Here is a 144,179-nt window from a genome sequence, read left to right as displayed (position 1 = left end):
TCTTGCCTCGGCAATCGCGCATGAACCCACACAACTGTACATTGGTCAAATGAAGAGCCCACTAGTGGGGCATAACATACTGCCAAAGGGGAGAGAGAGGGCAGTGCGTAGCGTGCAGGGCATCACTCCTGGCACCGCATTGTACATAGGAGGGAAAGCAAGCACTCCATAGCTCTTAACCTGTGACAATTTCTGCAAAACAGCCCCTCCTCTCTTCAAATTCAGCGCCAACTCTCTCTTGCATTAGAAACTGCACCAGAATGTGCCACTTGGCACATTTACAAGCATTTTCCCGTTTCGGGGTTGCCGCCTAAAAATCTCCCAACAGGTTGCCCAGTTGACTTCACGGCAGAGTAAGAAAATGTTCCCCTTGTCATTCCGGAGGTAATGACGCCAACACATTTTCAGGTCCCAAAATAGCAGTTCCCTAATTTTAGGAGATGCTGCCATTGTATCTGTCTAGGTCATCCGACCCTCTTTGTACATTGCGGCCACATCCATAACTGAAATGTAGCCTCTGTAGCAAAGGATTCCACTTTGGCTAGTCAATGACCCCACTTGGCTAACCATAGTCCTTGTCCAACCTTAGTGCTCTCTTGCCCTCAGGCGTGGACTCCCTCTGGACAGTTCCACACTAGCTATGCAATGCAGGGCAGTTAGATTTCCCGAGGGGTGTTTCCAAAAAGTGAAAGTAAATAGATAATAAGAAAGAAATCAACAAAAAGGATAGATAGTAGTCACATGTTGGTGACATTAACATGTGATCTACCCTTATGCTGTCACTTTTATTGGGCTGAGAATTCTCTTTTTGACCCAATTTTGGCAGCATAACTGTAGTAGAAACCTTCACAACCAAAAATCCACATATCCATGTGATTATCCACGCATAATAGAGCACTTTTGCAAACCTGTCCTGGAAATTCAGCACACTGAATTCTCTGTTTTTAGCTCCTAAAATGCTCCAGATCACTTGTATTATTGTCCTCTAGCTTCCCCGAAGCTCTTGGGACAAAAAGACATCAAATAGGGTGAGAACCCTACATCTGTAGAAAAATACAGCAAGCTGTAGTTTCTTCTTTCGGGCTCTGTTTTGCGTGCCAATCGCACCAATTTGTAGCCTTTGATCTTCTGCATCAGTAGGACTACTTGCCCTTTGATTTACACGAGATTTCTCGCAATAAATCTTGTTAAATCATCCTGTATCTGTTTTGAATTAGCCTTTAGCTAATTCGGTACCTGTATGAAATCATTCCAAGTGGAAGGAGTCTGTCCTTGTAACAACAGTGTATTCCACCACTGACTTGCATTTTTTTTTCCAGAAAAGTGGCAGCTTTCCTGACTTTAAATGCTCCTTCCAACAAATGCTTTGTCCTCTCATCAAAGCCATTGAATGTGTCAATGGACTAAGTGATCATCTTCTTTGTATGGCTTTAGCTCATCCATTGACTCCAAATTGTCAAAAGAGACAGTTTGCATAATGGGTACACCTGTGGGAGCCATCTGTGCTCCCTGGCCAGTAACATGTTGATGTGCAGGTGTCATATTCACTGATGGGATTGAAAAACCAGCCATACCCAAGTTGCCTTGTGACACCCCAAACTGACCTTGTGTGCCCTGAAATCTTGGGTGCAAACCAATGTTTGCATACATGGGGTTGGGCACCATTCCTTGCATACCCCTAAACACTGTTCCTAGCATGCCAAAACTGCCTTGAACTTGATGTGCTATTGATGAAGATTGTATGAACTCCATGAATCTTGGATTCTCCATCAATTGCTTGAACATGGTCACAGCAGTAACAACCTGCAAAGCTTTCTCTGCTTGGCCTGAACTCTCGTCAATTTCACGTGCAGTTGGAATAGGCTGTCTATCCTCTGAAGAGGAACCCTCTTCCTTGTTACCTTCCATCCTGTATCCAAAAAAAGACTCGTAGCCTTTCTCACCTGTATCCAAAGAAAGACTGTCGTAGCCTTTCTCACGTGTAAATCCAAAGAAAGACTCGTAGCCTTTCTCACCTGTATCCATAGAAAGACTCTCGTAGCCTTTCTCACCTGTAAATCCACTCGATCTACTTTCAAACTCTCTGTGTTTTCAAGGTCATCCCAAACTCTCTGTGTCTTTAACCCAAACTGACCAAGGCTCACTTTTTGAGGAAAAAGTGATTTAATCCCGTCGATGGAACCATGTAACCGGCCTGTTAACTTCAAAAAGGGCGGTAGACTTTACTTCAAACCTTGATTTAGCTTTCACCCATTATTAGTCGTCTATTCTACCTGTGCTATAATGACACAAGAGAGGGGAATGGGATACAGATGCTAGAATACATCTGTATGCGAGTCAGACACCAGATTGGCCCCTAAATAGGCGCCCCTTTTGGTATTTCTTTATTCTTTAACAGAGGGAATAAAACCTGTGATTTCCTACAAGCTGTCCCGCATAATTCGGGCTGAATTCCATCTGTTTTGGCCCAATTTCGGCAGCATAACTGTACTAGGACCCTTCACATTCAATATTCCCATGCATTGGATGACTTTCCCGACGCATACGGACACTTTGCAAAACCTGGTGAGAATCTGCAGCGCGCTGAATTCTCTGTTTTCTGCCCCGAAAATGCGCAAGATCACCTGTACAGCGGTCCCCTTGCGTCCCCGAACCTCCTGGGGGTATTAGGGTCCGTTTAGGGCCAAAACCCTAAACCTGCAAAAATACACAGCAGGCTGTAATTCACTGTTTCGGGCTCCGTTTCGCGTGCCGGTCGCATCCGTAGCAAGTCCTCGAGCTCCCGCACCTGTAGGGCTACTTGCCCTTTGAATCGGACGAGATTTCGCACGTGAAATCTCTCCGAATCACCTCTACCTACGGGGGATTAGCCGCTAGCTAATCCAATACCTGTGCAAGAGGCTCTTACCTCGGCAATGGCGCATGAACCCACACAACTGTACATGGTCAATCTGATGAGCCCACTAGAGAGGCATAACCATAAAGAATAGGGGAGAGAGAGAGAGCAGTGAGAGGTATGCAGGTCATGACATCCTGCACCTCACTGTACATAGAGGGTAAGCCAGCACTCCATTGAAGCTCTCCCACCTGTGACAACACTAAATAACGAGCTCATAGCTGAAAATCACGTTTTTGCCTTCTCTTTAAGTAGTAAACTGGCCTCAGAGTGCCAAGTGTCACTCGTTTGTGCATTTTCCCGCTTTAGATCCTCGGGTCTAAAAATATCTCACCTGCAGCCTCTGTTGACTTGGCCACAAAGTAACAAAATGATCCCCATGTCAAACTGCACGTAATGACGCGAAGACATTTTGCCTTCCAAAAATAGCAGTTCCTAAAATTTAGGAGTTTCTGCCATTACATTCTTCTAGGTCATCTGACCCTCTTTGTACACTGCAGCCACACCCAGAACTGAAATGTAGCCTATGTAGCAAAGGATTCCGCTTTGGTTGGCCAATGGCCCCACTTTGGCTAACCATAGTCCTTGTCCAACCTTAGTGCTCATTAGCCCTCAGGCCTGGACTCTCTCTGAACAGTTCCACACTGGCTATGTCACCAGCGTGTGACTACTATCTATCCTTTTTGTTGATTTCTTTCTTATTATCTATTTACTTTCACTTTTTGGAAACACCCCTCGGGAAATCTAACTGCCCTGCATTGCATAGCTAGTGTGGAATTGTCCAGAGGGAGTCCAGGCCTGAGGACAAGAGAGCACTAAAGTTGGACAAAGACTATGGTTAGCCAAAGTGGGGTCATTGACTAGCCAAAGTGGAATCCTTTGCTACAGAGCCTACATTTCAGTTTTGGGTGTGGCTGCAGTGTACAAAGGGGGTCAGATGACCTAGAAAGATACAATGGGAGCATCTACTAAAATTTAGGGAATTGCTATTTTGGGACCTGAAAATGTGTTTGCGTCATTACCTCCGGAATGACAAGGAGAACATTTTCTTACTCTGCCGTGAAGTCAATTGGGCAACCGGTTGGGAGATTTTTAGGCGGCAACCCCGAAACGGGAAAATGCTTGTAAATGTGCCAAGTGGCACCTTCTGGTGCACTTTCCTCATGCAACAAGAGTTGGCGCTGAATTTGAAGGGAGGAGGGGCTGTTTTGCAAAATCTGTCACAGGTTAAGAGCTATGGAGTGCTTGCTTTCCCTCTTATGTACAGTGCGGTGCCAGGAGTGATGCCCTGCACGCTACGCACTGCCCTCTCTCTCTCCTATGGCAGTATGTTATGCCCCTCTAGTGGGCTTTTCAATTGACCAATGTATAGTTGTGTGGATTCATGCGCGATTGCCAAGGCAAGAGCCTCTTGCATAGGTACTGGATTAGCTAACGGCTAATCCCCCCACAGGTACAGGTGAATTCGGAGAGGTTTCACGCTAGAAATCTCGTCCGATTCAAAGGGCAAGTAGCCCTACAGGTGCGGGAGCTCGAGGACTTGCTACGGATGCGACCGGCACGCGAAACGGAGCCCGAAACAGTAAATTACAGCCTGCTGTGTATTTTTGCAGGTTTAGGGTTTTGGCCCTAAACGGTCCCTAATACCCCCAGGAGGTTCGGGGACGCGAGGGGACCGCTGTACAGGTGATCTGGCGCATTTTCGGGGCTGAAAACAGAGAATTCAGCGTGCTGCAGATTCTCGCCAGGTTTTGCAAAGTGCCCGTATGCGTCCGGAATGTCAGTCAATGCATGGGAATACTGACTGTGAAGGGTCCTAGTACAGTTATGTTGCCAAAATCGGGCTGGAACAGTTGAAATTCAGCCGAGCTTGTGCGGGGCAGCTTGTAGGGAACCACAACGTTTATTCCCTCTTTTAAACAATAAAGAAATACCGAAAGGGGCGCCTAAGTTAGGGGATAATCTGGTGTCGGTCTACCCATACAGGTGCAATCTAGCAGCCTGTATCCCTTTCCCCCGTGTTGTGTCTTGAAAGTACAGGTAGAATAGACGACTAATAATGGGTGAAAGCGAAATCAAGGTTTGAAGTAAAGTCTACCGCCCTTTTTGGATTGAACAGGCCGGTTTCATGGTTCCATCGACGGGGATTAAATCACTTTTTCCCATAGAAGTGAGCCTTGGTCAGTTTGGGCTTGAAGACACAGGGGATCATAGACCAGACACAGGAAATTGCAATTATGGCTGACAGACCAGATGATGTGACTGAAGAGGTGTCCTCTTCACAGGGTCAACAGACACATGAAGTGGGTGAGTCCTCAAGACCACCAGAGACGGATGATGATATATTCAGGACCCAGTTGGCTACTGCTGTGGCTGTGTTCACACAAGTAATGCAAAATCCGAGGTTTTTAGCCTTTGTGCAACCTCCTGTTCCGTCTCAGCAAGTTGGGTCACTGGATCATATTCAAAAGCCTGTTAAGGCTTGAGCACAGGTGATTCATACCGCACAGTCAATGGAAACACCTGTACACTTGACGGAGAACATGCAGTCTCCACAACCTGTGCCCAAGGTGCAAGAACAGGTGGCTGAGATGCCAGTCTTTTAAGCTGTACTAGTTCAGCCAGCCACTTTTCAGCAGCCTATAGCTGGTTCTAATGGGCAGGGAAGCAACCTACAGGCTATGCAACAGGTCTTCCCACCACCTTCAGTACACCCGGGCTATTTTGGAGGTGGATCGATATTCCAGAGCATGGTTGGTCATGCACTTGGAAATCAGTTTTACACGCTAGGAACAGTGTTCGGGGGTGCTCAAACGATGATGCCTAACCCCATGTATGGTGTCACGGGCATGCTACCAGGGTTTCAAAGCACTCAGGGCCAATTTGGGATGCCACAGGCAAATTTTGGTATGGTTGGAATTACAAATCAGCAGCCAAATATGGCATTTCTAGGTCAACTTAATTGCGGTCAGGGAACACAAATGAACCCTAACAGTGTTCCCATGTTTCAGTCACTTCCATATGACAATTTAACACCGCTAGAGAGGCCAACTCCGTACAAAGAAGGTGGCAAAGGTGTGACATTAACGACCTTTACAGGGTTTGATGACAGGAAGAAGGCTCTCTCATTCCTCCAGCAGTTTGATAGGCCTATGAAGGGGGAAACTTTACAGAGGCTTCAAAGGTCCGCAAGGCGGCCACTTTCTTGACAGGGAATGCGGGACAATGGTGGACAACTTTATTGCTTCAAGGGCAAGCTCCGTCCACATGGATTTACTTCAAGCAGATTTTTGCAGCAGCATGGTTATCTGATCATTTTGAAGCAGATGTCATGACAGAATGGCACCAGCTTAATGCTGCCACTTGCAAGAATCTGGATGATTACAATCGGAAGTTTTGGAAAACTCTACTTCCAGTAACTTCCTATAGGTTTGTGCCATTGACAAAATAGATTGAAAAATAATGTTGTGGCCTACCCAAAGGATTGAGAAAGTACTGCACGAAGACCAAAGTCACTACTTTGACGCAGCTCATTGAGGTAGCAAACACTGGCAATGGTTTGCTCAAGGGAGAAGATTGTGAATTCAATACTGGCGTCAAGGAAGGATCAGTCAAGAAAAATTCAGCGAAGAAGCACGTTCCCAATGAGGTTCCAAAAGGGACTCAGGAGCCAGCCAACACAGGGAAAGGCAAAGCTTCGGCTGAATCAGAAAAGGGACCAGCGAAGAAATGGAAAAGACGTTTTCCTCGCAAGTCGGAAGAGCAAAAGAAGGTCCTGAGGTCAGACAACAAATGGTTCATCTGTGAGCAGCCTGACCACATTGCCTACAATTGTCCTACAAAGAAAAGGCCAGCTGATTCTGAAGACAAGGAAGACAAGAAAGGAAAGAAGCCCATGGCTGGTTTAGTGCCAGATATGGTGGGCGACAAGCCACATTGAGATGCAAGTGAGCTTTGCAGAGCATGAGGAAAGGTCAGGGATCAAACAGTGCTTATCTTCTTTGATCCAGGGGCCAAAGCCAACTTCATTTCCCCAGAATTGGCTTCAAAGTTGGGAATCAGACTTGAAGAGATGGGGTATACAACAGAGGCAGGTTTGGCATGTCCTGGCCATACAGAGGCTGTGACACCCATCATTGGAAAGTTGCGTCTACATATCCAGTCCTATGTAGATGCTGAAGAATTTTACATCATGCCACTGGACGGATGTGAGGTGTTGTTAGGTATTCCTTGGTTGTTTCGTGTACAGGGAATCATGGATGCCTACAACAAAAAGATCATTGTACAGAGCAGGGGAAAGATTCACATTCTGGATGTAAAGCTTAAAGGGGAGTCTATTCCCACTGTATCAGCTTCTGCTATTACTTCTGTAATGAAAAAGCATCTTTTTGCGTACTTGGTTTTTGCACGTGAAGTATCAGATTGTGATGAATCAAATTTATCTGTGCTAGATAAAGAAAGGTCAATGTTTTTACAACAGTACAGTGACTGTTTCTTCGATTCATTACCGTCTCAATTACCGCCAGAGAGACCCGAGGACCATGCGATAGATTTGGTACCAGGCAGTAGCCCACCAAATAAGCCTCCGTACAGGGTTAGTGCGGCTCAGCATGAAAGAGAGAATGAGTCAAGTACAGGAACTGTTAGAAAAGGGGTTGATTCAGCCTAGTTCATCTCCATTCTGTTCTCTAGTGTTGTTGGTGCAGAAAAAGGATGGCTCATGGCGTATGTGCATCGACTACCGTGCACTGAACAAGAATACCATCAAGAATAGGTTCCCTATACCTAGAATTGATGATTTTCTGGACAAATTAGAAGGAGCAGCTATGTTTAGCAGGATAGATCTAAAGAGTGGGTACCATCAGATCCGCATTAGATCAGAGGATGTGCACAAGACTGCTTTTAGAACAACGTTTGGCCTTTACGAATTTCTAGTGATGCCCTTTGGTCTCACAAATGCTCCTGCTACGTTCAATAGGATGATGGACATAATTTTCCGTCCACACTTGCAGTTTGTTGGTACATTCTTTGATGACATGATAGTCTACTCAAAGAATGAAGAGGAGCATAGGCATCACTTGGCCATTGTGTTCAAAGAGCTACGCAGTCATAGGTTGCTCATCAATGCAAAGAAAAGTGAATTTTTTTTGGAAGAGATCCACTTTCTAGGACACGTTGTCTCAAAGGATGGTGTCAGAATGGATCCTGCAAAAGTTGAAGCGATCAAGTCATGGCCAGATTTGAAGACGGTGCACGATGCTCGAAGTTTCTTGGGACTATGCTCCTATTACAGACGGTTTATCCGAAATTTCGCTGAGATTGCTTCACCTTTACATGCTCTTCAAAAGAAGGCAGTCACCTTTACATGGACACAGAAAGATTTTTCAGCCTTTAATCTCTTAAAGGAAACGATGACTTCAGATCCAGTCATTGTGTTGCCAGATCTTAGGAAGTCATTTGTGGTCCAGTGTGATGCCTGCGGTAGTAGCATTGGTGCAGTGCTAATGCAAGATGGCAGGGTAGTAGCCTATGAGAGCAGAATTTTGCAAGGGCCAGAGATGACCATGCAGGTCTATGAGAAAGAGTTACTGGTTGTGATTTATGCGCTCTTAAGTTGGAAACACTACCTGCTAGGAGCAGATTTCGTTGTCCAAACGGACCATCAGACCTTGCGATACTTCTTGACACAGACAAAGTTATCTGAGAAGCATATGCGATGGGCAAATATCTTGTCCATGTTCCATTTTCAGATTCTGCATATGGAAGGCAAGAAGAACGTTGTGGCTGATGCCTTGTCAAGGAAGCCACAAATTTCAGCTGTGTCGATTCCTTATCATCATGAACTTGATGATATGAGAGAACAGTATGCAAATGATGAAGATTTTGCAAGGGTCTTCGAGCAACTAATGGATGGACAACGTCATGAACACTATCTTCTTAGAGACGGGTTCATGATGATGCATGGCAGATTGTGTGTCACAAAGCCATTGCGACGCAAAGTTATGGAAGAGAGTCATGTCCCCCCGTATGCAGGGCATCGTGGTATCGATGCTACAGTTAAGGCGGTTGAGACATTCTTCTACTGGCCTACATTGAGAAGAGATGTAGATGCCTTTGTGCGAGAGTGCCTAATTTGCCAGAAGGTCAAGTTTGACAGGCAAAAGGCACCAGGGTTATTGCAACCACTACCTATTCTAGATAAACCATGGGAAGATATTGCTATGGATTTTATCTTTGATCTTCCGAGAACGCAGATAGGAAACGATGGTATTTGGACCATTATTTGTAGATTCAGCAAGCAGGCTCATTTATTCCTGTCAGGAAGAAGATAAAGCCAGATCAGATGGCACGCTTGTTTATGAGCAATATTTTCAAGTATCATGGCATGCCACAGTCGATTGTTAGCGACCGTGATCCACGTATGACAAGTTTGTTCTGGAGAGGCTTGTTTGAGAATATGGGCACCACGGAGCAATATTTGCCATTGGTGGAGTATGCATACAATAATACAGTGCATTCATCAACTGGCAAGGCACCTTTTGAAATAGTTGAAGGTGGCAAGAAAGTTCCTCCCATATTGCATACAAAGGACAAGATATTTGAAGCAGATAAGTATGTTCAGGACATGGATGAAATGTACAAAAAGGTCAAAGTGGCCTTGGAAAAGACTCAGGCAAAGCAAAAGAAAGCAGCTGATCGTCACCGTCGTGAAGTGGTATATTCACTTGGTGATTGGGTGCTTTTATGCTTTGAAAAAGCAAGGTTAAAGAAGATGAAGGGCAAGGAAAGACTGTTTCCAAAGCTCAGCATGCGTTACTATGGGCCTTTTCAAGTGTGCGACATAATACATATAGGCTGAAATTGCCTGACAGTTAGAAGATTCATAATGCGTTTCATGTGAGTCTTCTCAGACCCTATGTGGGTGATGTGCCAGAGGATATGCCAGCTGTAGATCAGCCGGAAGTCGAGGAACTTGACGAGATCTTGGTCCCGGAACAAATTTTGGCACATAAGGAAAGAAAAGTGAAAGGCAAGGTTGCTAGGCGTTACTTGGTAAAGTTCAGAAACTATCCACCAATGGATGCTAAGTGGATGGAAGAAGGTGAACTTGCTGAGTCACCAATTGTGTTATCACTTTACCTTGAAGCCTTCGATTTGCAACCTACCTTGACCCCTTGAGTTTCAAAGCTACATGGATTGTCAGTGTGACAATGGCTTCTGAAACAAATGATGTACATGGTATTTAAAGTGAGCTCAAATGAAATACCTGTTACATGAATGTTAGAGCTGTACAGATTGTCAGTTTGGCAATTGCTCTTATGGAATGTCCAAAAGTTTGGTTAGTGCTATAGAAGTGAGTATTTCTTGTCAGTTTGTCAAGGATACAGTAATTGATTCTATTAAAGAGTACATGTGTAACTGCATTCTTGAACTGTCGGTTTGGGTATGCTCGAAAGTGTTACGGGATCCAACGTGTACTATAAGACAGTGGCAAAATGTGCAGCTACCATTTTGTCATTGGAAAGTTGGTGACTCAAAGCAATGGCAGAGTGCAAAGCTACCACTATGTCATTGGGACAGGGTTGAGATGCATGCAATACATGTGTCGACGAGGTGTTGAATACACCAGGGTTGACAATGAGCATGTATGTGTTGTACATGTGTCGACAGGTGTTGAATACATCAGTGTTGACGAGGAGCATGTACGACATAGATGCAAACGAGGACGTTTGAGATTTCAAGAGGGGGGTATGTCACCAGCGTGTGACTACTATCTATCCTTTTTGTTGATTTCTTTCTTATTATCTATTTACTTTCACTTTTTGGAAACACCCCTCGGGAAATCTAACTGCCCTGCATTGCATAGCTAGTGTGGAACTGTCCAGAGGGAGTCTAGGCCTGAGGGCAAGAGAGCACTAAAGTTGCATAAAGACTATGGTTAGCCAAAGTGGGGTCATTGACTAGCCAAAGTGGAATCCTTTGCTACAGAGCCTACATTTCAGTTCTGGGTGTGGCTGCAGTGTACAAAGGGGGTCAGATGACCTAGAAAGATACAATGGGAGCATCTCCTAAAATTTAGGGAATTGCTATTTTGGGACCTGAAAATGTGTTTGCGTCATTACCTCCGGAATGACAAGGAGAACATTTTCTTACTTTGCCGTGAAGTCAACTGGGCAACTGGTTGGGAGATTTTTAGGCGGCAACCCCGAAACGGGAAAATGCTTGTAAATGTGCCAAGTGGCACCTTCTGGTGCACTTTCCTCATGCAACAAGAGTTGGCGCTGAATTTGAAGGGAGGAGGGGCTGTTTTGCAGAATCTGTCACAGGTTAAGAGCTATGGAGTGCTTGCTTTCCCTCTTATGTACAGTGCGGTGCCAGGAGTGATGCCCTACACGCTACGCACTGCCCTCTCTCTCCCCTATGGCAGTATGTTATGCCCCTCTAGTGGGCTTTTCAATTGACCAATGTACAGTTGTGTGGGTTCATGCGCGATTGCCGAGGCAAGAGCCTCTTGCACAGGTACTGGATTAGCTAACGGCTAATCCCCCCACAGGTACAGGTGAATTCGGAGAGGTTTCACGCCAGAAATCTCGTTCGATTCAAAGGGCAAGTAGCCCTACAGGTGCGGGAGCTCGAGGACTTGCTACGGATGCGACCGGCACGCGAAACGGAGCCCGAAACAGTAAATTACAGCCTGCTGTGTATTTTTGCAGGTTTAGGGTTTTGGCCCTAAACGGTCCCTAATACCCCCAAGAGGTTCGGGGACGTGAGGGGACCGCTGTACAGGTATTCTGGCGCATTTTCGGGGCTGAAAACAGAGAATTCAGCGTGCTGCAGATTCTCGCCAGGTTTTGCAAAGTGCTCGTATGCGTCGGGAAAGTCACTCAATGCGTGGGAATACTGACTGTGAAGGGTCCTAGTATAGTTATGCTGCCGAAATCGGGCTGGAACAGTTGAAATTCAGCCGAGCTTGTGCGGGGCAGCTTGTAGGGAACCACAACGTTTGTTCCCTCTTTTAAGCAATAAAGAAATACCGAAAGGGGCGCCTAAGTTAGGGGCCAATCTGGTGTCGGTCTACTCATACAGGTGCAATCTAGCAGCAGCCTGTATCCCTTTCCCCCGTGTTGTGTCTTGAAAGTACAGGTAGAATAGACGACTAATAATGGGTGAAAGCTAAATCAAGGTTTGAAGTAAAGTCTACCGCCCTTTTTGGATTGAACAGGCCGGTTTCAGGCTATGCAATGCAGGGCAGTTAGATTTTCAGAGGGGTGTTTCCAAAAGGTAAAACAAACGAAATTCCCCAAAGAAAGAGAAAATAAACAAAAATGGAATTGCCGCTGGCTGGTGACATCAGCTCTCTTATTATGCCTTTGGAATCACAAAAATTCTGAAAGGCTTTAGTGACATACTCACCACCATTGTCTGACCTCAAGCACTTTACTTTCTTGCCAGACTGATTCTCCACTAATGCCACAAACTTCTGAAATTTTGAAAGAACTTCATCCTTCTTCCTGAGAGGATATACCCACACTTTCCTTGAGAAGTCATCAATGAATGTAACAAAGTACAATGAACCTCCCATGGATACGTTAGGCATAGGTCCACAGACATCACTATGCACTAACTCTAATGGCTCACTTTTCCGAGTGCTTCCCCTTTTGTGTGGTGACTGTGTTTGTTTACCATAAAGACAATGCTCACAAACTGAAAAGTCTGAGAAATTGAAGCCAGGCACATAACCAAAACGAGATAAGATTTTCATTCCCTTTTGAGACATATGTCCTAACCGACGATGCCACAAAGAAACACTTGGCTGTTCGGTTACACAAATTACATGGTTTTTAACATTGGATACATGTAGCATGTACAAAGTCCCAGACTTCGAACCATGTGCTACTACTAAAGAACCTTTGGTGATCTTCCATGAGCTATCACCAAATGTGCAGTAATATTCTTCGTCATCCAATTGTTCTGTACTAATCAAGCTTTTGATAAGCTTCGGCACGTGGCTCACATTCTTGAGCATGAATGAAGAACCATTCTGAAATTTCAGCTGCACATCGTCGACACCAACTATGTCGCAAGCAAAATCATTGCCAAGACGAACACGACCTTTACGGGCTGCATCGTATGTACTGAACCACTCTCTGTGATGAGTCACATGAAACGATGCACCTGAGTCAATAATCCAATCCTGTAAAGCATAGTCATCAGTGGCAACCAAAAATGCTGAATCCATGGCAGATGTGAGATAATTGCTAGTACCAGGAGAAGTATCAAGATTCTTCTTGCTAACCTCTTCAGTGAGCAAACTGCCCTCAACATCAGCACATGTTAAACCATCAGGAGGTGTTGAGTTACTTATGGCTGTGCGAAAAGTATCCCAACTTTCTGGCAACGTAACTAGCAAGAACATTGCTTTGATTGAATTGTCGAAATTGACTCCCTGTGCGGAAAGCTGACTGAAAATTGTGTTGAACTCATTGAGATGGTTGCACATGGGTGTGCCCTCATCCATCTTCAAATCAACTAACTTTTTCAGCCAATAAACCTGTGATGCTGCACTTTGCTTCTCGTACAGGTCACATAACTTCTTCCACAGCTCATAACTAGTCTTTGCCATGTTCACATTGAAGTACACATTTTTTGACAAAGTCAGCATGATGGTGGACTTGGCAAGCTCATCCAACTCCTTCCAGTCATACTCATCCATATCCTCGGGCTTTATCCCCTTCATCTTTATCGGCCGGATCTGCTTCTTCTGTACTAAGACATTGTAAATTTGTTCCTTCCAAAATGGGAAGTTAGTGCCATCCAACTTCTCAATGTTGAACAAAGAGTTCTCCGATGATGAAGCCATCACTTGACAAGGAACAAAAGTGATAGATCCGCTCCACTAAAGAAGATGATAGAAAACCTGAAAAATTTCTGCAGAGTCTCCCCTGCAAACTGACTTCTGAACCCAAAACAAATGTGTACAATGACTGAAACGCTGATCAAAGTGGCTAAACCGGCAAGATAAAATCTCAAAGAACTGTCACTGTCAATGTCTCTAACTCTAGAAGAGTGTCTCTGACCAACTGAATACTGTCAAAGGCATACGCATAAAGATGACAGCAATGCCAACAATGGCGGGTTAGCAGATGCACACCAATACTGCACTAACCGCATAAACATACATCCTATGTCGATGCCGAAACTATGGGGATGTCGGGGGCTCGCTCCAAAACTTGTATCACCGAAAGGATCTCCACATTTGAGAATCTCCCAGCTCAATAAAACCTCACTACGACCCTCAACAATAGGCTTTGCATATTTCCATCACAATACATAAACCACATAAGATCTTACATCAACCACAGAAACCCTTTTCTATAACCGCTGCGGCGGTTTGTTTGATATAACAGACCCTCAAGACCTTACATCAAATATGCATGTGACAGACATTGCAGAAAGAGTTTGCAACGAAAACCTGTACGCAGAAGAACCGACGAGGGTAGACCACCCTGTTGTCTGAACTGAATATCTCTCAAACTGTGCAAAATTTGTAGAAACTTCCTTCTGCAAAGTTGTAGACCACGCGAAAACGATTGGGGATCGCGGGAATGGACTTGAAATAAGCTGTTTTTACAGATCGAAACAGATCTGTAAAAAACTGCAGCTTCTACTTCACGACCTACTGGCAGTGTGAGTGACGTATCTCAAAATTGGTGAAGATTTTGAGAAAACGTTCTTCTGCAAAGTTGAAGAGGATGAAAAATCGGTTAGGAATCGTGGGAATCGGCTTGAATAAAGACGTTTTGATAGGCCAAAACAGACCTGCAAAAACGTGCTGCAGTTTTTGCTGCTTCTCTCCCTGCTTCCCCGCTGAGCTCCAATGGTGCTCCCAATCCCTGAGCTCTGATACCAGTTGAAGAGTGCGTGTGAGAGCGCGTGTGCGTGTTCAGCAATGGAGAAGAGAGGAGACACAGGTTTGGGTGGACTTCAAACACAATAGTGTTAGGGTTATGAGTCCTTATTCTTTTGTATAGAATGAATGGTCAATGTTAGTTCTCGGTTAGTGTTCGGCCGCCCAACACTCAAGCGCGACACATTGGGCTTTACCACCCCAACAATAAGTAATGCGTCTTCTTGTAATTTTGGTTGTATCTTGATCTATTGTATAGAGCTTCTTTTCATCTTGATTTTGGTGGGGAGCTAAAAAGTCCACTTATTGTTTGGCTTAATAACACCTTATGTTGTTGTTTTGATCCCTAGCGTATTTTTACTATAGCTTGACAACTGCTAGCCTTTATCATGGTTGAGTATGCCCATCACCTCCGGAGGGTGATAGAAACTCAGCTCGTTGGTTTTATAGAGTACGTTCAAAGCATGAATGACCTCTATACAAATCTACACCTACTCTTGGGCAGTAGGGATGTCATAGCTATTGTCCAAGCATAGTAACAAGGAATGGCCGTTTTCAGGTCTCCGTTCCCCGTTCCCATTCTAAGTTCCCGTTCGGTGTTTCAAACGTGAGTACCCGTAACAGGGAATGGCATCTTGGGGGAGTTGATGTTCCGCGTTCCCCATTCCGGTTTCCCGTTCTTGGTAACTATGTGTCCAAGCTATATGCATGATAAAGATGATAATCTTATTCTTCCTGTTTGGACAAGCAACGAAGTTGAGATCACATATTGTCAAGTTTGGATCTTTGCTCTTCGTAGGTTTGTAGTAGTATTCATTTTTCGATTTCGTATTTAGCTTACCTGAGGACTTAAGAATGTGTTCTTTTAGAAGTTGTTGTGTGATGTTTGATTTCTAAGATTAAGTTTTTAAGATGTCTTATCCTTTTTTGCTTAAAGTTGAGTACTTATTTTAAGCCAAGTAAGTGGCGTCAACTTATTTTACGCATGCCTTTTCTAAAAACTTTTTTAAGTTAATAATGTTTTGTTTTATCTAGTTTTGTTTCGTAGCAAACAAAGTGATTTAGCTTGCTTCTTTGTTTGTTTTTGTTTTGTGTCCCTTGCTTTTATAGTTTTATGAGAGCTTTATTCCCTCTTATAATTCGTGAGTTTAGACTATTCTGAACTTATGAAGGTATATATATATAAGAATAAAGAAAGTACTTGCTTTGGCAACAGAGCAAGGGGGACCTTGAGGGTTGGGACTCGACATCCCGTGTCGTCTCTCTTCTCTCACTCTTGTGTCTCTCTCTTTCTTTTAGTTCAGTTCAGTCCTTTCAAGTGAAGTAAAGTGTCCCTTGTGTTTGTGCGGAGTCCTAGATCCGAGCTAAACACTTCCGCTGCACCTGACATTGCACTCACACCAAGATTGCTTTTTCCCACCTCACGTCGATTGGCTTGCCGCTATGTGCAAGGTTCGCTCTCAATGAGTGGAAAAGAGGAACGAGGGGAGGCTAGACAAGCCCTTCTTTTCTGGGTTACGTGTCACTCTTCAAAAACACAGGTTAGAGAGATTGACATTATCAAGTGTTGGGTTACGTGCAATCTTAAACAAGCAAAATTTTTTCTTTGGTTCTTTATGGCTTAATTGTCCTTAAGACATAGCGATGAAGACAAGAGCGCCCCGGATGCACGATAGAATAAGGGTGGGAGTGGTTGATAAGTCCGGCGCAAGGCCACGAAGACTCTTTGACAAAATGAATTTGAGAGAGTTTCTTTAGGTTCTTATCTTGAGTGATGATAGCTAGCACTGCCAAAGAGCTTTGATACCAATGTAATGTGTAGTGGAAGTGAATGATGGTGTATGCTCAGGATGAGTGCTGAGTGCATACTCAACGCATAGTCATAGGGGACGCCCATTTTTGGGCTTCCCGTCCCCACTTGGCGTCCCACCATCTTTTTTACACTAAAAATCCATTTGAGCCCCGTCTCTCATCCCCATTCCTTGGGACGCGTTCCTTATGACCATGACTCAAGGTTCCTTTTATTGACTGAGAGAGTTCCTTTTACTTCACGAGGTGTGCAAAGACTAGAGAGGAGAGAATTGACAGTGTGAGTGAAGGTTCTGTGAGTAATAGAGAGAAAGGGAAGACTCACACCAAGGGCCCCCCCTCTCTATCGCTAGAGAGGTATTTGCTTTAGATTGCACAAATGTTGATACAATGGTCCTAAATGCTGAGATACTTGATGGGTACTTGCGTGCTTGGTGCGGCGAGGCTAAGTCGGGATACTGAAACGCTAGGGAATTGGGGCTGAACTCTGCAATTTGCTGGCGATAAACGCTGAATTCTGCTATGGCTGGAAATGTTAGGGCTGGTTTTGATCTGCTAGGATGGTGCTGCTTAAAACATTGAAGAATGCTGGCTGGAAACGCTTGCAATGAGGGGCTGGAAATGTTGGTGATGAGGTGCTGAAAAACGCTGGTACTTCTGGCTGAAAACGCTGATACTGCAGGTCCTTGTGCTGCGAGTTCTGTAGGTACTTTTCTTCTTTCCTAGAAGTGACCCCTTGAGGGTCGCTTACAAAGGCATTCAAAAATTGGGTCGAGCAGTGCCATACTGAGCCCCACGATCCTTATAAATTGATGCTAAAATGTCACTTATTAATATGTTGGAGAACTACTAATAAGGGGTGTGTTGCATGCAGTTTTACCTAGGCTTGGTACTAATGGTTTTGTAGGGGAATACTCCCTAATGCCTACACCTAGTAGACACTGGTCGTGTTCAATTTGCAATCAGAGGGTATGCAGCTACTCTAAAGTGCTTGGACATGCACGTCCTCCGTACAGGCTCACAAGGGTGCCAGAACACTTCCCAGGCTGTCCTAAACCCTAGAATAGGAGTTACTTGTCCACATGCACATAGGGTTAGATGTGCACGTGGCAAGGGTAGCGACTGCGCTATCTACCGAAGAGTACTCCGAGTTTAGGGTTGGTGAACTAAAGGGTTGCCATGCCGTGAGATTGGATTTAGTTTCCCAGAGTTGAGAGCATCAGATTTTGAGCAAGGAAGAGAGGTTCTTGAGATTAGGGTTTTGCCCTGAGATTAGGAAGCAACGGCTTTTGAGTACCATCATTTAAAATTCAGGACGGATTATGGGAATAGTGTCCCACCTCCGGTTCATGTCGTTGTATGGGGGGGGCGAAAACTCGCCCATCTTCTCATCTAGGACAGTGTCGATCTTCTCCTTTTCTTTCTATCTCTTTATTTCAGTTTGGCTTCTATTTAAGCAATAAAGTCTATTTTATTTGAGTATAGTATTGGACTTGGAGGAGCAATCAATATTTTTGTACAGAAGTCAAGCTCTGAAGCCTTAACCGGTTCCCTAGAAAAAGGAAAAATCAAAGAAAGGAAGTAACAACAGAAAGTTTGATACCCATAGAAGAACCTTCGCCTGCATCGAAGGCACCAGCCCTTTGACCACTTATCTGCATATTCCTTTAGATCGACTTTGGAGGTGGAGACTCGAGACAGAGTGCTTATTGGTTTGATTCTTGGGAGATACTATCCATAAATTTCTCTATCGACATCGCAGGTTGGATTTTTGGAATTGGATCATTTCCATAAATGTGGATCTCTATCTCCATATCCTCTTAGAATGCTTGTATATCCATTGGTTTGGGTGTTATCTTTTAACATCCAAATAAGGGGATCAAGTACTTGTTGCCTCTTTGTGTTATCTTTTAACAACCAACAAGAGCATCAGGAAATAATAATTTTCTATAGAAACCCTAAGCTGCTTTTGAAAACCCTAATCTTTAAGTGTGTGGCCACGTGGATCACTTGAGAGAGCAAGAATTTGAATGGTCTGAGTATGCTAACAAAATAATAAAGAGACAAAAGTGGATGAAGAAGAACAAGAAGAATGTCTTTGTGATATGAAGAGCAGGATAAGCAATTTCTGCAAAGAATAATAGCATGTTGATATATCTACAATAGTAGAGGATGAAAGAAGTGAGGAAGAAGCAGGGTTGATCCCTTTCTGATAGGATTTTGATGAGCGATGACCAAGAGTTGGCCACGAGTTGACAGGCACATAAGTGCATAGAGGAGCGTATGCAGACATGGAAATCATCTACAAATTGTTTCAATGACGAAGTAAGGTCGTTTGTCCTCCAAAAAAAAGCATGAAAAGGAATCTTTTTGACGCTTTTCTCTCTTCAAATATTCTAGAATTTGAAGAGGCTAAAGAAATTAAAGTTAATCCTCTCAATGAGCTCTACACATTAACGTGAACGAATTTAAATTTTCACACGTGCTTGCATCGTTGGTATTGTTGGCGTGGATGCGCAAAGGCAGCGTGGAAAAAGCATAACACTCTACATCTTATTGGGTTCTGTTGTAACTTCAAGCTTGTGTTGTCAATGCCCATTACCTCAACCACAAGTGTTCTTGCCATCTGTTACCCTCAGGATTAAGTTGCCACCACAGATTTGCATTGCAAATAGTGTAGCCACACTGCCCCGACATCTGACCTCTCAAAACTTAAATCTAAAAGCCTCTTAAGTCAATTGATGAAAACATGAGGTAACAGGGTCGATGCAGAGCAATAAGATCTTTAATTTAATATATCCTGCGCGGTATTCCCCATTTGAACAGGTTTTTTGCATAACAAAGAACATTTGGGTATGTGGGATTGGTTGTTGCTACCTTACTAAGGACATGCAGATGTGTGGAACTATTATGTTGCTACCTCACCAAAATCAATAATTGTCAAGCATAGAATAATGATCAATGTTGGAAGTGTTCTTGTGGTGAGTACTATCAGCAACAAGCGTTTTGGAAAGCGGAGCACAAAGACAGAAAACTTGTTCGAAAATTCTGATTGTCAAATTTTTTTGCTTGTTTTTTGTGTCCTTTCCATAGAGTTTATTTAAATTAAGAAGGGTGTACTTTGATGACTATTAATACTGAAAATGCTTGTTCTTAATGTCATAAGAGTTAAAGATGATGTTTGTGAGGTTATGGCTGCTAAAGGTGCTTTATTTTTGGGGAAGTGACAGGGTTTTGGTTATTGATTTGTTTGATTATTATTTTTTATGTTGCCCTGATCATTTGAAGCAGCTAATGGGGACATGGATCTCTAAAGGTTACTTTTACACGAGTTGTCTGATTGTATTGAAAGGTTTTCGCTGGTTCAAAACCAGGCTTGTTCTTAAAGTTATAAATTAAAAAAGACACTTGTTAGGTTGTGGTTGTTAGAGTTGCTTTCTTCTGGATTGGAGTGATAAAGTTTTGGCTATTGGTTTGTCCGGTGATTGGTTTCTATGTTGCGCTGATCATCTGCAACAACTTTTGTGGACATGAGATTCTATTGACATCAGGTCTTTAAGGCATAAGTTGTGCCCGTGTATTGAAAGTTTTTCTATATGTAGAGTTTGCAAGATCATGGTACTCTTTATGCACATTGAGTGTCTTATTGCATGAAGATTTTGCATGTTGGTAAGACATACCAGAAATGGTGGTTGTTAAACAGTTTATGGTATAACTCAACTATGATTTATTGCCACACTTGTCTAAAGATACCTTCTATTGCAACCAACTCAAGGAATGGAGATCGAAGAGGACGTAGATACACATGAAATGTTTAATCCGTATCTTGTGGATCTGAAAGTGCAATATTGTCGGCATTCACACAAACTCTATATCAAGAGTTTTAGCCAACGAAGTCTGTGCATGGGCCATGATGAGTAACAAGTGAGATTTGAAATCGGGGGTATAGAAAAGTTTTCAAATTTTATAATTCGAATATGACGCATTGAGTGGATGTGTTGAAAATTGCATGGTGCGGGAATACCTCATTTCCATGTACTAGAGCAATTTTGGGAAGGATTGTGCAAACTTCAGGCGAAAAAAATTGCAGGCCTCTCTAAGATATAAAATGTCATAGAATACCCATTCCTCAATTTTCTACATATACCATATGATGCTGTCTTAAAGATAAATGTGCAAAAAACTAGTCTTATTTTCAAGAGAAACTTCAATTGAGTTACTTAGAAGTCTTGGAAAAAATGTAGGGAGTGTTGATGATATCATCAAAATCAATCCCACACCCCACGACAATTTGGATTTGAACAAAGGAAACTCATACGAGTGTGGATGATATGATCAAAATCAATCCCTCACATTGACAATAATGGCTTGAATAAAGGGTTGCCTCTAGAAGACTACATCAATGATCAGTTACTAGAGGAACGAGACGAGAAGGGCACATGAGAGGAGAAACAAACAAAAGGTGAGGGAGAGAGTGAGAACGACCAATATAGCGATAGCTTGATAGATGCTCATACAGCTAGATAACAAGAATGAGAAGCAAAGGGTCAATTATCTACTACTAAGGTGCAAAATGGGGTTGCCCTCCAAAACTAACATGGCCTAAAAGATGGCAATCTCATAAAAAAAACAATGACAAGACACAAGAAGCTAGTAAATGTGTCATCACATAAGTACATGCCAATCAACATAAAAGCTAATAAATGGACCAAAAGCACAACAAATGCATATCGAGGGTCATTTTTCATTCTCCCCATACAACCATGAGATGTAGTTTAGAATGCCACCATCTTGTGATGATATATCTCGAAATCACCTCCTCTTCGGACTGAGATAGGTGGTCAAACGTCACATCACTCACGAAGATAATTCTATCTACGTTGAGCTTAAGGCTTGGTGAGAGATTTGTGATACTATCAATGGTGGGACAACATGCTAAAATACCCATCCTCAAACTAATCCCAAACCAAGTGATAATACAAATCAATAGCAATAACCCTCTGCCAATCAAAATAAACCATGGTAAAATTAAGGTGCAATAGCAAGAGCAAGATATCCAAAATTCATCAAAGCCATAAAGCCTCAATCCTAGTTCAAAAGAAGCTCAATACTCAGAAATGGACAAGCAATTTTTTGTACCATGCTTTTGAAGCAATTTCTAAACATACTTGTTTTTTCAAATGAAAATGATTAGTAGACCATAATACTTCCAAACCAATGAAACATTGCAGCAAACCAAAATCTATAATAGCAAAGTAGACATGAATTGAGAGTTCACCCAACCAACAAGATCCTCACATCCCACATGTATGGTAATGATGCAAATATTACCATATTTAAGAAGCACATACAAATTAGAATCCACATGATTTCATTCAATTGCTTGTCCATCTTTGGATGTGAAGCCCTCGATGCTTGTTTAAGAATATATAATGCCTTCTTTACCAAGTAGACATGATCCACACATCATGGATGGAAAACTAGAGAGTTGTTTCACATGCACTTCCTCCTCTAAATCACCATTAAAGAAAGCAAATTTGGTATCTACCTCATAAATAGGCCATTTATAATGTGTAGTAAATGCACTCATAAGATGGATGGTAGTGAATCGTGCAGTGGAATTAGGATTCACATCAAAATCAATACCTTCCTTTTGAGCGTAACCTTAAGCAACAACACCATCTTAATGCAGCTTGACCATGAAAACCGAGTTCTCACCAATTACCTCCTTGTGGATAGATTCACATCAAAATCAATACCTTCCTTTTGAGCATAACCTTAAGCAACAACACTAGCCATGTACTTGTCTACACAACCGTCATAATGCAACTTGACCATGAAAACCCAGTTCTCACCAATTACCTCCTTGTGGAAAGACATACAATAAGCAAGCTCCATTGTATGATTGGTCCCTATAAAAGCCATCTCAACTCTCATAGTCTCATGCAAATGAGAGTGGACATAGACTTCACCATAGAATCTTGCTTGACAACCTTTGACACCAATGCTTAATTCATTTGCTATTGTGAACACTGACCACACAACACGTAGAAACCTCATGAATTGTAGAATCCTAGAGACCAATATCTTAAAGTGGAGTGCGAGCCCATCTAGGAGGGACCTTGGCTTTCCATGTGGTAGAGGAAACATAATAGAGGTACCATCAATATCACCTAGCACAAAGAGTACAAGAATGCCAAAGTAGAGAAAAAAAATGTAACAATAGGAAAGGATGAGGACGGTGAAGACCAATGAGAGGGGTAGGAGCGACATCAATGGTGATAGTGAGGTGCAACTAGAGGATGAACATTCTTAACATACAAGAATGATCAATAACATCATCAAATGAAGATCTCTACTAGAGTCTTGACCAAATCTAGTCTCATCAATCTGGTCATCCCAAGAAGAGAACAATATGCTCCAATGTAGGTTCTTAAAACCTTGGGCTTTCCAGGTGTGGTAGAGGAAACATACTAGAGGTACCATGAATATCACCTGGCGTAGAGAGTACAAGAATGGAAAAGTAGAGGGGAAAAAATGTAATAATAGGAGATGATGATGACGGTGAAGACCAACGAGAGGGGTAGGAGCGACATTAGTGGTGATAGTGAGGTGCAACTAGAGGAGGATGAACATTTTTAATATACAAAAATGATCAATAACATTATTAGATGAAGAATCTCTACTAGAGTCTTGACCAAATCTAGTCTCATCAAATTGATCATCCCAAGAGAGAACAATATCCTCCAATGGAGGATCTCAAGACTTTTAGAGCATAATGCATAACCACAAAAAATCATCTCTTTTAACTCAACATCCACTAGGGAAATTTTGGACTCAATTTTGGTTCTTTTGGCGCTAGAGAGAGAATGCCATCCAACCAATAAATTTTGGCCAATCGTAACCGTAGCTCCGATTTATTTCATTTCTATCTCAAAATTTTGTGTTTTTAGAAATGATGTTTTAATTGCTTTAAAAATCTTGCAATAAAAGATACGCCACGATTTGCGTGAATCATCTTTTTGTATGAACGAAGGTAGGTCGAATGTGGCGTAAATCACATTGAATGCAGGTGCTCTTTTCTAAAGAAAGTTTGCATATACCGAAGGTGAAACTCTCTTCCCGGCATTTTATTTGCTTTTCCTTGTCTTCTCTATGTTCGAGAGAGTAGACGACCTCGTCGACCATCTACATCTATCAAGTACTGCAATGGAAATATTCGACTTGAACCATTGTCGATGGCTATACACTACAATAACCATTGGCAGTTGGGTTCTTTTGCAGACAAGAAGAAGAAAGCAGGTGGGTAATGAATTTGTCAAGAGCTACAAAGGACGTGTGAAAGACTTTTGCCTATCTCAGACGGAAAAGTCGATAAAGGAAGTGCTCATTGAGCACGTATATATGTACTTTGAGCTACGATTGTGAGAGGCACCACGGGATTTCGTGCTAATTGACCTAACTGTGCATTTACTATACTTGATAGCAATCCCTTTTATGAATTGCGATTTGAGATCATTATCTTACCGTTTTCTTTTGTAGATATTTATTCCTCCGACAATGAAGATTGGAAGCTAGTGGGGTGCATAATGGGCATCTTTGATGCTTTTTATTCATTGGTGGGAGAGATTATGTTCAAAACTAGCGCTAGAAGAGCACTTACAGAAAGGGGGGTCTTCTTCTATGACTTCTTCTACAACACTCCCCACTCTACCCATGGCTTGGACACCCTAAGTCATCTCCCACTTCCCCCATATAATGGTCGAGAGTGGCCAATCATAGCTTATGAAACTTCTGAGTGTTTCAAACTCAAGCTCCATCAGGAAATTCAAAAGTGCTTACGACCAAACATTGCAAACACGTAGGTACATGTCTCTATTTTTAGGCTTACATGTGTTTATAGACTCCTTTCACTTTTAGCACTTCAATAACAACTGAACTAAAAGAGAGAGACGACACGCGAGACGAAGTGGCGGAATTCCAACCCAGAGAGTATTGGCCCCAAACCTTGGCGCCCCTTTCGGTATTTCTTTATATTGCATCAACACAGTACAAGCCGGTACTCCAGACTCTGCACCTTCTCCAGGAAGCATGCCAGAGAATGAGCCCTAGCCTCATACTTAAAGGCCCTTGGCCTAAAAGCAGTTACAGTAAAAAGCCTTTAAAACTCAAAAGCTTCTGGTCCGAAAGCAAAGCTAAAAACCTGCCAGCGCAATTTATGGAAATCCCTACAGCCTGCCACGTCATTAGCCAGCGCAAAATGCGGAAATTCGTATAGCCTGCCACGTCATCATGTCAACGCAATTTTCGGAGATGCCCGTCCTGTTGTTTGGGGACCTTACAACTCAAAATAGTCATGTCTTCCCATATCTCCTTTTGGGTCAACGTCTCTAGAGCAGTTACTAGCTTTGAAATAGACCTTAAACAATTGGAATTAAGTGTCATAACAATTTCACAAATAGCTCGTGAGACTCAAGAAAGGACTTCACTAACCTTCGAACATTCCCGTGGAAACCATGCATGGAGTTTGCAAGGTAGCAATGCTTCTGCTCCATGGCCAAAGCAACCAGGCTCCAGTGGGAGTTGTTTTAACAAGTAAGGTCAAATGAGATGCATGTTTCCAACATACACATAGAAGGTAGATTGTTATTAGTGACAACACTTAGTCTTCATTGTAAGCTAGCAAAAAAATCTTCGTTGTCTCCATGTTGACGGTTTGAAACCAATCAACTATCTCCACAAGCAATATATTTTCGGAACAAAAAGTTGGGAGTCCAGAACAACAACCTCACCATGGACATTCCATACAAGGTTCAAAACCACAAAAGTGCAAGCAAATATATGTTTTATCATGCAAAACGCATAGTAAAGTTGCAACCAACACAAGATGGGAAAAAAATCACTAACCACAAAAAACAATTAATAATTGAGTCCGTCAGCTCCCTCTGCTAAGGTCCCCCAGAATACCGATCTCACGGGGTCCAAACCCGAAATAGGGTCCTCATCCGCATATCACAATGGCAATGCCAAAATGTGGGTAAAGACACTCCAGGGCATCCACATTAGCTTCGTGCTGTGTAGTTGCCAATCGTTGCTCATGGAGATCAATGTTACGCGCTTCCTCCTCTGCTTGAAAGTCCAGTTCCCACGCTTCCTCTTGTCTTTGAAATTCTTGTTCTGTATTTAGACAGGTGCTATATTGATGGATAGATGTAGAAATATCAACCACCTTGACCTTTCCTACTAGTGAGATTCTCAAAATGTTGCCAATCTTTTTGTGAGATATACCCAATGGCACCAATGTTTTGTTGTACCTAAACTTGATGAGCCATTCAAATCCCGTGACATGGGTATTGATCTGTGAGCGTGGATGGTCATAACGTAGCTATAACAACTCAACAAAAAAATCCTTTGTCGCTTTGTGGAGGCAACCCATTACACAACGAGACCATTTGAAATTCAGGTTATTTCGGTCGAAAATTTCATGGAAAACTCTCTGAAGAGGTAGTTTTGGTATAGCCAGGGAAATATGTTTTTGGAGCTCCTATAACACACTTTGATTTTGCTTGTATCTCCTGCTTCTCATGGTCAAAAGTAAACGAGACAGACTCTTTTCTGGAACACGTGACGTTGATACTTGACCAACATTAGACTCAACCGCGCTAGACGATCCTTCACCCTAGTAAACCTTCCTGGGAGTCTGCTTCTAACGAGCCATTGAGGAATGACTAACAACATGGGAATTAGGGGGAGTGGAATGAAAACAACTCAAATGAGTGATAGGTCAAATAGGACTGTGAGAGCTAAGAGAGAAAATAGATATTGAATAGCGAAAAGTGCTCGACAAGAGTGAGCGAACATGTTTTATAGAAAGACACACATAATTATGACATTGAGAGGACGACTACTGTCATGATGATGCTCATAATTGCAGGTCGTGGAGTATTGGAAAGTGCTCGATCGAATGCATGGATGACACATGGCAAAACATTGTGGGGCTATACGTACACACATATACATATATTTTTATTTGTGTGTTGCAAGGTCGCGGTACAGAGTGAGGAGAGGTTGACCAAAAAATGTACACAAGTCTCCTCGCGTTGTGCCTCGACAGACAGTCGCGCTACAACGTGACGAGGTGTGAGATGTTTAACATAACCATGGCCCATCGCTTTGTGGTACGACTATTACACGTGGTAGTCGTGCCACAACAGGATGACGAGTAAAATATTAAACATACCCAAGGCCCATCGCATTGTAGCGCGACTATTACGCGTAGCAATAACACCACAACGCGATGACGAGTGAAATGTTAAACATGCCATGGCCCATCGTGTTATGGCACGACTGGTACACATGGAAATTGCGCCACAATACGATGAGGGGTGAAATGCTAAACATACCCATGGCCCATCACATTGTGGCACGACTGGTACACGTGGCAGTTGCGGCACAACGTGATCGGCCATGGGTATGTTTAGCATTTCACACCTCACAGCGTTGTGGTGCGACTGATTGTCATGGCACAATGCTAGGAGACCTGCGTATATTTTCACTGCAACTACTCTCTCGCGTTGTACCGCGACCTTGCAATACGTACACACACACACACACACATATGTGTGTGTGTGTGTGTGTGTGTATAGATATCTATATATAAATATATATATATCTATATGTATTTATGTATATATGGGTGAAATGCTACACACACACACACGTGTGTGTGTGTGTATAGATATACACATATATATACATTCTCACATATTTTAATATACATATATATATATATAGATATATATGTGCAGGACATTAATTGAAATCAACTCAAAGCAATGATGAGGCTGGCTGTGATGTCAATGGCAATGATGAGGGTGATCATCACACCAATGGACATCACGGCCTTTTGTGAGAGGCCTATAAATAAAAATTGTATGTGTGCCCATAATTGTTTGAGTTAGTTGAGCGTGCACCCCATCTTTCGCATCATATTTCTTAGTCACTCCCTACTTCTTATTGTGTGCCATATCGTCCACAATAGACCCTTTCCAGATTGAGATTGAAGAGTAGATGCCTTGCTCTCAAGACGACAAGCTCTCTAATTTTCTCTACTGTATTGGCCTCCATCACTGCGAGACAGTAATTAGGCCAATGTTTAATATGGAGTTCTTGTTGCAATAGTTGATAGATGTCGGGCACAACTTCCTTTCATAATTTGAGCACACCTACCAGCAACAAACTGCTAGCGGAATAGTTGAGATGCAGGGAATATGCTTTGTGCATACGAAAGACATAAGTTTCGATCCCTAAAAAAGAAACACGTTCTCTCTAGGAGCTGGTTGAAGCTTCTGACGCATATGCAAAGAAATGACCTCAAATGTATCTTGCATAATTGCAAATGTCGGATGGATGAATACTACGCAGGTTTCATTTTATACTTGCACATTATTTTGGGAGAGCATGTGGATGCAGTAGAGCAGGCATCGGGTGATGGTCTGTCTGTTAGGGGTGACGAGTTGGTGCCTCATCGAAGTAAATCCTTACAGGTTTTGGAGGGTGTACAGCTTCCAAAAGACGCTTTCCCTACAAGTTTCCTTCCTACCATCCTGATTGGTGATTTGCACTACGCACGCACGGATTCACATACACACACTCTTCAACTGATGGAGTAGGGCTCTAAATGAGCTACTCCTTATTCTTGGTATATGTACAAGAATAATGTGAGTAGTGGGCGGACACCCATAGCTTGGGAGATCGGGCAAGGCATGGACGCCTTCACCCCAACAATCTCCCACTTAAAGGAAAATTTACTGATAAGTAGGTCCTACTACTTAACCTTCTAGTATGTGCAAGAAAACAGATGAGATACTCTCCCAACCTACACCCATTGGTTCGCTTAATCAATCTACATGCAGCCGTATCAGCTCTAGTGATAGGCGAGCGTGCAGATCCACGCTAGAGCCTGCATGTAAATCCCGCAGAAAATTCTGTATGGTCTACAAAACTCCACTATGCATCATGCTAGTGTTAGTCATCGTACGACTAAAAATCCTTGCTTCAAATGCTCCTATTGCAACTGCTAGGTTGGGCCTCAACACTAGTAGGTCGTACATGAGACACCCAAACTCTGATGAAATCTGCACAAACCTGGCTGTCCTAACCTCTCCTACACTATCTGCATGTACTGCATCATCATCACTACCCATCAACGCCGACACTGGGATGGCTACGTACCTCTCACTCACAGGTGGAACTGTGTGTCCTGGTGCCAACTCATCAGCCTCTAGCATGAGCATATCAAAGAACTCCATGTATGTCATCTTTTCCTGTGTCTCTAGGGAGAGAACCCGCTCTACCTCTGCATACACAGACTCTGACAACACCTGCTGTGTCTCACTAGAGCACTATCGCTCTACCTCTGCTTCTATAGAGTCTATTAGCACGTCCTGCACAACTAAATCCTCTCTCTTGTGAGCATGGTGGAGCTCATTGCTGCGAAGGAGACATGTGTCGCCTCTCGCTCAAAGCATGTCAGCAACAAAACAGAGACTATGACGTCTCGAACCTCATACACATGCATAGGATATACCAAGCCACTGTGGGCTCCTCTGGAAATCACTAATGAACTGCAATGCATCTAGAAAGACTGCTCTCTAAGCAGTATCTGACACCCAAAATCTGCTAACTTTCTCAGTGAGATCAAACTCTATCTCAGCCGAGAAACATAGTGCACATGTCATAGCGTATATGATGCACCACTAGGCAATGACAAACAAATGTCTTCTGCGCCTGCAATCTCAAACACCGAACCATCGGCCAAGTGCACACAACCAAAGCTAAACCAGTCACGATGCGGTGTGACATGGAAAATTGCATCCTCATCTAGCAAACCAACGTGGAGAAGTGTCACCTCTCAAAGACATGTCATCAAGAGGAACGCTGAAGGCAAATGTGACACCACCTTCACTGGCATATGAAGCCATCACTCTAGCATGTGTAAAAACCTCATGTGTATCACGCACAGATCTCCGTTGCTATGTCATATGTCTGAAACAACGACGTCTACTGTGCCCATTTGACAAAAAACGAGAAAAACAAAAAAATAAAGAAAAACGATGTAATCCTTTTTGCTGCATTAGAAATATACATTGGAGCTTGTTCATCACTTTTTCTCGAGAAATGTTACAAAGTATTATGGTCTTTTGGCCCTGTGTGAGTGATCCTCCTCCTCTTGCCTTCGTCTCTTGATAGAAACAACATGCTCAAGTTTTGTTGCCAACAACACATTCACATCGCCCATTATTGTCTCAATCTCTATTTTAGCATGGAGGGTTTCTTCTGTATAGCAGCCAACATTGGCCGCTTATTGAAATAGAGCACGCTTGTCATAAGTGAATAATTGGCCAGAGTCTGTGATTCCACATGCTAGACCATATGCTGATTGTGTCAAAAAATAGCGACTCTGTAAAAGTCATACACGCCTAGGCCTTGACCGAACATTGTCAATGATGCTTGCTTCTTCAGAAGCATAATCTTGTATGTATTCCATCTAACGAAGGCACCCCCTAGATCTCTTGATAGGGTCTTCAAGGTCATCAAAGGTAGCTCAGCATTATCAATGAAAAAGGAGGAATGGAAGACCAGAAAACTTGGATAGCTTAAATTCTTCAAATATTGACCAAGGGAGGAATTCTTTCCTACGTGTCTCATGCTTCGCCCACGAGGATAAAGAATGAAGTTATCATCATAAACAACCAGCTGTGAGGAATTAATAGCCAGAGTCTGTGATTCCACATGCTAGACCATATGCTGATTGTGTCAAAAAATAGCGACTCTGTAAAAGTCATACACGCCTAGGCCTTGACCGAACATTGTCAATGATGCTTGCTTCTTCAGAAGCATAATCTTGTATGTATTCCATCTAACGAAGGCACCCCCTAGATCTCTTGATAGGGTCTTCAAGGTCATCCAAGGTAGCTCAGCATTATCAATGAAAAAGGAGGAATGGAAGACCAGAAAACTTGGATAGCTTAAATTCTTCAAATATTGACCAAGGGAGGAATTCTTTCCTACGTGTCTCATGCTTCGCCCACGAGGATGAAGAATGAAGTTATCATCATAAACAACCAGCTGTGAGGAATTAATAGCAAGGATTATTACATATAAACGAAGTGTTAATCCATACACAACTGCAAAAGAAAAGAAAACTTTACCTTTTGATTTTCATCTTCCTCAAGTAGTGCCTAAGTCCATAAGTAATGGCATTATGCCCGTTGGGCGGCACCCTCGATGTTGAGGCCAATGAGGACGTCAATGAATTGATTTTTCCCATGTTTGTTATTCCCAACTTTTCTTGCACTGTCTTGGACTCTTCTTCCGTTGGAAGTGTCGCCTCACACCTGGCTACATCATTATAGATCATTGCAAGTACACTTGTTGGATCTACAAACTCACCTTCTGACACATGGGCATTTATCATAGAGTACTTTTCATGCTCGGGGTCTATGATGGCATTATCCTTTTTTAGATTCTGTGTCGCTATGGCGAGGCAATAGTCCCCTTGCAAGTCAAAAAGGTGTTGGGATAATGGCGATGCATTTCCCGGACGCCCAGGATATGGGCGTCCACCTAGTACTCACCTTTTTCTTATACATATACCAGGAATAAGGAGTAGCTCATTCAGAGCCCTACTCCACCAATTGAAGAGTGCGTGTACGCAGATACGGTGCGGTGTGTGTGTGCGAGAAGGGAGATAACAATGCTGAAAAGTGAGATTACATCATTCTTGGATGATACAAAGTTTTTGTAGCAACTTGCTATCTTTAAGAGCTCTTAAATAACTTGTGACGGAGTTGTCCAAATCTTTCCCATGCGTCCTTTTTGTAGCCGCCACTCTGCATGTCGTATTGCGTCAGATGATGCCTCCCATGTTTCCTTCCTTCGTTGTTTTCTTGCCAATCTCACTGCCTAGCCAATTTGAATGTCTCTGACTTGTTCCTTGCGGTGTGACATGTGCATAAGTTTGTGATAAGTCTATTGATGTAGTTTCTCCAAGCTAGTGGCTTTGTCTACACCACCTCCATGGCGGGTGTGGTTGAATAACTAGTACGAGCTTGATAGTGAGTTTTCTTCATGCTTTGTATAGACCAGATAGCAGCTAGCCAGGGCATGGGGTTACATATAATGTGCTGCATAGAAGACCACCACAAACTTCATATGAAAACATGTTTCCATAATATCAACAAATTACTAACTATACCATGTAATGAGTGATGTGTTGATTTGTCCATGCAGATATGAAAGACTCGTGGAAGGTTTCTAAAGCCTCTTCAGAATGTGTATAGTCAGCATCGCTCCATGTATCGAGCTCACAGAACTTGAATATTGCATCCAAGCTTTTTCACACATTTTTCTTGCGAGTCCTTGCTACACCGTTGTTTGCATGGTCAACCACTACATTGTGGATATTTTTCAACCTGTTGTATCTCAATGCTTGCCTTTCTCGTGCACTTTGGCTTTTACATTGTCTGCCACTTGTCGGTATTGACAGGAAGATCCGAGCTTTCACACCACCAATAGAGAGCTTCTTTGGAACTTCCCAACCATTCTTAGACCTCTTCTCATCCTGCTCTATCTTTACATGCCTTACATGCAGGCCCATATTTGGGAAAACTGTTTCTAGAGCCAATACAACCCTCTGCTTTGCAGGTGCGGGTCTTGTAGGTTCTTGTCTGGTGCTCTCCTCCAATACCGTTTGTCAAATCTATGGACTCCTTCCATGCAGTATAGACAAGGGCTTTTGCTTGTTTCTCCTTTGGAGTCATTGTACATACACTTCAAGGTTTTTCTATCTCTAGCTATATGCCACTCCACTGTGTAGGATCCCATGTTGTAAGCATCAAGTGTCTTTCCATTTCTCTGCTCACTTATTACTTCAGGGATACTTGTTTGATAAAAAACCCAATTCAATATATCGAAGTTCTCCGCATGCATCTACAATAGAGATATTTAGTCAGTTCAACTGCACATGTAGAAGTGAGCTATCCAAGATAATCATTCTGTCAGCACACCTTGAATGTGGGGAGAAAGAATATATTATTTTTCAAATCTCAGGCTAAAGTTTCTAGGATCGTCAGCTGCAATGCTTCCATCTAGTGTCCTGTTCATTAGTGTTATCGTGACTTGCTCAACCTTAGTCTCCTTCACAAGCTCACACTCATTTGGTTTAATCACAAACTTCAGAACACCATTGCATTCTTGGGGAGTAACTTCAAATAGATGTACAATGTATGTATGTAGAGCAATCAAATCATAATTTTTTTTTTTGTACTTGTCATAAATCACTTCCTCCCTTGATGGTAATCTCTACGTCGATTGAATGTGGAAAGGACTCCCCAACGTTTGCAGCACCTCCTTGTTGACCTGTTGTCTTGTCTTTTGAATGGAGAAAGGGTTTGGCAGTAGTGTGTGCTTCAAGTGAAAACTTCTTACCTTGTTTTTGCATGGACTTGAAAAGGATAGAGTTGAGTAAGCCGAGTCCCCTTATAGTGTGAGAGAGATACACATAACATTACATACCTAAAAATTACAAAATATCCTTTATTTGAAATATCAGCTTCATCCAAAATAGACTGAACATCCCGTGTAGGAAGCTGATTTTCTTTCAAAATATTGTCAAGCTGTTTGGGGACGATCTTACCATAGCACTTGTCTTCCAACAGTCCAACAACATTTTCTCGATTCAATATGAGGTTGTATGGAGTATACAAAGTGGGCGTGTTGCGCTCGACATCCTGCTCGGGGTGAACCAACGATCTAGGCAAGCAAGTCAAGAGCAAGATGCAAGATAAAGAGCATATGGAATTAGATGAACTTACTTGATGGCCCAAACTCTTTTCTTAATTCTCTCAGAGCCAACCTTTAGCTACTCGATATCCCGTAGTCTTCTTTCTCTTTGTCGTGGACCAAAGACAGTTTCTTTTTCTCCAAGTTTCTGCATAAGCTTCATGATGATGTCATTGTTGCCTTTGAGTTGTTGACCACAATGCTCTATATTTTAATTCAAGCGAAGATTTTCTTTGTATGCAATGTGTCTCTCAAGGTGCAAAGTATCATTCCGTGCAGCCAAGTGCCTGGTATAGCTGTACAGACCGTTATGGACATCTCCCACATAGTTCATCAGTAAGGTTATGTCCTTGAAAGGTGGAGTTGAGTTTGTGATGGGATGCTTAGGATACATTCTACCATCGACCCAAAGGTCCACACTTTTCTTGTTTTGTGTCCTAAATTCTCCTTTCAAGCTTTAGAAATGGTGTGGTGCTTGTTTTTCTTATTGAGGGGCTGATATTCTCATGGGAGCTCTATATGCAAATGATACACAACTATCCCATTCCTGATAGAACTTCTATGAGGAGATGATAGCAGCATCAAACCTCGACTAGCAAAACAAGGAGAGGCTAAAGCAGGCAAGAGTGCTAATGAGGGAAACTTGAAAGGGGTGGAGAAAAGACATTCGATGCAGGACATTAGTGGCAAGTCTTAGTTTTGAAAAAAGCAGAAGACTGAGATATTCGACATTCAATTCCAAGCTGTCGTAGGTTATCATTGCCTGAACACCTTTTGAGTTTTTTTATTAAATGTACCTTGCAGTCTAGGTGGTTTTAGGACATTTGAAAAACAAATATGAAAAATGAAAATATGGACTTTCTATTATTTCTCTCTATACTGACATGGCGTTTCTTACAAGGTTCAAAATTGAATCTAAACTTTTCCAAATGCAAGATCCTCTTTTCAAAAAGCAAATGAACAATACAACCAAAAACATGAAGATGGGAGGATAGTACAACCTATAAATATCTCAGGGATACAATATACGCTTTAGTGAGAGGACGGTCGAAAAAGTATATGAATGAAGCCTGAGATCTTCTTCATCATCCTTTTATTACGCTCCACAACACCATCCTGTTGAGATGTAGAGAAGAGAGGTTTGCATTTGAATGCCCAAGTTTTTTATGACGAATCATCAAAAAATATCAAACAATATTTAGAACCGGTAAGGGAATCCTGACCTAGAAGGTCTGCATAAACTAGCTTTAAAATACGAGAGGAACAAAAAGTGGCCTCCTTTGAAAAAGAGTCCCTATATTGCTTACCTTTTGCACATGGAGGAAAAATGATGAGACCTTGCAAAGCTCAAGCATGGAGCTTCTTTCACAAACATTTCTCTTTGAAATTACCATTCTTTTCACAAAATGTGTGCAATTACAAGGTTCCTTGGAATTTTTGTTGGATGTGAAAGCTTTGTTGCTTAAAGGTCCTTTAAAGAATTCACTCCATATCCTTTAGTGTTCCCTTTTCTTGAGCAACAAGAGCATTGTTTTACTTGTTCTCATATCTAGGCATTTATCATTTGAATTGTTCATAAAAGGGAAAGAAAACCATGAGTAATGGTGTCACAGAATTTCTCAAACGACAAAAAGAAGCTAACCAAGGAGCTTGTTGACTGCATTGATCACATGGATCCACACTCCAATTGCCACATAATTAATGAGAACTCTCCAATCTTTTAAATGATTTTATTGTTCTTTGAAATGGTTACTTCATTCAATTCCTCCTCAAGCTTTTCATGAAAGTATAGAGATGATAACAAAGTTGACATGGCTAACCAGTTACAGAGAGAAACTAGAGGCAATAGACAGAGACATACCATGTATTATTGATGGTGTGAGACTCCAAGAATCATAGGGAGATAGATTGTGGATTCTTAATGATAGGCCGCACTCCTATACTACTCAAGAAACCGAATAAAAATATACAATGTTGATACTTATGAGGGTTCAAATCATGAACATGAGAGAGAGGAGGGAAATTAAAAGAAAGTATTAAATGAAGTGGACATGGGAGCAAAAGTAGTAGCAATAAGGGTAACATCACCAAGAGAAATTTAATTAAAAAAACAAGATGTACCTCTTGTATGACATGGGGGTCGATAAAATTGTCATGGAAGCTGTATCAAAGACATCATAGACATCACCATTGTATCTATAATGGGTCAACACTACCAAAAGTACCAAAACAAAGCACCAAACAAGGTTTTTCTCGACATAATCCCTCTAACCCAAGGGCTGATGCAAAAATGCAACAAATTGAAATGAGTTTTATCGCTACGATATCTCTAGTAGAAGTCTGTTGTAAGGTTTCCAAGCACTCCTTCACCTTCTTGCTTTGATACTATGAATAAAGAGCGTAGCAGAGATGAGAGAGCAAACAAACAAAGAGAGAGAGAGAGAGAGAGAGAGAGAGAGAGAGAGAGAGAGTATGGCCCAAGTGCCTCAAGAGAATGCTCTTACAGCTAGATAATGAGAATGAGGAGCAAAGGGTCACTCATATACTATTAAGGTGACCTAAGTCTTGCAAAAGGAGAGGGTCCCAGTTTAGGGCCGAGTCCGTTGATAAATGTACCACCTCATCAAGAACGATGTGGCAAAATTGTTAAGTTTTTTTTATCACATCAACATGAGAGCTAATAAATGGGCAAAATGAACTAAAAATGCATATACAAGGCCATTCCAGCCATACAACCATGAGATGCAACCTATCTCGTGATGACATATCTCCGAATTAAGACATCCTGCATAAAGCTCAATGATTGACATTAAATATAATTATTTTACTCGTATATCACTCGCATGCTCTGCATATACTTTTATCCAAGCGCAAATGATATTCATTCAAATGTACAATGAGAGAATCAACAAGACTTTCATACACAAGATACTTGGAATAAGTGCAACATATTTAGAGTGAGTATGAACTTATATTGATTTGTCTCTTTGCCAACCTCAAATTTACTCCACAGATTAATGTGGAGTTCATATAGTACTGTGGTGAGAGAAGCTCGGTATCAATTATAAATGTGGGCAACAACAGTGCCAAGGCCCATTTAAACCTCTAACCTGCTGTTTCACGTCTTGCATTCCCATGCACTACGCTTAATTTATCGTCCTAGGGACAATCACATCTAGAAGATTTGACCCGTACTACCAAACGGCACAGAAAAATGTATCCAAGCTTCTAGCGGTCAATGTAGAGGACCTGGGTGCCTTCCTGACTTTGGAACTTGCAACCCAAGATGACCTTAACAAAACTTATTCACTTTGCCAAGAAGGCTGTTAATGTAGAATCTCAAAACTGTAATCTGCATACTCATTACATGCATCTTGTAAGCCTCAACTGTGTTTCAACAGCAGATATTTTGGGGTCAGATTTCATGATTAGTTCCTCAGCCTGTCGGGCATACAGCATCCCATCTCTGTTAATGAAGAAAAATTGCACAGCTGTCAGCAATAAACATGTAAATCTCCTGAAAGAGAGCTCGGGTCATGTGCATTTGATTCAAGTGTGTACCTTATTGATATTGTTGGCTCCATAGACACCTCCAGTTCCACAAGCAGTCGACCTTGTAAAAAGTGGCACCGAATGCGCTCAAATGCCATCATCTGTAGCAGAAACATGAAACTTGCTCATGAACTTATATTTCTGGCTAAGCGGTCAATTGGTGCATGGCACAATGTGTAAACTGAGATACGAGTACATGTAAGACAAACCTTTTCAAAATGTGCTTGCACAACCGCACGTACAACTTTCTCCACTTCTTGTTGCTGATAAGAGTTGAACGTTTGCATCTGGCCATTACCTTTGAAACCTTCAGGTTCCTTAGTTGAAGAGGTTGATGACGCAAATGCATCTGCAGGATCTGGGGGACAACACAAAAAGACTTAGCAGCGGACGACCCCTTGTATTGGACAATTTGGCATTTTGTATAAGCACCATGACAGGGGTGGGGGATTTGGCTGTTGGAAGACATCCAATAGCCAACACTTGCCAATATGAATAAAAATTTCCTCCAATAACGGATGGCACTCTCGTAGCTTTTGTCGAACAGCTTCACCAATCATATGAGCAGCACTCACACTAAGCCATGGATCCACCTTCGCACAACCCAATGAAAACAATGAAACAGTCAGCAAAGCTAGAGTGCAAGCCTAATAATTAAAGCAATGATCAGATGCAATGACACTGTGCACCGTTCTTGTCATCATATAATCTGACTTTAAATTTCCCATAAGACTTCGATATTGTTTTGCTCTGCTTTGGTAAGCTTATTTTGTGTAATGGCACAAAATGATTGACCCCTTTGTGTCTCTCTCTTTCTCCATGAAAACCCATAATTTATTTGTCATATATCCACTTGCTTTGTCTACCAGTGGACATGCTACACCTACTTCAAAACCCAGATACGTCTAGGATGATAAAAATCCTATTTCCTAATGCTGCATGTACACTAGTTCTGCATGCCATGTGGACATGCTACACTTGCTTAACCTGCTTCCAATCTCACGCTGATCAGATAGGTGTAGCATAATATCTGCACCATGTGCACCTTATAACAAGTGATTTTGTAGTTTCTTCAATTTTGCATGTTTTTTCATGAAGATTGAAATCAAATGGTCACTTTGGTAGGACCCAAAAGGCATAATAAGGCAAGGCTATGCAGCTACTACACCTAAACTAGCTACTACTGACCCGAATCAACCATTTGTCACTCACGTGGGACAATTGGTAGAATTTGAGAAAAAAAATTATATAGGAGCTCAGCAGAATTAATTCGCTTTTAGGCAAGAGCTCTATGTTGCTACACATGCTCTAAGGACATGAAGCCACATCTTTATGGTGCCAAATTTAAGATAGTATTTGACCATAAAAGGACTACTACTCAATCTGATTATAGAGGTCAAAAGCACGAGCACAGTAGATGGAGACCCGACAACAATTCGACTTTCAATCACAGTATTGCAAGGGTCAGAACAATGTGGTGGCTAATACGCTTTAGCTATATGTCTTGGCTTAACTCAAAGGTAAAAAGTAGACTTCTAGATCTCTTCTGGGTAAAAGTGATTATATCAAAAACAACAAAAAATATGTGTTTCGGATGGAGATCCATGCCCTCTCAGCAAGGAGTTTAACAAATAATTTACACTGGGTCATGTTTCAGTGGATGGAAATGAGCATGTTACCACATTCCTTTTATGGTTGCATATGGATTCAAACCAGACTCAAGTATCAGAGTGACTTGACTACTCAGCGAATCTAGTGAGTTAGAAGACTTTCTCCACGAACTTCATGATATGTTGAAGATCACAAAATGCTACGCTAAACAGGCTCACAAACAGCTATATGAGAACGGAAAAAGAAAAAACAGCTGTTTTGAACCACGACATACCTGACCGTTCAGGTCTAAAAATCAAAGAAGTACCATGATGATCCGTAGTCACACGGAATGCAAAATCGGAACAGAAAAGGGGAACCAGAATGGGCAAGAGTTGCCATTCCCTGTGCCTACATACTCACAATTGCGACAAGAAACAGGGACCAGATCGGCAAATAAGAATGCGGAATAGGGTAAGGGGACTCAAAACTTGCCATTCCCTATGACTACAGTACAATCCCTGTCAGTGTCGTGGACCCTTCACAACACACAAATGCATAGTTTGAGTCCCCTACTTGATCTCATCCAGTTTTCCATGTTGGTCTTTATTGGAAACAACTTAGCGATGATGGCACTAGGCAGATGCCAATGTGGTGAGCGTAGATGTTCCCATTGATTTCATTAATCAGAGTTTGCCACATGAACCTGAGTGTATCTTAAGCTTCCACAAGAAGCGTCCTCAGCACCATAGTTGACAGCAATGTCTAGCAACCCCCCGGAACACGCCTTGTCTATTCATGCTCTACCTTCCTCTTTTCACATAGGATTAACGTTTACCATTGCATACAAAGCATTACTTTAGCACTACAAAACCAAAAGCTCAGCACTGAAAAAATGCAAAAGAAGAGAATATCTTTGCTTTGTACCTCAATGTGTACATCAAGATGTATGGAAGATCCAGCTCTTCGGCCCCTCAATGCATGACAACCCTGAGAATAGGGAAGATTAGTATGAAAACCTACCACAAAACAAGATTTTCCTTAGCCACAGACACTGTAGAATAAGCTATCTTGCATGTTTTAAAGCGCACATTTATCATCTCTTGCCTACACTACTACTGTTCTGAATGATGATATGTGAAAATAATAATCTAGTATAACTTGGACAGAGTTTAATTATCGTCTCTTGTCTACATCATAATTGTTATAAATGGTGATTTGTGAGGTGAAGGAGACCTTAGGCAATTATACTACCGCTCACATCCAGAGTTTCATGGGACAGTTGGAGGTGTAAAATTCCCTAACCTGGCATTCATTAACCTATTTGCACAGAGTAAAGATGCACAATGAATAACTTCACATCTATAACTTCAACATCATTTATGTAAAATATGGGGTTTATGTCTTCCTGAATTCAAAACATTAGCTTAATTCTATGTACCATACCAAAATGAATTCACTATGTTTGATCAGTTCTATAAAATTTACTCCACTTCATTTTTCTCAGCTCATTCTACAACCATTATGCTTGTGTCTTTCACTGCTCTATAGATGCAGCATTAAACTCAATGCCTAGCATTTATGCCCAACTCCAAGCCTGGTCTGAGCGTGACAGATTCTGTATACCAGCTTAGTCCCCAGGCTAAGTACGCAAGTGAGTAGAGTGCGCAAGTTGAGTATGCGAATCCCAATATGAACTGAATATGTGAATTGAGATCGAGCTGATTGGAGGGTTACAAAGGAGCCGTTGGGAAAGGATGAACGGGTCATTCCTTTGGAGGAAATCCCAAGTTTCGAGCAAACCACTCGTTAGATTCCAATTGAACCCAAATTAGTTCTTGATCAAAGGGTCAAGCGGTCTTGAAAGGCCTTTTACCCCAAGTATTTCGTCACATGGAAGCATCGACCTAAAACAAGTGCTACTTGGTAATCGGTAAGATCCTTGAAGAGTCATTTTTCGGGTTTTATAACCGAGGGTATTGCTGAGGACAGCAATTAGAAATAAGGGGGTAAGTGTTACGTCCCCAGACATCACAATGGGCGCCTAAGCTATGTCCGGCCAGTTGTGAACATGGTCATTTCTTAAGTGAGTTCCATATATAGGACTGAGGTCTCATTTGTGCGACATCTTGAATCTAGGCCCTTGATAGCTCTACCCACACACCCATACCGTCTGGGCATGGTGGTATGGGACACTAACCCTTGTGATAGAGGCTAGCCCGCTGGCTGCTCCCAAGCTCGGAGGTGAGCCCATATTGGCTCTATGGCTAGGAGGTGAGCCTGATGTCCGCATTCTACGTTTGTCTGTGTGAGTATGGCTTGTCATGTCATGTGTGCCGGCTAGGGACTAACAGGAGGGTTCAAAGAAGAGGTTTCCTTGCAAAAAGAACGTGGGCAGCCACCAAAATGCACACCAGAAAGAGAGAAACAGGGTGGACCAATCCGAGCTTTCACAATGAAAATGCTTCAAAGGCTGATCTAGGCCGATCTTGTAACATTTAATGGCCTAGAATCTTATTTGTAGCGGAAATTAGCATGAACATAGTGGGCATTTCATTAGAATAGATTCCTAATGATAATTACAAGAGTGCTTGGGTGGAGAGAGCAACAAAAAGCATAACACCTAGTTAGATAGCATCGACAATACTTTCAAAAGAGAGAGTAGATTGAGAGGAAAAAGAAGTATCTTACGAGAAAGAAGTACATCTCCTCACATAATCACTCATATTAGCATAGCTTAGCTTAGTAATTAGCTTGGTAGAGAAGATGAGCATGCATTGAAGCTTGGCTCTTGGTTGGATTTGCATCCACATGCCAAGAGAGTGTTGATGTAGGCTTCTATCTCACAAGCTTGGAGTAGGTGATGAGCTCTCCATTAAAGCTTGGGAGGAGATAGAGTGTTTTTCCTTCACACATGGTCAAGTGTGACAGTGTGAGAGTGAATGCCCAGCAAAAATCAGCCCCCCCTCTCTCTTGGGCGAGCCCTAGCTGCTAAGTTAGGCTGGCTTTTTCCTCATTGGACCTCCCCAGGTCAAGCCAATAGGAATTAAGCAGCATAAGTGATAGCCTTCTGACATGTGTCCCCCTTTCCCCTTTTGTGAGAGCTTTAGATAATTAAATAATTAAACTAAACTCTCATTGGACCCCTTTGCCTCCTGGCCAATAGGAATCAGGCAAGCCATGGGGCTTCTGAATGCTCATTGGACCCCTTGGGAGACTGCCCAATAGTCTTCTAGGACACTTAATTCTTATTGGTTTCTTTTATTAAATGTTTTTAAATTAATTAAACTAGATTTACTCTAGCTTAATTCTCATTGGTCCACTTCAAGGGTCTTCCAATAGGAATTGGGCACACCTTGTGGGCATCTGGCCTAGGGAGCTGACATGTGTCCCTCATTCCCTTTGTGTAAAGGGAGCCTGTGTGTGTGTGTGTGGTTTTCTCTCTCATCCCCTAGCTTTGGGGCTCGCCCCCTCCCATGTAGGGATGCAGAAAGACTTTTTGGGCACACACACTAAGCATCCAATTTTCCCTAAGGTTGACCTTTGGACACAACCTTTGAATTTTGGAACCTTAGCATTTTGGAAGTCTTAATGGGCTGAACCTTAGGGTCTTTTTAGCCCGTTGTTTCACATGGCTCTTTTGCAGATGGCCCCCCCTTTGGATCCCTATTTTCCCTCCTTTGGATCCCTACTGTGGCCGGTCTGCTAACTTAACCAATATTCTAGCTTTTTCTCCCTTGGCACTTCCCCACATTAAATGATCAGTTTAAAATGAGAAAATCATTTAGGAGAATTAGATATTGATTATTATGACATTACCTCTCTCTTGAAATCATAGTCGTCCTCGACTATGGTGTAGAGAAGATAAAGCATATGCATGAGTCCTTTTCTTAGCGGGTAGAGGATCCCTATGTTACCCTACGACATCATTCCATAATGGATGACTAGTCCATTTGGCGCTTGAGAGCCTGAGGCTGCCGCAAGCATGTCTGCACATTAGTCCTATCAGTCTTCCATAGTAGAGTGACAAGCTCTACTTGGTGTTTGGGAGACGTCGTCTCCACAAACTTGATCTAAGCATGCATACTACTTTATTTTTGTGCACAAATAAAGAAAAAGAGAGTCTTATAAGACAAAAATTTTTGTTCATTTTTTTTTAACATTTTGTACATTTGCTTACTCTTGGGAAGCATTGTAAGCATTGACAAGGTTTAGGTTATCCTTTAATTGTATGCCTTGCATCCATCTAGCATCTTCAAAAGGATAATTCTTAAACTTAATAAGATATCGTCGGATAGTCTTACCGCCTCTTAATACCTTGTCTTCATGTCGGAGAATGGACTCGGGCTGCAGCACCTCCTCATGGTCCTCGATCTCCGGTGGGTCTTCAATAGTTGGTTCTTGAGGTGGCTCTCCTTTGTAAGGCTTTAAGAGGCTCACATGAAAAGCATTGTGTATGAGCCAATGATTGGGCAACTTAAGTTGATAGGCCATCTCATTGATTGGCCTAAGAATCTGGAAGGGACCATAGTACCTTTTTGCTAGTTTAGCATAGTACTTTTGGTGGCCCGTAGGATTCTTGCCCGTCGTGTGCCTTAAGCGAGCCTTGGGAAACTTTAACAAGACCCAATCGTTTTCTTTAAAGGCTTGGGCTCTTCTGTGCTTGTCAGCAGCAGCCTTTTGCCTTTGCTGTGAGATAGAGATAGCATCCTTAATCTTTTGGAAAGATTCTTGTAGGTCTCGGCTATACTCATCTGCAGCGAAGATCTTCCCATGTACCTTAAGTAGCAAGGGACTTTTTGATCTTCCCTCAATTACCTCGAAAGGTGCTTTTCCTGTAGAAGTATGTACAGTGTTATTGTAAGCATACTCTACTAAGGGTAAGTACTTCTCCCATTGGGATCTTTGATCTACTTCCGTTACATAGGCTTTTAGTAGATCGAGAATAGTTAGGTTAGCTATTTCACTTTGGCCATCAGTTTGTGGATGATAGGCCGAAGAGAAGTTTAGCCTTGTTCCTAAATTCTCAAAGAGACCCTTCCAGAAATTACTGGTCATTCTAGGATCTCTATCCGACACTATGGACATTGGCAAGCCATGGTACTTGAAAATTTGTGAAATGAAGAGGGTTGCCATTTGATGGGCTTTGATAGTCTTTTTGACAGGTATAAAATGAGCTTGTTTACTGAACCTGTCTACTATCGTCCATATTCCCGTATTCCCATGGATAGACTTAGGCAATCCAAAGATAAAATCCATGGATATGCTCTCCCACGGTGAATTAGGAATTGGCAAGGGTTGAAGCAATCCAAGTTGCTTCCCTCTATCAAATTTTGTCTTTTGACATACCACACATTTGGAAACATACTCATGTATGTTCACTTTCATGGTAGGCCAATAGAAATATGTTTCAATTCCCTTTAGGGTAGACTGAATCCCTCTATGCCCCGCATATGGGGGAGCATGAGATTCATACATTACTTTCTCACGTAGTGAGTTAGTAACGCAGAGTCTATTGCCATAGAGAAGATAGCCATCTTGTAAAGTAAATGGTTCTTCTTTCTTCCCTAAGGCAAGGGCTGAAATCACATCTCTAAAATCGGGATCAATAGCATACTCATCTATCATTAAAGATAGATCATTGTGAGTTGCTATGGAAACCGCATTCACTCTCGGTCGTCTTGAGAGTGCATCGGCTACTTGATTATGCTTGCCAGCAATGTGAGCAATATGAAAATGAAATTGCGAAAGGAAATTTGCCCACCTCATTTGTTTGTCGGAGAGCTTGGTCTGCGTCATGAAGTACTTAAGACTTTGGTGATCCGTTCGTAGAATAAAAGGAGTCCCCAATAAATAGTGCTTCCATGAGTCTAAGGCATGTAGAACTGCAAGGAGTTCTTTTTCGTATATGCCTAGAGCTTGCTCAACAGGGTCGAGTCTTCGACTCTCATAGCCTATGGCGTGCCCTTCTTGGAGCAAAACAGCCCCAAGGCAATCACCACAAGCATCACATTGGACCTCAAATGGTTTTGAGAGATCCGGTAGTGTAAGCACAGGTTGAGAGATAAGCTTTTCTTTAAGCTTTTCGAAAGCATTGTTCTCCTTAGCAGACCACGTATACCTAACATTTTTCTTTGTTAGGTCATGTAATGGTCCCGCAATTTGTGAGAACTTTTCTATGAAGCGTCTATAGTATGCACACATACCTATAAAGCTTCTTAGTTCATGAAGATTCCTTGGTTTAGGCCATCCTTTTATTACCTCTAACTTGGATGGATCCATTTGGATTCCATCTTGAGAGATAATGTGACCTAAATATTGAATCTCTTGCAAGAAAAATTCACTTTTCTTTCGATTAACATAAAGTTTATTCTCTCTTAAAACTTGAAATATTACCTGGAGGTGTTGCTTATGTTCCTCTAATGAATTAGAGTAGATGATAATATCATCAAAGAACACTCCAGTGAAGGTTCGATGAGGTCTGAACAGCTTCTCCATCAAGCGGTTAAATGTGGCTGGTGCATTAGTCAAGCCAAAAGGCATGACAATGTATTCGTAAAGACCAAATGTAGTACGAAATGCGGTCTTTACAATGTCTTGATCAACTATCCTTATTTGATGATAGCCACTTTTTAGGTCAATCCTACTGAAGTAGGTCGATCCTTGTAGCTTATCAAATAGGTCTTCTACCCGTGGAACGGGAAACCTATTCTTGATAGTGATCCTATTTAGTGCTCTATAGTCGACACACATACGATATGTGCCGTCTTTCTTTTGCACTAATAGCACAGGTGAGCAAAATGGAGATGAGCTAGGCCTAACCATGCCCTTCTCAATTAACTCATGCACTTGCCGCATAATCTCCTCTTGTTGAGCTTGAGAAACTCTATAAGGAGGTTTGTTAGGCGGTGAACTTCCTGGAAGAAGTTCAATTGCATGGTCGTCATTACCTCGTTTAGGAGGTAGCTCACAGGGATGTCGTCAATAAAGACATCCTGAAACCCCTTGAGAAAATTGGATAACTCTAATTCCTTTTGGTTGCTTTTATTTTCTTTTGCTAAAGCATTAGGTTCATTTTGAGAATCTTTAACAAAAATCATGTACACGGAAATAGAGCTCTTTATTGACTTGTTGAAAGCTGGTGTATGTACAATGGGGATGGTGTTACCCATCTCCCTAGCATCTATATACATGTCCTTTTCCCTGAACTTAAAGGAGATTCTCCTTTCAGGAAATTTAACATGGGCAGCCAAACGGTCAAACCATGGTGCCCCTAGGATTACATCCTCATGCTTGAGAGGAGAGATAAAGAAATCCTCTTTGTCCACATAGCCTTGGACATGAAGCCTCAATTTCCCGATTAAGGGAGTGACTGAAGCTTCTTGCCCCTTGAAGGCACTGTCTGCGGGTAGGATATCTCCCATCTCGTAGGATTGTATGTCTAGCTTGGTGGCTAACTCCATAGATATGAAATTGTGAGTAGAACCAGGGTCAAAGAGAATAAAAGCATCATGTTCTCTTACCTTTCCCCAAGCATGGCATAGAGGAGATCCTTTGTGGTGAGTTTGGTGAATCTCCTCCTCTTGGATTTCAACCAAAGAAGCTCTAGGAGGATCTTGGCGGTTGTTCTTTTGGGGACAAGCGCGGTACGCATGCCCTTGTTCGCCGCACTTGAAACACCGGTTATCTTTACGATAACGCTCAAGCTCTTCAGGAGAGAGTTTATTCTTTCCTTTGTAAACTCCCTTCTCTTTAGCTTTGTTGGAATTGCCCTTAGGAGACTTTTGGACATTGTCCTTCCCCTTAGGCTCATTGGTACCTTTGTTTTCCGGGGGCTTATTATTTCTTTTACCCCCCGTTTGGAAATTGATTCGCGAGGCCACCATAGTATGGTGTATTACCGCCGATATGGTACGTGGCCTTTGGGAGTTGACATACTCCGCCATTTCTTCGGTTAAGCCCGCACAAAATTGTTGCTTTTGCTCTCCAAAATCCAACTTTTTGAAGACAGTGGCTTTGAGTTGTAGGTCCCAAAACTTGTCTACATATTTGTGGATGGATTCATTGGGAGAGAGCTTTAAGCTTCGCCATTCGGTGAGTACTTTGTCTTTGGCATTGGTGGCCAAAAACTGCTTCATAATGGAAGCTCTTAAAGCCTTCCATGTTCGTGGAGCTTCACCGTTGGCTCGTAGGCTAGACCACCATTGTCTGGCGGACTTTTGAAAGTGCATAGCTACATGGCGTAGCTTAGAGGACTCCGTGAAGCCCTCATCTCCAAACGCCGCATCGAATTGCTGGATAAAGGCCAAAACTTTGTCTGTAGCACCGAAGGTACCATCATAGGTAAGGAAAGAGATGCTCTTCCCTCCCTCTTTGAATTTCTTCAGCTTGGACGACCTCTTCCATGCGGCATAGGATTTCCTATGGCCTCTTCTTTTTGATGGTTCAAAAGTTGCACCATCACTTTCTTCAGAAGATGAAGAATTTGAAGAAGGTGGAGAAGAGGGTGACCTCTTTCTCGCCTTTTTCTTGTCTTGATCTTTGTCGTCTTCACCATAGCTTTCATAAGAGGAAGAGGATAAAGAAGATGGAGAAGAGGGTGTCCTCTTTCTCGCCTTTTTCTTCTCTTGCTTTTTATCATCCCTCTTTGAATTATGGCGTGGAGAAGAGTGTGATGGTCTTCTCCGCTTTGGTGGTGATGGAGAGCGTTTAGCCCGCCGTCTTCGTGGAGCCATCTCCGCCGAGGTGGCGGGAGACTCGCTTCTTTCTCGTTCCTTCGGTGGAGGCTCTTGAGTTCTCCTTTGGGAAGGAGATGCATCATCAAGAAGTAAGTTCTTGAGCCCTTCATATGGATTCTCTTCTTCTTCCCGAATCGGAGAGAGACCTCTTTTGGTAGTCTCACAAGGAGGCTTCCTAGGTGTTCTCTCGTCATGGTGATGAGCTTGGAGAATCCCGTGAGCACGGAGCTGCCGTTGCACTTCACTTTGGAGAGATGGATTGCCCATGGCTTGTTGAAGCCTAGAAACAAGATAATTAACAAGCATTGAAGCATCATTAGTAGCTTGCTCATGAGCAAAATCAAAGTTATCAACATTAATTTCACTCTCTTTAATATTGTCAGCCATTCTAACAATTTTTAGGTGTAAACTTTTTAGGTGTACTTTGGCACTTCAAGCCCTAGTTGCTACTCCTCTTTACCCCTTTAGAAAAAGCACTCAAGCTACTGTACCCGCGGCTCGAATACCATTAATTGCAAGGAATAGAAGAGAGGGTCTTTCGACACCAAAACAGCACCGGCTCCTGTCAAGCTTCTAATAGCTCAATAGTGGTTAAGCCATAGGCAAGCCCCGTAGGACTCCACTATTAAGACCATAGCTCTCGACGGTGATGCCCCGTTAACTGCACAAAGGCAGGCGCACTGCAAGGCTGAAAAATCCCTATTCTACTTACTCACAGGCAATTAATAATACCAACCATTTGTAGCTAGCTTGAGGACCTCCCTTCTTGAGCAAGAAAAGAGAAACCTTGAGCTCTGATACCAATGTAACATTTAATGGCCTAGAATCTTATTTGTAGCGGAAATTAGCATGAACATAGTGGGCATTTCATTAGAATAGATTCCTAATGATAATTACAAGAGTGCTTGGGTGGAGAGAGCAACAAAAAGCATAACACCTAGTTAGATAGCATCGACAATACTTTCAAAAGAGAGAGTAGATTGAGAGGAAAAAGAAGTATCTTACGAGAAAGAAGTACATCTCCTCACATAATCACTCATATTAGCATAGCTTAGCTTAGTAATTAGCTTGGTAGAGAAGATGAGCATGCATTGAAGCTTGGCTCTTGGTTGGATTTGCATCCACATGCCAAGAGAGTGTTGATGTAGGCTTCTATCTCACAAGCTTGGAGTAGGTGATGAGCTCTCCATTAAAGCTTGGGAGGAGATAGAGTGTTTTTCCTTCACACATGGTCAAGTGTGACAGTGTGAGAGTGAATGCCCAGCAAAAATCAGCCCCCCCTCTCTCTTGGGCGAGCCCTAGCTGCTAAGTTAGGCTGGCTTTTTCCTCATTGGACCTCCCCAGGTCAAGCCAATAGGAATTAAGCAGCATAAGTGATAGCCTTCTGACATGTGTCCCCCTTTCCCCTTTTGTGAGAGCTTTAGATAATTAAATAATTAAACTAAACTCTCATTGGATCCCTTTGCCTCCTGGCCAATAGGAATCAGGCAAGCCATGGGGCTTCTGAATGCTCATTGGACCCCTTGGGAGACTGCCCAATAGTCTTCTAGGACACTTAATTCTTATTGGTTTCTTTTATTAAATGTTTTTAAATTAATTAAACTAGATTTACTCTAGCTTAATTCTCATTGGTCCACTTCAAGGGTCTTCCAATAGGAATTGGGCACACCTTGTGGGCATCTGGCCTAGGGAGCTGACATGTGTCCCTCATTCCCTTTGTGTAAAGGGAGCCTGTGTGTGTGTGTGTGGTTTTCTCTCTCATCCCCTAGCTTTGGGGCTCGCCCCCTCCCATGTAGGGATGCAGAAAGACTTTTTGGGCACACACACTAAGCATCCAATTTTCCCTAAGGTTGACCTTTGGACACAACCTTTGAATTTTGGAACCTTAGCATTTTGGAAGTCTTAATGGGCTGAACCTTAGGGTCTTTTTAGCCCGTTGTTTCACATGGCTCTTTTGCAGATGGCCCCCCCTTTGGATCCCTATTTTCCCTCCTTTGGATCCCTACTGTGGCCGGTCTGCTAACTTAACCAATATTCTAGCTTTTTCTCCCTTGGCACTTCCCCACATTAAATGATCAGTTTAAAATGAGAAAATCATTTAGGAGAATTAGATATTGATTATTATGACAGATCTACACATATAACACCTTGAGATTTGATACCATGTAGGAGTGTGTAGCAGAAGAGAGAAGAAAGAGACAATGGCACGAGAGAGAGAGAGAGAGAGAGAGAGAGAGAGAGAGAGAGAGAGAGAGAGAGAGAGAGAGAGAGATGAAATGAAATGAAATGTTATATTAACGTCTTCAAAAGGCCAAAGTGACCTATGAGACCAGAAAGTTACAATGTGGTGGATCTGATACCAAGTCAGAGTAACAAGATGACAAAATGACAAAATAAAATACTATGGAATCCTAAATTGCTAGGTGTGGACTAAGCAGCTAAACAGCTAGCTGGGATAGCTATATCACAGGAGATCCAGCATCGGTCGCTGGCGGATCTCATCAATCTCTTCCATGGTCAGTAGTCTGACCGGACATCGTGTATGTCAAGCCAAAGTGACCCGAATCCTCTGATGCAGCCTCCGTCGATGCTATGTAGTCCTCCGCAGTCGTGGGCGTCTGGATCTCCCCAGCTCAGTCGCTCGGTCGGTCAGTATGCCTCTGGTGTAAAGCAACGAGCTCTGCTGTGGTAGTAACTCCTCCGGGTGTCCAGTGGCAACTCTAAAGAAGTCTGTGATCTGTCTCTGAGACTGGCTAGCCTCTCCTCTCATCAGGCTCTCTCTGTGTCTGCGCAGCTCGAGCAAAAACAAACCGAGGCATCTTTGATCCTCGTACCGCATGACTCTAGAGAATGGTCCAAAGCCCTCTCTGAACAAGCAATGGAAGCGGCCTCGTATCTCGTAGTAGACGGGGCAGTGGCATGAGGAGAGAGAGAGAGAGAGAGAGAGAGAGAGAGAGAGAGAGAGAGAGAGAGAGAGAGAAGGCTAGCGATCCCAATAAATCCAGTTGGGGAGAAACGATAGAGAGCCGATACATATATAGTGAGCCAGGATAAGATCAAATAAATCTCTGTCAAATATCACGACCAAAAAAAATAAACACGTCATCCTAAAAATGGAAAATGGTCAAAGGAGGCCTGAATTGGGCAAAGTGAAGGTGCAACCCCTAAGTGTTCCTGAGATCAATCCTGCAAGTGTACGCCAACCCACAACCAGGGGCCAGCGCACATGAGACGAGAAGGCCCTAAACCCTGTCCTTGCCGGTTCCCGTGTTCATTGTTCCATGTGGGTATGGTTCATGGGACTCTCCTCAATAGAGCTCCACAGATCAATAGATCGCGAAGCCCTATTTGCACATAAAGCCAACAATACATTTACCATTACTGTATCCAGGCCATTATTGAGAGGCGTAGAGCAGCTCCTACGAAGTTCTTTACAAAGGAGGAGATTGATGCCATGATGCACAGGCCCATGAGAGATAAATGGGATGGTCCTTCCAGTGGCAGCCTACAAAGTAGTTCAGGCTTTGGGAGATATGCTACCAGCTGAATCTATTTGTTTGTTTGAATTTTTAGCATTTGTTGTATTGGACATTTGAATCATATGATCAATGATGTAATTTTCTGGTCTTATTAGTCTTTTGAGCCTTTTACAAACATAAATAAACATTTCATTTCATTTCTCTAGTATCATCACTTGCAGGCCGAGACCTCAGCAGTATCACATGCAAATGCAAGAAGACAAATGTAAGAAGAGATGGAGAATGTTCGTAAACCGCCTTCCCACTTTACAAAAAAACAAACAGCGACTTGTGATCTATTCTCAAATTGGCCTTACTCTTTATAAAACAAAACACCAATGCCCCCAGTGACTTTAATTCCTTGAAATCTGTCCCCTGTTTGATATAGATGAAGTCTTTCTATTTGGGAAAAGGGTAAAACTAGCAGAAGCAACCAACACATTGCATTGTACAAAAGATAGTGGCATACCTTGACAGATTTCACACTCAATACTGTCTCTTTGAAATTAGAGAGCACAGACTCGGGGAGTGCCGAGTCCACAAGCTCCTGCAAGCTGATATAAAAGTATCAGAGAGAGCGACTGTTAAAGCCTGATTCCACTCATGCCTTCACTTAAGTACAATACATGCAAATTGAATATTTGAACAGCAACTGTAAGGTGGCATGTCAAAAGGTTTCATGGTGAAAGAAGTGCTACAAAGAAAGCTATACTACATATTTCTACGATGTAACACCAAAAAACATCAAGCCTCTCATTCTTACGCACCAAAGAAGAGTTTGCCAAGACACATCAGCATTCAATTGCAGAATTCTCTCCTCAATAAGGCACTCATGCTCCAGTGCCATCGTATCCGTGTCATTGTGGAAAAGTGGATGGCTAGTGCTGCATGCCCTCAGCCTCAGGCAGCTAGCCTCTGTTGCCATCATCGTCAGCCACAGCCCACGAGGCAACAAAGCTGATCACTATCCACCAACTGCATCACCTTCCTATTTGGTTGGCAATCTACCCTTTCAACCATTCTAGTCTCTCCCTCTTCAGGATTGAGACCATCTAGCGGGAGAGCCACAGGGACGAGGGCCTACTTGATGACTTTATGCCCATCTAGGCTCCGTGCCTCTACCATGGTTGAAGCAACTCCAAACGGTGACAAAAGTGAAATGGAAAAATGGAAAAAAGAGATAATTGAAGGGGAGAAGAGAAACGCCACATTGGCATGGAGATAGAGGGTGGGTATCGTACCATAGCATCAATTTAGAGATATTTCACAACTAGTCATAGATATCGAGACTTGAAACAATAAACTAGAACATTGACTTGAAACAAAAAAGTAGAGGGGTTCAAGTTATCACTCATCAAGAGGCTTAATCAAGGTTCTAGAAGCTCACAGTCTAGGAGCACCAAAGATCAGCTCATTCTGTGTATTTGTGAGAAGTTTAACTGGCAACCTACCACTGTTAAAAACATCCCTACCTTGGGAAACAATTGATTTTAGGGCAAAAAGAGGAAATTCTGAAAAGCCAATATCAGTGGAGTTTCAAGAAGTTTCCTGCCTCAATGGTCTCTATGGGAGCGCTAAGCTACATGGAGGGTTTGGAAATGGGTGCAGAGGTGGAATTGAAATGGTGACGATCTCAAGGGACTGGCACCACGTGCAACGGAAAAGAACAGACTGAACAACTTTAAGCACTTCAAATAACAACTGAACTGAAAGAGATGCACGACACACGAGACGGAGAGTGGCCGAGTTCCACCCCAAGAGAGAGCACTGGCCTCAAACCTTGGCGCCCCTTTCGGTATTTCTTTATATTGCTTCGACAAGGTACAACTCCCACGGCTCTGCTCTGCATCTCCCGCGACTAGAGTGAGAGCCCATAAATCATATTTAAATTTTAAAGGCCCTTGCCTCTAAAAACAGTTTACATGAAAAGCTTCAAGTTTCAAAAGCATCTGGTCCCCAAAAAGTAGCCCAATGCAATTTGTAAAATTCCCTACAGCTTTGCCACGTTAGCACCTGCCAGCGCAATTCGCGGAAGTCCGTACAGCCTTTCACGTCATCAACGTAATTCACGGAAGTCCGTACAGCTACCACATCCTCAACAATTTCGCCTTTATTTAAATGCTTTAGGTCCCCTGGGCCCCATCGGACAGGGTCCCATAAGTAGGTGAGAACTTTTCTTTAAAAATAGGCCACTCAGCAAGACTTTGCAAGTTGGTAAAACTTCTTCTGCTGCTTCTGCTTCTTCTAGGGTTTAGGCTCCTCGGCCAAGATTTGCATGTTGGTTCCATTCTTCAGTGGCTTGACACGTCAACAATTTGTGACATCCCCCCTTCTTGAAAGAAAGTAATCATTCGCGATTACAACATATCTACAAAACAACTCAAGTTAGCTAAAAAATTTCCGAGGGTCATTTCGAGGAACATTTGGAGGGACAATCGGTTTTCTCATTCCAAATTGGGGCTCTTGATATCCGGTCATTGGCTTCCCAGAAAAATCTCATTCAATAAGGAGTCTCATTTCAGATCGAAGCTCTTGATATCCTGGGTCGTTGGCTTCCCAGAAAAATCTCATCCAATAAGGAGTATTTTCAATGGTTGGCACATCACAATGCAACACAAATGCTCACATATGCATGTTACAAGACATAGAAAAATGAAGTCGCCAATGCACACTCCCCCCGCAAATAGCCATCCACGTTCGTCCATGAGTTGTTCAACGACTCCCTCATTACTCCTCCCGCAAATAACCTAAAAAGGTTCGGGCCATGAGATATAGAGGCCTTTTACAACCAAACGCCCCCCCAGACCGCAACCTGTGTCGTTTGGAGGTGCCGAGTGTAACCACTGCTCAGACTTCTTAATACTCCCCTCGTAAATAACCACAAAGGTAGGGCCATGAGTAAAAACAACACTTTTCAAGCATTCAATACTCCCCCCACAAATAACCACAAGGGTCCGAGCCATGAGTATGTGCAAGCATTCCTAAACATCAATTCTCTTCAGTACTCCACCCGGGAGTAAATCACCAATCATTGAAACTAGTATTAAAACCAAAGTCAAACACTTCAAATCGGCACCAAGACAAGTTTAAAACAAATACCATCCATTTCAAATAAATTCCAAACAGGATCACTAAACAAGTTTCTCAAACATATTTAAAAAAAACTGCTAAATCAAACTGAAAAAGCATTCTCGACATCAGTCGAGCTCGAAAGTCGAGCGGTCTTCCGTTCTGAAACCTGCACCAAAATTAGGGTTAGATTTCTACCATAACGTTATAGCCAACCACAATATGGTCCATAAGCTCTTGGACAGACAATGTTCCTGTAGCAGTGATGGTAGTCCCAAGACATAGCAATTACACTGGGCCTTCGAGGTTATCAGTTCAAGAAGAGACACTTGTTGAGAAATTTCAAGTTATAGTCTGCTAAGGTTTCTGTGCCAAGTCCTTCAGGATACCCCACTGTGCCGGAAGCTGCAATATGAAGGAAGATTTCTGAAGGCACCACTGTGCCAAAAGCTGCAATCTAAAGGAAGATGTCTGAAGGCATGTAACTTCAAGCAAAAATTTCTTCAAAGCTTGCCAAGTCCTTGGAGTGGGCAGCTTGGTAGCTATAGACTACATGGCATTGCCTCTGAGAAAACCAATGACTCGAAAAATCTTTGATTCTTCTCTTGCAAGTGATCTTTATGGCTTATGCCTTGTAAGACAGAGCGATGAGACAGGAGCGCGCCCGATGCACGATGAAGTAAAGACTAATAAGTCCACGATGGACGAGCACCACGTGCCAACGGAAAAGAACAGACTGAACAACTTTAAGCACTTTAAAGAACAATTGTCCGGGGTCGGGATACGAAGATTCTTTTATAAAATTCCCTATGAAACTTGGAAGCGCCATCTTGATCTGTCTGCTCTTAGGTAGAACCGGTTTGCTTTCAGAAAAGCACACACTTGAAGCTCTGATACCACTCTCACGGGACGGGCACCACGTGCCAACGGAAAAGAACAAACTGAACAACTTTAAGCACTTCAAATAACAACTGAACTAAAAGAGATGCACGACACACGAGACGGGTAGTGCAGAGTTCCACCCCAAGAGAGAGCACTGTCCCAAACCAGCGTCCCTTTCGATATTTCTTTATATTGCTTCAACAAGGTACAACTCCCATGGATCTCCTCTGCATCTCCTGTGGCTAGACTGCTAGAGTGAGAGCCCATGGGTCATATTTAAAGGCCCTTGGTCTCTAAAAATAGTTTACATGAAAAGCTTCAAGTTCCAAAAGCAGCTCGACCCCAAAAAGCAGCCCAACGCATTCCATACAGCTCTGCCACGTCAGCACTGCCATCGCAATTTGCGGAAGTCGGTACAGCCTGGCTGTGAAAGTGCGCATGTGCGGAAGCGAGAGAGAGAGAGAGAGAGAGAGAGAGAGAGAGAGAGAGAGAGAGAGAGAGAGAGAGAGAGAGAGAGAGAGAGAGAGATCAGGCCCCCATGACTACTATGAGCAGAAGGCCCAATACACAATGACCAGATAGTGATCTCTACGAGATGAGAGATGTGGAAGTGGGTACCCCCTTGGCCCTATAAATAGGTGCCGAAGGGGAGGTAGGGCAAGGCCTGATAAAAATCCCCACGACCCAATAGAAAAATGATATATGGAAATATATGTGGGCGCCCGAACAAAAGTGGGTGCTCGACCCCAAACTAGGGCGGCCGGACAAGGTGCAACCTAGACTATGGGTGGCCAACCCGGAGACATACTAGCCGTACAAGTATGCCCTAGACCTATGAAGCAACAGAGTGGTGTAAGTCTAACACCCCCTCTCAGCACCTAATGCTAAACAAACCGCGTGAAGCCGACAATGTGAGGCAAATGATGAAGATGTCTACTGCGATGTCCACTAAAGGACAATACTCCGTGAGTGTAGCAACAGTCTAGGGTGTCAGCACCGCCAAGAAATCTTCATGAAAGATGCTGTCACAAGCAGTGTAGAAAACTGTTGTACTCCGCCGATACATGGTGAAGATACTGCGTGAAGGTCCCGAAATGAGTGTGAAAACAACTCCTTGTCGTAAAAGAAGTGCCAATAGACCTGCAAGTGTCTTGCCCAATAGGATACGTGGTGTCTGTAGTCAAACCGTCTGGAGAAAATGGAGAAGCCGAGGAACCGTCATGAGAATGCACGGAAGCCTGTCAATGCATGAACATACAACCCAGTGTGGCCAGGTGGCTAAGCTGTGTAAAACTCCAGGAAGGCCAGATGTGGTAATCTGCACCATAAACTCCCTCCCAATCAAGGAAAGCCAGACTAAGCAGTCTGCACTGTAGAAGCTACCGTAAGCTGCAGCAGTCACCAATAGACCCCACAGACCACCACCGGATGATGTCTTGTCAGTAGGTAGGGTAATCCAAGATGAGGGAAAAGCCAGACTCAACAATCTACGTTGTGAAGGTCCTCTGAGAAGAGGTGTGGTCAGACCAAGCTGTCTGCACCGTGATCATCCTCCATGAAGAAGGGAAGCTAGATTGAACAGTCTGCGCTGTGAAGATCCTTTGAGAAGAGGAAAAGCCAGACCATTTTGTCTGTGCCGTCTTGCACGTATCTCTTGCCTCGCATCCTCCGGTGTCAACCAAAACAGAATCTGCGCCAACAACCCCACCAAACCGCAACTCGGTGTGGCTCTCGATGGGAATGAGCTGGGAGTGGCCTCCTGCCCAGGTCGACGGATAAGTCGGCTGTAAGGTTACTGAGGGTGAGTGTAAGCAACTTTGAAGGTAGCAATCCAAATGATCAGGAGTGTAGAAGAGCACCTGCACTACCATCCAAGCCAAGCTCCGGGTGACTCCGGATGTAGTCGTGGATGCGTAATCTCCCGCATCTCGCGGGTAAACTCTCCAAGGGAGTCCAAAGCACTGAAGTCACACTCCAGTCTGTAGATCCAAGCAATGAACCTGTCCAAGAAGAGATCCAAGATCCTCTCCCTAAGTCCATGTAGATGCTCCTATGTAAGCAAGTGATCTGACATGTCGAGATCAAAGTGTCTGTCCACCCAAGATGGTGGTGTCCTCTCTGGGAATGTCGGAATCCCATATGCCATGAGCATGGCCATATCTCGTGTGAACTCCTTTGATGAGTGCATTGGTGTGTCCATAGCAAACCACAAGTCACCACCCCCTCTGGAGTGCACGACCGCCGAATGATGGCTGGAATGAATGGATCTCCCAAGGATTGTACGCCCGTAGATGATCAAGACGATGTCGAAGATACCGTGTACTGCAACAGTCCCACTGAGAGACCGCATGGACCACCACCGGATGGTGTCCTGGCAGGAGGTAACTTCATCCTCTGTGAAAAACACAAGCCATGTGGATGATGTCCACCCAAAAACATAGCTGCGAGGTGATGAAAACGCTGCTGTCCAGCGATTTTCAGCGTGCTCGTACTATCCCGGCAGGGTCCGGAGCGGTGCAGAGGGTGTAGGGAAGGGTGGTGAATCATTGTCACTGCCCCAGATGGGCTGAAAACAGAGCAAGGTGTTTATGGCTGAAATCTGAATATCTGAAGAGGAACAAGACCGGCAAGGCACCGGATGCCAAGGCCGGGTAGGTGGTGGCAAGATCCGGGGTCCAGAAGCTGAGAGCTACCCTCCTGCTGAAAAAACGCAAGTCAATTTGCAGCCCACTTTTGCTGCACTTTTTGGCACCAAAACCTTCTATTTGCTGAAAAACAAAGGCTTGATGGGTACCCTAGGTGCCGAGCAACTTGTGGAAGGTGTCAACGACACAAAGTGACCAATAAAACTGCCAAAAATGGGCTGAAAACCCAAAAACGCAGATGAAGGTCAAAAACGTAAATGGAGGAGGGGCATTTTCGGCGAGGATGGACATTTTCGACGACGAAACTGTCCCAAAAGTGTAGCACTAGCATGGAAATCAGCAAATCTGATGTTTCTTGCAAAAAACGCAAGTTGAGGTGAGTTCCTCCGCGACAGAAATGGCTCCCGTTCCTGCGCTTGCCTGGCTGATGTAAAAACGCTGGCAGATCTGGCTCCAGTTTGCAAAACGCTGCCCTGGCTGATCCAGCCCTTGGGAGAAGAACCTGATGCCATGAAGGGCCTCAGAACATGCAGAGCCTGAAGCTGCTGATACCATGTGAGAGTGAGCGTGTGCGGAAGAGAGAGAGAGAGAGAGAGAGAGAGAGAGAGAGAGAGAGAGAGAGAGAGAGAGAGAGAGAGAGAGAGAGAGAGAGAGAACACGAGCGCTAGAGATGGTGAAGAGGGGGCAATCAGCCCTCCATGACTACCATGAGCATAAGACCCAATACACAATGACCAGATAGTGATCTCTGTGAGATGAGAGATGTGGAAGTGGGTAACCCCTTGGCCCTATAAATAGGTGCCCAAGGGGAGGTAGGGCAAGGCCGAATAAAAATCCCCACGACCCAACTGAAAAATGATATATGGAAATATATGTGGATGCCCCGACAAAAGTGGATGCTCGGCCTCAAACTCGGGAGGCCGGACACAACCTAGACTATGGGTGGCCAGTCCGAAGACATACTAGCCGTACAAGTATGCCCTAGACCTATGAAGCAGCAGAATGATGTAAGCCTAACACTGCCATGTCATCACCGTAAAACGTGTGTCCGTACAAATGCCATGTCCTCAGTAATTTCGTCTTTGTTTTAATGCTTTAGATCCCATGGGCCCCATCGGACGGGGTCCCATAAGTTGGTGAGAACTCTTCTTTAAAAATAGGCCATTCGGCAAGACTTTGCAAGTTGGTAAAACTTCTACTTCTTTTGCTACTTCTAGGGTTTAGGCTCCTCGGCCGGGATTCGCATGTTGGCTCCGTTCTTCAGTGGCTTGACACGTCAGCAATTTGTGATAGAAGATCTAGATTTTACACTTCCACAAATCTTTACTTCTTTGCTTGTGTTATTGGGTGCTCCTTAGCACGAGAGATGGTTCCTTTTATTTCCTTGTAGAGAGAATGAGAGAGAGAGAGGTAGAGATGTGTAGAGAGAGAGAGAGAGAGAGAGAGAGAGAGAGAGAGAGAGAGAGACCTGATGGGGTGCCTGCCAACCAACCCTCTCAAGGGCCCCCAACACCGTTGCCAATGTGGTATTTCGTAAATGGAATGTACACACATGCAATACCTCAATGCAGACTCTATTGACTCGAATGGGGGATGTCGCCACCGTAACTCTTCAAGATGAATCATGAAGCACCTCCGGGCTGATTTGATGCACCTTTGGATCCGTCTCGATGAGGGGTTGCTGGTGGCCACCAAGGGGTAGATCCGAGGCTGATTTGCGCTCCCAATGTGAGAGGAATCAAGGGCTGAAAGCTGGCTGCAAAAACGCAGATCTGGCTACAAAAACGCAACCGATTTGTCGCGTAAAGCAGGGATTAAAACGCAGATCTTGATGGAGTGGATGATAGCACTCGATGCGGCGAGGGAATGTCCGAAAAGAGGTTCAATGAACTGCAGAAGGTACCGGGCTGCAACGGAGAGGCTAGCGTTAGCCTTTCCGTTGCAATCTGGGCAGGTTTTGGCAAGGGAAAAGGGCTAAAAACTGGAAACCCTGTGCTGATCTGCTGCTAACTGGAAATGCTTGGCTGATCTGCGATTTGAGTGCAAAAACGCTAAGAGCATGCAAAAACGTTGGGGCTAGATCTAGCGCTCGCTCCTCTCATACAAAACAGTGGCTCCCTTGCTCCATTTATAGGTAAAACTTTTGCTTAAGAACTTTTTAGGACTTAGGTAGGGCAAACTTGGAAGACAAAGTTATAAAAATAAATCATTAAAATGATTTATTAATAAACTTGACTTCGGTAAAGTTTCTAGGTGAAACTGTCATACATCTGCCACCCGGAATCCGATTGACATGGGGAATGGCTCCTTGGATTCCTCTAACCTAAAACTATATGCACGTCATGCCAGATGCCCAACGTAGTGTAACAATATTAAAACTGGAAAACCTAATCTAATGGACTCATCCGAATATGCACGTCCAACGAGCAGGCTCACAAAATTTCCGGCTCTTAGAATTCTAGACACTCCTACCTAGGGATATGTACAGAATTGGCTCTAAAAGTCGATGAAGCATGTCCAAGTGGCACACACATCCATGTGCACGTGACATCCCCTCTTGCTTCCGGTGTGGTACCAAACTCCATGCATGCCATAAGATAGTCTCGAATGAATGGCCTTCTAGATGATGTCCTCCACAGCTACTTTTTGAGAGAGGCTCCCTTGGGTGATGTGAAAATGTCCAAAGACAAGGATGTTGATGATACATCTACTCGCAAACACTCTTCCTTCTGGATCAATGATTCCCTTGTTGGGTACCGGCTAGCCTTTGCTACTCCAACTTGGATGGTGTGAACCAAACCGCAAACTAGATGGATACTCGTGGAGCAAATGATTGGAAACGCAAACGTTGATGCCCACGAAAGTTACCAGCCAGCCTATGCTGCCCCTACTTGGGAAGATTGGCGAGAGCAACACCGAATGGGAGATGAAGATGGATATGTCCTTCAAAATGCCCGCAATCCATGGCAAGTCCTCTCTATGATGTCTCATGAAACTGCCATATAACTCCTCAAAGATAGAGACTCCTCTTGGAGCTTCAACTAGATTTCCGTATGATGGAAGCTTTAGATGAATCCTCGTCTCTGCAACGGATTTGGCTGTGAATGTAGGCTCACGATGCCTGCAAATTCTCGTTGTGGTTGCCGTGGATTGTAATTTTCACAAATTGATGACGTGGAAGTGCAACCTCGACACACACGCGGTAAAGTGATGATGTGGCTAACTGCACGGAAATCCCTGATTTTGTGCTGACAGCTGACGTGGCAATATTGTACGGATTTCTACGTTTCACGCTGGCTGCTGACGTGGCAGTGCTGTACGGAATTCCCTAATTTACACTTGTTGCTTTTTGCCAGTTTTTGAGGATCAGTTGCTTTTGGAACTTTTGCTTTTGAGTTTGATTGATTTTGGGGCTCTGCTTTGGCATCCCTTGTAAGAATAAAAGAGCCCTAAGGGCCTCACTCTTCAGAGCATCTGGACGCAGAGTCTGAGAGCGGAGGACCCTGCAGTTGTACTTTGCTCAAAGATTAATATAAAAAGAAATACCGAAAGGGGCGCTAGTCTTTGGGGCCAATACCTCTTGGCACGGAACTACGCCGGGCCATGTCGGCTCTCTTTTGAGTTGTGATTTGACGTGGTGAAGTATTTTTGAAGTGAATCTCTGCTGTGTCGTGCTAGAATCTTGACTTGGGGTGTCCAAGTTTGTTACAGTAACCTTTTGGCTCCGGATTTGTAACAAACTTGGGCACCCCAAGTCGAGAATCCGGCACGACACACGAGAGAGAATCACTTTAAATTACTTCACACTTAAATCACAGTTTAATTGAGTCGACAGGGCTCGGCGTAGTTCCGTGCCTAGAGAGATTGGCCCCATAGACTGGCGTCCCTTTCGGTATTTCTTTTTATATTAACGCTTCAGCAAAGTACAATTGCCCGCGGGTCCTCTCTGCTCGAAGGCTCGTCAGCACAATTGAGCCAGAGAGTTGTCCAGGGGTCTTATTTTAAGGCCCTTGGCCATGGAAAAGCAGTTACATGAAAAGCTTTCAAAGTTCAAACTCAGAAGCAATCTCCCGCAAAAGCTGGCACTGATTTTCAGCCAGCATAGTTTACGAAAATCTGTATGTTGCCACGTCAACACTATCAACGCGAATTACAGTCGTCCATACAGCCTGTCAGCGCAATTTCTGGTGGGTCCGTATAGCCCACCAGCCCGCCAGCTTCTTGGTAAATTCCTAGTGTCCCTAGGGCCCTGTCGGCAGGTACCCATAAGTTTGGGTTTAGTCCATTTGGCATGCCACGTCATCAGTTTGTGACATACCCCCCTCTTGAAAGAATTGTAATCGCCCTTGATTACGCTTGCAAAAACACACAGAGGTCATAAACCAGTTCAGTAGACACTGACTCTAAGTACCGACACACTAGACAACACAAATCTAGCACTTGCACAAAGATCACTCAGTCAGTGCACAGTCAAATCATATCCAAATCAAATCACATAAAATTCCATCGAGATCTAAGACCATGATTCCTGGCAACGTATTTAGCAATCGCATCTAGATCCACATCGAACGTCACTAATGTCGGATTAGCTAATTCTTATTGCGATCATGTCTATAGAATCTCAAGACCGAAATGTTGCAGTCATTTCGTCTTTCAATCTTGCACTGGAACAAAATCACATGAGAGAGTACACATCAATCAAATTCAAGTTCGGGAACTCCCATATCCAATTTTCTTAATCATAAAGTCATACAGCAGAATACTGTCAGCACAACAGTATCCCTGAAGTCCAAAGGAAAATCAGTGACTTTATTCCGTCAAGGTAAGTGACTTTATTCCGTCAAGGTAATTTGTGACAAAGAAGCGGAGCGACTCACCTCTCGTGCAGTCCCGTCTGCAGCAGATTCAACCCTGCTAATCTGCGAGATCTTTCGGAGTAGACACAACTAAGCCGAAAGCCTCAAGGTAAAGTTCCAATATCTGAGGAGGATCTGCTAGGTCCTCCTCCATCCACTTTGCATCCAATCCCGGATAGTTCTTTAATATCACTAAGAACCACCGAATCACTTCAACTTTCACTTTCCTTTCTTTATGAGCCAATATCTGTTCCAAACCAAGTATCTCCACGCTCTCTTCCACTTCAGGTTGCTCATCAGGCTCCCTCTCAACTGGCACCTCACCCTTAAAAGGATTCAAGGGACTCACATAAAAGCAAGTGTCTGGCAACTTGAGTCTAAAGGATACATCCTTTATCTTTTCTTGGATCTGGAAAGGGCCATAATACCGCATGCTGAGCTTTGGAAAAAGCCGGGAAATCACCCCAAGAGACCTTAAAGATCTAGCCGACGAGGAGAGTTGTACTCAAGACCTGTTATGAGAGAGAGAGAGAGAGAGAGAGAGAGAGAGAGAGAGAGAGAGAGAGAGAGAGAGAGAGAGAGAGAGAGAGAGAGAGAGAGAGAGATCCGTCGAGATTTCAGTCATAGACAAGGCATTAACCTCAGGAATCCGGTTGAGTGCATCAGCAACTCGATGACTGGATCCTTTTCTGTAACCGCTCTCAAAGTCAAACTCTTGCATAAGCTCAACCCATCTAGCCTTCCGGCCTCTGAGATCACCTTGATCACAGACATAGCGCAAACAGTGATGATTTGTCCATGCAACAAAGGTAGAGCCATAAAAATAGTGCTGCCACTTTCTCAAAGCGTGGACCACAGCATAAAGCTCTTTTTCATACGTTGGATAACGCATTTCAGCGTCAAAAAGTTTCTTACTTTCAAACGCAACAAGACGTCCATCCTGATATAGTGCCGCACCAATCGCATAATCACTAGCATCTGTTTCGATTACATATGGCTTGCTAGGATCCACAATATGCAATATTGGCGCAGTAGTCACCAAGTGCTTTAGTGTCCAAAAGCTCTCGTCGAGACGCTCATTCCAGATAATAGGAGGATTACCTTTACGGTGAGGTCCCGAGTCTGCGGTCCTTTTACCCCTCCTTTTAAAAGTTGCATAAGCAAAGCAGCAACTCTGGAATAATCCTTGATAAATTTGCGAAAGAATCCCGTAAAGCCTAGAAAGGAAATTACTTGGCATACATTTTTCGGAATGAGCCACTGCACCTTATCCAGTTTTTCAAGGTCAATGCGAATTCCATCGAGAGTAATGATGTCACAAAGTGATGACATGGCATGACCCAAAAAACGCGTTGACATGCTGGGGTGGCAACAGTATGGATTTCCGCGTTCTGGGCTGTGCCATGTGGCAGGCTGCACGGATTTCCGCGATTCACGCTGGTTGCTTTTGGGCCAGTTGCTTTTGAGTTTGCAGCTTTTCATGTAACTGCTTTTGATTTTGAAGCCCACGGGCCTATAAATAAGAACTTGAGGGCCTCTCGGAGTATGAACAAATGGAGATGCAACGTCAACAACAGGTTGATGCTTGTGCGAAACAGATGCTATTGTATTCGAAGGATCTCCATCCCGATTGATGAGATGCATTCACAAAGACGTACGGCCGTCGATTCACCATAAAATCCGCATTGAAAAAACCACCTGCCCCGCGGATGTACACTGAAGATGAACTTGATATGTGATCGAGCGACGAGTCAACCAAATATTGAAGACCATGAAGCCTCCAAAGAGACGTAGGAAGGGAACAAATTACCCTAGTTATTTGGGCCAACAGTCTTCTCTTGCAAATGCACGAAAAGACAAGGAGCGTGTACGCTTCGAGGGTGTGTCCAGTTCGTCCTCATCCTCTTATGACAGTTCCAACAACTCTTCCTCTTCCGATTCCAGTGATGAGGATAGAAAGGGTGAGAATCGACAAAAGAACCAAAAGCATGGAAAGAAAAAGAAGAAGGCCAAAAAAAGAAGATCCCATCGTAGATCTTGGAAATAATTATGAGGAGGATTCATCCTCTTCTGAGAGCTCGGACTCTGCTGACCAGATGTTTTATTCTTAAGAGGAAGCACTTTTATAGAGCCAATCAGTACGACTTTCTCGAAGATAAGAGCAAGAAGACCAAAGAATTCAAGGAGGGCAGACAAGCGATAAAATTTGATACCTTTTCAGGTTTTTAGAGATGCACACAAGGCCCTCGCTTTTATTCAATAGTTTGACGCTATTCAGAGCACTCCAAGATTAGGAGGGCAGCATCCTACTTGAATGGAAATGCACGGACATGGTGGTCCACTCTTCATTTACGAAAAGAAGCACCGACAAAGTGGCTAAAGTTCAAGAGACTTTTTATTTTCTAGTGGCTCACTCAAGAGTACAAACGTGACGTGCTTACCGCCTAGAATCATCTTCGGATGGCCAAGGCAGATACTCTAGATACTTATTGCGAGAGATTTTGCGATGTTCTCTCCTTGCCTCATCTTTTGAAAAGATCAGTTTTAAATCAAACGATTTTGCTGTGGACTTGCCAAAGAGATACGAATTTACTCCTTATTACAGAAATCTGAGTCCATACAGCAACTGATGGGACATGCTAAGCAAAGGTTTGATATGCATTCCAGTAACTTGACTTATTCAACCGAACAACTTTCAACAAATGATGACAGAAGAAGATGAACGAAAGATGCACGTCCTGTCATAAAATCTAATATCTAATATCTAACCAACCCAAATGATTCTCTCATATTAAACTGATCACTTAATGTAGGAGAATAAACAGGAACAAGGGTTAAGATATAGACATGTGCTTATAGATCTATCTCAACATGGGGCAAATGGTAAAGGGGCCCAAATGAGAGATGGTCTATCAAAGAGCAAGGCTAACCAATCGAGCATAAGACCTTAGGGTTAGCTTCATTGAAGACCTCCAATAATGCGTGTAAAAGTCCTTTGACCTTAGGTAAGCTAGGGCTGACCTTGAGGCGCGGGAACCCGACCCAACTCGAGGTGCTTGTCCTGCTTGTCATGCTTGATGACTAAGGTGCTTGAGGTGCTTGATGATTGAGGTGATTGAGATGTTTATGGTGCTTAATTATTGAGATGCTTGAGGTGCTTGACATGCTTGAAATGCTAGGGTTGCACTTAAGGTGAGAACCTAGCCCAAACTTAAAGTGCTTAACGGCCAAGCTTGTGGTGGGAACTGGGCCTCTGTATGAGGGGCTTGAGGTGTCAAAAAGTCAAATATTCAATCCCTACAAGGAGGGGGCGAGCCCTACATGAGGGGGGATGAGAGAGAACACCCACACACTCACACAAGGCATGCATAGTACAAAGAAAGCAAGAGGGACACTTGTCAAGTTCCTCCTCATGCTGCCCTCATGGTGTGCCTGAAGCCTATTGGTTGGCCACCCAAGGGATCCAATAATAATTTAGGAGATTTAATTAATTGATTTAGCATTTATCTAGCCCTCTCTCTCAAAGGGGAAAGGGGGACACTTGTCTCAAGGCTACCCTTGCTGCTTGTAATGCCTCTTGCTTGTGATTGGATAGGCCTGGAGGGGTCCAATGAGCTTCAAGCATGAGCTACAAGGGGGGGTCAACCCAAGCAAGCTAGGGGGTTTCTTAGGGGGTATACTCACCCACACACACTCACAAACACTCTCATTGTGTGCTATGCAAAGTGAAGAGCTCCCTCTCCTTCTCCAAGCAAGTAGAGGTTGAGAGCCTACACCAACACTCTTGGATATGGAGTGCAAATCCAACCAAGAGCCATGCTTCAATGCTTAAGCTTGCCATCTCCTTCTTCTTCATTACTATGCTATTATGTATACTAGCAACAAGAGTTATGATAAGTGAGGAACTAATTCTTTCTCCTACGAAATGTTTCTTCTTCCTCTTGCCTACCCTCATTCCCTGCTGCCCTCTCCACCTTCGAAGGTGTTTGAGGTCTTGGGACTAAGGCTTGGGATAGTTAAAGCTTTCTTCAAGTTTATGTTATGTTTGTGATGCATGAAGCTTTCCATCTTCATTGCATCACCTAGGTCACAAGGAACACAAAGATTGTATTGTAACAAGTCTCTCTTAATGGGAGAAATCATAATACAAATGCCTATTGGAGGGGGGACCGGCTCCACATAAATCCGGTCCTCAACTGTTGTCATGTTCTCTAAATTCTCTCTCTTGCAAAAGTATTGTTCGTGCCAAGTTAACTAATTGCTATGATTATGTTGCTATCTTCAATTATGTTCACCCGCTATGCTCACAAAGTCATTTCTCAAAAGTACTCTCATTAATTTCCGCTACTCTCAAATTAAATAGGCCAATTCCATTACACGTCCTCGATTGACAAAGGAACAGAAAGACGAATACCTCAAAACGGGGAAGTGTTTTGACTGTGGGGAACAAGGACATATATTTGTGTGGTGCCCCAAAAAGGTACAAGAATGGAACGACTGACAGATTGAAATAGAACTAGGCGAGGAGATACTCGCTCCAAAACAGATACTGGATAGAAAATTGAAAAAGATTTCGCAATAAGAATTAGTTAATCCGACATCCGTGAGGTCTAGTGTGGATCTAGATGCGATTGCTAAATAGGTTGCTAGGAACCATGGTCCTATCTGGATGGATTTTCATGTGATATGATCTGAATGTGATGTGAATGTTCAGTGACTGTCGTCTTTGTGCAAGTGTTGGATTTGTGTCGTCTAAACCGTCGATACTTGGAGTCAGTGTCTACTGAATTGGTTTATGCCTTATGTCTGATTTTGCAGGCGCAATCAAGGGCGATTACAATTCTTTCAAGAGGAGGGTATGTCACAAAGTGATGACGTAGCATGACCACCTGGGGCATTACGGATCTGATGACATGGTAGAACTGTACGGACAAACCCGAGAAAACGCGTTGACATGCTGATGTGACAACAGTACGAATTTTCGCGTTTTGCGTTGAAACCGGCCCGTGGGGGGGTAAGCTTTGGCTTTCACCCGAAATTCTTTACTTTAGACACACACAAAGAGAACGAGCAAAGGAAACCTGTGACAAGAATTAACACTTAAGTACACACACGGCTCGAAAGCTAGAATGCCCCAAGCAGACGCCGACAACCTGTAGGCCCCAAAATTGGCGGCCCTTTCGGTATTTCTTTATACTTTGAGAGGGTAAATTACAAAGTAGAGTCCTGGGAATCCTTTACCTGTATCCCGCTAGATACTACCTGATTTGACCAAATTTTGGCAGCATAACAACCCCAAAACTTGCACGAAACCAATTTCCCTGCTAGAACTCACTTCCACTGACGTATACCCTCTGATTCCTGCCCAAAAACAGTAAATTCAGCACGCTGTATTTACTGGTTTTTGCCTTGTTTTCAGCCCCAAACAGTCCCCTAGTTGTCCTCTGCCAATGGGGCACAATTCCCAAAGGTTCTAGCGTCCGTATGGCTGAAAAACAGTCAATTTACAGCGCATACACAACGCTGATTTCGCACCTGTACGGTCAGATTATGACCCTCACCGATGCCTGCTTTGGAGTAGCAGTTAGCTACCCCTGTTCTTGCTCAAGGAGGCTCTTGCCTCAGCACAAAAGCATGAACCCACACAACTGTACATCAGTCAAATGAAGAGCCCTCTTGTGGGGCATCACATAACTGCACGTAGGGGAGAGAGAGCAGTGTGTAGCGTGCAGGGTATCACTCCTAGCACCACAATGTACATGAGAGGGAAAGAAAGCACTCCATAGCTCTTAACCTGTGACAAAATGCATAATGAGGCCTCCTGAAACCGGCCTGTTTGATCCAAAAAGGGCGGTAGACTTTACTTTAAACCTTGATTTAGCTTTCACCCATTATTAGTCGTCTATTTTACCTGTACTTTCAAGACACAACAAAGGGGAGAGGGATACAGGCTGCTAGATTGCACCTGTATGAGTAGACAGACACCAGATTGGCCCCTAACTTAGGCGCCCCTTTCGGTATTTCTTTATTGTTCAAAAGAGGGAATAAACGCTGTGGTTCCTACAAGCTGCCCCGCACAAACTCGGCTGAATTTCCACTGTTCCAGCCCGATTTCGGCAGCATAACTGTACTAGAACCCTTCACGGTCAGTATTCCCACGCATTGACTGACTTTCCCGACGCATACGGGCACTTTGCAAAACCTGGCGAGAATCTGCAGCACGCTGAATTCTCTGTTTTCAGCCCTGAAAATGCGCCAGATCGCCTGTACAACGGTCCCCTTGCGTCCCCGAACCTCCTGGGGGTATTAGGGTCCGTTTAGGGCCAAAACCCTAAACCTGCAAAAATACACAGCAGGCTGTAATTCACTGTTTCGGGCTCCGTTTCGCGTGCCGGTCGCATCCCTAGCAAGTCCTCGAGCTCCCGCACCTGTAGGGCTACTTGCCCTTTGAATTGGACGAGATTTCTGGCGTGAAACCTCTCCGAATTCACCTGTACCTGCGGGGGGATTAGCCGCTAGCTAATCCAGTACCTGTGCAAGAGGCTCTTGCCTCGGCAATCGCGCATGAACCCACACAACTGTACATTGGTCAAATGAAAAGCCCACTAGAGGGGCATAACATACTGCCAAAGGGGAGAGAGAGGGCAGTGCGTAGCGTGCAGGGCATCACTCCTGGCACCGCACTGTGCATAAGAGGGAAAGCAAGCACTCCATAGCTCTTAACCTGTGACAGAGACTTGCAAAATGAGCCTCCCAGCTATAAATCACGTTTTTGCCTTCTCTATAAGTAGTAAACTGGCCTCAGAGTGCCAAGTGTCACTCACTTGTGCATTTTCCCGCTTTAGACCCTCGGGTCTAAAAATATCTCACCTGCAGCCTCTGTTGACTTGGCCACAGAGTAACAAAATGATCCCCATGTCAAACTGCACGTAATGACGCGAAGACATTTTCAGGTCCCAAAATAGCAGTTCCCTAAATTTTAGGAGATGCTGCCATTATATCTTTCTAGGTCATCCGACCCTCTTTGTACACTGTGGCCACATCCAAAACTGAAATGTAGCCTCTGTAGCAAAGGATTCCACTTTGGCTAGTCAATGACCCCACTTGGCTAACCATAGTCCTTGTCCAACCTTAGTGCTCTCTTGCCCTCAGGCCCGGACTCCCTCTGGACAGTTCCACACTAGCTATGCAATGCAGGGCAGTTAGATTTCCCGAGGGGTGTTTCCAAAAAGTGAAAGTAAATAGATAATAAGAAAGAAATCAACAAAAAGGATAGATAGTAGTCACACGCTGGTGACATACCCCCCTCTTGAAATCTCAAACGTCCTCGTTTGCATCTATGTCGTACATGCTTACTGTCAACACTGATGTATTCAACACCTGTCGACACATATACGACACATACATGCTCATTGTCAACCCTGGTGTATTCAACACCTCGTCGACTCATGTATTGCCTGCGTGTGAACCCTGTCCCAATGACATAGTGGTAGCTTCGCACTCTGCCATTGCTTTGAGTCACTAACTTTCCAATGACAAAATGGTAGCTGCACATTTTGCCACTGTCTTATAGTACACGTTGGATCCCGTAACACTTTCGAGCATACCCAAACCGACAGTTTAAGAATGCAGTTACACATGTACTCCTGAATAGAAGCAATCACTGTATCCTTGACAAGGCATCAGCCACAACGTTCTTCTTGCCTTCCACATGCACAATCTGAAAATGGAACATGGACAAGATATTTGCCCATCGCATATGCTTCTCAGATAACTTTGTCTGTGTCAAGAAGTATCGCAAGGTCTGATGATCCGTTTGGACAACGAAATCTGCACCTAGCAGGTAGTGTTTCCAACTTAAGAGCGCATGAATCACAGCCAGTAACTCTTTCTCATAGACCTGCATGGTCATCTCTGGCCCTTGCAAAATTCTGCTCTCATAGGCTACTACCCTGCCATCTTGCATTAGCACTGCACCAATGCTACTACCGCAGGCATCACACTGGACCACAAATGACTTCCTAAGATCCGGCAACACAATGACTGGATCTGAAGTCATCTTTTCCTTTAAGAGATTAAAAGCTGAAATCTCTTTCTGTGTCCATCTAAAGGTGACTGCCTTCTTTTGAAGAGCATGTAAAGGTGAAGCAATCTCAGCGAAATTTCGGATAAACCGTCTGTAATAGGAGCATAGTCCCAAAAAGCTTCGGACATCATGCACCGTCTTCAAATTTGGCCATGACTTGATCGCTTCAACTTTTGCAGGATCCATTCTGACACCATCCTTTGAGACAATGTGTCCCAGAAAGTGAATCTCTTCCAGAAAAAACTCACTTTTCTTTGCATTGATGAGCAACCTATGACTGCGTAGCTCTTTGAACACAATGGCCAAGTGATGCCTATGCTCCTCTTCATTCTTTGAGTAGACTATCATGTCATCAAAGAACGTACCAACAAACTGCTGGTGTGGACGGAAAATTCTGTCCATCATCCTATTGAACGTAGCAGGAGCATTTGTGAGACCAAAGGGCATCACTAAAAATTCGTAAAGGCCAAACGTTGTTCTAAAAGCAGTCTTGTGCACATCCTCTGATCTAATGCGGATCTGATGATACCCACTCTTTAGATCTATCCTGCTAAACATAGCTGCTCCTTCTAATTTGTCCATAATATCATCAATTCTAGGTATAGGGAACCTATTCTTGATGGTATTCTTGTTCAGTGCACGGTAGTCGATGCACATACGCCATGAGCCATCCTTTTTCTGCACCAACAACACTGGAGAACAGAATGGAGATGAACTGGGCTGAATCAGCCCTTTTTCTAACAGCTCCTGTACTTGGCCCATTATCTCTTTCTGCTGAGCCGCACTAACCCTGTACGGAGGCTTATTTGGTGGGCTACAGCCTGGCACCAAATCTATCGCATGGTCCTCGGGTCTCTCTGGCGGTAATTGAGACGGTAATGAATCGGAAAAACAGTCACTATACTGTTGTAAAAACATTGACCTTTCTTTATCTAGCACAGATAAATTTGATTCATCACAATCTGACACTTCACGTGCAAAAACCAAGTACGCAGAAAGATGCTTTTTCATTACAGAAGTAATAGCAGAAGCTGATACAGTAGGAATAGACTCCCCTTTAAGCTTTACATCCAGAATGTGAGTCTTTCCCCTGCTCTGTACAGTGATCTTTTTGTTGTAGGCATCCATGATTCCCTGTACACGAAACAACCAAGGAATACCTAACAACACATCACATCCGTCCAGTGGCATGATGTAAAATTCTTCAGCATCTACATAGGACTGGATATGTAGACGCAACTTTCCAATGATGGGTGTCACAGCCTCTGTATGGCCAGGACATGCCAAACCTGCCTCTGCTGTATACCCCATCTCTTCAGGTCTGATTCCCAACTTTGAAGCCAATTCTGGGGAAATAAAGTTGGCTTTGGCACCTGGATCAAAGAAGATAAGCACTGTTTGATCCCTAACCTTTCCCCATGCTCTGCAAAGCTCACTTGCATCTGAATTTGGCTTATCGCCCACCATATCTGGCACTAGACCAGCCATGGGCTTCTTTCCTTTCTTGTCTTCGTGCAGTACTTTCTCAATCCTTTAGGTAGGCCACAACAGTATTTTTCAATCTGTTCTGTCAATGGCACAAACCTATAGGAAGTTACTGGAAGTAGAGCTTTCCAAAACTTCCGATTGTAATCATCCAGATTTCTGCAAGTGGCAGCATTAAGCTGGTGCCATTCTGTCATGACATCTGCTTCGAAATCATCAGATAACCATGCTGCTGCAAAAATCTGCTTGAAGTAAATCCATGTGGACGGAGCTTGCCCTTGAAGCAATAAAGTTGTCCACCATTGTCCCGCATTCCCTGTCAAGAAAGTGGCTGCCTTGCGGACCTTTGAAGCCTCTGTAAAGTTTCCCCCTGCATAGGCCTTGTCAAACTGCTGGAGGAATGAAAGAGCCTTCTTCCTGTCATCAAACCCTGTAAAGGTCGTGAATGACACACCTTTGCCACCTTCTTTGTACGGAGTTGGCCTCTCCAGCGGCGTTAAATTGTCATATGGAAGTGACTGAAACATGGGAACACTATTAAGGTTCATCTGTGTTCCTTGGCCGCTATTAACTTGACCTGGAAATGCCATATTTGGCTGCTGATTTGTAATTCCAGCCATACCAAAATTTGCTTGTGGCATCCCAAATTGTCCCTGAGTGCTTTGAAACCCTGGTTGCATACCCATGACACTGTACATGGGGTTAGGCATCATCGTTTGAGCACCCCCAAACACTGTTCCTGGCGTATAAAACTGATTTCCAGGTGCATGACCAGCCATGCTCTGAAATACCGATCCACCTCCAAAATAGCCAGGGTGTACTGAAGGTGGTGGGAAGACCTGTTGCATAGCCTGTAAGTTGCTTCCCTGCCCATTAGAACCAGCTATAGGCTGCTGAAAGGTGGCGGGCTGAATTGGTACAGCTTGAAAAACTGGCATCTCAGCCACCTGTTCTTGCACCTTAGGCATACGTTGTGGAGACTGCATGTTCTCCGTCAAGTGTACAGGTGTTTCCATTGACTGTGCGGTATGAATCACCTGTGCTCGAGCCTTAACAGGCTTTTGAATATGATCCAGTGACCCAACTTGCTGAGACGGAACAGGAGGTTGCAGAAAGGCTAAAAACCTTGGGTTCTGCATTACTTGTGTGAACATAGCCACAGCAGTAGCCAACTGGGTCCTGAATATATCATCATCAGTCTGTGGTGGTCTTGAGGACTCACCCACTTCATGTGTCTGTTGACCCTGTGAAGAGGAAACCTCTTCAGTCACATCATCTGGTCTGTCAGCCATAATTACAATTCCCTGTGTCTGGTCTATGATCCCTATGTCTTCAAGCCCAAAACTGCCCAAGGCTCACTTCTATGGGAAAAAGTGATTTAATCCCGTCGATGGAACCATGAAACCGGCCTGTTTGATCCAAAAAGGGCGGTAGACTTTACTTTAAACCTTGATTTAGCTTTCACCCATTATTAGTCGTCTATTTTACCTGTACTTTCAAGACACAACAAAGGGGAGAGGGATACAGGCTGCTAGATTGCACCTGTATGAGTAGACAGACACCAGATTGGCCCCTAACTTAGGCGCCCCTTTCGGTATTTCTTTATTGTTCAAAAGAGGGAATAAACGCTGTGGTTCCTACAAGCTGCCCCGCACAAACTCGGCTGAATTTCCACTGTTCCAGCCCGATTTCGGCAGCATAACTGTACTAGAACCCTTCACGGTCAGTATTCCCACGCATTGACTGACTTTCCCGACGCATACGGGCACTTTGCAAAACCTGGCGAGAATCTGCAGCACGCTGAATTCTCTGTTTTCAGCCCTGAAAATGCGCCAGATCGCCTGTACAACGGTCCCCTTGCGTCCCCGAACCTCCTGGGGGTATTAGGGTCCGTTTAGGGCCAAAACCCTAAACCTGCAAAAATACACAGCAGGCTGTAATTCACTGTTTCGGGCTCCGTTTCGCGTGCCGGTCGCATCCCTAGCAAGTCCTCGAGCTCCCGCACCTGTAGGGCTACTTGCCCTTTGAATTGGACGAGATTTCTGGCGTGAAACCTCTCCGAATTCACCTGTACCTGCGGGGGGATTAGCCGCTAGCTAATCCAGTACCTGTGCAAGAGGCTCTTGCCTCGGCAATCGCGCATGAACCCACACAACTGTACATTGGTCAAATGAAAAGCCCACTAGAGGGGCATAACATACTGCCAAAGGGGAGAGAGAGGGCAGTGCGTAGCGTGCAGGGCATCACTCCTGGCACCGCACTGTGCATAAGAGGGAAAGCAAGCACTCCATAGCTCTTAACCTGTGACAGAGACTTGCAAAATGAGCCTCCCAGCTATAAATCACGTTTTTGCCTTCTCTATAAGTAGTAAACTGGCCTCAGAGTGCCAAGTGTCACTCACTTGTGCATTTTCCCGCTTTAGACCCTCGGGTCTAAAAATATCTCACCTGCAGCCTCTGTTGACTTGGCCACAGAGTAACAAAATGATCCCCATGTCAAACTGCACGTAATGACGCGAAGACATTTTCAGGTCCCAAAATAGCAGTTCCCTAAATTTTAGGAGATGCTGCCATTATATCTTTCTAGGTCATCCGACCCTCTTTGTACACTGTGGCCACATCCAAAACTGAAATGTAGCCTCTGTAGCAAAGGATTCCACTTTGGCTAGTCAATGACCCCACTTGGCTAACCATAGTCCTTGTCCAACCTTAGTGCTCTCTTGCCCTCAGGCCCGGACTCCCTCTGGACAGTTCCACACTAGCTATGCAATGCAGGGCAGTTAGATTTCCCGAGGGGTGTTTCCAAAAAGTGAAAGTAAATAGATAATAAGAAAGAAATCAACAAAAAGGATAGATAGTAGTCACACGCTGGTGACACCTCCCCTCTCTTTAAATTCAGCGCCACTTCTTCTGAAAGAGGCAAGTCCATGAAAATCTGCCACTTGGCGCATTTACAAGCATTTGTCCGTTTCGGGGTTGCCGCCTAAAAATCTCCCGACTGGTTGCCCGGTTGACTTCACGACAGAGTTGTAAAGTGTTCCCTTGGTCATACCACAGGTAATGACACGAACACATTTCACGGCCCAAAATACCAGTTTCCTAAATTTTAGGAAATGATTCCGTTGGGCTCCCACTGGTCATCTGACCATCTATTCTCATTGGGACCGCATCCAAAAGTGCAATGTGGCCCAACTGTCGGATACTTTCTGTTGGTCGTCCCACCTTGACTTTATGCCTTTATTGAGTTCACTTCCTAGTATCCACCAACTTGCTAAGTGCAACCGGGGGACCTACATGATCTTGCTCTAAGCCTAGACATCCTCTTACTATACGAATTCCAGTGCCGACCACTTCCCGTCTACGGGTGAAACTACCGTTCACATTGGCCATACAATGTCCGACCGTTTGTTACTTCAAAAAGAGGGTCTCAAAAATAAAACAAAAATCATTGGAAAGAAACCAACAACTAAGGTTAGCAATTGCCACGTCCTCGTGACATAGTTAACAGTTGCCACGTCCTCGTGACATGCATTGTGCCATGTGGCAGGTTGTACGATTTCCGCGATTCACACTAGTTGCTTTTGAGTTTGCAACTTTTCATGTAATTGCTTTTAATTTTGAAGGCCATGGGCCTATAAATAAGAACTTGAGGGCCTCCTGAAGTCAGTCTGTTGACGAGCAGTTGAGCAAAGAGGACCCTCGGACTCTGTAACTTTGCTCAAGCATTAATATAAAAACAAATACCGAAAGGGGCGCCAGATTTTGGGCCCAATACCTCTGGGCATGGAACTACGCTGGGCCGTGTCGACTATAATTTTAAAGTGTGATAAAGTTGTGAAGTACTGTAAGTGAATCTCTCGTGTGTCATGCCAGATTTCCGACTTGGGGTGCCCAAATCGGTTACAAATACAAAAGTTCTTTCTTAAAAAATTCGCACTTAAGAGTCTTTAGCATAAAGCTTCTTAGCTCTCTGTACCTCGAGAACAACGCGTATATGCGCCAAATGCTCAGACAAACTCCGCTTGTAAACCAAAATGTCCTTGAGAAATACAACAACGAAGTTGCCTAGAAACGGCCTACGCGGATCATTCATCATCTGCTAAAACGTAGCTGGAGCGTTGGTCAAACCAAAAGGCAAGACCAAAAATTCTTAGTGACCATAATGCGTATGGAAACCTGTTTTAGGAACATCTTCTAGTTTGATTCGTAACTAATGATAGCCTGATCGCAGATATATCTTCGTAAAATACAACGCTCCATGGAGTCGATCTATCAGATCATCCATACATGGGAGCGGATACTTATTCTTGACAGTGAGCTTATTCAATCCCTTGTAATCCACGCAAAAGCGCATAGTGATATCCTTCTTTCGAGAAAGTAACACAAGTGCTCTCCACGGGGATTTACTTGGTCAAACAAAACCCCTATCGAAATAGTCTTTCAATTGTCGTTGAATCTTGTCCTCCTCGGTTTTACTAAACAGATAGGGTTGCTTCGAAAAAGGCTGAGTACCAGCCACCACTTCATTGGCATGATCTACTACTACTTTCGAGAAAGTAACATAGGTGCTCCCCACGGGGATTTACTTGGTCGAACGAAACCCCTGTCGAGATAGTCTTCCAACAGTCACTGAATCTCGTCCTCCTCGGTTTTAATAAACCGATAAGGTTGCTTCAAAAAAGGCTCAGTAGCAGCCACCACTTCAATGGCATGATCTACTCCTCCCGAAGGCAAAAACCTAGGAGGTAGATCGTCAGAAAAAACATCCTTGAAATCAGTCATAATTTCGTGGATAAGGGTGGGTTTGTCAGAATCCTGAAGTTCAACAAGAGAACATGAAATATTTTTATGAAATTCAATGATAGTAGTACTAAGCACTAATGAATCAAAGCATGTAGAGGGTATAGACTAATAAAAGTTGACATCAGAAGACTTTATATCTTTAAAACATTTCCAAAGCAGTAACAATTGGTATTGCAAACCCATTATTTACATAAATATGATTACAAAGCGAAACAGACACATGAGGCATATCCTGTCTAACAAAAACAAGGGAGTGATGCACATAGTCTATATGCAATGTAGCTTGTTTATCATAAAACCATGAAATTCCTAAAATAACATATGCTCTATCCAGGCACATGATGTAAAAATCTAGGTTCTCTTTGTAATTAGCTAGCTCAAGCGTCAAATCAGAACCATCTAATTCCATATTTGTATCCTGCAATTGCAATTTCTGTACCAATTTTGCATCCACAAAATTGTGTGAGCTTCCATTAACAAGAAGCACGATCACGTCGTGACCATTGATCTTCCCGGGAAAACAGAGAAGATCGTGCTTATCAAACACTTTGGTGCTAAAAATACAATTAGTGCAAGAACTATGCACTAAGTGATGGATTTCAACTTGAATAACATTAGAGTTACCTAAGATCTCGTGGATTTGAACCAAAGGGCGTCCTTGCGGTTTCTTACGCTTCTTCTAGGGGCAGTCTTTAATTTGGTGGCCCATTTGGACACACCCAAAGCAAGCTTCCTTTTTCACTACAAGAGCGATGGCAACATTCCTGGCTTTCTTCTTCTCTTGAGCACAACGGCAATTTTGGCCTTTGCTAGAATTGGAACCACTTCCTTGAGTGCCCTCGCTGGTTGGTTATCAGAACTTCTTTTCTTCTTATAATTTGCTCCATTTATCAAATGGAACGTTCTAGCCTTTTCCACAGCATCCTAGACGTCAATCGGGGCTTTATCTTTGATCAAAGGCCCAACGGTAGTCCTCATGCAGACCCAGCACATACATGTGCCACTGCATGTGTGGAATCCACCTTGCAGAAGGTGAGCGCTTCTTTGAAAGTTGTCGTATACTTATCAAAAGATAGAGCTTTCATCGAAAGACTCTGCAATTTTGCGTAAGCTTTCAAAGGGCCCATTTTGGCGAAATCTTTCTTGAACTTCACACAAAAATCAGTCCACGTCATAGGCTTCTCTGTCATGTCACGCCATCGGGCAAGCACCTTACTGCGCAAATAGAGAGGAATCGTTTGAATCCTCTGTTCATCATGTTCCCATGGAGATCAAAATACGTGGTCCATTGATGAAGCTAGTTATTTACGGCCAATTCTGTACACTCCTTTTCTTCCCCTGAGAAACTGGTAATCTTGTACGGAATTGTAGCAGTGGAACCATCCTGTGAACGCTTAAAAGCAGCATCTGCATCCGCATCCGCATCCGCAATTGCTAGAGATGGGTATCGTTCTCGGAAATACGCATAGTCGTCGACTCGGCCGTATTTTCAAAAGCAGCAAGACAAGCATTAAATCCTTGCACGGCCCCTTCAAGTGAGAACAAGTGAATGTTCGTCTAAACATTTGCGTTTTCCACAGCTAGTCGAGGCTGTGGAGTAGGCTCTATGCGTCGGTGTGAACCTCTGAAGGTGAGCAAGTGACAGAGAGAGTGTGAACAAAAGGGCGAGAGGAGCGTCCGGAGAGGAGCATGGAACTCTAAAAATGAGGTTTCTATAGAATTTTATGTTAGATTTACACCACTCTGTTGCTTCACCCAGGTCTAGGGCACTTCCTTGTACGGCTAGTGTCTCCGAGTTGGCCACCCATAGCATAGGTTGTACCTTGTCCGGCTGTCCGAGTTTGGGGCCGGCCACCCACTTGAGTTGGGCGCCCACCTTGGGCACTCATATATATGGGGCCAAGGGGGTACACATTTCATTATCATCTGTACACAGCGTTCATTGGCGTTTTCAGTCTGATGGTCAGTGGGGGCTGATCGCCCCCTCTTCCACATACCAGCGTTTTGTTCTCTCTCTCTCTCTCTCTCTCTCTCTCTCTCTCTCTCTCTCTCTCTCTCTCTCTCTCTCTCTCTCTCTCTCTCTCTCTCTCTCTCTCTCGCACGCGCACTCACATGATATCAGCAGCTTCAGGCTCTTGATGATCCAAGGCACTACATCAGCATCAGGTACTCCTCCCAAGAAAAATCAGCCAGTGTTTTTGCTGATCTGCCAGCGTTTTTGCATGAGCCAGGCACGCAATGGCGATTGGAGCGGTTTCATCGCGGAGGACCCCCCTCCACCTGCGTTTTCTGCATCAACTGCTTGCATTTTTGCTTCTGGCTACAAGCGCTAGCCTTCTCAAGCTATTTCGTCGGAACACCCTTCCCTCTACTTGCGTTTTTACAGGCCATCTGCGTTTTTTTTGGGAGCATCAACGTTTTCAGCATGCAGGGGCAGAGCTCAGCTTTCCAACCCCAGATCTTACCCTATCTACCCGGATAGGCATCCAGTGCCTGGGCCGGCTCAGATTCTTCTACTACTTCAGATTTCAGCCATATATCACTGTTGTTTTCTCTGTTTTCAGCCCATTTTGGGTTGCTACATTGATTCCCCGCCCTCCCTACACCCTCTGCATCGCTTTGGACCCTGCCAGTAGCGTATGAGCACGCTGAAAGTCGCTGGACAGCAGCATTTTCATCACCTCGCAATTGCGTTTTGGGTGGACAGCAGCCACATGGCTTGTGTTTTTCACAAAGGATAAAGTTACCTCCTGTTAGAACACCATCCGGTGGTGGTCCATGCGGTCTCTCAGTGACTGTTGCACTACACGGTATCTTTGACATCGACTTGATCATCTACGGGCGTACGATCCTTGGGAGATCCATTCATTCCAGCCATGATTCGGCGATTGAGCACTCCAGAGGGGGTGGTGACTTGTGGTTTGCTATGGACACACTTATGCACTCATCAAAGTGCGTTCACACGAGATATGGCCATGCTCATGGCATATGGGATTCCGAAATTCCCAGAGAAGACACCACCATCTTGGGTGGACAGACACTTACCACTTTACCTCGACACGTCAGATCCCTTGCTTACACAAGAGCATCTACATGGACTTAGGGAGAGGATCTTATCTCTTCTTGGACACGTTCATTGCTTAGATCTACAGACTGGAGTGTGACTTCAGTGCTTTGGACTCTCTTGGAGAGTTTACCCGCGAGATGCGGGAGATCAAGCATCTTGCGACTACATCCGGAGTCACCCAGAGCTTGGCTTAGATGGTAGTACAGTTGCTCTTCTACACACGTGATCATCTAGATTGCTACCTTCAGAGTTGCTTACACTCACCCTCGATAACCTTACAACATACTTATCCCCCAACTTGGACAGCATGCCACTCCCAGCTCATTCACATTGAGAGCCACATCGAGATGCGGTTTGGTGGCGTTGTTGGCTCGAATTTTGTTTTGGTTGACATTGGAGGATTGGAGGCAGGAGATACACGCAAGACAGCACAGACAGATCGGTCTGGCCTTTCGTCTTCTCAGAGGTTCTTCACAACGCAGACTGCTCAATCTGGCTTCCCTTCTTCATACAGGATGATTACAGTGCAGACAGCTTGGTCTGACCATACCTCTTCTCAGAGGCTCTTCACAGCGTAGATTGCTTAGTTTGGCTTCCCTACTTCATACACGATGATTACAGTGCAGACAGCTTGGTCTGACCACACCTCTTCTTAGAGGCCCTTCACAGCGCACACTATTGAGTCTAGCTTTCCCCTCATCTTGGATTACCCTACCTACTAACAGGACACCATCCGGTGGTGGTCGGTGCGGTCCACCGGTGACTGCTGCAGCTACGGTAGCTTCTACAGTGCAGATTGTTTAGTCTGGTTTTCCTTGTTTCGGAGGACATTTATGGCCCAGATTGCTACATCTGGCCTACTTGGAGTTTTACACAGCTTAGCCACCTGGCCACACTGGGTTAAGATTCATGCATTGACATGCTTTCGGTCTTTCTCATGACCATTCCTGGGCTTCCCCATTTCTCTAGAGGATTTGACTACAGACACCACAGATCCTATTGGACATGACACTTGCAGGCCCATTGGCACTTCTTTTACGACAAGGAGTTGTTTTCACACTCAGTTCCGGACCTTCACGCAGTATCTTCACCTTGTATCGACAGAGTTCAGCAGTTTGCTACACTGCTCGTGACGACACTTTACCATGGAGATCTCTCGGAGGCTGGGACACCCCAGACTGCTGCTACACTCGGGGAGTTCCCCGGAGTATTGTCCTTCACTGGACATTGCAGAATACATCTTCATCATTTGCCTCACATCTTCGGCTTCATACGTTTGTTCAGCATCAAGTGCTGAGAGGGAGTGTTAGATTACACCACTCTACTGCTTCACCCAGGTCTAGGGCACTTCCTTGTACGGCTAGTGTCTCCGGGCTAGCCACCCATAGCATAGGTTGTACCTTGTCCGGCTACCCGAGTTTGGGGCCGACCGCCCACTTGAATTGGGCGTCCACCTTGGGCACTCATATATATGGGACCAGGGGGGTACACATTTCATTATCATCTGTACACAGCCTTCATTGGCGTTTTCAGTCTGATGGTCAATGGGGGGCTGATCGCCCACCAACTCTCTCTCTCTCTCTCTCTCTCTCTCTCTCTCTCTCTCTCTCTCTCTCTCTCTCTCTCTCTCTCTCTCTCTCTCTCTCTCTCTCGGGCTGCTGAGCGCGAGGCTGAAGGGGTCCCTTCAGACAGCAGCGAACCCTAGCAGACACGACCTACTCACAGCCAGCTGTGCAGCCAGCGCACGTCGAGCTCACAGCCCACTGGCTAGGAATTGCTGCAAGCACCACGTGGGCAGTTCGCGCGTCACACTTCGTGCAGCGTGGGATGCTTCAGCGGGATGCTGTGCAGGCTGTTGTCTGAGCGCGAGCAGGTTTGCCATGCTCTCTCTCTCTGGTGCGTGACTTGCTTTAGTCCCTTCATCGCGTGGAACTCCAGGTACTCTCTCTCTCTCTCCCTGCCCGCCACCCTGCCTGCCCGCACAGCATCTCCCGCCAGCCATCGCCCAACCTGCACCATCCGTACCACTCGCCTCCTCAGCAGCGCACCCCTCGCCTTCAGTCCACCTCTCGCCCCTGCACACCTCTCGCCTTGTGCTGCAGCTCCACCATCACAGCAACCCAGAGACGGGCAGCCCAGGCCACACTCATATCCATTAGTATCTCAACATTCAAGGGGATGGGCTGTAAACACTAGGCTTCCCGTGCGCTTAGCCTCGCCTCCTAGAGCTCGACCATGGCACCTCTTGACAGGAAAGAAGTGGAGGACATGATAGCCAGAGCTATCACACAGGCCAAGAAAGATGCGGACAAGGCACTGAACGCCGAAGTAAGGAGGATGACGGAAAAGATGAAGCAGATGGAGGATAACATCAGAGGCCTCATAGAAGAAAAGGAGGCCTGGAAGAAAGCATTCGAAGAACTCCGTGACACCTCCAACACGGAGATACACCGTATACAAGAAAGCATCAACCACCTCCGGATCTCCAGGGAAGAGGGGGAAATCTCGAGCTTCGAAGACATAGAAGTAGAGATCAAAAATAAATGGAAAGCAGACATCAAAGAAGAGATCCAGACAGAAATGGAGGCCAAACAATCGGGATGGGTGGAAGTAGTTAAAAAGAATATCAAGAAGGAGGTATGCGAGGAGGTTCACATGGGAGAGCACTTTAGGGTTCAGCTTACTCTCGAGGAGGAGCGATTGCGCCAGATGAGGAAACACAATGTTAGGATCACTGGCCTTAAAGAGGGACCTTCAGCAGAGGAGGATGCACGAGAGCTTTGTAGCCAACTAGGCTACAAAGAGACTATGCCTTTTACAAAGGCATGGCGAGCCGGCCGTGACACCACTCGAGCTCGCCCGTTGATCATGCAGTTACGAGGAGATGAGGATCGCACCACCTTTTTTCGCAAAAGGGTGCTCTTACGAGGCCTCCAGGGCGGCCATATCTTTATGGACGAGGACCTCACTAGGATGCAGATCCAGCACAGGAAATCATGCATGCCCAGGGTCCTTCAGGCACGGAAAGAAGGTAAAAAGGCCTTCTTTCGAGATGGTAGAATCTTCATCGACGGCCGCCCAATCTCATAGGGATTCGGGACCTATGAGACACATACACTAGCACAGGAGACACCACTCAGAGGGGCAGTCTGGAACTGCAATGGTTCTATATGGACACATCCGGAGCGCATAGAGGAGATCATCAGTGAGCATGACTTTGTATGTTTTACGGAGACACATGAGAGCCCAGAGAGAGGACTACCTGTAGTCACAGGATTCCAGTGGGAGTCGAATTACAAGACCATCACCAGACAGAGTACAGCTCGGGGGTCAGGAGGGGTGGCCATACTATTCAAACAGAGCTTACACAACCGGATACAGGTGATGAGTAGAGACGAGGAGGCATGCTATATGTGGGTACGGCTAGAGCTCACCCACGAGAGAGGGCTATACATTGCCATATGCTACTTTTCACCACATGGATCACGATATGCTATCCAGGACCCCTACTCTCGACTGTCGGAGGACATTTCTCACTACACATCACTCGGGGAAGTCCTCCTCATGGGGGCCTTCAACGGGAGGACACAGAGCCGACAGTGTGAGATCTATGATATGGAGCAGCCGGAGATCATGAGGGCACTTGATGCAGAGGACATGGGGGTGAGTAGAGTGCCTGCAGATGGGGGACATGACAATACTGGATATGGAAGACACCTTCTTGAGCTTGGCAGCAGGCACCATCTCGTTATTTATAACGGGATGGCGAGGTGGCCAAATTCTGGGGGATTCACTTGCTTCCCACACAGTGGCGGAGAGAGCACAGTAGACTATTTGTTGGGCTCTACCCAGACAGCAGAGCTTATACACTCCTTCAGCGTTGCACGCACACCGATAGGGGCGGATCATACTTATCTCACATTCTCCCTTTTTGCTACACAGCTTGCTGACCCCCCCGCCTCCCCCCCTCACACTTACACTACCATTTCTTTTACTCATGAGCTCACTCCTGTTTATATACATCACCTGCATGAGCACCTTATACACTTAGACCCCACAGCACCTCTGGACACACTCACCACACACATTACATCCATCTTACACAAGTCAGCCACTCAAAGTTTCCCACATCGCATACACACACACCCTCCACGCACTGGCACTATGCCACAAAACAGGTGGTACGACGACGAATGTCGAGATCTACACAAACACCTACATATACTGGAGATCAGAGGGGAGATTACACATCACCAGGCTCAGCGCAAGATGCAGACACTTACCCGTCGTAAAAGACGGGAGTGGGAGGAGCACCAATATTGGGACATCTATCATTTACTCATGAGCAAGAATAGTGCTGAGGCATGGCGTCGGATCAGACCTCCCAGGCCATCCACTCCTATTCAGGACCCAGCGACATGGCACAGATATGCCGAGAGCTTATACGAGATCCCAGGACAGCCACCCATACCTACGCCATCGGCTACCCGACCCACATCTACTTTCTTCACCACCCACATGGTGAAGAAAGCTATATCCCACCTACAGCATGGGAGGGCTAGAGATCAGGCAGGCCTACAGGCAGAGCATCTTATATATGGTTGTGATGCATTGGCACCACTCATTGCCCACCTCTTCAACCGCGCGCTTTCAGAGGGATTCCCGGAGTCGTGGACAGCGCACACCATCGTACCTATCCACAAATCTGGGGATGCCATGGATCCTAGCACATATCGCACTATCATGATTGGTCCTATACTGGCCAAACTATATGGCGCGGTTTTAGAGGAGGCGCTCAGTTCTCTAGCAGAGGGAGAGGGCATGAGGACACCAGGACAGGCAGGCTTCCGCCGAGCTTTCTCTACTATTGATCATATCTTCACCCTTCGTTGTCTGATCGACCAGACACGGGTGAGGAAGAGGAGATTATATTGCTGCTTCGTTGACTTCCGCAAAGCATTTGACACAGTACCTAGAGAGAGACTTTTCCGATGTCTGGCTGCGCTTGGGATTGGAGAGGAGATGGCATGGGGGATCTATGCATTGTATGAGCATGTATCTGGCAGAGTGAGATGCCCGGGTGGATTATCTGACACCCTTGTGAGCACCATTGGTGTGAAACAAGGTTGCCCCCTATCACCTACACTCTTTGGTCTATACATTGACGAGATTGTAGACTTCATCTTGCACAGGGGTGGAGAGGGTGTGGATATTGCAGGGACTACTGTACACATACTCTTATATGCAGATGATATTGTCCTGATGTCAGAGACGGCAGAGGGACTACAACTACATTTGCAGGCCCTGGATGATTTCTGCTCACAGAGAGGACTCACGGTGAACCTTGGCAAGACCAAGGTTCTCATATTTCATACATCGGCTCAGATTCGCCGACAGAGTAGATTTACAGTAGCTGGAGGGGATATAGAGGTGACCGGCTCATATGTATATCTGGGGGTTACATTCACCGCAGCATTAGGGACCTTCTCCATGACACAGGCAGCCAAAGATAGACTTACCAGAGGATACGCATCACTAGCTCTGATGGAGAGACAGTGCCACCAGGCCCACTTCCAGGAGCCCCGGACGAAGGGGTGGCTCTTTGACACACTGGTCACACCTACACTCATGTATGCCTCGGCCATTTGGGGACCGGGACTGGCAGACTCAGTATGGACACAGATAGAGAGGCCACAAATTATTATGATCTCCAGGATGATTCGCAACAAGCCATCAGTTCCACATGACATTATTAGAGCTGAGCTGGCTGCACCACCGATGTTGGTAGAGGCACTCTTTCAAACTGTTTGCCTTCTTCGCAGATTCAAAGATATGGATCCAGATAGGATCTCCCATAGAGCCTTCATTGCATCTAGAGAGATGGCACAGGCAGGGGACACTAGCTCATGGTATGCCCAGACAAGAGATTGGCTAGCTCAGCACGGTTTTGATATCGATAGACTACCACCACTCCAGTATGACACCCAGGCCCCGACCTATACCCTCTCACGCTCTGAGCGGAATAGGGTCATCAGACAGGAGATATGGCATACATATATTCAGAGGACATGGCGCAGGCCCACAGACACCCTACCTCCTAAAATGCTATATTACTATGAGCATTTTCTAAGGTTCTCAGAGCAGGGATTCATTGAGATTCCATTATACATGCAAGAGTACATGCCACACCGACTTCGGGTCAACATTGGCCAGCTACGAGTGTCATCACATCAGCTAGAGATTGAGAGTGGCAGAGCCAGAGGCATGCCACGAGAGGAGCGTACATGCCGGATTTGCCAGACGGAGGTGGAGAGTGAGGAGCATTTTGTCATGAGATGCCCAGCATATACAGAGCTGAGAGAGAGATATGGCATTGGAGACTCATTACAACAGCATATGATAGGCAGAGAGCAGAGGAGGTTTGGCCAGTTCCTGGTTGCGGCTTTAGAGGTTCGAGAGCAGTTGTTACAGCCACGCCAGAGTCAGGATAGCAGGACACAGACTACCATCACACAGTTTTTCCGACGAGCAGGGCCAGATCCCCCCACACTACCTACACAGAGTAGAGGGCTTACCCTTCTGCAGGCAGAGTCTCAGAGGGCACGTCGGAGACCGAGGCTCCCAGGATACAGGACACATGGGTGTCACCAGAGGGAGATCTCGAGGATACTAACCTTACACCATCAGTATCTAGAGCAGAGTCATGTACCAGCACCAGGAGATCCAGCATTCCAGAGATACCTGAGCAAGCCACCACCGATGTACCACATTCTCTACCCTACATATGTTGCTTGTTTTTAGATACCCTCCCTATCATCTCATGGTGGTATCACCTTTCAGCCCCTAGTTGAGCCTGATGATGCGTGAGCACACCTCGACACGAGGACCCACACTATACATTGTACACCACATGCACCACCCTACCACACCCTTTTGCATAGTATAGGCTCATCTCAGTTTGTACCCTTTTTTTTTATTTTCCGATGCCTAGAGCATCAACACATGTATATGATATTGTCTCATAGGTCGAGTTCGGCCTTTCGAAGACGTTAATAAAGCTTTCTTTCTTTCTTTCTCTCTCTCTCTCTCTCTCTCTCTCTCTCTCTCTCTCTCTCTCTCTCTCTCTCTCTCTCTCTCTCTCTCTCTCTCTCTCAATTTTCAGAAATTGCAAAACTTATTGAAATTGCAGAATTGGCAGTTGCAGAAAGCGGGAATTTGTTTTGATTTGCAGAAATTGCAGGAAAGCCAAAATGTATGCCATGTATGCTTAAAGTGGGGAGAACATGTATGCATAGTGTCGTGCACGTAGGGCGGTCTCCTACTACCATCGCAAATTCCCCTCTCGTTTTTTGCGGCGACCAAGCATGCGGAAACAGAATGATAAGCTTGACCCTTTAGAGGATGCAGTTCAAAAATGCAAAGAAGAAATGACCGAAACAATCAACAAAATGAGCCGCAACTTATTGGGCATAATAAAAATGCTCGACGAACGCGTGCAGGCCCAAGAAAGCAAGATAGCTACACTAGGAGATCGTGTGACGGCCCAAGACGAAGAGATTGCGTCACTCAAGAGGGAGCTCGCAGAGGCACCATCACGAAATACACTTGAAGAGGGAGAATTGCAACCTTCAGTAATAGAAGAGTTAAACATGATCAAAGAGCAAGTGCGAGCCATCAAAGAGGGGGAAGAGCGGCACAAAGAAATGACAACGGTGGACATTATTACAAAGACTCAACAAAAGGCAGATGAGGTCGAGAAGTGGATTGAGGTTGCCAAGAAAGGGAAAAACAAGGAAACAACTACGTCCACACCCACCATCATTAACCTGACACTTGAAGAGGAACAAAGAAGGTGTGTGCACTCTCTACATGTGAGAATTTGCGGTCTTAAAGGCAAAGATAATGTGGACGAAGAGGTAAAAGAACTCATGGCTTTGATGGGGGTTCATGAGCCGATGCACTCAAGAGCTTACAGAGTGGGAAACAAGAAAAACGGGAGCGGAGCAAGGGGGAAACCTCGAAAGAAAGGGCACTCATCCTTTGTTTTCACTCCATGGAAGCGAAGAAGGACTTTTTGAAGAAGAGACCAACTCTTAAGAAAACGGGCATCTTCCTCGGGGATGACCTTACCCTCTCACAGATAGCTCATATGTAGGAGGTAATGCCAAAGATTAGAGCGGCAAGGGAAAAAGGTAAGATTGCTTTTTACCGAGATGGAAGAGTGGTGATATTGGAGCCACGTTCCACATTACGGTGTGAAACCTATGGGACCACACTCAAAGTTGCTACATGGAATTGTAATGGATCTATGCGTCTAGATGTAGGTGCTTTTGAGGAAAGTTTTAGTGGGAGAGATATCATCCTCTACTCTGAGACACATCAGGCCCCTGGGCAGTCTATGCCTCACATTAGTGGATACAGATGGGAGACCGCATGTAGACAGGAAACACGATCAGAGCACAGAGGGAGGGGCTCAGGTGGAGTGGCAGTGTTATTCAGGGAGGAGTTGCAACCATTGATACATATAGCTTGCAGGGATGAGCAAGCTAGGTACATGTGGGTGAGATTGAAAGCAGAGACATGCAGATATCTTTACATTGCTATTTGCTACTTTCCCCCGAGTACGTCAATGTATGCACCACCAATCCCCCTTTTCTATTTTGGATGATGACATCTGGGAGTTCTCTAGAGATGGTGACATCATCATTCTAGGGGATTTCAATGCTAGGACTGCTCATCATCAAACAATTTTTTATGATACTTCAGAGGAGATGCTGAGAGAGCTGGATGTTGCAGAGACGGGCCTATCCAAACTATCACAGGATGGGGAGTATACCGAGTATGGACGACACTTGATAGACATGGGGACTGCACATGGATTGGTCATCTTCAATGGCCTACAGAGATTTCCCGCTACGGGGGGTTTTACATGCTTTCCACACAAACATGGATCTAGCACAGTGGATTATGTCATGGCACAGCCGAGTCTCATCTCTAGTATCCAGGACCTTACGGTTGGACCCAGACTTGTTGGTGTGGCAGTGGACCATGCTCTTGTGTCGCTGACCATCTCTTTCGAGTTTAGTGTAGCACACAAGCCACACGCTACACCTTCACGTGGGAGACAGACTCTGTATACATAGATGGGATCTATAGACGCTTGTGTACAAAAGAGCCAGGGCAACCTTTGGAGGAGCTTACTACTATACTGACACAGACGTTACATGATGTAGCAGCACAGGCATACCCACACACAGCCTGAGCAAAGACGCCGTTCTGGGAGCATGCCCCAAAACAGCTGGTATGATGAGGAATGCCCCGAGACCAGAGCTAGACTTCAGAGGGAGGTGCTTTTGGGGGACATCACTCACAGACAGTCACAGATTGACTTCCGACGCCTAGTGCGGCGGAAGAAGAGGGCATTTTTGGCTCGCCTAGAGCAGGATCTATACCAGCTATTCTTGAGTCGGGACTCACGTGAGGCATGGCGGCTCTTTCATGAGCACTCCCCCCCCCCCCCTGCCATTACCTCTACAGAGGCCTGGGCCAGTATGCGTCATCTCTGTACACAGTTCCTGGACAGCCGCCCCTTCCCGACCCCCTCGATCCAAGCCTCCACACATGTGCTTTTTTCACCACTGAGATGGTGAGGAAGGCCATGGACAGGATGAGGACTGGGAGAGCATATGATCATGATGGCTTAGTGGCTAAGCATTTCATGCATGCCAGAGATCTACTAGCAGAGCTCCTAGCAGTTATGTTTAACCGTGCCATGTGTGAGGGCTTGCCTGATACTTGGAGCCTATCTACTATTGTACCTATCTTCAAGTCAGGAGACCCTATGGAGCCTTGGAATTATTGCACTATCATGATCGGACACACATTGGCACGATTGTACGCATCCATTCTTGAGCAGCAGCTGAGTAGATGGGCAGAGAGGGAGGCGATACGTGCAACCGGGTAGGCAGGATTCAAGAGAGGTTTTTCTACTCTTGACCGTATCTTGACACCCAAAGCCATCATTAAGGAGGGCAGATCACATGGGAGACGGATCTATTGCAGCTTTGTGGACTTCCACAAAGCATTTGACACAGTACCCAGAGCTAGATTGATCCGCAGATTACAGGAGATGGGAGTACCCACAGAGTTCATTTGGGGGGTCATGGCACTATACAGGTCAGTAGTGGGGCATGTACGCACCTCAGAGGGCCTATCTATAGCGGTTCATTCCACTATTGGGGTGAAGCAGGGTTGCCCGCTCTCTCCTACTCTGTTTGGTAATGTGGATGAGGTTTCTGACTACATTGAGAGAGATGGTGATAGAGGTGCACAACTGGCAGGAACATGGATTCTACTATTGTTATATGTTGATGATATTGTGTTGATCTCCGACTCTCCGGAGGGGATGCAACGTCACTTGGATTCTTTGCATAGGTTTGCCCCTGAAAGTGGTTTGTCTGTCAACCTTGGTAAAACCAAGGTCATGGTATTTAATACCACCCCACAGTGGATCAGGAGGTCAGCGCCCGCATTCAGATACGGCCAGGAGATAGTGGAGTATACAGATGCTTACACCTACCTTGGAGTGGTTTTTAGTGGACCAGCATTTTCATTGAGAAGAGCAGCAGAGACTAGATTGACCAGAGCCCATGCAGCATTGGGTAGATTGGAGAGGATGTGTTCACATGTTTAGTTTCAGGAGCCTCGAACGAAGCTCTGGCTCTTTGACACCCTAGTGGCTTCTGCATTGCTCTATGGAGCTGAGATTTGGGGACCTTCATTGGACCATCATGGGAGGACAGGTCGCATTGATGGATTGGGGGACATGGAGAAGCCATTAGTCTCTATGATCTCACGGCTCATTAGAGCCAAGGCTTCAGTACCACGTGCCATTATCCGAGCAGAGCTAGCTGCCCCCCCACTAGTGGTTGAGGCGCTCACCAGATTTGTCTCCTTCATACACCGCATGTGGGAACTTCCCAGAAACAGATATGCCCGCCTTGCACTTGAGTCCTCTCGACAGTTAGCCATGCAGGGAGATACAGCATGCTGGTATGGGGAGATGACATCATGGTTTCAGGCGCATGGGTTCACCATAGACAGACTTCCCCCCTTCCAGTACTCACTAGATGCACCCTCTCTAACTCTCACACAGTCCGAGATCACCAGGCTCATCCGCCAAGACCTGACTCAGCTAGACACCAGGAGGACACGGATACTGAAACCGGCCCGTAGGGCGGTAGGCGTTGGCTTTCACCCGAAATTCTTTACTTTATACACACACACAGAGCACTTTGCAAAGAGAACCTGCGACGGGAGTTAACACTTGAATACACACACGGCTCGGAAGCTAGAATGCTCCGAGCAGACGCCAACAACCTGTAGGCCCCAAAATTGGCGCCCCTTTCGGTATTTCTTTATTCTTTAGGAGGGTAAATTACAAGGTAAGGTCCTCGGAATCCTTCACGTGTATCCACCTAGATACCATTTGATTTGGCCAAATTTCGGCAACATAACAGCCCCAAAACTTGCGCGAAACCAATTCCCCTGCTGGAACTCGCTTGCACTGGCGTATACCCTCTGATTCCTGTCCAAAAACAGTAAATTCAGCACGCTGTATTTACTGGTTTTTGCCCTGTTTTCAGCCCCAAACAGTCCCCTAACTGTCCTTTGCCAGTGGGGCACGATTCCCAATGATCCTGGCGTCCGTACGGCTGAAAAACAGTGAATTTACAGCGCATACACAGCGCTGATTTTGCACCTGTACGGTGAGGTTATGACCCTCACCAGTGCCTGCTTTGGAGTAGCAGTTAGCTACCCCTGTTCCTGCTCAAGGAGGCTCTTGCCTCAGCACAAAAGCATGAACCCACACAACTGTACATCAGTCAAATGAGTAGCCCACTTGTGGGGCATCACATAACTGCACGTAGGGGAGAGAGAGAGCAGTGTGTAGTGTGCAAGGCATCACTCCTAGCACCACACTGTACATGAGAGGGAAAGGAAGCACTCCATAACTCTTAGCCTGTGACAAAAGCTGAAATGAGACCTCTCCCAGCATAAAAATCAGCGCCCATTTTTCTGCAAGAGGAAAGTTCACGAAAATGTGACACTTGGCGCATTTTCAAGCATTTTCCCGTTTCGGGTTCGCCGCTTAAAAATATCCTCACCGGTTGCCCAGTTGACTTCGCGGCAGAGTTATAAAATGTTCCCCTAGTCATACCGGAGGTAATGACGCGAACACATTTCACGGCCCAAAATAGCAATTCCCTAAATTTTAGGAGATGCTTCTGTTGGGCTGCCACTGGTCTTCTGACCATCTATCCTCATTGGGACCGCATCCAAAAGTGCAATGTGGCCCAACTGTCGGATACTTTTTGTTGGTAGTCCCACCTTGACTTTACGCCTTAATTGAGTTCACTTCCTAGTATCCACCAACTTGCTAAGTGCGACGGGGGGACCTATATGATCTTGCTCTGAGCCTAGACATACTGTTACCATACGAATTCCAGTGCCGACCACTTCCCATCTGCGGGTGAATCTACCGTTCACATTGGCCATACAATGTCCGACCGTTTGCTACTTCAAAAAGAGGGTCTTAAACAAATAAAATAAACCCCATTGGAAAGAAACCAACAACCAAGGTTAGCAGTTGCCACATCTCTGTGACATGGTTAATAACTGCCACGTCCTCGTGACATACCCCCCTCTTGAAATCGCAAACGTCCTCGATTGCATTCCATAAATACACGCCACTGATGATCTTGTGCTATCAACACTCTTTTATCATCGCATGTATCCGCAAGAAAGGTCGTAACATACATAGATACAAATGACTTAATGAGGCCTTCATACTTTTGCCATTTCCATCTATGGCACTGAATTCATATGTACATTTGATGTACTAGCTCTATCATTACCCCTCCTTTGCACACGTTGGGTTGGGGCATAAGTAGGCTGTAACCCAAAGGCTTCAAGGTAGAGCTGCAATACATTTGGTGACTCTGACAGTTCATGCTCTTCCATCCATTTTGCATCCATAGGTGGATAGTTCTTGAACTTCACCAAATAACGTCTTGCAACTTGTCCTTTAACTTTTCTGTCCTTATGTGCCAAAACTTGCTCAGGTACCAGGATCTCATCAAGTTCCTCAACTTCTGGCTGATCCTCAACTGGCATATCTTCTGGCACATCACCCACGAAGGGTCTTAGAAGACTCACATGAAACGCATTATGAATCTTCCACGCATCAGGCAGTTTCAGCCTATAAGCCACATCGCTGATCTTGTCAAGCACTTGAAAAGGCCCATAGTAACGCATGCTGAGCTTAGGAAACAGCCGTTCCTTGCCCTTCATCTTCTTTAACCTTGCCTTTTCGAACCTTAAGAGAACCCAATCACCAGGTGATAGTAACAATTCACGACGGTGACGATCAGCAGCCTTTTTCTGCTTTGCCTGAGTCTTCTCCAAGGCAACTTTAATCTTCTTATACATCTCATCCATGTTCTCAACATATCGATCTGCCTCAAAGATCTTGTCCTTTGTATGCAAAATGGGAGGAACCTTTTTGCCGCCTTCAACAATTTCAAAAGGTGCTTTGCCAGTAGACGAATGCACCGTATTATTGTACGCATACTCAAGCATAGGCAAATACTGTTCCCACTTGCCCTTATTATCTGACACATAGCATTTCAGCAGATCTAAGACAGTAGAATTGGCCTCTTCTGACTGTCCGTTAGTTTGTGGATGAAACGAAGACGAGAACTTGAGCATAGTGCCCATGTTCTCAAACAATCCTCTCCAGAACAAACTGGTCATGCGAGGATCACGATCACTGATAATCGATTGTGGCATACCATGGTACTTAAACACATTGTACATGAACAAGCGTGCCATCTGATCAGATTTTATCTTCTTCCTGACAGGGATAAAATGGGCCTGCTTGCTGAACCTGCAGATAATGGTCCATATACCATCATTCCCTGTTGGCGTTCTTGGAAGATCAAAGATAAAGTCCATAGCAATGCTTTCCCATGGCTTATCCGGAATCGGCAGTGGTTGTAACAACCCTGGTGCCTTTTGCCTGTCAAACTTGACCTTTTGGCAAACTATGCATGCTCGCACAAAGGCATCCACATCTCTCCTCAAGGTAGGCCAATAGAAGAATGTCTCTACCGCCTTAACTGTCGCATCAATGCCACGATGCCCTGCATACGGTGGGACATGACTCTCTTCCATGACCTTATGTCGCAGTGGCCTAGTGACACAAAGTCTCCCATGCATCATCATAAAACCATCTCTGAGGAGGTAGTGCTCGTGATGTTGCCCCTCTTGTAACTGTTCAAAGATCCTTGCAAAATCTTCATCAGCAGTATACTGTTCCTTCATGTCATCTAACTCATGATGATAAGGAATTGACACAGCTGAAATTTGTGGCTTTCTTGATAACGCATCAGCCACAACATTCTTCTTGCCTTCCACATGCATAATCTGGAAGTGAAACATGGAAAGAATGTTTGCCCATCGCATATGTTTTTCGGATAACTTTGACTGTGTCAAGAAGTATCGCAAGGTCTGATGATCTGTTTGGACAACAAAATCAGCACCTAAGAGGTAGTGCTTCCAGCTAGAAAGTGCATGAATCACGGCCAAGAGCTCTTTCTCATAGACTTGCATAGTCCTCTCTGGCCCTTGCAAAATTCGGCTTTCATAGGTTACTACCCGTCCATCTTGCATTAGCACTGCTCCGATGCTACTGCCACACGCGTCACACTGGACCACGAATGACTTCCTGAGATCTGGCAAAACAATAACTGGATCTGAAGTCAACTTTTCCTTTAAGAGACTAAAAGCTGAAATCTCTTTTTGGGTCCATCTGAAAGTGACCTCTTTCTTTTGCAATGCGTGAAGAGGCGATGCTATCTCTGCAAAAGTTCTGATAAACCTTCTATAGTACGAACACAATCCCAAGAAGCTTTTGACATCGTGCACAGTCTTCAAGTCTGGCCATGTCTTGATAGCTTCGACCTTTGCGGGATCCATTCTAACACCATCCTTTGAGACTATGTGGCCCAGAAAGTGGATCTCTTCGAGGAAGAATTCATTTTTCTTAGGATTGACAAGTAACCTATGATTGCGCAGCTCTTCGAACACAATGGTCAAGTGACGCCTATGCTCCTCTTCATTCTTCGAATACACAATCATGTCATCGAAGAATGTTCCAACAAACTGTTGATGCGAGCGGAAAATCCGGTCCATCATTCTGTTGAACGTGGCAGGAGCATTTGTTAGCCCAAACGGCATCACTAGAAACTCATAAAGACCAAATGTCGTTCTAAACGCAGTTTTGTGCACATCCTCTGGGCTTATACGAATCTGATGGTACCCACTCTTCAGGTCTATCCTGCTGAAAATTGCAGCACCCTCTAAACGATCGAGAATATCATCAATGCGAGGAATAGGAAACCTATTCTTGATGGTATTCTTATTCAACGCACGGTAATCAATACACATGCGCCATGAGCCATCCTTCTTCTGCACTAGGAGCACTGGGGAGCAAAAGGGTGAAGAACTAGGCTGAATCAGCCCCTTCTCTAATAACTCCTCAACCTGGCCCATAATCTCTTTCTGCTGTGCCGCACTAACCCTGTAGGGAGGTCTATTTGGTGGGCTACACCCTGGCACCAAATCTATCCGATGGTCCTCAGGTCTCTCTGGCGGCAATTGCGACGGTAATGAATCAGAAAAACAGTCACTAAACTTTTGCAAAAATGCTGACCTTTCTTTATCTAACACAGATAAATTTGACTGATCCCTATCTGAGACATCACGTGCAAAAATCAAGTACACAGAAAGATGATTCTTTATTACAGAAGTGATAGCAGAAGCAAATACAATAGGGACTGACTCTCCTTTAAGCTTTACATCCAAGATGTGAGTTTTGCCCCTATGCTGTACAGTGATCTTTTTGTTGTAGGCATCCAAGACTCCATGCACTCGGAACATCCACGGGATCCCCAACAAGGCGTCACAACCTTCCAGCGGCATGATGTAAAACTCTTCAGTGTCCACATACGACTGAATATGCAGACGCAGTTTTCCAATGATGGGAGTAACACACTCTGAGTGGCTAGGACATGCCAACCCTGCCTCTGCTGTGTACCCCATCTCTTTAGCTTTGATGCCGAGCTTCATAGCTAACTCTGGTGAGATAAAGTTGGCTTTGGCACCTGGATCAAAGAAGATGAGTGCCGTCTGATCCCTAACTTTACCCCATGCCCTGCATAACTCACTGGCATCTGTGCTAGGCCTGTCACCCACCATGTCTGGCACTAAACCTGCCGTGGGTTTAGGCTTCTTGCCTTTCTGGTCTTCTTTATCCTCTGAGTCAGCTGGCCTTTTTCTTTGTGGACAATTGATAGAAATATGACCACGCTGCTCGCATATAAAGCATTTGTTCTCAGCCATTAGGACCTTCTTTTCCTCGAGCAACTTGCGCACAAAAGGCTTCCTTTTCTGTTTCTTTGCCTGCGCTCCAGAAGTCCCAGCTGAATCCTTATCTTTGGTGGCCTGTTCTGACCCCTGTGACGCATCAGGGGCCGTTTTCACAAAGGGCTTCTTCGCTGAATTTTTCTTTTGCTGCCCTCCTTTATCACTGCTCGGAAATCCACTGTCCTCTCCTTTCAACAAGGCAAGACTAGTGTTCGCAACTTCCATAAGCTGAGTAAGGGTAGCCACTCTATTCTTTGTACAGTAATCGCGAAGCCCTTTAGGCAGCCCACAACAATACTTCTCTATCTGTTCTGTCAATGGCACAAATCTGTAGGAGGTCACTGAGAGTAATGCTTTACAAAACCTCCTATTGTACTCCAGCAAGCTCTTGCACGAAGCTGCCGTAAGCTGGTGCCAATCTGTCAGGACATCAGCTTCAAATTCATTTGATAGCCAAGCAGATGCAAACATTTGCTTGAAGTAAACCCAAGTGGCGGGTGCCTGTCCTTGCATTAACAATGTCGTCCACCATGTAAGTGCATTGTCCTTTAAGAAAGTGGCAGCTTTCCTGACCTTCGAGGCCTCTGTAAAATTCCCTCCCGCATAAGCTGTATCAAACTGCTGGAGGAAAGTGAGTGCCTTTGTCTTGTCCTCGAAACCACTGAAGGTACTGAACTTTACTGCTGCACCACCTTCTTTGTAAGCCTTCGGCTTCTCTAGTGCCCCCAAGTTGTCATACGGAATGGTCTGCAACATGGGCACTGTACTAGGCATGATCGGCACGCCTTGGCCATTCACATTTTGCATCAGAGGTGCGATATCTGGCTGCTGTCCAGAAAAACCAGCCATGCCAAAATGACCCTGTGGCACCCCAAACTGGCCCTGGTTGCCGTGGAAACCTTGCTGCATGCCGATAGTACCATACATGGGGTTTGGCATGATGCCTTGCATACCCCCAAACACTGTTCCTGGCATGTACGGCTGACTTCCAGACGCATAACCAGCCATACTTTGGAACACTGATCCACCCCCGAATACCCAAGATGTACCGTGGGTGGTGGAAAAACTGAGTGCATAGCCTGGTATCCAACTCCCTATCCATTCAAGACAGCATGCTGGTTCTGAAAGGTGGCGGGCTGAACTGGCATAACCTGTGGAATAGGCGTTCTAGCCACCTGTTCAAGCACGGGAGGAACCTGCTTTGGAGCCCCCGACTCCGCAACATGCGAGTGTTCCCTTTCCTCCTGCGCCTCATGAAGTACCTGGGCTTGAGCTTCAACAAGCTCCGTACGCGGCGTAGGTTGCCTATTTTGCTGTTGCACTGGTGGCGCTTGCAAGAATTCCATAAACCTCGGATTCTGCACCAGCTGCGAAAAGACATTCACCGCGGCAACTAACTAAGTCTTAAACGCATCATCCTCAAGTTGCCCTGTCATAAAGCCCTGTACTACTGGAGGGACATTCACGTTGACAGGAGGTACAGACTGACGTGGCCGTGAGCTCTCGCCAATCTCAAAAACCATAGGAATCTCCTGCATGTCCTTTGGAGAGGAACCCTCTTCCATAATTCCCTTCCCCTTGTCGGCCATAGTGTAATCCCCGCGTTCTTGCACTGTGTGTCTTTACCCTGAACAATCCAGGCTCACTCTTTGAGGAAAAAGTGATTGATGTCCCGGGAACGGAACCATGAAACCGGCCCGTAGGGCGGTAGGCGTTGGCTTTCACCCGAAATTCTTTACTTTATACACACACACAGAGCACTTTGCAAAGAGAACCTGCGACGAGAGTTAACACTTGAATACACACACGGCTCGGAAGCTAGAATGCTCCGAGCAGACGCCAACAACCTGTAGGCCCCAAAATTGGCGCCCCTTTCGGTATTTCTTTATTCTTTAGGAGGGTAAATTACAAGGTAAGGTCCTCGGAATCCTTCACGTGTATCCACCTAGTTACCATTTGATTTGGCCAAATTTCGGCAACATAACAACCCCAAAACTTGCGCGAAACCAATTCCATGCTGGAACTCGCTTGCACTGGCGTATACCCTCTGATTCCTGTCCAAAAACAGTAAATTCAGCACGCTGTATTTACTGGTTTTTGCCCTGTTTTCAGCCCCAAACAGTCCCCTAACTGTCCTTTGCCAATGGGGCACGATTCCCAATGATCCTGGCGTCCGTACGGCTGAAAAACAGTGAATTTACAGCGCATACACAGCGCTGATTTTGCACCTGTACGATGAGGTTATGACCCTCACCAGTGCCTGCTTTGGAGTAGCAGTTAGCTACCCCTGTTCCTGCTCAAGGAGGCTCTTGCCTCAGCACAAAAGCATGAACCCACACAACTGTACATCAGTCAAATGAGTAGCCCTCTTGTGGGGCATCACATAACTGCACGTAGGGGAGAGAGAGAGCAGTGTGTAGTGTGCAAGGCATCACTCCTAGCACCACACTGTACATGAGAGGGAAAGGAAGCACTCCATAACTCTTAACCTGTGACAAAAGCTGAAATGAGGCCTCTCCCAGCATAAAAATCAGCGCCCATTTTTCTGCAAGAGGAAAGTTCACGAAAATGTGACACTTGGCGCATTTTCAAGCATTTTCCCGTTTCGGGTTCGCCGCTTAAAAATATCCTCACCGGTTGCCCAGTTGACTTCGCGGCAGAGTTATAAAATGTTCCCCTAGTCATACCGGAGGTAATGACGCGAACACATTTCACGGCCCAAAATAGCAATTCCCTAAATTTTAGGAGATGCTTCTGTTGGGCTGCCACTGGTCTTCTGACCATCTATCCTCATTGGGACCGCATCCAAAAGTGCAATGTGGCCCAACTGTCGGATACTTTTTGTTGGTAGTCCCACCTTGACTTTACGCCTTAATTGAGTTCACTTCCTAGTATCCACCAACTTGCTAAGTGCGACGGGGGGACCTATATGATCTTGCTCTGAGCCTAGACATACTGTTACCATACGAATTCCAGTGCCGACCACTTCCCATCTGCGGGTGAATCTACCGTTCACATTGGCCATACAATGTCCGACCGTTTGCTACTTCAAAAAGAGGGTCTTAAACAAATAAAATAAACCCCATTGGAAAGAAACCAACAACCAAGGTTAGCAGTTGCCACATCTCTGTGACATGGTTAATAACTGCCACGTCCTCGTGACAGATACAGCTAGCACGGGAGCTGGGCACGAAGATGGCTTTCTACAGAGAGCATCTTCTCCAGCTCACGGAGGACGGTTTTGTGACGAGACCCAGATACATGGACACCCACTTGTCTCATGGGATACGATGTGCTATTGGCCAGATACGTGCATCTTAACACCAACTGCGGATCGAGACTGGGAGATACAGCAGAGTACCAGTGGAGGCCAGGACATGCCTCCTATGTGTATGTCACTGCCCCGTCTACTACGAGATACACGGCCGCTTCCACTGCTTGTTCAGAGAGGGCTTCGGACCACTCTCCAGAGTCATGCGGTACAAGGATTAGAATTTCGAGATGCTTGGGTTTGTTTTTGCTTGAGCTGCGCAGACACAGAGAGAGTCTGATGAGGGGAGAGGCCAACCAGTCTCAGAGACGGATCACAAACTTCTTTAGAGCAGATACTGGACACCCGGAGGAGCTACAACCACAAAAGAGCTCGCCGCCTCACACCAGAGGCACACTGATCGACCGAGTGACCGAGCTAGGGAGATCCAGACGCCCACGACTGCGGAGGACTACATAGCATCGACGGAGGCTGCATCAGAGGATTCGGATCACTTTGGGCCGACATGCACGACGCCCGGTCAGGCTATTGACCATGGAGGAGATTGATGAGATCCGCCAGCGACCGATTGAAACCGGCATGTACTTTCAAAAAAGGGCGGTAGACTTTACTTCAAACCTTGATTTAGCTTTCACCCATTATTAGTCGTCTATTTTACCTGTACTTTCAAGACACAACAAAGGGGAGAGGGATACACGCTGCTAGATTGCACCTGTATGAGTAGACCGACACCAGATTGGCCCCTAACTTAGGCGCCCCTTTCGGTATTTCTTTATTGTTCATAAGAGGGAATAAACGTTGTGGATCCCTACAAGCTGCCCCGCACACACTTGGCTGAATTTCAACTGTTCCGGCCCGATTTCGGTAGCATAACTGTACTAGGACCCTTCACAGTCAGTATTCCCACGCATTGACTGACTTTCCCGACGCATACGGGCACTTTGCAAAACCTGGCGAGAATCTGCAGCACGCTGAATTCTCTGTTTTCAGCCCCGAAAATGCGCCAGATCGCCTGTACAGCGGTCCCCTTGTGTCCCCGAACCTCCTGGGGGTATTAGGGTCCGTTTAGGGCCAAAACCCTAAACCTGCAAAAATACACAGCAGGCTGTAATTTACTGTTTCGGGCTCCGTTTCGCGTGCCGAACGCATCCTTAGCAAGTCCTCGAGCTCCCGCACCTGTAGGACTACTTGCCCTTTGAATCGGACGAGATTTCTGGCGTGAAACCTCTCCGAATTCACCTGTACCTGCGGGGGGATTAGCCGCTAGCTAATCCAGTACCTGTGCAAGAGGCTCTTGCCTCGGCAATCGCGCATGAACCCACACAACTGTACATTGGTCAAATGAAGAGCCCACTAGAGGGGCATAACATACTGCCAAAGGGGAGAGAGAGGGCAGTGTGTAGCGTGCAGGGCATCACTCCTAGCACCGCACTGTGCATAAGAGGGAAAGCAAGCACTCCATAGCTCTTAACCTGTGACAAAATCTGAAAATGAGCCTCTCCCAGCTTAAAATTCAGCGCCCCCTTCTCTTGCATGAGGAAAGTGCACCAGAAGGTGCCACTTGGCACATTTATAAGCATTTTCCCGTTTCGGGGTTGTCGCCTAAAAATCTCCCAACCGGTTGCCCAGTTGACTTCACGGCAGAGTAAGAAAATGTTCCCCTTGTCATTCCGGAGGTAATGACGCAAACACATTTTCCGGTCCCAAAATAGCAGTTCCCTAAATTTTAGGAGATGCTGCCATTGTATTTTTCTAGGCAATCCGACCCTCTTTGTCCACTGTGGCCACATCCAGAACTGAAAGGTAGCCTCTGTAGCAAAGGATTCCACTTTCTTTAGTGCTCTCTTGCCCTCAGGTCTGGACTCCCTCTGGACAGTTCCACACTAGCTATGCAATGCAGGGCAGTTAGATTTCCCGAGGGGTGTTTCCAAAAAGTGAAAGTAAATAGATAATAAGAAAGAAATCAACAAAAAGGATAGATAGTAGTCACACGCTGGTGACATACCCCCCTCTTGAAACTCAAACGTCCTCGTTTGCATCTATGTCGTACATGCTCACAGTCAACACTGATGTATTCAACACCTGTCGACACATATACGACACATACATACTCATTGCCAACCCTGGTGTATTCAACACCTTGTCGACTCATGTATTGCCTGCGTGTGAACCCTGTCCCAATGACATAGTGGTAGCTTCGCACTGTGCCATTGCTTTGAGTCGCTAACTTTCCAATGACAAAATGGTAGTTGCACATTTTGCCACTGTCTTATAGTACACATTGGATCCCATAACACTTTCGAGCATACCCAAACCGACAGTTTAAGAATGCAGTTACACATGTACTCTTTAATAGAAGCAACTACTGTATCCTTGACAAACTGACAAGAAATACTCACTTCTATAGCACTAACCAAACTTTTGGACATTCCATAAGAGCAATTGCCAAACTGACAATCTGTACAGCTCTAACATTCATGTAACAGGTATTTCATTTGAGCTCACTCTAAATACCATGTACATCATTTGTTTCAAAAGCCATTGTCACACTGACAATCCATGTAGCTCTGAAACTCAAGGGGTCAAGGTAGGTTGCAAATCGAAGGCTTCAAGGTAAAGTGATAACACAGTTGGTGACTCTGCAAGTTCACCTTCTTCCATCCACTTAGCATCCATTGGTGGATAGTTTCTCAACTTTACTAAGTAACGCCTAGCAACCTTGCCTTTCACTTTCCTTTCTTTGTGTGCCAAAATCTGTTCAGGGACCAAGATCTCGTCAACTTCCTCGACTTCTGGCTGATCTTCAACTGGCATATCTTCTGGCACATCACCCACATAGGGTCTGAGAAGACTCACATGAAACGCATTGTGAATCTTCCAACTGTCAGGCAATTTCAGCCTATATGCAACATCACTGATTATGTCGCATACTTGAAAAGGCCCATAGTAACGCATGCTGAGCTTTGGAAACAGTCTTTCCTTGCCCTTCATCTTCTTTAACCTTGCCTTTTCAAAGCGTAAAAGCACCCAATCACCAAGTGAATATACCACTTCACGACGGTGACGATCAGCTGCTTTCTTTTGCTTTGCCTGAGTCTTTTCTAAGGCCACTTTGACCTTCTTGTACATTTCATCCATGTCCTGAACATACTTATCTGCTTCAAATATCTTGTCCTTTGTATGCAGTATGGGAGGAACTTTCTTGCCACCTTCAACTATCTCAAAGGGTGCCTTGCCAGTTGATGAATGCACTGTACTATTGTATGCATACTCCACCAATGGCAAATACTGCTCCCACTTTCCTTTATGCTCTGACACATAACACTTCAGCAGATCTAGGACAGCAGAATTTGCCTCTTCTGACTGCCCATCTGTTTGAGGATGAAATGACGAAGAGAATTTGAGCGTTGTGCCCATATTCTCAAACAAGCCTCTCCAGAACAAACTTGTCATGCGTGGATCACGGTCGGTAACAATCGACTGTGGCATGCCATGATACTTGAAAATATTGCTCATAAACAAGCGTGTCATATGATCTGGTTTTATCTTCTTCCTCACAGGAATAAAATGAGCCTGTTTGCTAAATCTGCAAATAATGGTCCAGATACCATCGTTTCCTGTCTGCGTTCTCGGAAGATCAAAGATAAAATCCATAGCAATACTTTCCCATGGTTTATCTGGAATAGGTAGTGGTTGCAATAACCCCTGGTGCCTTTTGCCTGTCAAACTTGACCTTCTGGCAAATTAGGCATTCTCGCACAAAGGCATCCACATCTCTTCTCAATGTAGGCCAGTAGAAGAATGTCTCAACCGCTTTAACTGTAGCATCGATACCACGATGCCCTGCATACGGTGGGACATGACTCTCTTCCATAAATTTGCGTCGCAATGGCTTTGTGACACACAATCTGCCATGCATCATCATGAACCCGTCTTTAAGAAGATAGTGTTCATGACGTTGTCCATCCATTAGCTGCTCGAAGACCCTTGCAAAATCTTCATCATTTGCATACTGTTCTCTCATATCATCAAGTTCATGATGATAAGGAATTGACACGGCTGAAATTTGTGGCTTCCTTGACAAGGCATCAGCCACAACATTCTTCTTGCCTTCCACATGCACAATCTGAAAATGAAACATGGACAAGATATTTGCCCATCGCATATGCTTCTCAGATAACTTTGTCTGTGTCAAGAAGTATCGCAAGGTCTGATGGTCCGTTTGGACAACGAAATCTGCTCCTAGCAGGTAGTGTTTCCAGCTTAAGAGCGCATGAATCACAGCCAGTAAGTCTTTCTCATAGACCTGCATGGTCATCTCTGGCCCTTGCAAAATTTTTCTCTCATAGGCTACTACCCTGCCATCTTGCATTAGCACTGCACCAATGCTACTACCACAGGCGTCGCACTGGACCACAAATGACTTCCTAAGATTTGGCAACACAATGACTGGATCTGAAGTCATCTTTTCCTTTAAGAGATTAAAAGCTGAAATCTCTTTCTGTGTCCATCTAAAGGTGACTGCCTTCTTTTGAAGAGCATGTAAAGGTGAAGCAATCTCAGCGAAATTTCGGATAAACCTTCTATAATAGGAGCATAGTCCCAAAAAGCTTTGGACATCGTGCACCGTCTTCAAATCTGGCCATGACTTGATCGCTTCAACTTTTGCAGGATCCATTCTGACACCATCCTTTGAGACAATGTGTCCCAGAAAGTGGATCTCTTCCAGAAAAAACTCACTTTTCTGTGCATTGATGAGCAACCTATGACTGCGTAGCTCTTCGAACACAATGGCCAAGTGATGCCTATGCTCCTCTTCATTCTTTGAGTAGACTATCATGTCATCAAAGAATGTACCAACAAACTGCTGGTGTGGACGGAAAATTCTGTCCATCATCCTATTGAACGTAGCAGGAGCATTTGTGACACCAAAGGGCATCACTAAAAATTTGTAAAGGCCAAACGTCTTCTCAAAGCAGTCTTGTGCACATCCTCTGATCTAATGCGGATCTGATGGTACCCACTCTTTAGATCTATCCTGCTAAACATAGCTGCTCCTTCTAATTTGTCCATAATATCATCAATTCTAGGTATAGGGAACCTATCTTGATGGTATTCTTGTTCAGTGCACGGTAGTCGATGCACATACGCCATGAGCCATCCTTTTTCTGCACCAACAACACTGGAGAACAGAATGGAGATGAACTGGGCTGAATCAGCCCCTTTTCTAACAGCTCTTGTACTTGGCCCATTATCTCTTTCTGTTGAGCCGCACTAACCCTGTATGGAGGCTTATTTGGTGGGCTACTGCCTGGCACCAAATCTATCGCATGGTCCTCGGGTCTCTCTGGCGGTAATTGAGACGGTAATGAATCGGAAAAACAGTCACTATACTGTTGTAAAAACATTGACCTTTCTTTATCTAGCACAGATAAATTTGATTCATCACAATCTGACACTTCACGTGCAAAAACCAAGTACGCAGAAAGATGCTTTTTCATTACAGAAGTAATAGCAGAAGCTGATACAGTGGGAATAGACTCCCCTTTAAGCTTTACATCCAGAATGTGAGTCTTTCCCCTGCTCTGTACAGTGATCTTTTTGTTGTAGGCATCCATGATTCCCTGTACACGAAACAACCAAGGAATACCTAGCAAGACATCACATCCGTCCAGTGGCATGATGTAAAATTCTTCAGCATCTACATAGGACTGGATATGTAGACGCAACTTTCCAATGATGGGTGTCACAGCCTCTGTATGGCAAGGACATGCCAAACCTGCCTCTGCTGTATACCCCATCTCTTCAGGTCTGATTCCCAACTTTGAAGCCAATTCTGGGGAAATGAAGTTGGCTTTGGCACATGGATCAAAGAAGATAAGCATTGTTTGATCCCTGACCTTTCCCCATGCTCTGCAAAGCTCACTTGCATCTGAATTTGGCTTGTCGCCCACCATATCTCGCACTAGACCAGCCATGGGCCTCTTTCCTTTCCTGTCCTCCTTGTCTTCAGAATCAGCTGGCCTTTTCCTTGTAGGACAGTTGTAAGCAATGTGGCCAGGCTGCTCACAAATAAAGCATTTGTTCTCTGTCCTCAGGACCTTCTTTTGCTCTTCCGACTTGCGAGGAAAACGTCTTTTCCATTTCTTCGCTCGTCCCTTTTCTGATTCAGCCGAAGCTTTGCCTTTCCCTGCGTTGGCTGGCTCCTGAGTCACTTTAGGAACCTCCTTGGAAACATACTTCTTCGCTGAATTTTTCTTGGCTGATCCTTCCTTGACGCCAGTATTGAATTCACAATCTTCTCCCTTGAGCAAACCATTGCCAGTGTTTGCTACCTCGATGAGCTGCGTCAAAGTAGTGACTTTGGTCTTCGTACAGTACTTTCTCAATCCTTTAGGTAGGCCACAACAGTATTTTTCAATCTGCTCTGTCAATGGCACAAACCTATAGGAAGTTACTGGAAGTAGAGCTTTCCAAAACTTCCGATTGTAATCATCCAGATGTTCCCCTTGTCATTCCGGAGGTAATGACGCAAACACATTTTCAGGTCCCAAAATAGCAGTTCCCTAAATTTTAGGAGATGCTGCCATTGTATCTTTCTAGGTCATCCGACCCTCTTTGTACACTGTGGCCACATCCAGAACTGAAATGTAGCCTCTGTAGCAAAGGATTCCACTTTGGCTAGTCAATGACCCCACTTGGCTAACCATAGTCCTTGTCCAACTTTAGTGCTCTCTTGCCCTCAGGTCTGGACTCCCTCTGGACAGTTCCACACTAGCTATGCAATGCAGGACAGTTAGATTTCCCGAGGGGTGTTTCCAAAAAGTGAAAGTAAATAGATAATAAGAAAGAAATCAACAAAAAGGATAGATAGTAGTCACACGCTGGCGACACCGATGCTGGATCTTTTGTGATCTGTGATTTAGCTATCCCACCTAGCTGTTTCGGATCCCATAGCATTTTATTTTGTCATTTTCGTTACTCTGACTTTGTATCAGATCCACCATATTGTAACTTTCTGGTCTCATAGGTCATCTGGCCTTCTAAAGACGTTAATATAACATTTCATTTCATTTCTCTCTCTCTCTCTCTCTCTCTCTCTCTCTCTCTCTCTCTCTCTCTCTCTCTCTCTCTCTCTCTCTCTCTCTCTCTCTCTCTCTCTCTCTCTCTCTCTCCTGCACACGCACACTCACATTTTCACCTTCTGTAAGTGGGTTTTTTATTAATCTGCAGGTTTCATACTCATTTTAAAAAAAAACCAAAGTGTCCTTCCATATACAATAAACTTGGAGCATTAAAAAAAGAAACGCTTGCGTTGAAGACCATCGAAGAAAATTTGCTAACCGTGCCGCACGGAGACCAAGAGAGAGCGCACGCGTAGATTGGGGGGGGGGGGGGGGGGGGGGGGGGATTTTTGCTTGCACACGCACGTCCACGTAACTGCTAGTTTGGGTGCGAACGTTGCAAAATCCTCCACGCTGGCCTTTCTAGTGTTTCGTCGCTTCAACTCCTCTGTCTCTTCTACGTTGCAGTGATGCATCCTCCAGCAGAGAGAGGCTCTCTCTCTCTCTCTCTCTCTCTCTCTCTCTCTCTCTCTCTCTCTCTCTCTCTCTCTCTCTCTCTCTCTCTCTCTCTCTCTCTCTCTCTCTCTCTCTCTCTCTCTCTCTCTCTCTCTCTCTCTCTCTCTCTCTCTCTCTCTCTCATGGTGCGCACATGTTGTGTTCACCTTGCCCGTCCGGTTGAAAAGGGTCCTCCACATCAGCAAGACCCACCACGCCCCTGCACTCAGCGAACCCCAAACCAAACGCCGCTACCGCAATGAAGCCCCCCCCCTTCCTCACGTTCAGCAAACGTTCGCGCAGTTCGCATGGCGGGATGTATTCTGACTTGCAGGTCTGCAAAGGCTGCCCCACAGCTGATGTGGAGCTCGGTGGTTCATGATTGCTCTGAGCGCAACAGGTCAGCAATACGTCACTTCAATCGCCTGCACGAACGGCCGCCTTCGTGTGCGCAAAGCAACAGTTCACCTTTGCCCGTTCATGGTGCCAACGATCGCAGTGCCAACGTTCCATGTGCGCGTTACATCTCCCTCTCTCTCTCTCTCTCTCTCTCTCTCTCTCTCTCTCTCTCTCTCTCTCTCTCTCTCTCTCTCTCTCTCTCTCTCTCTCTCTCTCTCTCTCTCTCTCTCTCTCTCTCTCTCTCTCTCTCTCTCTCTCTCTCTCTCTCTCTCTCTCTCTCTCTCTCTCTCTCTCTCTCTCTCTCTCTCTCTCTCTCTCTCTCTCTGTGTGTGTGTGTGTGTGTGTGTGTGTGTGTGTGTGTGTGTGTGTGTGTGTGTGTGTGTGTGCACGCGCGCGCTTCGCACAGAGGGAAATATAGCGTGATGCTCTAAAGGTAACCTGCGATTGGGTGGATAGGCTAACGTCGTAGGAGCTGTAGGGATTGACATGGAGCTAGCCATAACCCTCTATTTTAATGTCTCAAGTTGATCTTGTGTTCTTGGGACTGATTATGAGCACCGTTGGTAGGGATTGACATGGAGCTAGCCATAACCCTCTATTTGAATGTCTCAAATTGATCTCGTGTTCTTAAGAATATGCTAAGGAGGGACTGATTATGAGCACCGTTATGATGTCATGCTGCAACTTCCTTCGGACTTGCAAGTAAGAGGGTACACGCTTAATAGATTGCAAAAGTTGTTGATATCCCATTGAATCTGAGGCTTAAACTAATAAAACCACTCAATGCTGCATATCACATCACAACAAATGTCTGATGAAAGTTGCATTTTGAGCTCCATCAAGGCATCTCTAGTTCTCAAACTCTCATCACCCATTTTAGTGGTTCAAAGCTTTCCTGAAAGAGGCAATAATACCACCCAAATCTCAAAGTGGAATGTGTACTGACAAATGTGCTGATCCATCCCTTCCTCCTAGTGACAAAGACAATAAATGTGAGCCTTATCTATACCCTCATCTTCAGGAAACCTTTATTCTCTGCCAATGGCACCACAATACCAAGTGAGAAATACGAATCCATACATCTTGGGCACATCGTAAAACCATCTAACAAAGGTGTAAAATATTATGTTCATTCCTAAAAGCAGTGGACAGGCTGAGCCATGTCCTCTTTGTATCCTGTCTCACAATGTCCATCATAAATTACTGTAACCACTTATGCTAAAAAGTAAGGTGATCAAGCACCCACAACAAAGGCAAATAATAGTGCGTTCTGTACAAGAATTTGTGACAGCATAGTCCCCGCATGAAACTGCTCCTTTGCAAAATGTAAATGTTCACAAACCCTCCCAAAAGCATGGAGACAAAACCATTAAAGTGCAGTATAAGAATCTACTCAACGAAATCAACATTGGCTTACTCCAACCACCAAACACTAAAAAATACTCATGCAGCTGCAGTGTCGATATCAAACCACAGTATACTCGAAACAGCTGCTCTTTACCATGCAAAATTTCAAAATCCCAATAACAAGCATCACATTGTGACCCAAGAAGGAGATTCGAGACTGGTGATTGTACAAACATGACACAATGACCAGAAAGGAGACTTACCTTCTATAACCTGTTTGTAAGCCAGCTCTGATGATCAGGCCAGACACTGCTAGAGCAGCAAGAGGGTCAAGAAAGTGCCACCCTAGCATTGCACCTCCTATTCCAATATTCAAATTTAGCAACTAACTACAAAGTCATCAAAAAAACCTAGGAAACCACTAGATGTTCAGGATCTTACCAACCCCAAGAAGAGCAATTACTGATGAAATAGCATCGCTCCTATGATGCCATGCATTTGCCTTCAGCAACTCACTTCCACGCGCATCCCCCACTTTCTTGGTTATCCAGTATAATCTGCACAAGCGAACCAGAACCACGATTTACAAAAAGACTAACATTCCGATGCTTACAATATTAAGGCATAAAAACACACCCTTCCTTCACACAAATTGAGATCACGATGGCAGCGAGTGCTAAACCCTGGTGCTCCTTGTCTATTCCATGATGGTGCCCCCCCGAGGCATGCTCATGTCTAAAGAGTTTGGTATAGTCTGGTCCAGAATCTATGTTGGAGGTTAATTGTGTGACATCTGTTGCAGATAGCAAATCCTGTTAAAAACAGTGCACATCAAGCCACCTCATGGCAACAAACTTAAGGCTAGTGCAAGGACAACTCGATGAAAACACATCACATGCAACCTGCAGCATTCACTAATCCATTTTGTGGTGTGAACATCAACAAAAATAGGAAAAAAGTCTACACCAACTCCCTCAAATATGCAACAAAAAGAGCACTTGCCTGTAGAATCTCAAAAGCATGCCACGCAATTCCACCTCCAGTCAATAGCAACATACTTGAAATTGCTAAGGCCCCCAGTGTCTCAAATTTTCCATGTCCTGCATAAGCAGTCCAACACCACATAAATAACCCAAACCAGAAGACAGCACTTTGATCTTTGACAATCATTCTACTCAATCTGAGAGCAATATACCATAGGGGTGCATTTGATCCTTTGGGGCCCTGGCTGCCTTAAAAATCCATAATGCCACTCCACTCAGAACCTGTACGTACCAACATCGTACAGGTGACTAACATGACTATATGAGTAATGTGAAACATAAGGTTAATCATTTACTGCAGAACGTTAATCAAAAAAATCAGTAAACGTATTACCCGTGTTTGTAAGTAATGCAACCATCTTCAGTTGAATTTAAAGTTCATGTAACCAGCAAGCCACTGGCGAGGCAGTGAATCCACAGCAAACACATGACTGAACTTGAAAAACTATTAACACTTGAACTTCAGAGAGACAAGGAGTGAGGGAGTTCCACTCCCAGATACACTAGCCCCTAAGACTTTTTATATTGATAAAGTCACTGAGTACAGCTGCCGGGGAGTCACTCTGCAACTACTCAACCATGCACTAATCTCCCATAAGTGATCCCCTCCCCCTAGGGTTGGTATTTAGAGGCACTAAGGCCCACAAGCAACATTGCTAAAAACAAGGCACCCAAAAGAAACATTGCTCAAAAACTGAATCTCACGTGCACATGGCTCTATGTGCCACATGGACATGCTTCATCGACTTCCAAAGCCAATTTTCCATCTATCCCTAGATAGGAGCGTCTAGATTCCTAAGAGGATTAGTACTGGAAATTTTGTGAGCCTATTTGCAGGACCTGCATGACCAAACGAGTCCATTAGATTAGGTTTTCCAGTTTTGGAACCCTCTTGCATACATGGTTTGTATAAGCATTTTACAGATGATGTTACACAGTGGGCATTTGACATCTCCAATCTAGACCTTGTCGATGCTAAATTTCGACAGGACAGAGAAGAGGCGAGGAGGTAGGGGGAGGATTCGACTATATATTGTAGGTCTAGGTTGAACGAACGTGTAGTCCAGTTGGTTCGTCAAATGGGTCAAAGAATTGTGAATTATCATCAGAAAACCCCCATCTGTGTAGATTTGCACATTTCCCCAACCTGGCACAAATTTTCCGACTTGACCCAAAAAAATCCACTTTAAAGGGAACCCATTGCCCAGCATTTCTCATAAGTTTTGCAAGAGCTAGTATTCAGCCCAGCATTTTTGCATTGCATCTGCAAGCTTTGCGTTTCGCTCCGGGATCCCAGATTTCAGTAGATCAGCCCAGCATTTTCAGATCTCAGCCCTTTCCCTAGCCAGAACCGGCCCAGATCTACTAACGCTAGCCTCTCCGTTGCACCCCGGTACTTCGGCAGCTAGTTGAGCCTCTTCTCAGCCATTCCGGCGCCGCATCGAGTGCTCCCATTGCTGTCCATCATCGGCTCCATCATCATCTGCGTTTCAGCCCTGCTTTGCATGACAGATCTGTTGCGTTTTTGCAGCCAGCTTTCAGCCCTTGTTTCCTCCATAATTACCCGGAACGCGGAACAAGAACGGCGACGGGCCTCCCTGCAAAACGGGGGAACGGCAAGGGGTCCGGAACGGGAACGGCGCGGAACGGGAGGTATTAAAAAACCCAAATAATGCAATTTTTAGCGTTATGTGTTTGAACTTTGAATACTAGTATTAGAGTCCTTTGACTCTAATACTCACAAAAAACATACCATTCCACCTTATTATGGCTTGATTGCATCGTGTGGTGATGCGCGGTCATAGTATGTTCACAACAGACACAATGCATGCTTGAGATAAAGAGCTTGAGAGAGGCTTCACTTCTTGAGACCAAGGGAGAGAGAGCTTGAAGCCTTGAAAATTGAGGGCAAGCCCAAGAGAGAGAGCTTGAGAGCTTGAGGCCCGAGCGCGAGGGTAGAGGAAGAGAGAGAGAAAGCCTTGAGGCTTGTTGCATTTGGGAAGGAAAGGGGTGGGGGGGAGCAATTTATAAGGAAAAACACACACCCAAAATCTGCCCCTTTATGCTTTCTTACCATTGCTGCCGTTCCGGGCCGTTCCGAGACGTTCCGGCCCCGTTCCCCCCTGCCGTTCCGGTATTCCCTGGTCTGTCGGAACGCCTGGCCGTTCCGGGCACCTGCAGCCAGCCGGAACGCCGTTCCGGCGTTCCAGGCCTTGGTAGGGGCGTTCCCCGATAACTCTGGTTTCCTCTCACATCAGAAAATCAGTCCCACATATACCACTTGGTGGCCATCAGCAACCCCTCATCAAGACGGATCCAAAGGTGCAAATCAGCCCTGGAGGAGCTTCACCTTGAAGAGTTACCGCGACGACATTCCCCATTCGAGTCAATAGAGTTTGCATTGAGGTATTACATGTGTGTACATTCCCTTTACGCAATCAAAAGCAAATACCACATCGGCAACGGTGTAGGGGGACCTTGAGAGGGTTGGTTGGAACCCCATCGAATGTCTCTCTCTCTCTCTCTCTCTCTCTCTCTCTCTCTCTCTCTCTCTCTCTCTCTTTATCTACAAGGAAATAAAAGGAACCATCTCTCGTGCTAAGTAGCACACATTAACGCAAGGAAAGAAGTAAAGATTTATGGAAGTCTAAAGTCTAGATTAGATCTTTACCATTTCGATTCCGCTTCACCTGACCCTGACACCCAAAAGTCTTCAAAGTCAATTGCTTTCATAGCTGGCCCGAATAGCTGCCATGCCAGCACGTCCGTACACTCGCCACGTCAGCCCACGTTTTGCGGCGCGAATTGTGGCGCAATTCCCGACGTGAAATCTAGGGCTAAATCCAAGCCGTATGGTGCCACGTCGGCTCCTCTGTCCAGTCCTCAATCGGTTCGAGTCATGTCACTGCTTTTTGCTCTTCATCACTTGATTGACTTTTTGTTCAAGAGCGTCGTCAAACTCTTCTTGCGAGTACAATTTCTGCTTTTCTGACCTCGCTTTTCTTTTGTCTTCATGGCCAATTTGAGAGGTGAGGTGAGTGCACGCCATCTCACCATAGAGAGTGAGCGGGTGATTCTTCAGATACTTTACGTATTGTTGGGGCAAAGGCCTCTGTGGTTTGCCCGGCCGCCCAGGCAATGGGTGCCCGCCCACTTTCTGTACATTGATATAGTTACAGTGTATAGGGGGCTGCTCATACTTTCTGAGACTCCCCACCCATATCTCTGTGTTGTGTCGTCCTCTTGCTCACTGCACTGCACACGCGCATTCGCGCGCTCTGCACCATGCCTCATAAGTGGTATCAGAGCTCAACGCCTCCCGGTCCGCTCTCGATGGCGTGTACACAAGCTTTGAAACAAGCTAAGGTTTTGAGCATTAGTCCGTACAGAAAAATTTGAGAGCTCAACTGTGGAAAATTTGCTACACATTGAGCTCCTAAGCTTGGGCAAGGAAAATTTTGCAAAGTAGGTAATGCTAAGTGAGTTTACACAGCAGTGTTGAAGTTTGCAAGAAATAGCCCTGGAGTTTTTTGACAGAGAGCGTTAAAAATTTTAACGCTACTATGAAGCTTAGCAAAGCAATAGCGTTGGTTTTGTTTTTAGGAAGCAAACCATTGGATTTTTTTCTGCTTCTCTAAGAAGCGCTACAGAGAAGAAGAGGAAGAGAGATCGTTTGGAGATTCTTGGAGCTCTATAGCAACACACAAAGAGCAAGAAGAGCATAAACACCGTGGGCTGTAACAAACTGCTGACGTGTCGACCTACTGAAGAACGGAGCTACCGGCCGAGGGGCCTAAACCCTAGAAGAAGCAAAACCAGCAACAGTGGCAGATTTTCGAAAATCACATTGGCTGATGATGTGGCAAATTTGTGAAAATTACGCTGGCTGATGATGTGGCATGCTGTACGGATTTCTGCGTTTTGCGTTGACTGCTGACGTGGCAGTTGTACGAAATTCCGGATTTTACGCTGGCAGCTTTTGGCATTGCTTTTTGAACTAGAAGCTTTTAAGTTTTAAAGGCTTTTCACTTTAACTGCTTTTCAAGCCAAGGGCCTTTAAATATGAGGTTAGGGCTCATTCTCTGGCATGCTTCTTCTGTCACAAACGGAAGCGCATAACAATATAAAATATGCTCGGATAAATAGAATTTATCACTTAATACTGAAGCCAAAGGATATAGAGAGAAATAGATAGAGAGAGATAGAGAGTGAGAAGATCGACACAGTACTGGGGACCAGAAGATGGGCTGGTCCCCTTTGGAGAAGGTGCAGAGTCTAGAGTACCGGCTTGTACTGTGTTGATGCAATATAAAGAAATACCGAAAGGGGAGCCAAGGTTTGGGGCCAATACTCTCTGGGTGGAATTCCGCCACTCCGTGTCACGTGTCGTCTCTCTTTTTCAGTTAGTTGTTATTGAAGTTCTAAAAGTCTGTTCAGTCTGTTCTGTTCTATTGGCACGCGGTGCCCGTCTTGTGATAAGTGGTATCAAAGCATCAGGCATGTGCTTTTCTGAAAGCATACCGGTTCTACAAAAGAGCGGACAGAGCTTTTTGGAATTTTATTTGAGGTATCTTCGTCCGCTTTTCTGGCAGCATATCGGTCCTACAAAAGAGCATACAGAGCTTTTTGGAATTTTATTTGAGGTATCTTCGCCAACCCGGACTTATTAGGCACTCCCACCCTTACTTCATTGCGCATCGGGCACGCTCCCGTCTTCATCACAGTGTCTTACAGGGCATAAGCCATAAAGAACCCAATACTTGGAATTCATGGATTCAGCAGAATATTTGCAGTTTCTGCTCAATGAGCTTCACAACATTCTTTCGCGGCATCCTCAGTAGAATCTTCCGATGCTGCAAAGTTTTCAACATTTTTTAAACTACATGTTACCCCCTCTGATGCCCCAGGTGGTACCTCCTCCTCCGGCACCAGAAAAAGTACGAGAGCTTCCAACCGGCAACCTTCTCAGCCGTCTGTTCCGATCGGGGGGAGTCTTCAGGAATATGGTGCATCCATCTGACCCTGATCCAGTGCAACGGTGTAACAAACTTGGACACTCCAAGTCAAGAATCAACCGCGACAGCACCAAATAACCACTTCAAAACAATTCACAGATCACAATAGATTTGCACTGGCCCGGCGGAGTTCCGTGCCTAGAGATATTGGCCCCAAAGACTGGCGCCCCTTTCGGTATTTCTTTTTATATTAATCAATCATCAAAGTACAAGAGAGCGGTTAGGGTTTCACTCTCAGACTCTGCGTCCAGATGCTCTGAGAAGTGAGGCCCTCACCACTAATTTAAAGGTTACAAGGGATGCACAAAAGCAGAGCCCCAAAAGCTTTTAAAATCAAAAGCATCAGTTCTCTCTCTCTCTTAGAGAGTCTTTTCTCTTTTTTTTTATAAAAAAAAGCAAAAGCAAAATTCGCGTCGCTCATCATTTTCCAAAAAAAAAATAAAAATTAAAATAATCCGCCTCCGCGATTTCCGGAATTTAGGGTTTTTGGCAAAAATTAGGGTTTGCAGGAATTTTAGGGTTTCTACTGTCCGCCACGTCATCACTTTGTGACATACCCCCCTCTTGAAAGCATTGTAATCGACCGCGATTACTGCCTGCAAAACCGACAAAAGCCATAAACCGTCTTAGCAGACACTGACTGTTAGTACCTACGTACTAGGAACACACATCTAGCACATGTACAAAATCGACAGTCACATCACACGACATCACAGGACATCACCAGACATCACAGGACATCACATGACATTCAACATTCATTCGGATCTTAGACCATGATTTATCGGCAATGTAGCTAGCAATCACATCTAGGTCCAATCGGGACCTCATCGATGTCCGATTGACTAACCCCTATTGCAACCATGTCTATTCGAGATCAATCAAACCAAAATGCTGCAGTCATTTCGTCTATCAGTTCCTGCACTCACAAGAAGTCAAGAACAAATCAGTATCATAATCAGGAATTCCATTTTATAAAGTCATCCAGCAGAATACTGTCAGCTCTCAATATCCTTGAAGCTCAAAGAGACATCAGTGACTTTAGTATCAAAATCGAGGCATCTGTTGACAAAGGAGTGGAGTGACTCCCCTCTTGTGCATCCCACTGCACCAGATCTCCGGCCAAGCTGAATTCTGGGTTCCGTTTGGAGTAGACTATGCTAAACCAAAACATCGAGGTAAAGTTTCACAATCCGAGGAGTATCTGCTAGGTCCTCCTCCTCCATCCACTTCGCATCAAATGCAGGAAAGTTCTTGAACTTAACCAAGAACCGCCTTCGGACTTTACCTTTCTTCGTATCATTATGTGCCAAAATCTGTTCAGGAACAAGGATCTCCTCGTTTTCTTCCACTTTGGGTTGCTCATCAGGCTCCCCATCATCAGGCACATCACCCTTAACAGGTTTCAAGAGACTCACATGCAATGCATTATGAATCCTCCAAGTATCTGGCAGTTCCAATCGGAAGGAGACATCATTTATCTTGTCAGTGATCTGGAAAGGTCCGTAGTATCATATACTAAGCTTTGGAAAAAGCCTCTCCTTTCCCTTTTTCTTTCTTAGGCGTGCCTTCTCAAAAGTAAGAGCACCCAATCATCCTCCTTCAGTTTCCAGTCGCGACGATGGCGATCCGCTGCCTTTTTCTGTCGTTCTTGAGACTTCTGTAAAGTCTCGCGAACCTTGGCAAAAGCCGTATCCAAATCTCGCGAATATTCATCCGCTTCAAATTTCTAATCTTTCGTGCTCAGGAAGGATGGAACCTTCGCAGCGGTTTCAACAATCTCACATGGCATCTTCCCTGTCGAAGAGTGTATCGTGTTATTGTAGGCAAATTCCACCAAAGGTAAGTTCTTTTCCCATTGAGTCTTCTGATGCGAGATACAAGACTTCAATAAATCTAAAATCAATGAATTGGCAATCTCAGATTGCCCGTCAGTCTGCAAGTGGAACGATGACGAGAACTGCAACCGCGTGCCAATGTTCTCCCAAATTGCCTTCCAAAACAAACTCATAAATCTGGGGTCTCTGTCGGAGACAATCGTCTCAGGCGTGCCATGTAATCGGAAAATCATCGTGATCATTCTGTATTCTCGTGAGATTAAAAAAAATGAAATCCATTTCAATATTTTCCCAGGGGCGGGTGGGTATGGGTAAAGGCTGTAACAATCCCTGTGCCTTATGTTTGTCAAACTTGACCTTCTGGCATACCAAGCAACTGCGCACAAACTCTTCCATATCCTTCTTCAGTCTCCGCCAAAAGAAATCTCTCTCTACCCCTTTCATGGTGGTAGCAATGCCGCGGTGACCCGTAAAAGGTGGACAGTGGCAATAAGTCATAACCTTTTCCCTCAACGGCTGTGTAACGCACAACATAGTCTTTTTCATCAAGTAGCCTTCCCGAAGGGAGTATCCAGCTACTGTCTCCCCATCCCGTATCCGTGTGAAATATCTGCAAAATCTGTATCTGTGGCACATTGATCGACCATATCCTCGAAGCTCCTATGATGTATCGCGGAAATAGCCAGAACCAACGGTTTCCGAGACAAAGCATCTGCCACCACATTCTTCTGTCCCTGCACATGGACAATCTGGAAGTGAAACTGTGACAAGATGTTCGCCCACCGCATCTGCTTTTCCGAAAGCTGCTTCTTTGACAAGAAGTAGCGCAAACTCTGATGGTCTGTAAAGACAGTAAAATCCGCTCCGAGTAGGTAATGCCGCCACTGAGTAAGAGCGTGGATAACCGCCAAAAGCTCTTTCCCATAGATCTGTGCTGTCATCTCCGGCCTAGAGAACAAACGGCTCTCGTAAGCTATGACATGGCCTTCTTGCATCAAGACCGCACCCAGACTACGACCACAAGCATCACAAAATACTTCAAATGACTTCTGCAAGTCCGGCAAAGTCAAATTTGGTCCTGTAGTGAATTTCTCTTTCAATGTCTGAAAGGCAGTCACCTCTGTGGGTCCCCACGAAAAAGGTACTCCTTTCTGTGTCAAGGTATGCAAAGGGGAAGCAACCTCTGCAAACTTTCGTATGAACCGCCTGTAGTACGAACACAGTCCCAAGAAGCTTCCAACTTTATGGACATTCCTCAAATCGGGCCAATCACGGATAGTCTCTATCTTGGCCGGGTCCATTTGCACTCCTGCTGCTGACACAATGTGTCCCAAAAAGTGTATCTCTGGTAGGAAAAAAATTCACTTTTCTTTGCATTAATCACTAACGTGTGATCTCGTAATGCCTGAAAGACTTGAGGCAGATGATCTCTGTGTTCTGCCTCATTCTTGGAGAAAACAATGATGTCGTCAAAGAAAGTGCCAACAAATAGCCTGTACTCTCGAAAAATCTTGTCCATCATCCGGTTAAATGTCGCAGGAGCATTGGTTAAGCCAAAAGGCATCACCAAAAACTCAAATAACCCAAAAGTCGTCCGAAAAGCTGTCTTGTAGACATCTCCTGGCGCTATCCTGATCTGATGATATCCACTCTTCAAGTCAATCCTGCTAAAGCACGAGGATCCCTGTAACCTGTCGAGTATATCATCGATCCTAGGAATCAGAAATCTGTTCTTGATGGTGATTTCGTTGAGAGTGCTATAATCGATGCACATTCTCCAAGATCTGTCTTTCTTCAAAACCAACAACACTGGAGAGCAATACGGTGAAGTACTAAGCTGGACAAGACCCTTTTCCAAGAGGTCTTTCACTGAGTTCATAATCTTTTCATTCTGTACTCGGCTCACACGATAAGGTGGCCGATTCGGTGGCGTGCTTCCAGATATCAGATCAATGGTATGATCTTCAGGCCCTCTCAAAAGCAATCGGCATGAGCGTGGAGAAAAAAAAAAAAAAAATCTTGGCGTTCTTTTCTTCAGGTCAAAACATATTCAACCTTTTATCCATCGTTCAGTTCTCCCAAAAGAATGAGTAAGAAAACTGAAGTTCATCAAGTACAATCTCTAAGCCCTTCATTTATCAAAGTCGCTTTCTCGGCCCGGTAGTCAACCACGGCATAGTTCTTGTGGTACCAAGGGATCCCGAGTAGAACGTCACTCGCGTGCCCTGAACACCCCTATCATTGCAAACAAAGTTTTCCAATGCTCGGTGTAATGGCAACATCCCATCCGGGTGCCAGTCGAACTACCTCCGCCTGTGGCGTCAGTCTGTCGGGCGTAGTTCCAAATCGAGCCGCCAATTCCAAGTGAAAAGAAGTTGGCCTTGGCTCCTTCAAAAGAGCTTCCTGATCCTTCACTTTGCCCCAAAAGCGGCAAAGTTTGTACTTTCATTCATTAGATTCGGTGCAGGTCCCACGCCATGTGGTACCAGTTCTGCTTTTCTATCTGCCTTTTCTGCCACATTCCTCAGCTGCTCTCAAACTCTCAGACCTGTCGTCGTCTTTATCATTCTGTTCTTTCTGTGCCTTATCAGGGCACTTCGCGGAAATATTTCCATGTTCCCCGCATCCAAAGCACTTCCCCTCTCTGATGAAGCGAGCTCTCTCCTCAGGAGTAAGCTTGGGTCGTGCATCCTTTTTTTTCTTTGGGTTGCTCTTTTTCATTCTACTTTCATTCCCAGAAGTCTGTTCGGCTCGTTGTGTCATGGCCTCATCTGTGGGGTAGGTCAGACTGCCAGAGTGAATGGCAAAGCCCCGCTTCGCATGACTCATCAACTCCTGAATAGAAGCTGACTTCTGTTCCAAGCAGTGATCTCGGATCTCTATAGGTAGACCCAAGGTAAACCGCTCAATCTGTTCTCTGAACGAGATCTTCTTGAATGAAGAGGCGGGTAGAAAAGAGCTCCAGAATCTTTCACAATAAGAATTCACTGTATCGCTCTTGGTCATCCGGAGATGGTTCCAAGCAGCTCGTATATCTCGCTCAAACTCTTGAGTCAACCAAGAAGAAATAAAAAGTCTCTTGAATTTCAGCCATGTAACTGGCACAGTCTTGCTTAATAGAAGCGTGGACCACCAAGTACGAGCATTCCCCTTAAAGTAAGAGGCAGCTCTCCGAATCTTGGAGTGCTCTGAATAGCGTCCTCCCGCGAAAGCGATGTCAAACTGCTGTATAAAAGACAAAGCCTTCGAAGCATCTGAGTATCCTGAAAAGTATCAAACTTGATCAAGTGGCCACCTTCCTTAAACTCTCGGACTTTCTTGCTTTTATCTTCGAGAAAGTCATGCTGGTTGGCTTTGTAAAAATTCTTCTTGTTCGCATAAAACTTTCCGTCATCGGAATCTGAGCTCTCTGTAGACGAGTCCTCAGTAGAACTGTCAGTCTCTGGGCGAAATGTAGCCTTCTTTGCCTTTTTCTTGCCCGTTCCGAAGCTTTGTGTCTTGCTTCGCTTTTTGCTTTTTTCTGTCTTCTTCGCACTAATCCGAGGAGCTAGAAGAACTGTCAGAAGAAGAAGAAGAAGAACTAGGTACTCCTTCAAATCGAACATGCTTCTTCCGTTTCTTTGCCTTGTCAAATGTCAACCGACGACCCAAATATCCCGGGAAGTCAGTGCCTTTCTTCTGCTTTTTGCCGTGCTTTTTTTTTGGCTTTCTTTTGCGTGTCAAAAAGCTGAGCAATCCGTGCATCAACCACGTTCTCCAGTTCCTTCTCCGTATATTTCTTGGAGGCAGAAGGTTTCTTGAGAGCGGGTTTCGGGAGTGGTGTTGTGGTTCTCTGCCACTTCATCTCTACCTCTTTCAAAGAGGTCTGGTTCATATATTTTGCCATCTTCGGGTCCTTGGCAAAATTGAGCATCATCTTTGTTGCATCGCTGATCAACTGGCGACGCTCTATCTCTCGCCGCTCCGCCTAAGTAGGCCAAGGCAGGCCATACTCTCTGCCTGAATCTTCATTGTGATCCCAGCCCGCATCTCCAAATGCAGAGGGAGTCGACTGATCATTGCCTGAAGCCATAGGTGCCGCGGAAAAAAAAATTTGGGGATCGGATTTCCCGTAGAAGAGAAATCGGCCGTGCTCTGATACCACTGTAACAAACTTGGACACTCCAAGTCAAGAATCAACCGCGACAGCACCAAATAACCACTTCAAAACAATTCACAGATCACAATAGATTTGCACTGGCCCGGCGGAGTTCCGTGCCTAGAGATATTGGCCCCAAAGACTGGCGCCCCTTTCGGTATTTCTTTTTATATTAATCAATCATCAAAGTACAAGAGAGCGGTTAGGGTTTCACTCTCAGACTCTGCGTCCAGATGCTCTGAGAAGTGAGGCCCTCACCACTAATTTAAAGGTTACAAGGGATGCCCAAAAGCAGAGCCCCAAAAGCTTTTAAAATCAAAAGCATCAGTTCTCTCTCTCTCTTAGAGAGTCTTTTCTCTTTTTTTTTATAAAAAAAAGCAAAAGCAAAATTCGCGTCGCTCATCATTTTCCAAAAAAAAAAATAATAATAATAATCCGCCTCCGCGATTTCCGGAATTTAGGGTTTTTGGCAAAAATTAGGGTTTGCAGGAATTTTAGGGTTTCTAGCAGAAATTAGGGTTTCTGCTGTCCGCCACGTCATCACTTTGTGACAAACGGCCTTTGCCACCGCCATTGCCTCCACCACCACCACCACCACCAGGCTACAATGGTTGGAGCCCATATGGATACCCTTATTATCCATACCCGGGATATGTGCCTAACCAACCCAAAGATTTCAAAGATGGTGGCACGATGGTCAAATTTTTCACTTCGATGTTTGAAGTCTCGATTTTGGCAGAGTGGGGCAACTTGAAAATGCTTGCCACCGAAACCATGGACGAATATAACCAAAGGTTTCTCGACGGTGTACCTTCCGGTGTCTTCTTTAGATCTATTCCCTTGGAGGCCCAGTGCGAGCGATACACCATTGGACTACCATCACCATTGCAGGAATATTGTCTATCCAAGCAAGTCTCTACCATGCAAGAACTTATGGACCGTGCCGCAGTCGGCTACAAACTGATGAAGGGAAAGCTAGAGTTTACCACAGAAGAATCTCCGGCCGCTAACCACAACTATCGACAACAACGAACAAATTCTCGAGTGTCTTGTGAAAATCAACCGCAAAGGCCTCGTTTGACGCCTCAACAACGAGACACCTTACTACAAAAAGGCCGATGCTTTGGATGCTTTCAAACAGGGCATAATCATTCTAATTGTCCCAAACGCACTGATAGACCAGAGGAGCGGACGCCTGCACCAACGGTCAACAGAACCCCAGCGCCACCTCCTCCTAAGAGAGCTAGACCCGCTATTGGACTAGTTCCTGATATTTATGGTATACGCCTTGAGAGTACAAATGAATTGTGTCGAGCATATGGCAAAGTCAATGGCTTCAAAGCCCTTATTTTCTTTGATCCTGGAGCTACAGAGAACTTCATCCATCCAAAATTTTTAAAGCAAATGCACTTTGATTATGATGTAGAGGGTGGAGAAATTGAAGCTGAGCTAGCCACGGGGCAAACTCCGATAGTAGTACCGCTCATTGGTGCTCTTCCAGTGACTATTCAAGATTATCATGGAAAAGCCGATTTCCACATCATAAAGTTGGGCAATTGCGACGTTCTCTTGGGCATGCCTTGGCACGACAAGAATGATGCGACTCTCCAGGTTCGGAACCGAACCATTACCGTGATGCAGAAGGACAAGCCAATCGTCCTCAAAGTTCGGTTGTCCAAACAAAACCTCGAATGAACTCTCTCTATTTGTTTTTCTTTATAGCTAGAAAGTAATGTTTGAAAATTTATTTGAAATGGAAAGTATCTATTTTGAACTTGTTTTGGTGCCGATTTGAGATGTTTGACTTTGGTTTTAATACTGGTTTCAATGACTGGTGATTCTACTCCCGGGTGGAGTAGTGAGAAATGTTGTTTTGCTATTGTTTGAACCTCCGAACAACGCAGACGGGATGTCTGGGGAGCGTTTGGTTGTATGCTTGTAAAATAATTGTTGTTGTGACTCCCGGCCCGGACCTGGATGGTTATGCAGGAGGAGTATTAAGAAGTCTGAGCAATGGTTACTCTCAGCACCTCCAAACAACGCAGGCTGCGGTCTGGGGGGCGTTTGGTTGTAAAAGGCCTCTATATCTCCCGGCCCGGACCTTTTTAGGTTATGCGAGAGGAGTGATGAGGGAGTCGTTGAATATCTCCCGGCCTGGACCTTGTTAGGTTATGCGGTAGGAGTGTTCATCGGCGGATTTATGTTTCTATGTCTTGTAACATGCATATATGAGCATTTGTGTTGCATTGTGATGTGCCAACCACTGAAAATTCCAAATTAGATGAGATTGCCTGGGTATGTAATTTTAGTGCATCGAGACACCCATGGAAGATCAATACGGTCTAGGTGTGATGGCTAATTTTACTACGCCGGAATATCAAGAGTTTCGATCTGGACGAAAGGAGAAGCTAACTCCTTGATCAAAAGAGCCGAAAGGAGAAGCTAACTCCTTAACAAAAAGAGCAAACCGATTGTCCCTCGGAAAGTTTTGAGCTAACTTGAGTTGTTTTGCAGATATGCTGTAATCGCGGACGATTACTCTCTTTCAAGAAGGGAAGATGTAACAAACTGCTTACATGTCGACCTACTGAAGAAAGGAGCTACCGGCCGAGGGGCCTAAACCCTAGCAGAAGCAGAAGCAGCAACAGTGGCAGATTTTCGAAAATCACGTTGGCTGATGACGTGGCATGTTGTACGAACTTCCGTGTTTTGCGCTGACTGCTGACGTGGCAACTGTACGAAATTCCGGATTTTACGATGGCAGCTTTTGGCATTGCTTTTTGGACTAGAAGCTTTTGAGTTTTAAAGGCTTTTCAATTTAACTGCTTTTCAGGCCAAGGCCTTTAGATATGAGGTTAGGGCTCATTCTCTGGCATGCCTCTTGGAGAAGGTGCAGAGTCTGGAGTACCGGCTTGTACTGTGTTGATGCAATATAAAGAAATACCGAAAGGGGCGCCAAGGTTTGGGGCCAATACTCTTTGGGGTGGAATTCCACCACTCCGTGTCGCGTGTCGTGACTCGTCTCTCTTTTTCAGTTCAGTTGTTATTGAAGTGCTAAAAGTCTGTTCAGACTGTTCTTTTCTATTGGCACGTGGTGCCCGTCTTGTGACATGGGCTCTCCGGTCTACGCAATTGGCAAGGAGTGTGTGTCGCGTACACACACACACACACCTTCGGCATCAAAAGAGAGAGGAAGCTCTCGACATCCGCAAGCGAAAGCGTAGAGAGAGAAGCAAAAGCAGGCTTTTCTCGGCATCGGCATCTTCCTTAGCCGGACTCTCTCTTGCTACTTGTAACAAACACCCCAAGTCAAGATTTGGCCGCGACACAGCAGAGATTCACTTCAAAACACTTCACAAATTTAAGAGTCGACACGGCCCGGCGTAGTTCCGTGCCAAGAGAGATTGGCCCCAAAGACTAGGGCCCCTTTCGGTATTTCTTTTATATTAATCTTTGAGCAAAAGTACAACTGCCCACGGGTGCTCGCTTTCAGACTCTACATCGAGTGCTCTGAGAAGTGAGCCCCCTTGGGTCACTTATAAAGATTACAAGGGATGCTAAAAGCAGAGCCCCAAAAGCATGAAACTCAAAAGCAGCTTCTCCCAAAAGCCGCCAACCAAAAACAGTCAGCGTTAACTACGGAAATCCGTACAGTCGGGCCACGTCAACAGACAGCACGTTTTGCTGCAATCCACAACTGTCAGCTTAAATCGCGACCATCCGTACAGCAGCCACGTCAGCAGATTCGCCATTTATAGAGCCTAGTGTCCCTTTTGGCCCCCGGTAGTTGTCCATAAGTTGGAACAAATTGATAGTCATGCCACATCATCAGTTTGTGACACTATCGGCATCGAAGAGCGAGCAAAGGGGCTGATTTTGACACACACTCAGATCAGCCCGGCGTCCCTTCTTACACACACACTTTCGGGTTCGCTCGACGGCAACTTCTCAGGCGCTCTCGGCTTTGACATCGACTCGCCAATTTTCAGCTTTCGATACTTTTTCGGCATTGACGAGCAGGTTTTTTGACATACACAGGAGTACACAGTGATGTATGTATTATGTGGTTCAAAAATCTACTTTCTCTGAGTTCTTTGCCATAGCCATGTCGGCTAACAGGTACATAACAGCAGAGTGTTGATACGCCATCATGTGGATCTTGTTGCAGTAGATTTGAGATTGTTGTGGGGCTGATTTGGATCAGCCATTTCAGCCTTACTCTGAGCTTCTTACTTCAGCCATTTGGCTCCTCATGCATGTATAACACTGTGGGAGCTTCTACGCTCATTGATTTTCCGGACGGCTGATTACCGAATGTGCATACAGTGTTGTAGATTGAGTTTTGAGATTCCGGTCGAGCGATACTCTTGGATCGTTACTTATTATGACTGGTCTTTTGGTTTTGTGAGCCATTTTATGCCGTTATACTGTCAAAATTCCGACGGAATTTGTATCTAGAGTTTGCCTCTTTATGCCATTGACACCTTGTGCGTGGTAGCTTGTTATTCGGCTACATCTGCCCTAGGGGGGAGATTCGTGGCATGCAGATTGTTAGTGAGGATGGTTATGTCATGGCATTGTGGTGCTCAGTGACACTTGGTTATGCTTTATGCCGGTTTTGCCAATGATTGTGGAATCCTCTTGAGATTGGTTTTGTGGTTTATATGACATTGTGCTGCCGTTATGTTGTCAGATCTTTATTGGAGCCACCATTGATGTGCATCAAGGATTCTGCACAAAGTTTGCTCTCGGGTGTGAGAGTGGTATTGGCGGCAGGTTTGCTCTCAGGTGGGAGATCGTTGTTAATCTCAGGATGGAGATAGGACATAGATTTGCAGATATTTGATTTATTTTAAGTGCGGTTTGATGCGCATTTTCTCATGGTCAGTTGGCATTGATTGATGCGATCCAGGTTGTGATTGCAAGTGGCACTCAAATTTTACGTGGGGTGTTCTCTGCACGTGGGAGATAATGCAAGCATGCATCGATACCGCACAATGTAAGCTTGGCGATTAGCTCATGATTGCAAGTGTTTTGGCAGAGTAGGGTTTGCCGAATTTGTTGCCAAGTTTGTGACAGGTTCTAGAGAGGTGTTTGAGCTTGGTTTTGGCTCATGTTTACGGATGGTCTTTTGTTTGCACTCTCATTGATGGTTGTCACACTTATACGTTGGTGGCATTCTATTTCGGGGGAGAAATTTTGTGGTTGATGAAGTTTATGCATTGACAGAGATTGTCTCACAGTTTTGCATCTCTGGTGCCATACCTTTTGGATAGTTAGCAGGTGTTTTTGGGCAGGTAGTTTTGCCTTCTAGTTTGCTACTTTGGTCTCATGGCAGAGACAGGTGATCATTCAGATTGTGACCTCTCAGGGATGAGCAAGTTTGATGGTTCAGACTTTGCATCATGGCGAGAGTGTCTGCTTCATGCATTGACACAGTGAGGTTTGCATGGACCATTGAGTGGTGATGCAGGTAGACCTTGTGGGATGTCTGACGATCAATGGCAGGATCTAGAGGAGATGGCATTATCTACTATCCGTTTGCACCTTGTAGAGTCAGTATATGCTCTTGTTATGCACGAGCCTACTACGAAAGCATTGTGGCAGAGATTACATGTCATGTATGATAGATCTGACTCACCTATGACTCGTGTGAGACAGAAGCGTTCACGTCCACGTCGACATGTTATGTGTTGGCATTGTGGTCATTTAGGGCACATCAGACGGCGTTGTTTTCGTCGTATGAGACAACGCAGGAGACATGGTTGTCTTCAAGATGCAGTTGATGTTGTTAGCTCAATTCATTTGACAGTTACAGGAGCAGATGCAGTGCTTGAGTACACGAGTGATGGGGATGTCACATTTGCTTCATTTTTTTCTCTTGATGTGCTTCTGTCTATGGATTGTGCACTTCCTTCGCAGTGGTTGCTAGATGTGAATGCTACGTTTCATGTCACTCCACGACGTGACTTGTTTTGTAGCTATTCTAGCAAGATGCTTGGCCTTGTACGCTTGACTGATGGTTCAGTGCATGACATAGTTGGCGCAAGAGGTGAGATTGTCATTACCGAGTGGTGCATCAGTTGTGCTTAGACATGTGCGTCATGTGCCAGACATGACAGTGAGTTGGTCAGCTCAGAGATTGTGGATGCCATATTTCGCTTCTAGAGCGATCTTTGACGATGCATTTGGGTTCACTAGTCCTTGCAAGAGGAGCCAGGGATGGCATGGTTAACCCTAAGCACGTGGATCAGATACGAGACGGTGTTGTTGTAGGTGTTTTTCTGGCAGCAAGAGACGAGACGTGTCTCCTTAACGGGTGAGTTCCACCATGCTCACGAGACAAAGCATTCAACTGTGCAGGTCATGCCAGTAGACTCTGTAGAGACAGAAGTAGATGCTCTAGTGAGACACAGCATGTAACAAACTTGGGCACCCCACGTCTAGATTCTGTCGTGACACGAGAGAGAATCACTTAAAATACTTCACAACTTTAAAATCACAGTTCAATTTGGTCGACACGGCCCGGCGTAGTTCCGTGCCAAGAGAGATTGGCCCCAAAGACTGGTGCCCCTTTCGGTATTTCTTTTATGTTCATCTTTGAGCAAAGTACAACTCCCGCAGGGTCCTTTGCTCTCAGACTCTGCGTCCACATGCTCTCAAGAGTGAGGCCCTTAGGGCTCTTTTATTCTTACAAGGGATGCCAAGAGAGAGAATCACTTAAAATACTTCACAACTTTAAAATCACAATTCAATTTGGTCGACACGGCCCGGCGTAGTTCCGTGCCAAGAGAGATTGGCCCCAAAGACTGGTGCCCCTTTCGGTATTTCTTTTATGTTCATCTTTGAGCAAAGTACAACTCCCGCAGGGTCCTTTGCTCTCAGACTCTGCGTCCACATGCTCTCAAGAGTGAGGCCCTTAGGGCTCTTTTATTCTTACAAGGGATGCCAAAAGCAGAGCCCCCAAAAGCAATTAAACTCAAAAGCAAATAATCCCTAAAGCAATTTGCTCCAAAAGCAATTGATCCCAAAAATCTACGCAAAAAAAGCTTCAGCGCAATTTGCAAAAATCCATACAACAGCCACGTCAACATGTCAACGCGATATGCAGAGATCCATACTGCTATCCGTAGTGCCACGTCAGCACCTGTCCGTACTGCCACGTCAGCAATCAGTGTGTGTGTGTCCGAGGGCCTGCCACGTCACCAGTTTGTGACATACCCCCCTCCTGACCTGCAAAACAGAGAGGCCATATACTGTCTTAGTAGACACTGACTATTAGTACCAACGCACTAGACACGACACATCTAGCACATGTACAAAGACAACAGTCACATCACTGCACATAACATCACAGGACGTCACATGACACAGAAACATTCATTCCAAATCTCAGACCATGACTGCCAGCAAAGTATTTAGTAACCACATCTAGATCCATTCCGGACTTCATTGATGTTTGGTTAACTAATCCCATATTGCGATCATGTCTATAGAGATTATTTATTTATTTATTTTTTTCCGACTCAAGCACTGTCGTGTGCAAGTAGTCATTCGCCTCAAGCACTGTCGTGTGCGAGAATCCGTCGCCTCAAGCACTGTCGTATGCAAGAATCATTTCCAAGGATCCCAAATTATCACTAAGTTCATTCTGAACAGAGTGGTCCAATCATTCAATCCATTGAATCAATCGTGATTCATGATTCGTTATCAGGTTCATTCAGGAGCTGTCACTGCTCCATCTCATTCTTAATCCTGCTCTTTTTCCAGAATTCATAGATGCTTTCATAAAACATTAATTTTATTCAAAATTTAAAATCTTCTTCCAAAAAGTCTTGTTTCATAAATTCATAAAGCAAAATAATGCTAATTCAAAAAGCTGTTTTGGAACGAGTATCGCCTCGTCCTGCTGTTCTTTCAACCTGCCAATCATTCTGATTCTTGTGTCCTTTCAGGACACCTTGTAGCGAAATGTCCTTGTTCTCCACATTCAGAAAACTTCCCTGCTTTGAAATATTCATCTCTTTGGTCTTCTGTCAGTGAAGGTCGTCTCTCTCTTCGTCCATTGTTTCTGCTATGACTTGTTGAAGGTTGATATGATGGATAAGTCAATTTACCCAAATGTATAGCAAATCCCCGCTTCGCATGTCCCATCAACTGTTGTATAGACTCTGACTTCCTTTCGAGATAATAGTCTCGAAGTTCTTTGGGAAGCCCACAAAAAAACCGTTCAATCTGCTCCTTAAATTTGATCTTCTTAAAGGATGAAACAGGTAGAAGAATTTTCCAAAATCTTTCACAATAAGAATCCAAAGATTCTGTCTTGACCATCCGAACATGTTCTGGTCAATAATCACGTCTCGTTCGTATTCTTGTGTGAGCCATGAAGAAATAAAGAGTTTCTTAAACTTCAACCACTTTGTCGGCTCTTGTTTCCTTAACAAGAGAGTGGACCACCATGTCTGTGCATTGCCTTTCAAAAAGGATGCCGCCCGTCTGATCTTGGAGTGCTCTCTATAGCGGCCTCCAAAAAATGCTATGTCAAACTGTTAGACAAAGGCTAAAGCCTTGGGAGCATCTCGAAACCCTGAAAAGTGCTCAAATTTTATTGCCTGTCCTCCCTCTTTGAATTCTTTGGGCTTTTTGCCCTTGTTGTCGAGGAAATCATATTGATTAGGGCCATGCTCTGATACCACTGTAACAAACTTGGGCACCCCAAGTCTAGGTTCTATCACGACACAAGAGAGAATCACTTAAAATACTTCACAACTTTAAAATCACAGTTCAATTTGGTCGACACGGCCCGGCGTTGTTCCGTGCCAAGAGAGATTGGCCCCAAAGACTGGCGCACCTTTCGGTATTTCTTTTATATTCATCTTTGAGCAAAGTATAACTCCTGCAGGGTCCTCTGCTCTTGGACTCTGCGTCCAGATGCTCTCAAGAGTGAGGCCCTTAGGGCTGTTTTATTCTTACAAGGGATGCCAAAAGCAGAGCCCCCAAAAGCAATTAAACTCAAAAGCAATTGATCCCAAAAATCTGCCCAGAAAAAGCATCAGCGCAATTTACGGAAATCCGTACAACAGCCGCGTCAGCATGTAAGCACGATATGCGGAGATCCGTACTGCCACATTAGCAATCAGTGTGTGTTTGTCTAGGGGCCTTCCACGTCACCAGTTTGTAACATAGCAAGTGTCATCGGAGTCTATGCAGGCAAAGGTAGAGCGCGTCTGCTCCCTAGTGACACAGACAGAAATGACGCACATGGAGTTCTTTGATATGCTCATGCTACATGTTGATGAGTTGATGCTAGGACACATGGTTCCGCCTATGGGTGAGAGGGACCTAGCCATCCTAGTGTCGGCGATGACACATCCATATGCGATGCATAGTCCTGATGATGCAGTGCATGCAGATAGCACAGGGGAGGCTAGGACAGCCAGGTTTGCGTAGATTCTCTTCAGCGTTTGGGCATCTCATGTACAACCTACTAGTGTCGAGGCCCAACCTAGAAGCTGTAGTGGGAGCATTTGTAGCACGGTTTGTCAGTCGTACAGTGGCTAACACTAGCATGCTGCATTGTGGGGCTTTGCAGACCATACAGAGTTGTCTGCGGGATTTACATGCAGGCTCTAGCGTGGATACGCATACTCACCTATCACTAGAGCCGATACGGCTACATGTAGATCAATTGAGCGAGCCAATGGGCATAGATTGAGAGAGACTCTCACCTGTTTTTCTGGTACATATACATTGCACTACGTTCTCTTGCTGAGAGGCACATTGGCCTTTGAGTGGGAGATTGTTGGGACAAAGGCCTCTGTGCTTTGCCCGACCGCCTAGGCTATGGGTGCCCGCCCACTTTTTGTACATAGATATAGTTACAGTGTATAGGGGACTGCTCTTCTTGTTGAAGATTCCCTTTCTACAGCAAATGGAGTCCGGCGAAACTGCTTAAGCAAAAATCTCATAGCATTCAAAAGCTTATGGCGCACTCCAAGGACGCCTTTTCTATGCATTCCGACTCTTTGACTTACCCCCCCTCCGACAAACCGACAACCACTTCCATGGGGAAAGAGTCTTCCAACGACAAAAAGAAGAAGGGCAAGAAGTAGAAGAAGAAACCCCCCGGCCCAAAATTGACAGTAGAGCTGCAGAGTACTTCAGAGAGGGCAAGTGTTATGGTTGTGGAGAACAAGGGCACATTCTTACAAAGTGTCCAAAAAAAGAACCTAGGAGCAAGTTGATGGCAAACCGGAAACTTCGAAATTGGTCGATGAGCAGGCAAAGAAAGGAAAGACAAAGGCAAGACTGGTTCTAGACTTTGTTGGGAGACCTTAGAGCAAAAGGATGAGAGTACAAAGCTCTGTAGAGCATGGGGAAAAGTACGAGACTAGGCCCTTGCTAGCGCCAGGCTCTCTCTCTGCACACCCCATTGCAAGTTCCATCTGCAGAAGAGAGGGAAGGTGGGGTTTTGTGCCCAATTTCCGGATTTTTTGAAGCGGCTTGTGAGCACTTTGAAGCTCAAAATTTTGGGCAAAGCTCTACAGATCGACGTGGGAGACGAAGAGGAGGATAGGATCGGCTTGGGATCGACTTGATTCTATTTTCCGGCTTGGTTCGTGCAGCCACCTTTGGAATGCGAGAAGGTTTCCCGGGTTCCAGATCTTGCAACTTAAATAATGGCCCCCCCTTGCTCGAGCGCCAGCGACAAATTGAAAGGCAATAACTACGCTCGTTGGAATTTGATCATGCGACTCGGGTTCTCACGGAAAGGCTTATGGGATGTCGTCAACGGCTTGGAGCCCCGTCCCCAAGGGATCCTAACAACAGGTACACTCGCCTTCAAGATGACGAATAACTCAAATCGTGTGTCAATTGGGATGCGGCTAATTCGAAGGCACTGTCGGCCATTGCGGAATCTCTTACAAAGGACATTTCTCCAACCATTCAGACCTTAACGACTACCAAAGATACGTGGTTCAAGCTCGTCGCAATGTTTGATCGAGATTCTACGATGCGAGGAATCACCCTTCTTGGTCATTTATTTGCCACCTAGTTTCCACAAGGAAGTTCCATGCAATCATTTCTTTTGAAGGCTAAAGTTATTCATGATCAACTATTGGCTATGAAAAGTGCATTGACGAGTACTCAGTTAGCTGCTTTGTTCCTCACGAAGTTGCCTAAGGAGTATGAAACGGTGTCAAGGACACTTCGGCTACAAGTCACAAAGGAAAAGGTGGAATTTGATGATCTCAGCTCGTTTCTCATTGAGGAGTAAGCCGTGTTGATAACTCGAGGCAATATTCAGATTTCTGAGACAGATGGGGAAGCACATGGTGAAGCACTTGCTGCTTCAAATTCTAGAAAGAGGACGAAGCACCATTGTTACAATTGTGGAAAGCGTGGTCGTTTGGCTAAGGATTGCAGATCCCAAAGCAAAGACAAAGATTCTACAAAGAACAAAGGTAAACGCAAGCAACAGGTGGAAAGCAGTGATAGTGACTCGGGGAAGGACAGCAACGGTTGTTGGTGTAGTGGAGTCCACACTGGCAAGAACTCCTGCCTTCTAGTCACATGGATATCAGTGCCGACACCAGCTTCAGTGAGAGAGAGGCTTGTGAGTGGCAGAGAGGGGCAAACAATGCTCCCTATAATTAATTTGGACCCTTGTGTTGAAGTGCAAGTTATCGGTGTTTGGACCCGTAGGAGTTAAAGGCACATGCATTTGGCAGGGAACCCATCAGACGTATCTAAAATATTATCGATGAGTGCGCCAGTCCATTGTTGTTGGTCGGATCATGGACACGATGTGTTCCACGGTTCATTATCTAGGAGTATTATATTTCGGACGTGATGTGTTCACAGTTCACGAATGGGGATTATTGGACGTAGTGTGGTCTACAGTTCAAATTTCTACAAAGGCAACCGATGCTCAAGATGGCATTATTCTCAGGTACAAAGTTGAGGGTAGCAAAACCGAGGTGTATCCAATTGGTGGCCACTTCTAGGGTGTCCATATTTATTTTGGCTTTTAGGTATTTATTTTACTTATTTGTCAAAGTCTGGGTAGGGCAATTTACTGAGGTTGCTATATAAGCAACCCCTTGCCTCCATTGTATTACACCTTCAGTTATTCTTTGCCAAGGTTGATTGGTTCAGGAGACTCTCTCTCTCTCTCTCTCTCTCTCTCTCTCTCTCTCTCTCTCTCTCTCTCTCTCTCTCTCTCTCTCTCTCCTTGGTTTCTACGCCTCCGCATCGTCGACTTGCCAAGAGTCTCGAGTGTTCTACATTTTCCCTTCTAAATGTGGGCAGTATGTCACTTTCAATGACTTTACATATTTATTAGTGCCTTGGCATATATTCTGGATCGGGCCCCGAGGGGGTTTTATATGTGGGTGGGCCATATTTCTGACTTGTCTACATATGTAGGTACCCCCCCCTCCTCCCCCCGCGCCTTGTATTCTATATTTCAATGATAAGTACAATATCCACCATATTTTGGTCCAAAGCACTCTCTCCAGCGTTTGCGCATGTCTTACGTTTTCTCTCTAGCATTTTTCATTTGCTCCAACGCTTCCTCTCTACAACATTTTTGCCTTGCAATGTCATTCTCTCTCTCTAGCTCCTCTGCTTTCCCACTTTATACTGCAAGCTGACTTGCAAATTGGCTACCTATAGTACCATAGTTACAGGGAATGGCCATTTTCAAGTCTCCATTTCCCGTTGCCATCCCAATTTCCTGTTCCGGATCCCCGTTCTGTGTTTCAGGCGTGAGTATCCGAAACAGGGAATGGCATTTCATGCATGTTGCCATTCCGCGTTCCCCGTTCCAATTTAACGTTCCGGGTAACTATGACCTGTACCCCTTTCGGTAGGCGGTACGAGGTAGGAGGACATTTCCGAGGAAATCTGTTATGATAGACTCGAGATCCATTGGCTGCCCAGTCTTGAGAGGAGGTTTGCTCACAGTTGCAAACAAGATCCATCACCCGATTCACCCTTTTCCGCTACACCTTTGACATCAACATGGTGTCCATGACCAGTACTTGATCAAGGGGAAGGATGAAACTAAAAATTCCCTACATGGGAGTCTGTTAGAGTTTTGAAAGCTAGGTTTTCCCACTTATTGATGACGACCTGAATGATCCTAAAGGGGGGAAATATGTGGTGTCCACGTCAAAGGAGAGAGAACCTAGTCTAGGACACCCATCAGGGCAGACAAACGCCACTAGAACGACCCATCACCAGAAATCAAGGGCGGGCTCACTTGTGACAACCACCACAATAATGTCCCAGTCGAGAGCCCCTAAGGCTAGGCCTTCACGAGATTACCCATACAGAATGATACTTGGGGGGGGGGGGGACAAGTTCTTACAAGTGCACGCCTACATCCTCACGATGCCGCGGATGGTTGTTGTGGTTGGGTGGTTCGTCCAGCACATGTCCATAAGCAGTCAAGTAGCCTCCTACACTCAATTCACTTTCCCTTTTTACTTGAGGTTTGCAGGGCATAAGAGGGTATTCTATGCAAGTGCAATACAATCCTTTGTTGTACTTTGGTGAGATGTAGCTTTACCTTGGTGCTCTGATCTATTTGATAAGTTGTAGCTTTGCCCTTTGCTGCTATAATCTTCTCAGCGTTTCGTAACTAATGGCAAAATCATTCTCCATTCTAGAAACTAAAAACTAGACTTAAGGGCGAAGACATCCTCCATGTAGAAGTTTGAACAAACATTGCACAGTTCTTTCTCCATACAGTTATATTGTGATGCAGACAGCCATGCGTGCTACATGGAAACATTAACACATCATACAAAAATTAATTCTCATCAATCAGCAGCATTGAAAAGGCTTACCACATCAGACATGGAATGTGCTGCATCCGCAATAACAGCCGTGCTCCCAGAGGCATAACCAGCAAACCCTTTACCAACAGTTAAACAGATGTCTGCAACGAGTCCAAGGAGAGACACACGCTCCCCAGCCTCTCCAGTATCATCATTATGATTCGGGTCACTGTGATCATGTGCATGGCCCATGTGGGTCCGAATGATCACGCAGCGAACCCCAAGCGTGTGACACTTAGGGTCAGAATGTGTAAGGTCCGTGCCTTGTGTAGAAGCTATAAAGCCAAGCTTGGGCCCAAAAGCCCTGATAGGACCGGCCCCTAGGTGCAAACTCAGATGCGTCTTACTTGTCACGAAGAAACGAGAACAACCTGACTGCACCAAGCTCAGAAACAATGTGTCTCTTGCGGAAAAAAGCAAAGCCCCTCCAGAGTCTATGGAGTTAGTTTTCTCGCGGGAAGTAGCTGGGACACTGTCAAAAGTGTGCGCTGTTGTGGAGGATGCAGGTAGCAAGAGCTTCGATACCGCCCGATCGCTTGGGTTCGAGGCCCCCTGAGGAACAACACCGCGAGGAAATCTACAGGACGCGGCTGAATTTTTCCAACAATGAAGTCGTCGCATCATGACGAGGACGAGCAGCAAAGTTCTGCAGCCCTGCTATTCTCTGCTCGAACGAGCTAAACTAGAAGTCGCCATTTTTTTGTACTTCCACGTGTCGTCCTCCTGGTTTTCAGGAGGAATCGAGGGCGTCAGATTTCCGAACGACGTAGACCATCGATCCTTTTTGGAAAGTGCCTCCAATTGCACCCTCACAAATCAAGGATTGAGCTATGTGGATGCAACATTTATATAAGGACAGTAGCGCGTTGCTGCAGCAAAAAGAAATGTGGCCTTAATTCTTATAAAATTAACTTTCGCATCAAAGCACAAAAGGATCAATGTTGGATTTATGTTCTTGTCATGTAATATCAATTATACAATGGATGCTACATTAATGTACAAAATTTTGATCGTACACATTAATATATCTTGATCTGCTTAATGAGGATAATACCTACACGAAAAAGAGATTAAGGTGGACTTATGCACCATTGCATGCACTCAACTACATTGTAGGGTCACCATTCACAAGAAGATTTAAAAATTTTCTCATGTAGGAGTCTTATTCAGTGTTTTTCATACAATGCATAACATCATGAGCTTTTGCTCGAGAGGCACCGCATACCTAGCTAGGTACGATTGGGGGCAGTACCTAGCTAGGTATGCAGTGCCTCCCTCACAGAAGCTAATGATGTTGAGGTAACTCACAATGTGGGAATTATTGTGAGAATCTGTCTAAAACTTCTTGTGATTGATGAAGATCATATAAGACTCTCTCTCTCTTCTCTCTCTCTCTCTCTCTCTCTCTCTCTCTCTCCACACACACACATCTTCAGTTTAAGAAGACTTGTTGCCTAGATCTTGGAGGCCCCTTGTAACAACTCTTAATTTCAACACGGATTACGTAAGCTCTCTCTCTCTCTCTCTCTCTCTCTCTCTCTCTCTCTCTCTCTCTCTCTCTCGCACACACACACAATACAACACACAACACAAAAGTCATGCTCAACTTATGCATAGCATCCTTTATGTCGTTCCAATTTTATCAGATGTCCTCTCTCTCTCTCTCTCTCTCTCTCTCTCTCTCTCTCTCTCTCTCTCTCTCTCTCTCACACACACACACACACACACACACAGAATACAACACACAACACAAAATTCGTGCTCAACTTATGCATAGCATCCTTTATGTCGTTCCAATTTTATCAGATGTCCTCTCTCTCTCTCTCTCTCTCTCTCTCTCTCTCTCTCTCTCTCTCTCTCTAGCTTGCACCCATCATGATGGTGATCGTCCACAATAGATTGATGTAAGCATATCTCTCTCTCTCTCTCTCTCTCTCTCTCTCTCTCTCTCTCTCTCTCTCTCTCTCTCTCTGTGTGTGTGTGTGTGTGTGTGTGTGTGTGTGTGTGTAATGGAAGGTTTTGTTGTAACAGCATCTCAGAACTGAAAAAACTGTCAAAACTTTGCGTTTTTGTTGCCGACTTGAAGGCAATGTCAGACAAAACTCGCAAGGGTGGAAAAGCCACACTCGCCATGGAGAATGATGCAAAATCTCCAAGGAATTTGGATGCTAATCCAACCACATCATCTACAACAACGGAAGCAATGATCATGGCTTACTTGATCTCGTTACAAGAAACCGTCAACAAACAAGGTGAAGAGTTGCGCGCACTTGCAATGGAGAATGGTACTTTAAGAGTTCTTGTTGTGGAGAATGAGCACCTCAAGAAGGTTTTTTAAATGCAAACAACACGCTTGATGCATCTTGAGAATGAAGTTCAAGAATGTAAACGCTCTCTTGTTGACATGAATGTATTGAAAGAGCGCTTGAGCAAAGTTGAGAGTGATCATGTATTGAAAGAGGAAACAATAGATACAATACGACATGATGTATGTGAGATGAGAAATGCATCCAAATCATGGGCTGATATATGTAAGGATAATGTGGTTTCTACATCTCCTATCACGCAAGCCGTTGTCCAAGCAAAGAATGTAGAGAATGTGGACACTCAAGAATTGCACGAATGACAAAAACGCTCAAAGAACATCGTCATTCGTGGAATCAAGGAGGAAAGCATGGAAACACCCCAATCTCTTGCAGTTGCTATTGAAGAGTTTTTTGCTACACACTTTGGCATGTCAGGAATCATGGCTTATGGTGCACATCGAGTTGGAAAACAAGGAGTCCCTCGCTCGGGAGAAAGACCTATTGTATGTACCATGGCTGATGAGGTAAAGAGAAAGATCATCCTTGACAATGGTTGGATCTACCTCAAAGGAACAGGTTGTAATGTATATGAGGATCGCACTCTTATGCAACAAAATGTACGTCGCAAAGCATATGAGGAAAGAAGCAAGAAGGTTAAGGTATCACCTCAAGAAGAAAAGCGACTTAAGGAGGATACAAGTCCACCCAACAAATAGGGACACATGATCTATGAGACCAACTCACGCTTGCGAATAAGCTTTTGGAATTGTAACGGATATCCATGGAATGCGGGAATTGGCATTGATGAGCTTACCAATGACTCCGATGTGATACTTCTTGTCGAAACATGGGAGCATGATGCGCAACGAATTCTTGGATTTGACAAATACGATGTGCATTCTTTGATGTGGACCAAAAATGCAAAGCAACGAAGAGGCCAAGGAGGCGTAGCATGTATGACCAAAAAGGGTTTGAAAGATGTTTCCATTGTCAAAGAAGATAAGTATAAACGCTACTTATGGCTGAAAATCAGCCCACCAAATGGTCAAGTCATGTTTGTGGCCGGTTGCTACATTCCTCACTATGACTCCAACTTTTATGCTTGCTTGAATATGGATAGAGATCAACCCTTTGTTGAACTAGAGGAAGACATTGCTCATTACAAGGATCAAGGTGAAGTCATTGTTTTTGGAGACATGAATGCTCGCACAAATATGTTACAACACGACACACAACAAGTAGACATGCCGCATGTCTCAAGAAGAATGGATGACTCATACATGTATAATCGAAGTTCTAATGATGCAAAAGAAGTGGATCACTATGGAAAGTCACTTCTACATATGTGCAATAGTACCGGAATGCTCATTGCAAATGGTGTATCTCTATGGCAAGGCACCAATGACTTTACATGTAGAAAGCACAACGGTGCTAGCGTGATTGACTATATGTTGTTCTCGGAAGCCACTCTAGAATGCATACAAAGCTTTACACTTGGTGAATGGAATCCGGAATCGAATCATAGGATGTTATGTATTGACCTCAAGTGTGGTAAACGGCCCGAGCATGTAGCTTCCAATCATGATGTGAATCATTTGTACCTACGTCTAGACCTCAAACGAGCACTTATATATGCTGATATGGTGGACCAAATGTTAAGCATGATAGAGCATCAAGGGAGCTCAACATTAGAATGCAAGTGGAAAGTTTTCAAAGAAGTAATTTTCTTTTGTGCGAAGGAATGCTTTTCGGTGAAACACATGTCTTGCAAAAGGTCTAAGAAGGGTAGCACCAAGAAGAAATGGTTTGACATGGAATGTAGTCAAGCCCGAAAACACTTGCTAAGATTGGATGCAATCAAAGACAAGGAAGTTTACTTAGAATGTTCACACACATACAAAGCACTTGTTCAAAAGAAGAGGAGAAGGTGGGAAGTCGAAAAACAACTTCTTTTAGCACAAGAGAAAGCACATGCATGTGGCAAGTTTTGGCAAAATCTAAAAGGCAAGCGCGTTGAGAGCTTTGGTGACTTGACTCTTGAGGATATGTATATGCATTGTAAGAACCTCTATGAGCAACCCAATGTTGATAAGATGGAGTGTTGTAGCTCCCTTCCGTTTATGTCTCCCTTCTTTACCATTGAAGATGTATGCCGCACGCTTGAGAAACTTGCTACTCGCAAGGCAGGTGACCTTCAAGGTGTCAAGGCTGAAATGATTAAATGGACAAGCAAGAAAACACGATATTGGATATGCGAAATGTTTAACCTTGCACTTCAGTATGGCATGCCTCATGATTGGAGTGCAAATTGGATCAAACCTTTGCACAAAGGAGGAGATGTAAACAATGTGAACAACTATCGCACTATAATGGTTGGTTCTTTGATGGCAAAGTTATTTGGATGTATCATGGAGATGAAGATAAGTGAATGGGCTGAAAAGAATGGCAAACGTGCACTTGGCCAAGCAGGTTTTCGAAAGCATCATAGCACTATTGATCACCTTGTCACTCTTCGAGTTCTTATGGAAGCGTCTCGATTGAAAGGAAAAAAGTTGTATTGTTGCTTTGTGGATTTCAAGAAAGCTTTTGACATGGTACCGCGAGGAAATCTTTGGAGACGTATGCAAAGCCTTCAAGTGCCGAGAGAATTTATGCATGCAGTCTTTCGCATCTACCAAAAAGTGATATGTCGATTACGTATGGGAGATGGAATTTCAGAATTTTTTGCAAGCACTATTGGTGTCAAACAAGGATGCCCACTGTCCCCAACCCTCTTTGGGCTACTCATTGATGAATTGGAATGCATGGTTCTTGACTTTATGCAGCAAGAAGGCATAGAAGAGGTTAAGATCGGAAATGCGGTGATCATGCTTTTGCTTTATGCCGATGATGTAGTGCTCTTGGCACATACCTTAGAAGATGCACAAAAGCTTATGAGTGTCTTGGAACGCTTTTGCCTACATAGCAGGCTGATCGTGAATGGATCCAAAACCAAGGTTATGCTTGTAAAGACCCTCAATGATGAAAATCCATGCATTGTATACAACAATGAGAAACTTGAAGTGGTAGATCACTTCAAGTACCTTGGCCTTGAGGTTCCATCCAATCATAAATGGAAGGATTGTGCAATGCGTCGCTTGGAAGCCGGAAAGAGGGCCTATTATGCATTTGAGAACATGTGCAATGCAGGAGAGATCAAGTGTTGGGCTCTCAAAAAGTACCTCTTTGACACATTGGTGACATCGGTGCTTCTTTATGGAGTGGAGGTGTGGGGTGGAAGCATCGGGAAGTCTACTTGGAAAGAGTTTGAGAATGTCCAAAAGCGTTTCCTCACCAACTTTCTCCAAGTCAAGACACAAACACCCTACATGCTCTTACTTCTTGAGTCCGGATTGCTTCCCATTGAGGTCTTGAGCATGCAAAGGGTTGTGGAGTACATGCGTAAGACACAACGTAGCCCTTTGCATCGACTTCCTAGAATCGCATATGAAGCAAGTCAAATGGTTCAAAAGACATGCAAGAGCAAAATACTAAGTTCCGGGTGGATGCTTGATATCAAGAAATGGTTTGGAAGATGGGATGCATGTCACTTGGTCAAGGATGCGTCGATCGACTCCCAAGTTAATGAGGCCTTCTTACAACGCCAATGTATCATGGCTTGGGAGAAATCCGGAGGTTCTCGCTTCAGCCATTACACCACACACGTTGCCCCAAACTACAAATCTCTCTTCTTCTCGGAACGAGGTAACCGAACCCATTCCTACATCCTTGAGCCCATCCCGTTGAGTGCGATCCGCACCATTGCCTCCATTCGTCTTAGCTCCCATTCTCTACGCTGCGAGATAGGACGTTGGGGCACTGGCGAGGAGTGTCATCGACTTTGCACCTTATGCCCTCGTCAAGTGAGAGAGAGTGAGTACCACACACTACTTGAGTGCTCAGCTTTTGACCACATTAGGTCCTCTTTTCCCCATATATTCAGCCATGATCTCTCCCTACATACCTTCCTCTCCCAACCACGATGTGGACTCTCTATTGCGATGCTCATTTCAGCTATTTTTGAGCATCGAGAGTCACTTATGAACTCCACTCACACCACGTGACATGTTCATTTGGTCCCATAGGTCATATTTGACCTCCCAGGACGATAATAGAACTATCTATCTATCTATCTCTCTCTCTCTCTCTCTCTCTCTCTCTCTCTCTCTCTCTCTCTCAAACTCTCAAAATATGAGTAATTTTAAATTGTAACAAGGTGGAGTGAATAGAGGACTCCCCCATAGGCCCTCTAAAGGTAGCATTGGGGGTATTGGGGGGGGGGGGGGGGGGGACTTTACTCACGGGACATGGTGCCCATATGCTTTTGATTTTCTTGATGTATAATGAGCGTGCATAACAATGTTGAGTCTAGTGACTGCTTCTAATTTCTTAGAATGTGTTCCAACCACCCTCCACATTCTTGATACTCCTCCTAGAGTAGCTGCTTCACGTAAGATGCCCGATTGGCATGCGCCTCTATGCGTGCACCAAAGCAGCCAGTTTTATGACTCCAACTTTTGGCCAATTGTGTTAAGTGATGAAGGACTCCCCAAATTAAATGCCATTTACACGGCCTATTGGGAGTTTTCCCTTAACATTTCCATAAGGGAGAGTTCTCTCTCTCTCTCTCTCTCTCTCTCTCTCTCTCTCTCTCTCTCTCTCTCTCTCTCTCTCTCTCTCTACCTCTACTATGAGGTGCCACAAAAGCTCATGTAGTTGCAACCAGAGCATGCCAAAAACATTCCCCTAGATAAAGAAAATAAGGTCACACTTAAAACTCTTCCAATTATTAGGTCGTACTTTGAATTATGGTGGTTTTTACTCTAAAAATTGTAATTTTTTGTCATTTTTCTTCACGATAGGCTGGGAATCTAGCCAAGACTTTGCTCTCTCTCTCTCTCTCTCTCTCTCTCTCTCTCTCTCTCTCTCAACGACGAAGTTGGGCTGCATGTAAAGCTGGCATGTGGAACACGAGACGTGGGGATGTATTGTCCTAGGTTGTAGCTCATGTTTATAGTTGAACACTGAGAAAATGTGCCAAAATTCATTGGGCACACTACGTGATCACATACAACATCCCATTTTTGTAGCCTACTCCACAGACGATGCATGGAAGAGGCCTTGAAATTTTTAGTTTCTTTAATAAAACTTAGCTTTGTATCAAGTTTCCTAAGCCTCGAGAGCTTGGTGCGAGAAAACTCTCTCTCTCTCTCTCTCTCTCTCTCTCTCTCTCTCTCTCTCTCAACACTGCCTAGACATTGTATTAGATCCACCAGGATTGTGGTCATTTTGGACTTTTGAAGACGTTTACTATAAACATTTCATTTCCTCTCTCTCTCTCTCTCTCTCTCTCTCTCAAACACACACACACACACAGGCACACTCTGCACGCTCTCACGTTGATGTGGCTCTCTCTCTCTTGCACAGCAGGAGCAGTGGGGAGAGGCTTCTTTCTCTCTCTCTCTCTCTCTCTCTCTCTCTCTCTCTCTCTCTCTCACACACACACACACACACACACACACACACACACACACTCACACACACACACACATTTAAACATGACAGTTTGTTTTTTCCCTTAGTAGACGAGAGCTCTATACAGTCTGTATCCACACACGCTTTCTATAAAAAGCAAGTCATGCTCGCACATTGCCGGTCATATCTCTCCCTATCTCTCTTATAAAGAATATCAATCTTACAAAACCGAAGCGTGCAGCTTCACATGCAATCATGACATCCTTTGAACATGTAATTGCTTTGCTCTGACTGGCACTATCAGCTACATGCATGAAATACTTGTATCAACCTCCTTGGGATACACAATGGAGTGCACATGGGCTCATGACCTTCTACGGTTGGTTGAAAATTTAATGATAATCCTTTTTTAGAATCAGAGGCCTCTATTTTTAACCTTATCCCCCCTTCTCTTGGTTTGGCTAGACGACATGCATCTTCCCTTTCTTGATTTTTGACGCATAATACTCAGATCTCGCTCGTCTACACCCCCTCAAACCATGCCCCACCACACACCCATGCTTAAGTATGCAGTCCTTTAACTTTTCTTGGCACCTGATGTACTTGATCTGCTCCCGGATCGCGTTATCCAGCTTCATGCTCATGTGTAGAAACAAACCCCTACGGATTCGTGTTATTTTATCTCTGGTATGCCCCTATCTGCTCATATACATTTGCAATTCACACACACACACACACACACACACACTATTGTACTCGCCATACAACACCTTCCTTCGTACCTTCCACACGCAGGTGTGGTTGTGTGATCAAGACATGAAAACATACAAACTATCCCAAAAATTTTCATGGGGTTGCTTTGGAAAAGAGAGCCACCGTGGCTACCATGTTCAGTGTGACAGGATCATGTTCTTCTGATGCACACACCCACTTGAACTTCCTCATGCGTGCAAGCAAGTGGAATGATATCAACCAGTATGAACCTTGGTGGTGACACCAATTGACAATGGTATAGGTAGGTGATTATGCACCTACTCATTATATCTGATTTTTTATAGATGTGAGTACTTTTGAATGTTTCTCAATCCTCTGGGATTTGGATTTGCGCACACTCAAACTATGGTTTTAACTTGCTAATTTGGTAATCCCCCAATGCTGGGCTGTTAATACATTACATTATCGACATGCTATGACCTACATACAATAGGTAACTCAAGTTAGAATGTAATAATCATGCTTGATGTTGTAAATGACTATGACAGGGATTTCGAGTAGATGCTCTTGCACCTACTTAGTACTTAAGCTTTTCATGATGGTCGCGCTACTGCTTCTTTAACACATGCATACATGATTGCCATCTACAGTTATGTACGTATCAGTAAGTACGCATCAGATGATACACCTACTCTGTTAAGTATGGAGCCTGATTTACCCTTGTAATTTTCTGTGGTAAAAGCGCACATTTGTAAGGCCCCCATTATGAGGAGAAGCCATTGTGTGTGAAGGAAAATCACTCACCGGAAATCAAAATTTTCAAGGACAAGAATCAGGGGCAACTTTAAAGGCCTCGGGGGCGGAGGCCCCCGAGACTTTTTTTCGCCGGAATATTCTTTTTTGTCGGAATATTATGGCCGGACGACGGCCGGATGACAACCGTTCGGTTGGC

At 44.8% G+C, this 144,179-nt stretch overlaps 3 protein-coding genes across 3 annotated transcripts; 2 read left to right on the top strand and 1 right to left on the bottom strand.

Annotated features, from left to right (window-relative positions):
* Window positions 1–36,316: 36,316 nt before the first annotated feature.
* LOC147458859 (Cation efflux family protein) lies at window positions 36,317–135,399 on the bottom strand. The gene is made up of 12 exons (XM_086510283.1): window positions 134,703–135,399; window positions 110,008–110,077; window positions 109,815–109,912; window positions 109,449–109,624; window positions 109,254–109,369; window positions 109,076–109,172; window positions 51,326–51,410; window positions 39,528–39,590; window positions 37,498–37,603; window positions 37,220–37,368; window positions 37,020–37,111; window positions 36,317–36,924 (listed from the first exon to the last, which is right to left on the bottom strand). Exons 1-12 carry the CDS (start codon window positions 135,315–135,317, stop codon window positions 36,822–36,824), a joined length of 1,770 nt encoding a protein of 589 aa, XP_086366409.1. The 5' UTR covers window positions 135,318–135,399; the 3' UTR covers window positions 36,317–36,821.
* Window positions 81,868–82,838, top strand: LOC147458861 (uncharacterized). Its single transcript, XM_086510017.1, has one exon. It carries the CDS (start codon window positions 81,984–81,986, stop codon window positions 82,836–82,838), a length of 855 nt encoding a protein of 284 aa, XP_086366143.1. The 5' UTR covers window positions 81,868–81,983.
* Window positions 84,453–86,778, top strand: LOC147458860 (uncharacterized). The gene has a single exon (XM_086509708.1). It carries the CDS (start codon window positions 84,465–84,467, stop codon window positions 86,547–86,549), a length of 2,085 nt encoding a protein of 694 aa, XP_086365834.1. The 5' UTR covers window positions 84,453–84,464; the 3' UTR covers window positions 86,550–86,778.
* Window positions 135,400–144,179: the final 8,780 nt, after the last annotated feature.

This window comes from Adiantum capillus-veneris, chromosome 4 (genome assembly GCF_014529385.1).
Source record: "Adiantum capillus-veneris isolate H3 chromosome 4, ASM1452938v2, whole genome shotgun sequence".
NCBI lineage: Eukaryota > Viridiplantae > Streptophyta > Polypodiopsida > Polypodiales > Pteridaceae > Adiantum > Adiantum capillus-veneris.
This window is presented reverse-complemented; position numbering and strand designations above follow the sequence as displayed.

Excerpts from the sequence above, each read along its gene's own strand:
- LOC147458861 (XM_086510017.1), top strand. The coding sequence starts at position 81,984 with ATGGCACCTCTTGACAGGAAAGAAGTGGAGGACATGATAGCCAGAGCT.
- LOC147458859 (XM_086510283.1), bottom strand. The coding sequence starts at position 135,317 with ATGATGCGACGACTTCATTGTTGGAAAAATTCAGCCGCGTCCTGTAGA. Across the intron at positions 109,173-109,253 it reads AATTGCTCTTCTTGGGGTTG|GAGGTGCAATGCTAGGGTGG; the intron begins GTAAGATCCTGA and ends ATATTGGAATAG. Across the intron at positions 51,411-109,075 it reads TTACAAACAGGTTATAGAAG|CTTGCAGGAGCTTGTGGACT; the intron begins GTAAGTCTCCTT and ends CTTTTATATCAG.
- LOC147458860 (XM_086509708.1), top strand. The coding sequence starts at position 84,465 with ATGGATCCTAGCACATATCGCACTATCATGATTGGTCCTATACTGGCC.